The sequence below is a fragment of the Athene noctua genome, chromosome 1, assembly GCF_965140245.1.
Source record: "Athene noctua chromosome 1, bAthNoc1.hap1.1, whole genome shotgun sequence".
Classification (NCBI taxonomy): domain Eukaryota; kingdom Metazoa; phylum Chordata; class Aves; order Strigiformes; family Strigidae; genus Athene; species Athene noctua.
Genome location: NC_134037.1, coordinates 104,070,929 through 104,215,107, shown reverse-complemented (window position 1 = coordinate 104,215,107; position 144,179 = coordinate 104,070,929). Strand labels below are relative to the sequence as shown.

Here is a 144,179-nt window from a genome sequence, read left to right as displayed (position 1 = left end):
AAACACCCCAAATAAAAAATCACACTTGCTCATGGGAATGAAAGCAGTGCATGGCACAGGGCATTACTTTTGGTCATTTGCTTTTCCAGCAGGCCCAGCCCTCCTCTGTCTTCACTGAAGGAAGGGGGAGATGCTCCTTGTATAGGATTTGCCCCCCAGGGTAAGGGGAGCCATCAGATGGGCACTGCTTGTCCCCAGGGGCATGATGCTCCTTCCCCTCTTGCACAGGGAGAGGAAGGAGGAAACCTTGGGACCAAAGCACAGCAGGCCATGGGCACCGTGGAGAAGCTGACAAAGAGGACGAGATAGCCACCAGAGGCTCTGCAACAGGGGTTCTGGCCAAAAATTTCCATCACGTTCAGTCCCAAAAGTGAAGTTAACATCTGAAGGGCACACTTTTCATGAACATGTATCAACTCATGGCCTTCAAAAAAATCTACAGGAGGTATCTCAGGCTCCTTGGGATGGCTGGTCCCAAGGGCAAAGCAAATGGTTGTTAGATGCCAGCCTCAGCAAGAGGTGGGTCTCCAGCACGTCTTCTTGACAATTGTGAGCTTGAGCTCTCCCCTCCAGTGTTGCAACTGCATTGTGATAGGCATGGGTATTTTGTTTTATTTTGAAAAAATGTTGACACCTTTTGCGAACTCGTGTTTTGGCTTTAAAAGTACCCAAAAAGCCTGCGTTGTGCATTCAAGACCTAAACATCATCACAGAGTAAAGCAGCATTCCTGGGCATCTGTCAGGCTGCAACAGATGTTGGGCCAAAAAAGAAAAGAATACAGACCCTAAAAGTTCATTGTAATCCAGGACCACATCGTATTACATAAAAACCTGCCCCTCTCTGACTACAGATCCCCACAATAGTTGGGCAAAGAAGGAATACCCCAACTTCCCCAGCTGAAAGACCTATAGCAGCTGCCAAGGCTCTCCTATAAATACACACACAGCAACACACACTTCAGACCCAGCGATCAGAAAGTATGTGTGACCCTCCCTCCAGCCCCCCTGACTGATCAGTACAGTGGAGCAGCACTGCGCTCAGCGGGACGCCCGGAAAGTGAATCTCTAAGCACACATCTCATTTTTAAAAAGTTAATGTTAACCATTACCTGAAAGGCAGCTGTTCCACAAAGGATTGATCATTCGCAACGACAATGAAATTAGGAAACATGGAGGGAATTGAAAAAAAAAAAAAAAAAAAAGGCCACTTAATTACATACAGTGCTGCATGACTTCACAGAGCAAGCTTTTCTTTAAGATCTTAAGACCACCCACAAGCATAACACATGGCCTGGAACCTGAAGAGAATATCTGAACAGGGGTCTCAGCATAAGGATGGGAGGCGGGCAGTTTTGCTTGGGCATATGCAAATGTTTGTTTCTATGGGACCAAATAAAAATTAACTATTTGTTGTGTCTGGTTATCATTTGTCAGAGCTGGGGGCTGCTTGGTAAAACAGGGAGAAATAAACCTTTAAAACCTGTGACACAGGAGGATTATTTGTCTGTGCAAGGCTTTAGTCACAGTTCTCGGTGTTTTATGTATGGATGTTGTGCAGGAATAGGACAACAAGGGCTTTGTTCAACTTGATCATCTCATCAAACAAGGCTAAAAGAATAAAAGTTGGGATGCAAGACTAAATGGATATGATCTGAATGCATATTTGTGCTACATCTAATACAACTAGCATCATAGATGAACAAGATCAAATAAATGGTAAAACCTGACAAAGAGAAGAATAGATGGTGTGTGGAGCCATCTGTTTTGGAGGACACCCAAATCTGTCTGAATCAGGAAGGCCAAACTACCAGCTATTCTAAGATCCTCCATTCCAAGAGTGGCCTAATACGCAACTACACAATCAGCTTCTCTCACCATCACTTTGGCTGCAACTTTTTTGTGCAATTAAGTAATTTATTCCTTTCTTCATCCTCCTGATTCTAATGAATCCAAGCCACAAACAAGCCCCAGTTGCTCCTATTCAAGGAGTCTGATTGCATCTGGCAGTAATTGCTGAAAATCCTGAAGAGGAAACAGGGAAGGAAAGCATATTGTTTGTGGGGGTAATAGGTGAAGACCTGCCTCTCTTGACCTATAATACATTAGTGTCAGTGAACATTTGGCAGCCTTCAGATGATTAGCAATGAAGATGAATCAAGCAAAAAAAGAGGTAGAAATCTGCCTCATCTGAATCGCCAGAACTGCATAAATTTGCATGTTGATTAGCTGTTCTTTTGTCTGTGTTCCTAATTATTATGACACATTATGTCTTCATCATGCAAGATTCTGATCTGTCTTGTTCAAAATGCATGTAGAAAAAAGTGCTGTTTATTGATTCAACATGTAACTTTAATTTTTATGTTTGCTTTAATTAAATACATATTTGATTGCCTTTGACTGGTGTCTCAGATTTTTTTAACTCTTATTTACTTCATCCTGTTGACAAACAAACAGGTAACCTTTCTTTATTCTCAGATCACTTGCTGATTAAAATCCCCCCCACCCCCATCCTTGTCTTCGCTCACAACAACCTTTGCTTCCTTGTTAGAGCAAAGATTACCAAAAAAAAAAAAGTCCTTAGATAACAAATGAGTAGTGAAGCGTGATATCTACAGCCCTGAGCAGGATTGCAAGGACCTTAACGATGTTAACGATAGCAGAGAAGTGCATGTACTACAGGGTCAAGGTAATTTTCTTATACCATAGATTCATCAGCAATAAGACCAGTAAAGCACCTGATTACGCAGACCTTCTGATTCACAGGATTAGTTACAGTGGGCCAGATCCTGCCCACACATTTTTCCATTGACTTTCACAGTAACAAGATTAAACTCCAAAGTTCCTGGCCCCAGAGGAAGTGAAGTCCCCACCATCCCACTGACTCTCCTACCTGGTCCCAACAGTCAGGACATTCTACCTGTTTCTGGGAATGGGGAGACTTAAAATTTACATTTCTTCTTGCAAGATTTGATGGAGTGGCTATAAGCAGTCAAATAAATTCAAAGCCAAATCAAAAAATAACATGCTTTCATTGCTTTGACCTAAAACAAGTTTGCAGAAGGTTTTCTTTGTTAAAAAAACCTTAACCAAAAATAATTTGGCAAATTATGTTTTTTTCAGCAAAACATTTATTCACTTCAAAACAAGATGGTTTAATTTATATGTTATCTCTTTTGTTTTATTTTTAAAAATAAAATTGAAATAATTTTGAAAATTAAACAATATTTTAACTTGAGAAATTAAAGTACTTAATTGTAGAACATGTTGGAATGTTTAGAAATGCTGAAACAGAACGGGGTTTTTTCAGCATTTTTCACCCTTTTCCACCAAATTGAAACAATTCACTAAAAGCAGCACAAATTCATAACTCATTTTGTTTGACATAAAACTGCATATTTTAGACTAGAACTCAGTTTCAGATTAAACCGTCTCCCTCTGCCTGCTAATATTAGTTTACCTTCATTACACGTATGCTCATTATGAACTCTAACCTGTTTGTAGTGGGGCAAAAAATACTTCCCTGGAATTTTTGTTTCTTAAATAAAAATAAATACACTCACTGTTGTAATTTGGAAAACTAAATACCTCACAGAAATTTGCAAATAATTCTTCAGATTGTGGGTCAAATATGAGGATCATCAACTTTGACTGACCTCCTCTAAACATAAAAAGCAGGTTAGCTTTTTTTTGTAAAATCTACTCCTTTGAGAAAAGTAGTGAGCATATTATTAAATTTTCTCGAATGGCAATAAGAACATGCCAGTCAGTGTACAGATATTAATCAAAACTGTGCTGATAAAGATGCCTGAGGGTGAAAAAACCTGTGTATTCAAGCAATTGATTTAGCTGTTATTTTTTTACCATTGTATCCTTGCCAAACCAAACGAGATTTGAAATAACAATGCCTGCCATTTCTCACTGTTAATGGCACATGATTGGCTGCAAGTGTAATCAGTTGCTTGGTACCCACTAATCATCTTGAAACACAGGTAAATGTAAATCTGTATTAGTAAGAATATAAACATGTAATTAACACGTAGTTACAGAAAAAATACTAGAACATAAAGACTTAAAGGCTTTGACATAAACCCACAAGGCAGGAAGGAAAAAGTTGTTGCATATTCAGGCTATTTACATTCATTTTCCTTCAGTGCCAAGAGCATTTTGTCCTTACCTAGAAGTAAATAGTAACCACCACCTTGGACCTCCATTACAGTACTGACATCCTAAAGTAACCAAGGAACCAAAAGAAATGTCACACACAGACATAAACAATCATAGAGAGCCAAATCACCACTATCAGTACATACATCTTTTGCGAGTGACATAGCAGACAGCTGGTTTTCACTCCTTGTAGGAGATACCGTACAAATGAATGGATGCAATGCCATCCCCTCCCACAGTCCTTTCCTAAAACATAATTAAGAGGGACCTGTCACTTCCTCATAAGTGGAACTCAACTCAGCTTCATTAAAGGATACAAAGACCAAACAGTTATGTCTTCTGTAAACACTTCCCAAGCCCTCCTCCCTATCCTGTGGGAAAAAAAAAAAAAAAAAAAAAAAAAAAGAAAAAGTATTCTTTTACATCTAGCCAAACTCATCCTCATTTTAAAATCCTATAAAGTGCTTTCATCCAGCTGACCAGAGGAACAGGCGTTTACCAATGTGTTGACAGGACAGAGCTTCTGGCTGCAGTGGCTACACCTCAGAACTCACTCTGTTTCAGTACCTGTTTGTCCTGGATTTAACCCAGTGACACTGTCTGGCTTCCTCACCCTGCCATCCATCCAGGATTGCTCCAGAAGGCTGAAATCTTGAGGGAGCTGGAGGACACCAACTGAGAATTACCAACATGTGGGGAACTGGCTGTCACCCAGCCTCGAGGAAATCTACCCTGCAGAACTGAGTTCTTCCTAACATCCAAGACGGTTCCCAGTTCCCAAGAAAGCTCCTAAAATTTTTAGCCAAAGGGCAGCTTGGACTAAACCTGTTAGAAGTGAATCTTTTAGATCTGGCATGGTCTGGATTCAAACACAGGATGTGGAACTGGAGCTATTCAAGTGGCACTGATAGATGACACCCTCCCGTCACTGGAGAGAGGGCAGACATACATCCTCCTCTTCCTTGACTTCAGCATTAACCATGAGATATTGCTGTCTCACCTGATGGGTGACAGAAGTCCAGGGTAATGTACTAGAATTATTTTGAGTAATTCTTCCTGGGACACACCGTGCGACTTCTGAAAAAATGTTATAATCTCCAGCATGACGCTCCCCTCTTCTGCGGACTCCTGATCTGTATTCTTTGCCGTGCTTCCCTGTGTCTATACAGAGCTGCAAGGTGATACGGCACAGATGGAATTGCCAGGAACAGGCAGGTGAAATACAGTTATACCTAAATTTTTGTGTATATACACTGCCAACATGCAGAGGAAGAAAAGCTGCTGGTTATAAATCCAAGCAAAACAGAGGCAAGACAGATGGGAGACAGGAAAGGGTCTTTAAGAGCTTGTCACTTGAGTGCACTATGACTGGCATGAGGGTGCATTTCCACAATTGGTGTGTTTGCTTCATAATTTAGGAGTGCTCTTTGATTTCCTACTCATGCTAAGATTTCCCATAGCAGCCTCTGCAAGTAACGTTTCTATTCTCTTCCATTGGCTAGGAGGTTTTCTGCCACCCTGGCAGGTGATGACCTTGTCTCTGTTATTCATGGCTGTGTCACTTCTCAGCTGGACTATAGTCATTTGAAATATGCAAGCATGCAGCATTCATGCTTAGAAAACTTCATTTACTGCTGCAATGCATCTCTTCAGTGACAAAGGCATATCAAACCTGGCATTGGGCCTGGCACCAGCTTCCCATGGAATTCCTAATTGAGTTCATGGTCTTCGTTCTTATCATCCTCGTCACATCTAACACTTTGTATAAAGCTGCAGCAAAGGAAATGTTTGACATATTCACTACACTAGCCCTATGAGCTCTCTGCAGAAAGAATCACACACATCTCTTCAGAGTCCTCAGCCTGTGGATTGAACATCTTCAGGGAATGCAAACCTTCACCAAACTTCCCCTCCATCATAAGGCATATTTATTTGACTTGCATAAATAATAACATCAGAAACACAAAACCAGGATGTTCCGTTACATCCACTTCTCCCTTGGCAGGAAGGTGGGAGAGGGAATCGATGTGTTATTAATGCACAGGTATTATACAAGGCTCATCATAGTGCACATGGAGCTGGCTATTATGGGGATGAGCCACATGAGCTCATTCCCCACCAGCTCACTTCTGACCTCAGCCACCCATGACCCTTTCGAGGCCTCTCTCCCTGTAAAAAAATCTCCTTGTTTTGCTCTACGATCCCATCAGAAGGCTCTGACAAATGGTGTAGGGTCCCTTCCTGAAGGATTTTTTCCACATCACCTGTTCCCCACGACAGACCCCTGCCCTGCAGGTAGTGCCAGCCCCACCAGCAAAGCCACAGCCTGATTGCCATGGTACAGTTGGCTTGGCACGGCCCTGGCACCAGCTACTTGGGGAAGCCAACATTCAGGGCACACACTCGGGCCAGCAGTCCATGTCAGACCTGTCATGCCTGGAAGTTAACTTGGATCTGGCTAGAAAGAAACCAAATCTGTCTCACTCAAATACTAAAGTGCATTCACCATCTCTGGTTTTGTTGTATATATTATCCCTGTTCAAATAAGGAATTCACATTAATTCTATACCTTGCCAGCTCCTCAGCATGGATATTATAATTGTTTAAACTGAGAGTTTATACATTCTTTGCAGCATAGTAAACATGGTTTTAAAGGATGTTGGCAGGTCATTTGGCTTTTAAAATCACATGTTCTTCTTTGGAGTATGAACCTTAATACAAATAAGACTTTTTAAAACTGATTTTTCAAGTGCTGCCGTATTTTTAAAGCATTATTGTAAATCCCATCTTCAAAGAGTGAGCTATCGCTGGGTCCTGCAATCTGAAAAGATCACAGCAGATGATGGTGTAAGATGGTAGGTCACACTACCAGGAAGCACATAGAAATTATTTACCATATAAAAACTAGGAAATATAATGAAGATCTGCATCAGGGATGAAAGCACTTTGCTTAAGAGCAGTGTTTGCTGAAATGAACACTGATTAAATGATTGTGGCAAGAGTTGTTAGAGGCATCCTTCCCCATAGCTAACTTACAAGTCACTCGTAACGTGGCTCTTCCTAAATATGTCTATATCTGAGGAATTGAGTGTTGTATTGCACCTAATTTTTTGCTGTAAGTATCCTTTATCTTCAAGAAAGATTGACGCTTGTGCCATACTCAGATTTCTACCAATATAATGGTCAGGAGGTATTTATTTTTCCAGTGTATTCAAACTGGTACAACTCCTAACACCAGTATAAAAGTGTTTATACAGCACTGCTCTGCTTGTCTTGATTCTGTACTTCCAGTAAGATATCACTAACATAAAGCATCTTCTTATCAGCTGAATTTCACCCATACAGTGGAGGCTGTGTTAATTTAATCAGGCCTCTGTGTTCTAAAACAGATTAAGCAAAGCTTGCTTAGAGTGACTGCAGCTACCTGCTTGTGATCTTCCTTGAGGAGAGGGATCACCAAAGCCACCACCAGCACCTATGACACAGGTCTCTGCTGTGAAAACCAAGGGAGAAGCAGATACTCTTTGAACAGACCCAGCAAAAAAAATTGGCAGAGAAATTAAAAGTCATGAAATGTTGTGTTCGACCGTGCACGTTTTCCAATGCCAACAGCCTTTCTAAGATTTCAGTGAACTGATTTTTTTGAAAGTTCAGGTTAGCTGCAGCATTTTCAACTACTTTTGTTAGTGCGACTTGCTGAAATTTCATAATCAAATCAGAGAAAAAAAAAAAAAAGACCTTTCCTCATAAAGGTGATGAGGCTCATATTGAAACTTCTGGAAGCAAGAGTTGGCCATAAACTTTGCCAGATATGATCTACCCACTCAAAAGAAGAAAGTGCAGGGTATGGAGGAAATGGTGTTTCCTGACCTTTCCATATTCCTGCATAAAGGCCTTACCCAGCTTTATCCTCTGTCAGTCTGTCAAAATCTCACCTCCTCCCTCTCCGCTCTTTTCCCAAAGACTGGAACAGATGAGAGAACGTGGCTGCTTCATTTTCACTATAACCATTATTATTTCGTTCCTGAGGTGAGGAGACACCTCTGAAAATGTCCTGCTACCCCTGGACCTCAGGTGACTGGAAGGACCCTCACTCCCACCAGAGGCTATGGCTCCCGTGGGGAGGAGACAAGCCAGAGAGTTAACCCACACCCACCCAAAGTTTTGAGAGGAAAGGGAAAAATACAAACCTGAAGTTACATCAGGAGCTAATGAGCATAAATGCCACAGGGAGCTGTGTGGACATTGGTCATTACAGCTTTAAACATGGACTCTGGCAGGGGACAGCTAAAACACTCTGAAGGACAGAGTTACAGACAGAAAAATACAGCGGTTGGCAAAGTAATACTAAAAAATAAGTGGTTACCAAACTCCTTGAAAGTGGCAGATTTGGGGGGCATTTCAGCTTTTCCCCTCTCGTGGGTCCTAAGCGGCCCTGGCAGGAGGGTTACCTCAGGGGGCGACAGCCGTGCCCCCCGGGCAGGGGGGAGACAAGTGGCAGCGGTGGTGGCACAGCTCCTGCTGTCGGCGGTGGGGCTGTCTCCGAGAGAAACACAGCTTTTGGGTACAGATTATTGTTCCTCATATTCCTTTGTTTGCCATTGTAATCTCCGTAGTCATTCTCCTTGATAAACAAACAAGTGAAAAGATGCAATGAGGTGTAAGAATAGATTTGCACAGGGCAGACAACTGAACATTTAATTTATTTACCTCTCCTAACAGATACCTGGGGTGACATTTATTAATAAACGGCATTATCAGGTGTCTGATATGTAGCTCACAGAAATTAATTACCCAGCCCATGGTAAAACCATAACAAGCCTGCAGTGCTGTAACATTTGTGCTAATTGAAAATGAGATAAGTGCTGTGGGTGCAATTTGCATTCAATGCAGTGTATTAATTATCTTCAGTTCTCTTCATGATAAATATACCTGACTGAACCACTCTGCTAATTTACTGGGTAATAGAGTCATAAGTGGATTCCCTTAGGTGACCAACTACAGGCATTGGGCTCTTTGCAACATCAAGGCCTTCCTCTTTTCCAAGCACTTAAATGCGTTAGCAAACACAGTATGCTTTTCTTGCAGGCTGCGTTGGAAGTACATGGCAGCAAACTCCTTTTGTGACCACATGGCTGCTCAGTACGAAATTAGGAAACAACACCTCCTCACCCCAAGAATTCCGTACTTTGTAAAGTTGAAGAGGAGGCAGTTTGCCACCATCAATGGCACGTCGGGACGTTTGATGGCAGCTCCATGAGGAAAAAGCCTTTCCCTCCCTGCTTCTCATTCCCCACCCCCCCTCATTCATTTCACAGTCAGGTTATCATGGGATTTAATTACATTTTGTGTGAAATATAAATTAATTGACTCTTGTAATACCCGTAATGATCAGGAAAACTCAGATTTAAAGATACTGTGTAGTTCCAGTAGATTAAGGCACTAATTGTTCCGCTCTCACTGACTATGATTTATGTGGGGATCAGGTTACAAAACCAATATGTGCTCGAGTTAAAGCTCTGTGGTACCATACAATTAGGACTAAAGCTTTTTGTAAATGGGCCCAATAATGCAAAAAGCTCTTCGCTAATCCTGGTCTTTTTAATTCAGAGGTCACGCATTGTCTAAGGCAACTGCTTATACTGTATGCAACCACTGTCCTTTATTCACCCTCCTCCTCTGTAGCTTGGGTATCTGAATTTGCCACTAACCTTGGACATGCTGTTACTAATTTCAGGGTAGGTGATGGCAATGCAAGAAGATCAGGGCCAGCGCTTTGCTGTGCTGCCCTCGGAGCAGCCTGGGCACGTTGTGACTGAGAGGTGATATCTGCCTCCCCCGGCTACCCTTCAGTTTGCAGGCTGCAGATGGGGTCAGCTTTTGGGCTCTGCTGTCAAGTAAGCAGACATCCGGGGCAGCAGACGGATGGAGGTGACAGTCACTCTCGCAGCTGAAGGGGCCAGGAGGTGGTGAGCAAACACCTCAGCCCCAGGAACAGGCAGTCACGGCCCGATGGCCTCCCTGGCAGTGCTGCAGGCAGGGAGAAGGGGCAGCAGGAGAGGAGGGGGGTATAGGCTCTTCTCCGCTTCATCCTGCCTAACCCACAGCCAGCAGCACTTTGCTATCTTCATGCAGCAGGGTGCTTTCCACCATTTTGTCCTTGTCCATGGGGTGCTCAAATTCAGCTTAGTTTTCACTGCTGAACATTACCAGGGCAACTCTCTACCACCTTCCATCAAATATGAGATATCCAATGTTGAGAATGTGTGCTCACAGGGCAGGAGGAGGCATGGGATGGGCATGCAATCAGTGTGCCAGAGCTACTGAAAGGCAAGAAAGATCAATTCAGTGCCAGAAGAATCAGTTCGTTTTTTCAAAAGAGCATCTAAGTGCAAAAGAGCTGGAGAGAAGGTGTATGTCTGCCAAAGACACATTCACGTGTTCCCTTTTAAAACCGAGAAGGCTCTCCAGGCTCTTACTCTGTCGTTTTCTAAACACATCAACTGCAAACACAAGTCAATTTCCCAAAACATTTTGTATGGCTGCCCAAATAATCTTTGCTCCCTGAGTTTGGTCAATTTAACATGAAAGGAGTGCTGTAACATTTTAGAGCTACTTTTAACATGTTGATATCTTCCGTGCCAGAGACCTTAGCAGCGACATCTACAAAGGAATTAATTATATGTCCCCAGCCCTTTTCTTGTTCTCTGGTAAGGAATAAAACCAAAGAAATTTTGTTTCTTAGAAAACTGGAGGGATAGCTTAGCAGTATCATTTGGTTATGATGGTAGCCAAAAATCAAAATTCTTATTTTTCCCATTCAGTTGGCAGGGGGAGGGAACACCTGGTGAAGTACTGGTTCTTCCAATCCAAAGCTTTCCTGAAACAGTTACATTGCTACAAGGACAGCAGGGCCTACCTGATGAAGAGGGATCTTGTAATGCTAGTGTACTGAGGTGGGTCCTCAGTCCAGGTGAGGGCAGGGTTATCCCACCCAGACCAGAGCTGTCTGGTGTCACTGACTTCTGGAAACAAGCAGGTATGGGGCAGCATGCACTGCAACCACCTTTGCTTTACCATCCACTTGTTATTGTCACCCAGACCCAAGCTGGACTCCTCTCAGCTGTAACTCCCCATATGGGCTATAAATTCTTTTTCTGAGGAGAAAAAAGCTCAGCGGGTCAGGGGAACTACAGCACATCTGCAGTGCCCGAGGAACCCCAGATGACAGAGCTGGCCTCTCTATCAAAAGGTGCTGCAACACCTGCATCTCTCACCGCCACGCAGCCCACTCGCATCTCCTACCATCATGCAGTCCACCAGCAGCTTCAGCAGTGTCACAGCACATCCCGGTGCGAACAGGACAGCTGCTGCGGTGTGCTGCAAGGGGGTCAGCATCCTCATCCCTCAGCACACAGCAGAGCTCATACACACAGCTCGCTCAGGGATGCCCAGCAGGCTGCAGCAGGGCTAAAGCAAAACCCTGCTCTCCCACATCCTTGTTTTGTGCTCAATGTACTGGGCCCCACTGCCTTTGCACAAGTGAAAAAACACTCTCCTGCTCTTTCAGGAACGCCAGCACTGCACAGAACAGGACGTGAGGTGCAATAGAAAAAAGGGGAGGAAACATGAACAAAACAGTCTTAACTTTTTGTGTGAAGCACACATTTGATAAAAAGAATCCTAATGGCATTATTGTAGCTAAAAACAGAGACTTGAAAATGCTGTATACATTATTATGCTCATTATCTACCAACTGCAAGAATGCTGTGCTAAAACTAACTCAAAACACCTCAGGTAAGGTAATTGCTACTAATGGATTTGAAGTGTGTAAAATTGAGCATTATTACACAGACATCACATTCTCGACTTGGTGAAGCCGTGGGATATTGTAGTTACCAGCTCACTCATCTCTCAATCGGGGAGAGATTTGAGGAAAAGGGCAAGCTCTCTTTCATTCGGCACTGGAAGGAAAATTCAACAACACAATATTACAGCAGCTTGTTTGCACCTCTGTGGTTAAGATGGGGTCAGTGCTTGCTTTCTAAATCACTGCTTCAGAAAAACATCTACAAAAATTTGCTCCAGAAGTAGATCTCTTGGGAAAGATTTGAGAGTAAACTTTGCATTTGTAAACTTTTGCAACTGGTAGGTCCAAAGGAAAGAATGGGACAGAAGCCTGCAAAATTATTCTAAAGAAGGGGAGCCATGAGTCCAAGTGATGTATTCTGATGCAAATCAAGGCCTGGCTCTTCAAGATATCCTAAGCCACTACAAAGCCCCACTGCCTAAAGACAGAAGACAGAAAACGATCTTAATAGACCCCCTCCTACGTAGGGGGACATCTGCAGGTCAGTGACTATGAATCTGAACTTTGCCAAAGCCCAGGTGTGTTTGAAACAAGACACTTGATTCACCTGCTTGTAAAAGCCCATTTAACAAAATACATCTAATACATTTAGTTTGTTTGATATCTTGGCTTTTGGGGAGGGCAGGATTCATTTCTTAAATGAGTGACTCTGGATAAAGATCCACTATTCCAAACACCAATTTAACTGTTTGTAGCTACATCAGCAGGCTCCAGGCTATCCTCAAAACAAGTGACTCCCAGGAGTTTTGCTCTCTTTCATGAAAACTAAAAATAAACTCTACCAGAGCAAATGCTTTTCTAATCTTTGAGGAGTTAGGATAAGGTAATTTCTTATTTTAGATATAACACCAAAGCTATAAATTGGTGTTTGGTGTTTGGTGTTTGGATGAAATGTCATTTCAGTTAATATGTAGAAAGGATACGTGGCTAGTAGCTAACAAGTTTCAGTTCCTTCTGATTATCTTGGGGTAAAGAAATTAAAAAGGCCGTGTATGAACAGGATTAAAGCAGTCTCTATCCAAGTAAAGAAAGCACAAAGAAATTTGAACTCACAGCTGCAACCGAAGGCAATGGGAGCTGTGCTTTGAACAGATAACAAGCTAAGTCCTCTGAAAAATCAGACCACGCATCTCAGATTGGGAACTTAAAATTAGTGAATACTTTTGTACTTAATCTCTTTCTGCCTCAGTTCTTCATCATGAAATGGGGATAATACTACCACCCAATGCCTCACTGCAGTGCAGTGAAAATAAGTTCATTAATGTTTATGAAACATTCAGTTACCATAGTGATGAGTTCTATAGAAAAGCCCATGTGGAAATTAATATTTCTGTCTTCAGAGCAGGGTTTGAATAGAACACATTTAGTAAGGCCTGGGGCCACACAATGAGGAGAAAAGAAAACAGTAAATAACTTGCCATTGAAAATAAAAACAATAATCAAATCAAAACGGCCTGTTAAACAAAATATTTTTTTATAGAAATTTTTCATTTTGGTAAAAGTTACTTGGTAAAAAAATCCAAGTTCTTTTGCTTTTAACTTTTACCCTAGATTTCTGCTTTTGTCTTCCTAGCATGGGGGAGAGGGTTTTTTAAGGAAATTGTTTAAAGAATCAGGAAACCACTATCTTCCAGTTTTCAAAAATCAAAATTTTTACCAGTTTGCTGTGGCAAAAATCTGAAAAATTAGGGACAATGGTCACCCGAAGATTTCCAAGTCGGGTTCATGAACAATCCTGACCCATTCAATCCAGCAATTCCTCTCATCGTATGTTGACAAGTCATTTTGCAGAGGGAGTAATGTGGGTTTCATATTCTGAACCGTAAAACCAGGCACTTGGTTTGGGTTGGTTGCTTCCATATCAGGTGCCGGTTGGAACTGTGATACCATCATGGCAATCGACACAACTAATCTCTGAATTCGAGTCGTTAACATCTTGATAGCAAGTAAATCATAGACAAGCACAAACTTACTCTGTATAAGCTGTGCAGATAAAGATGAAGATAGGAAAACACCCCATTTTAAGCAGAGAGATGACTCTGGCAGAAGAAAAGTCTTACCAACAAACTGCCCCCAGGGACAATGGCAGGTTTCTATGGCAGGTGCTGGCTAACCCCACGGCAAGCACAGGTCAGGGACAAGCTTGCCCAGGACTATGCTTTCCACCATTTCGGAAGCCACTGACAAAACTAGAACCCCCTTTTTTTTTTTTTTTTTTTTTTCTTCAAATTGTTTTGCAATCAAAAACATGGTCTTTCCTTTAGGAGAGAACTTTTGCCAAAAAGCCGGGAAGAAAAATCTTAATTCCCCACCAGAATACACCTACCTTTCACTGAAATCGATTATTCACGTCTTTTTCCCTCTCCTCTGCTTTAGTCTTTACTCTCTTACACATTCCTGCCATTGTATCCAATAGAAATATAGAGGGAGAGTCTTCTGTAGCAGCTTCATTTTCATTTGGCAGCCATATACTTTTCTGAAAAATGAAGTTTCAAAACTTTACAGAATGACAATATTGAAGTGGGGAGAATAAGCTGCTGGAATTATTTATTTTGTTCATGTATTGAATTTGATACCAAGCCAGGTGACTTACCTACTTTTTCTTTCTGATGAGTAACACTGTTGTCCTGTAAATTACCAGTTATTTTAAAGCCATGATCAATAGTTTCAAACAAGAGAATAATAGAATTAATAGAATATATTTCTAATGCTCTTCTACTAGGAAGCAGAAGAACCTGCTCGCTCGTGCTGAATTTCCACAAAACAGAAACCCCAAGGTGTGTGGCTTCGATTGCCCTGAAACACTGGTTAGCCTTACTTAGCCTTACTGGGAGGTGCCTCTGCCTCCTCCATTAGCACAGGGTGGCTCTCCTAACGTACATGAACTGCTGTGGAGCTTAGCCTGGGAGCCAGCACTCCAGGTAAAAGATAGTATTTCTAGTTAAGCACAGTATCAAATGGGCTTGTGCAATCCACAGTCACAAAATCCCGTCAAAACCAAGACATTAACAGGATTTTAAAAACAATAAATAAATATTTTAAACCCAATAAATTTTAACAACAGCTCAAGCAGATCCAGTTAAAGCTGTTCAGCTAAACAAAGGTAAGACAGGTATAATCTTTTACATTTCAAAGTAAAGTCTAAAACTAATTGGACTTTGCAGGAAACTCCACATAAAAGAAAATTATTTCATGGTTCTTTATTACACTGATGCAATTCTCGGGCAGGCCTGGTGCTGAAAATGAGTGAAGAACAGGTGCTCGGTTCAGTGAATGCTGATTTTATTTCAGAATATCCATGTTTCCGTATGGCACCTCAAGCTAAGGAAGCTGCAGCATCGCTAGTGCTGTGTGCTTGCTGGGACATAGTGGGAGAGAAAGAGCAGCTGTGCCTGGAACCTCCTATTTCAGGGAGGGGCCCTGCCTCACAGGCAAGGACCAAACCAGCCCACATCTATAAACTTGCCCCTTTGTGACAAAAAACCACTGGCCTTTTTCACAAACTTCAGGAAACTTCTCAGGGCTACAGAAGCTTTAAAGTTTTCCTTTAAGGAAAACCTCTTCTAAACGGAGGAAGACTAATTATCAGACTTGAGCTCTGCTACGCAAAGCTCTTGTACCCAGAAATGATGTGAGGCCCAATTGCCAGGACTAAACATTTAACGCATCAACAGGTGTTACACGTTATGCATCAATGAGGTGTACATCATTGAAACATAAAGACCCAGCAAGCCAGCAGCACAGCTATCAACCAGAACAACACAGCCATAAAATCCTAATTAGCCTCATACACTTGTTATGGACATTTTTATTTATTGACATGGTCAAATTAAGAGGCAGCAGCATTTTATTTTCATGATAGCCTTGAAATCAGCCCAGGAAGAAAGTTAGCATTAATGTTCAGATACTGCATGCCATCCCCATTTACCCACATGAATGTATATTTTAAAATATCAATTAAATAGTCGCCCTAATTAAGTTACCTTGAGCAGGTGAGAAAAATCAAGTTCTTAATCAATGCATATCTCATTTGTTCTACACCCAAACTATACAGAAAAACTACCCAGCAGCAGGAACTCAGCAAGCCTCATAGTTTTAGGTGTGCACAGCCACAGGCCTGATCCCTGCCTGCTGGAAGGAGCAAATTCAGGCAAGCAGAAGAGAGAATGTTGGGAATAAATAGTCTTTATCTGAACACCGCCAGCCAGGGGGGTATCTGAAAAGAGCCTACAAGTTGGTGAACAAGATTGGTTGCCCCCAGAGGAATAGTATACTTATTTATATACTTCCAAAAAGCAGGTGCTTTGCTGAATGATAAGCTGCAGCTATAAAGATTCGTGTCCATCACCATGGAGTGGCAGATTCCTGTAAAGCAGACAAGATGCAGTAGCCATTAAATATTGGTGCTAGCTCAGCCACGCAACAGTTTACAAAGCAGGAGGGAATACCTCAGCGTATTTATTACCGCAGTGGAGAATTTAGTCTAATCGCTCCTTGAGACAGGTAAAGGGAAAGGAACTGGGCAGCAGTACAGTTACCAACTGGGTTAGAGCAAGCACACAGAGTAAAGGAGAATTAAGAGCATTTTACAAGGTATTTTAAGCAAGTTTACATTTCACTGAAGAGAGTAGACTTTTTGGAAATTAAACAGTCTGGGGAATTAAATTGTTGCTTCATGCATTTAAAAGTACTCAGTATAGGTGCCTTCACAAATCAGATTCCCCATTTTAAAACTTCTGATTTATCCACCTTAAACAAGAATATTCCAGAAATTGCAAAGGAAAACTGGGAAATGATCTGTGTGTAATAGCTGAACCAAGCAAATTGCACATTTTGCATGAATTACTATAATGTGCTCTGCTTGTCGGTAATTTCCGTTGTACATGAAGAAACACAGTTGCAGAAAGTACCAACACCCCACATTCAAAAGTGATTCAGAAGTCTAATTTCATAGTCCAAAATGCTGAGACATTTAAAAAATACAGCTTGAAATGTTCACTTCATCACACTAGAAAGTTTTACGCTAAAACCTGCTCTGTGACTTAGATGTGGGCTGAAAATTGGAGAAAGAGAAAAGCACTTTTAGAGGTTCCTTGGTTCTTTTAATTTGGCACTTAGACATATGCTTGCAGATAAACCCATCTGATCTATTAAAAAAAAACAAAAAAAAAAAACAAAAAAACAAAAACAAAACATCAGAAAATCAATTTTCAATTTTTACTGAAAGATTTTGATTTTTGGGGGGAAGAGCAGGCGCGCAAGCTTGCCTGAGAAAAAGTTTCACACAGCATTTTTTATTAAATAAAAGAGAAAAAGGTCATCAACAACACACAGTGAAGATGGAAGAAGGATCCAATTTCTGCCCATGAGGGAGAAGGGTGAGGGCAAGGTAGGCATCTCAGGCTGCAACCACAGGCGCAGGACAGGGCAGGGGCAGGCAGCGCAGCTGCCCATAGCTCCCGGCCACAGTCCCGGCCTCTCTGAGGGCTCTGAGAAGGGCTGAATTACTGTCCTCAGGGCACCTCCCCATCCTGGCCAAGTCAGGATACATTTTTATAACCTTTCTTCAAGTGGTAGCAATACTGGGGGGAGGGCCAAAAATGGGTGGAAAGAAAAAAAGGCAGTTTCCAGTATTTGTCGTTATTATAGGTTATATATACAGGAAGAAAGTTAATTAAGCTTTAAAAAATCCATCACACATCAATGGGTGCATTTTAATGAGTACAAAAAGTTGAGGTGTTTACTGCCAATTAAAGTGGTTTTTAAATAAGCATTAATTAACACAGAAATTCAGAAGAAAGTTATACCTTGTCAAAGAAAGGCCAGTGCAGGCTATGCCCACTTCTGCTCCCATTCATACTCAGATAGTAATTACCACCAACCCTATATTTTCCATAATAATGAGGAGAGGCTGTCATGGCTGTCAAACAAAAACAAAACAAAAAAAAAAGGTAGTGCACAAAAATACCCTCAAACTGAAGTAAACTTTTTTTTAGAGCCAAAGCTACAGGAGACAGCAGTGTGGAGCAAGGCCGTGAGTGGGGCAATCAGGTGTCCGTGCCGTGGGCAGCTGCCTGGGCATGGCCCCTTCCTGGGGAGCAGAGACTTTGCCGCATGGGGGAAGCATCCTCAAATGGCCTCCATCTGGCTGAAGAAAGACTGAAGAAAGACCAGGGAAGAAGCAGTTTCCTTCCTAGCAGTTTCATCCCTAGCGCTTCACCTCATGGAGAAGCTGGTTCCCCTGTGAAAGCCTGAGTAGGTTCTTTTTCCCACAAGCAAGTGTGGACAGACTCGCTCCCTGCTTCCCAAAGTCAGGTCAAAGCAACCACTGAAAATAAGTTCAGTTTGCACGTGTACTTCCAGCTGGTGCAACTGGTGACATGGAAAACGGTACAGGCATCACTTCTCCATTCTTCGAGGTTTTCTTAACAATAGTCAGGAGTTTCAGCCCTACTTCAACTAGTGTCAGTCCCTGAGCGGGGAGCAAAGGAAGTGAATTCTCCCATCATTAGTCAGGTACATGTTTAAATATCTTAGGAAAACCTTCCCTTCCCCAAAGTGCATCTTGGGTACCAAATAAGGTTTTTAAATTGCCTTTCTGAGAATGGTTTCTCTCCCCAGTTCCCCAGCTGTGGAGAGACAAGAAACACTCTGCCTTTTAAATTAGAGAGGTCAGTCCCATTCCCAGTACCCTAACAAGTTTTAGACAAATCTTTGGTGTACTGTTTTTAAAGTTAATTTAAAACCTAGAGAAGAAGGATGTAGATATGCACAGAGTCCTGTTCTTCATGTCCCCCTCCCTTGGCAGGTCACTCGTGTGAGTTGTCTCACTCAGACAGCATGCAGCCTTGCATATATAAGAATGCTTGCATCTGCCAGGGCATATCTGGGTGCCTTTTTCCTATACCATGTCCTCAGGCAATATCTGCAGTGAAATAAAAAGAGAACATTAAAGCCCATGGAAGTGTTGTTGAACTTAGCTGGACAGGGCCTTCAGATCTTGCACTAATCTTTCTAACATATCCGATGGGGCTAGAGAGGAATATTTTATTGCTAGAAATAGTTGAGCGATTACTTCAGAGAAAGGACGGACGTAACACAAAAGAGTTTCCAAGTACCGACAGGAAGGAGTGTTGCTCATACGAAATTCCACATTAGGCGCTACAATAATAATAAAAAACCCACCGGCCCTTGTGATGTCTGAACTCCCCGACACTGATATATGGAGAGGGGAACAGAGGAGGAAAAAGGCAAAGAGAGCAAAGCAAATACACTGGGATGCTTACGAGCAGAATACAGGAGCCAAGTGTCACAAGTTGACCCTTTTGTTTTCACTGAAATTCAACCACTCCAGGCAAAATTCCTTTAGCAGTTTATACCTGGTTTGATTTTTGTTGATAATGGCTATTACTCACAGCATTGTGACATTTGATGCTGTTTAATCAAGACTTCAGAGAAGGAGTTACAATTTTAATTACTAAAAAATCCATTGTAACACATTTATGTTTTCCTTAGATGGATTTGACCCAGCTCTGATTAAGGGCTGTAATAAATAAGCGTTGTGCATACAGACGCAGAGCAGGAACACAGCTTGCTGCGTAACAAATGAGCCGCACACATCCAAGGAAAATGCTCACCTCCCAATCACCACAGAAGAGCCCCGTCCTGTTCTGTGCTGGAAAACCTCTCAAACTTCCTGACAGCAGAGGTGCACGTGGTGACTATCTTGGTGGCCTTCCCGGAGAGCTTGCGGTTATAGTCAGCCACTGCTCAGGGTAGGTCTGCTGCTGTACAGCATTCTCTGAGACACCTGGACACCAGCACATTTGGGTGTTCCATCGTTCAGGAACAAGGAAAACTGAGGAAATTGTGGTGGGTATAAATCATCTATACCTTACTTCTTAGGGCGAGCATAGCACTGGTCTGGGAAATGTGGTAAATATCAAGCACCTAAAAGGGAGATTGAAGTGCCCAATCCAAGCATGATCAATAGTACCTAACGCTGTGGTTTCAGCCCCATTTTTTCACACCCTCTGGCACGAGGCTCTCTGAGCTGTGAGTTCACGCCCTTTGGATGTGAGGCTATCGAAGATGTGAATTTACTGAGGCTGGGGATGCTCCTTCAGGCTTGCACATGGGTTGTGCAAGACCGCAACATAAAGGCAAAATAGTGGTGTGTCTCTGAACACAGAACAGGATTCTTCCTCTCATCCACCAGTTTTTTGGCTTGGTGTCCTTCTCCAGTATTTCATGCTTGGCTGGGATGGGGAACGTATCAGAGCCACTACTAGCAGGGATAATTGATGCTTTGTATTTTACACCAGAAAAGAGTTAGCCTGAAGCCCAAAACCCTGTTTAAAAAACCCACTTGTGACAAAAACCACTTCACCAAGTTGAAAGGTGGAAACCTGAACTGCTTTCTGCCACCTTCTCGAAGCTCTACTGACTCTGGTCTGAAGGTGGACTCCAAATTCAACCAGCTGTGCCAGATCTCTGTGGTTACCTTTCCTCAGTCCCCCCAAAAGGCTAACTTGTCTGTTGGGCTTTGTGGCTATCATGCACTTAAATAATTTTTAAGTGGCCAATTCAGCTATTTTATTAATTATATGTAAAGATATGTTGCTATTCCTCTTATAATGATGAAAGATGAAGGACAGAAAGAAAGTTTTTGTTTAAAAAGATCTCTAGCTGAAGGTTGGCTTATGCCCTGAGCTAAAAGAGTTTGTATTACTTCCAAAGCTCCTAATTACCTTCAAGGTGTTGGGGTTTTTTTAATATTTCTCATTTATCTGGATATATTTTCATTAGCCAAGTAAACTTATACAGCTCTTGAGCCTCAACATAAAAGCTATGGGGGTGTACTAAAAAGAAGGCAACGTGCTTCTAAAAGGCTTGAATAGAACGAAAGCCAAAATTTCTGCAGCTTCCTTTCGGTAGATAGGAGACAAGTCAGAACCAAGTCTCCTTGGAGAAAGACTAAAAAATAACTGAAAGTCGAAATTGCCTTCACATGAATGATAAAAAAAAACAGTCAATAAATTGCTTGGATAATAACTGGAAAACGCCCAAGAAGCAGATGTACAGAGAGAGGAGGAGGAGGCGGCAATTCCCTTGGAAGTAATGTAGGAGCTGTGAAGGCTCCTAAGGCTTCAAGAGAGTCTGCCTGACCTGGTCAATAGACAAAGCTGTGCCATACTCATAAGACTGCACACTTACGCTGGGTGATTTTAGTTAAATCAATGCAAAAAGTACCTGTATGCTCTGAAATCAAACCTGCTATCTGCGGCATACTGATCTCTGCAGCTTCATCAGAGATTGCTCACCCAGCTAAGTGTCCTTCCATAGGATATGGGGGATTTTTCACACGTATGCATCACACAAGTGAAAATCTTCATTATAACTAATGTTTTACACTGACAGTACACAAAAAATAAAAATGTCAGAAAACATTGGCTGTCCCTGCACTTACTAGGAAACTGATAAAAGGTCTCAAAAACCAGCAATTCTATCAGGCTCATCTCCACCAGCAATACAGCCATAGGATAGACAGCTTGTCACTTGCCAACAACTTTAAACATCCACAGCCTTATATGTGATCCTGAAAGAAATGTCCATCTCCTTCACTGCCACATAACGATACAGTGATCTATCTCTCTAAATACTGATTTGACAGTTTTAAGTTTTTGTCTAACTAAACAATAGGTTTCCATTTCAGTGAGGCCTTCTCTTTTGGTCACCCCTCAATAATATATCTTTTGATTAGAAAATCACTTGCACACCAGAAACATTTTGAAAGGACCACAGAGACATTAGTCTGTAAAGAAGGTCTGAAGAGAGTTTCAAAAGACATCTCTTTTTTTTTCCATTGACTGTGTGGCAGGAGCCCTGACTTACACCACACTCTCCCTATTTAAGTGACAAAGGTCAATTTGAAATTTCCAAAATGGAAACGAATCTTTAATTTTAGATACTATATTTCCAGAGATGAGGCCAACAATGTGACAAGATAGTACGATGGCATGAAGGCAGATATTATTGTGAAATGGGAGAGAGGTCAAAAAGCCACCCCCTGAACTATGGGCAGGAGGCAACCAGTAGCACAGGTTCCATACCCCCGTGCCAGAAAAACTAAACCAAAACACACACCCTCACGTGCCTCTGCGCACATGCTGCAAACCAAGGTGTGGGACTCCTAAAGGGGCTGTGCTGGTGGCATATCACAGACAGGATCTTAAGTTCTGCCAAGAGATGTGCTACCTGTATTGTCTTGCCAGATTTTCTCTTTGAAAAACAAAAATTACACCCTTTTAAGAGAAAAATAAATAAATAATTAAAGAAAGAAAGAAGAAAAAAATAATTAACCATAATAAAAAACCTAGAGTACTGTATTTCTAAGAGGGTCTGAATAAAAAGACACCCTGAAAAGCTCACATGAAACAGCTCTGAGTATTTACAGGTTTCTCATGCATCGTATTGTAAAACAGCAGATCATTGTTTTCAGAGCTGCAGAGGTAAGAGCACACAAATGATTAAACAAGCAGGTTTAACTATCTTGCACTGACGAGGAATTTGTCAACATGGGCTCAGTATTTATGTGGATCTGCAGCAAATACAGTACGGCTGCAGGAGTCAAACAGCTGTCTGTCAATAAAGCTATTCTTGCTGGAACATAATAGCACAGACTCAACATGACCCTCAGAGGCCTCTTTAAGCTGCCTGGCTGTCTCCTTCTTCCCCATCCCTCCAGAGTCCTTCACCAGCAAGCTCTGAATTAAAAGGGAGGAAAAAAAAAAAAAACAAAAAAAAAACCCCACAACAAAACAAAACCACGTATTAGAATCTTTTCTATCCATCTTAATATTAAAAGTGACTTAACCCTGGGCAAATCTATTTACAGGGGCGAGTGGTAGCTAAAGCAAAGTTAGGAAAAGACAGCTTTGATTCATGGCATGTGAAAGGCTACCAACAATCCCTTTTAATAGAGGTTTAACATTAATGTAGCCAGAGCCACATGCGACACCCATTAGGGCCAGGGAGAGCTCCCACGCATATATTTCAAGGAAGCAGTAGATTCTCTGGTCCCAGAAGCTGTCTTCATTACAAAAGTCTAATATATCAGAAGAGAGAGAAAAGCTCAGCTTTTAGAATGCATTTTTTATTATTCAGCCTTCAGTGGAAATGTCACCTTTCTAAAGCAAGCTGTTATCATGTGTTTCCCATGCCAAACACATGGCCTCTAAGGAGAGGGTTTTATCTCTACATTTTGTGATTTGTATTTCTCTTTCAAGGAGCTCCATGCCTTAAGGCACCTGAAATGCTCACAGCACAAGAAGGTAAGGTTACACGAGATGCTGCTGAAGAGGACAAAAAAAACCCAGGGCCAGGAGCCCGCACAGCTTCTGACGGCAGCCACCCTACCCGATAATGCACCTCCTTTAGTAGATTTAATTATTATCTGCTTCCTTGGTTGGGACCATATTCTCAAAGAAGCAGGGCGCCCATCAAGCGCTGCCGCCGCATGACAGGCTGTGGCGCAGCCAGCACCACTGCCCCGGCGCCTGCCAACCAGCCAGATGCTGCCACATATTGGCATCTGGGGCCTGGAAAAGCAACCGCAGTCTCCGTTTGGCGGCAGATCCTGACCCCGACAACTGAAGGAGACAAAAGGAGGATAGATGGGAGAGGGGGGCGGAAATCTCTCCTGACAATTTCACTGGTAAAGATTTAGACAAAAACCTATTGTTTAACTGCCCTCCAAATGAATAAGTTTCAGAGGGGAGAAAAAACCTCCACACCCAACATGTTCTAAATGCTGTCAGAGTCCAGGGTGCAAGGACAAGGGATTATTTATGAAAAGAAATAATGAGGAAACCAGATGCCTGCCTTTCTCAGCCCTCTGTGCTCCAGTCACCCTAACGGGGCATGTGCAGTGCTGCTCATCAAAGACTTCTCAGCCTTAAAACACAGGGCAGGCGCTAACTCTTCCCATTTCGGCTGCTTAGCAAAATGCCCTCCCTTGTTTTACAGGGAGGCTCACGCAGTCAAACAGTAGCACAGCAAAGGCTGAGGAAGGAGAGTTGCAGACCTCGCCCCAGCCAGGGACAGTAACTGGATAGCCATGTTAAGTGCACCTGCCAAAATAGCAAATACATTATTAAAAAAAAAAAGAATTAAAACATCCACTTCTTTCTCTGACACTGAGGCTGAAGCTACACTGGTATGCTTAAAGTAGGAAAGCAAATAATCTCTCTATACCTGTTTTCATTAAATTAGCTTCTCTCTGTAATTGATGGGTAAGGTCCTGACCCCAGCAAAGTCAGTGGGAAAACTCCCAGTGATGTTAATGGGGCTGGGACTTCACACTGTGCGCTTACACCCTAGGAAGCCGATTAGCTCAGGACTCTCTGTAGTACCCCAGAGCACCTGCCAAGGTGCCTGCAAGGAGCTGGAGCAGCCAAGGTCCTTCTCATGGGAACTCACCTCTTGCTTCACCTTACCAAGTCTCAGCTTTACTGGGCCTGGCAGGACACAAGAGGCCAGGGGCTGGTTGCAGGGGACTTCTCTGAAGTCAAAGCAGGCATGAGGCTGGAAGGGAAGGAGGTTCAAGGAGGTAGAGTTGTGAGGAAGGATATAAAAAAAAATTAAATCTGAAGAAAGGATATATGCCATTTGGCTCATGGTCTACATTGTTGAAGTAGCTCTTCTCTATGCCTGGTTCATAAAGGAACATTATGAGCTGGCAAATGTCAGACCACAATGCACAAGCAAGACCACAAGCAGAGCTTAGCTAGCCAGCAACGTGCTCTAAATCATAGCGCAGCACCAGCCCCTCTCATAGAGGCTCCTTCCTCGTTATCCCACCACTGCACGAGGTACCATAAAACTCTCGTTACTTGCACGCTGCTGGAGTAAGCAATTTCCTAATGCTTTTACAACCCTCACGCTTTTGTTTTGTGGGAGTAATCCTCTCTGTTTTCATTGGTGCATGGGGATAACAGCTGCATCTAATAATCCACTCCTGGGTCCCAGCATTTTGGGGCGACATTTCAGAACCAAAGGCACAGAAAGGACAAGATAGTCTGTGAGCGGGGCTGAAGGATGTAACACAGGACATGGATGGAGACAGCTGGCCAAACCTAGAAAATACCCTGGGGATGAATGGCTCAGGTCATGCAAGGGAATGGGAGAAACTGGTAGAGGTGAGGTTGTACTGAGGCAAAATGTCTCTGTCTCCAAGGCAAAGCAAAACAAGGCTAGTAAGGCTTTGCTGAGGAGGATCACTGACCCCTGCAACATCTGCTCTTTTCCTGGCTGGCCCATCTTTATCCAGCTTCACCACTTGCCAATTGGCTTGTCTAGCTTACTGCCCCCAGAAGGACTTTTTCCAAACTTGCCAACCTTAGGATCACAGCAGCGAAGCATCAAGGCGACCGCCTGCAGCCTTCCCAAGAGAACACTAATTCCCTACTGCCCGGCGTTGCACGCTTCCACAGCCCTCCTGCCATCACGGTGCCATTTCAGCCCTCCAGCAGCAGCTCTAATCCCTCCTGATGGGTCCCTGGTCCAAGAAGATGGAGTCAGCGCTGCCTTTGGAGAAGGAGAGCCTCTGGTCTGCCAAGAGGCACTGGGGTCCTGTTGGGGCAGCACATTAAGCTGTCACCTGCTGCCGGGAGTCTGGAACATCCTCTCTGCCGCACCCTGATTAGCCTCCTCTGCCCAGCAGCAGGGCACAGATTTCATCGCACAGCACAAGCAGGAGGTGGGACCACTTCCACCGCTTTACCACCCAGAAGTTGGGATTTTCTTGAGGACACCTCACCTTCAGGCCAGGACTCCTCAGCTCTGTTCCTGCAGTGGCTCAGGCAGCAACCACTCCTTCACCGGACCCGCAGTGCAGGAGATGGCTGTGTGCTACCAGCCTAAACCACTGCTGCCAGCAGCAGCTGCTCAGCACCTTTTAAGCAACCCTTGTTCCCCCTCTGGGAGTTGGCTCTGCCACCCCCTCCCAAACTGCAGCTGGAGATGCACAAGGCACCCTGCCCTGGGCTTCTCATGCACACCTCATCCCCACTGTGGCTGCCAGCATCCCCGCTGCTGTTCGGCCAAGTCCCTCACTCCCCCATCTCATACCCTGGCCCCCACTGGCAATCGCATAAGCAGAAGCTGTGCCCCAGCCTCATGACCTTGCCGAGGCGCTTGTCCTCCTGCAGCGCCATGGTGCAACACCCTCACAGGGTGCAGCTCTGGAGGCAAGATCATACAGAAGTCCTTAGGCACTCACAGTGGCCAAAGCCCCACACCTGGCCTGGTCCTCGCTACGCCCCAGCCTGCCATTTGTTGGTGGGCATGCACTAAACAATGACCAATAACATACATGGCGTCACAGACCTCTGCAGAGCAAGAACCCCCAGAAGGTCTGGCCCACCACGCTGCGCAGGAGCCTGCTAGGCAGAAGCATCATGGAAGAAAACGGGGCACTGGTCACACAAAAGGTCTCTCCAGCAGCATCTCAGGCTGTACCCCAAAGACATGCCATGCAGCGAGGGCAGTCCTGAGGGAACGGGCCACTGTGGCAAGGGAAGGGGCAGCATTTAACAGCCTGCTGCCGCAGAGAGACAAAGAAATCCTGTCCAGGCAACTTCTTAGACTCTGCAAAAAAGCTGTGGGGCTCTGATTTGAAAGCTATGCGCAACTCATTAGACACACAGAGCTGAGGGCCAGCTGCGAGAGGGGCTCTTCAGCTGCAGATGCTCCTGACTGGAAGGGGACTTTGGGGTGCTGCGCCACAGGCAGACCAGGCCGCAGGCTGGCTCGCCGGCAGGCGCGGGGGCCCAGGTAGAGGCTGCCTCGAGCAGAGCATGGGGCCAGGCAGCAGCCAGGAACCACAGAGTGCAGCTCACAGCAGAGCCCACATGGAAAGCACAACTCAAAGAAATCAACAAATGTACTTTTTCATTTTATTGCTAAAATCCCTACCATAAATCTCACCAGAGAGGAAGTTTCTGTTTCTCCAGCTTCCTACTCAGTGTCCTTGAGAAAACAAATGACACCATACTCAAAAAAAAAAAAAAAATCCCATAGTGGTTTACTTCGCACTTCCCTGTACCTTGTTATGCTGAGTGCTTCATTTAGAGAAGGCTGACCTCCCCAGCCTTCTTCATCCCAGTGCCCTTCGCTGCAGGGACGCACCAAGGAACAGGTTTAGCTCTGGAGAGAGGAGCCGGGTGGATGTTCCGGCGCAGGTAACCCTGCCGACTCAGCATCCCAAAGGTGCGCGGAGAGTCAGCGTGACAGTGACTGCTGTCTGAGAGGTGATTTTCACAGGAGATATAGGAGTTGTGCTACAAGCACAGAAGCTGTGAATACAGCCATTAAAAGAGAACCAAGTTATGGCCCTTGTATTTCATGAAATACAATTTCTTCCATAGGTCTGGGCAGGGGCCCTGGTTCACCTCACAGCAATTCTATCCAGTGCAAGCCTTCAACCATTTTGTCTCCCCGTTTTTCTTGGTAGGACACAAAAACATTACAGTGGTTCAGCAGGGTGCAATGAATTACCACTTTGAGATGTCCTAAGTGTGTTATTTGCCTTACCTGAACACCCACAGGAGAAAAGGAAAATCTATAGGTTTATTTTGCTGTGTTTTACATAGACTCTCACTAATTCCTGTGAACAAAATGGCACTGATTTGTTTTGCTATCAGCCATTAGGGGTAACAGAAGAAAGGTGGAATGGACTTTGCACTACTTAACAGTCAGCAAGAGAGATGTGCACCACAGGGCTTCATAAGAGGCACCAAAAAGAAGATATCTAGAATATTTCAAGTCATAAAAGCCAACAATAAAAAAGCCCTGATTAGGTAGGAAGGATTGTCTTCAAGAACTAAATGTAAAGTACAGAAACCCAAGGTCAGAATTAGGCTTGAAAGGTTTTGTTTATTAAAGAAATACATGTAAACACCAATACAACATAATACATGTTAAAGGGGAAAAAAAAAAAAAAAGCAGGATTTCTTTGTGCAATTAACTCCAGACTCTGCTTTCTTTAGCTAAACCATTATCTGAGTCAGTGGTAGGGTTAACGAAAACCTGTAGCATCTCAAAGGCTCATTTGTGGTAAGCTGTCTTGTCAAGTGCCCCATTCCTTCTAGTCTCTGTGATCTAGATTCCACACTACAAACACACTTGGAAAAGAAATATTTTAGTGCCATTAACTGAACCAAATGCTTTGCAGTGAGAGTGACTATTCATCTGGTTTCTGCTAGAAAAGCATTCTCCTGCTGCTACTCACAGAAACCAGCTTGTGCTCCTGTGCTATTTTATCCTGCCTTTACTTGCAACTGGCACATGGGCACAACCTGAACAAGAGAGAATTTTAAAGTAACGTGGAAAATATTTTTTTACAGTTATTGCCAGGCAAATGCAATGGGACAGATCAACACAGGCAACATTATCTGGTGGCCAGGCTAGAGAGCCCCAGGGATTGAGTCAGGTGGCCGAGGGAAGGGAGGCTTCCCTTGAGCAATGAGCCCTCTCCGAAGTCACAGCCAGGGCAGTGCTGGAAGGAAGCTCTGGATCAGCTTGGTCTCTGCATTAGAGATTTCCGACCCGCTCGGCGCAGGAAGTTGTTCCTGTGGCTCACCTGAGGGAGTTCCTGTTATGAAGCCAGAGGGTGGTAGGTTGAAACGCAGTTTCTGAGAGTGATGTAATCTTGGACAGCGCTCCGTAGGCAGTGATACTAGTGACCTGGTTACAACCTGCAATGTTGTTACAGCCCCTCTGCTGGCCTGGTGATCACAAGAAAGGGAAGAAAAAAAAAGAAAAAAAAAAAAGAGGGGAGTGGAATAATTTGAAAAGGAAAAAAAAAGTTTCCAGATTTCCTTTGTTTAAGTGAAGCATTTTCCTTTTCCACTTTATTTGAATACACCGACCTGGTGTCTAACAGATGGAGACTGTGCAGATGCACTTTTGGGAGTGCCCATAAAATACACTGCTAAAATACAAATGGAGGGATACTTTTTTTTTGAGTTGTAAATTCAATACTCATTGCTGTCACCTCACTTTCCCAAAGGAATTTGCCCTTTGTTCTCCGGATAAAGCTGGGGAGAAGAAGAAAAAAGAAAAAAAAGAAAGGAGTGAGAGCGAAGGGAACATTTAGGAAAAAAAACACAGATCCACAATCTGTACAAGCATCGCAGCATACAGCATTTGTACGTCAGGAACCCATACAAGCATGGCTGCTTAGCAGCAACAGCAGCGCACAACAAAATATTCTGCGTGTCTTATATTCTTCTCCCATTCTCCATATCTTTCTAATAAACAAACAGGTCAGTTAATTGGCCCATGCCCAAGTCTTACCCACTAGGGTTTCCTCAGAGATGTCACTTAGTCATTTGGCATGAGCAAATCCCAGGCTTCTTCCTGTTAGAGCAGTGGAGTGGGTGAAGGCTTTCTTTGATTTATTAAGACTATTAACAAACAGGAGAGTTCAGAAGCTTCCTCGAGCAGAAGAGCACAAGCAGAAAGGTTTTTTCCTGAAGTAGTAGCTAAAAATAGGACACTCAGAGGAAGTAAAGATCATTAAGTGATAAAGTGGTGGCTGCAGTGATGAGAGAAGAGTTTTTCCTTTTTTAATCTATACATTTATTTAGCACTATGTTTTCTTGCTCCTTATTAGAGTGCTAAAGCAATGTTTATCTGGCTGAGGAAAACAAGATTTCCCCTTCTGTAGTGACTTTAAACACGTAGCTCATCAAATACAACGAAGTCAAAAGTTTTAAACAGACATTGCCAGCCAACAAAGTACAACATTTGACAGCGTTATTTGCCTTTTATATGCTCTTTCCACAGTGGGAAATGATATGCCATTTTCAAGACACATTCCACAATATTATGCAACAGCTTTCTTAATTTTTAATGGATATATTATTTTTAACGTGTCAACTTTTGCATAAAGCATTTTAGTATTTTATTCTGTATATACCATTAATAAATTATTTGCTCCTTCCTCCCCCCATACCTCCAGTGCTGCACTTAGCATAGGGAAATGGTCTACTGACACTATAAAAGATACTTTCAACTGGCACAGTCTAGAAGACACTTCCATCATCAGACAAAGCATGAGGAGCACATTCCTGTTTCTACTTAGTTGACAAGCTGGCAGTGCTAAACATGCTGGCCCAGGAGTTCCATCACAAATCACGCTTTGGTGAAAAGACTTACACACATGTAGCAACCACTTGCTGTAAAAATAAGCTAGCACCCTGTACAACCAGTGATTCCTGTTAAAAGTGTTCAACTTCTGCCCTGACTCTTCCAGCGTCCTTTAGTCATCACGTCCAAACGGTTTGGGACATCCAAAGGAAGCAAGTCAGGGTGCTTCTCTGCCACAGAAACTTGTCCACTTGACCTGAGTTTGTTCAGAGGGCATGCATCATCTCTCATCTCAGCAGATCTGCCCATTCTATAAGGGCAAAAAATGGATGAGATTTGATGTCTTCAACACCAGCAACGCCAGCACCAAGACGCTCCGCAGGATTAAACTGCAAAAGCTTGATATAAAAAGAAAAAAAAAAAAAAAGATTCAGTGAGTAAGAACAAAAACAACTGCTTAAAAGTTCCAGAAAGGTCTAAGGTAAGGGACATCCTACCGTTTTCCTGCTCTATGAATTACTTTCAAGACTGCGAAAGCATACTTGAAATTCCTAAAATCCAGTAAATGGAAGACTCTCCTTTCCTTGAGTCTCAGTGTTACAGTCTTCAGAGACTACTGATCACAGCATGCAATTCCCTGAAGCACTGCACACTGGGACTTCATTTTAAGTGTAACCTCATTTGAAAAAAAAAAAAAAAAAAAAGAGCAGCCGCCAGAGCCTACACCGGTAGAACTCTGGACACTGAGTTTGCTTCATGTTAACCTTTGCTCACATCACTGCATTACAGTTACACTGAGGACAGTGGTCTGTAACTTTCCATTTCATAAACTGTGAGTCGGTCCTAAAATACCAGGATATTACAGCCATTTCTCTATTTCCTACAAAAATAAATAAATAAAGTTTTTGAGTCCTACAAATGGACTAAAAGTGAAAAATCAAAACCCCAGTGAAAGAAACAAAACAGTGTAATGGCTTCATGGAAATTTCCTAAAAATCAGCACCTCATTTGCTTTTTAGTTGTACATCACATGCTGAATTCATGTGAAAAGGAAATCACAATATTTACATCTGTTTAAAGATACCAATCCATATAAAAGGGAATGCAAAGGTAATACTCCAAAGAGACTAACACAGACACACAAAAATATTTTGCAGTTTTAGAGAACTGTTTATACTCTATTCAATTACAGCCAGTACAAAGGCATGATTTCTTTCTTGCTTTTTCTGCAACAGCTAATAGGATAACTTCTCCCAGTTGTCACATGGAACAATGTGTATTCATATCTGAATGCACTCAACATCTAAGTGAGTCTACATCCATAAACACAGGAATTTACACATTTTAAGATGGCTTTGCTATCTGCAGTCATAATGTCACATAGTAAAGGTAGCTCAGTGACAGTGAACAGTGCTGCTCTGGTATCATCCAAAAGCGAGCAGAAACAGATGCAGCCAGGGTCTCTCTGCCTTCTGCTGAAATACAGTCAGCACCAGCAGGAGGAAAGTAAGCATGGACACTTATTTTGTGGAGTTTGTTCTTCCAGAAGAACTTTAATCTTAGAAACCGGATGCAATACAAACTGCAATAGATACCTATTGAAAAGTCATGTTGCATATTTTGTTCATAGTAAAGCCCAAAGGTGCCTGAAAAAAATATTGGGTGCAAAATACCAAACCAACATAAAAAATAGTAACTTCATCTTTCACCAGAAATAAACAGATCTTTGTTTTCTTAGAAGCTGGCTAAATGAAGGAGGTGTTTACAACAAAGTCACCTGCACTGGAAGCCACAGCAGGAGACAGCGTCTAACACAGTTTTCTGTATAGCTGAGCACTGAACCCGGAGAGTCATTCTGTGATGCTTTGACCTGTTTACCCTTGGCAGTAGGGGGAAGGAAAGTCGCAATGACAAATTGCTACCCATGCCAAGAGAGCTTTCTTCCTTTTCCTGACAAGGTTTCCTCAACAATGAATGGCAGCTTCCTTGGATAGTCACACAACAAAATGTGATTTACTAGCTCATATAGCCAAACCTCCACCAAAAAAGTCACCATCTTACACTAGAGGGCTTATAACCTAATGGGCACTGGGGTGACCATTCTCTGAACGGAAATGGCCTTGTAATATATCTGCAAGTGGCAGAGATGTATTTGCCACTTAAACTGCAAGTGGCAAAAGAGACACTTTGGCATACTTGCAAATAGGAAAGACATTAATCTGGAGTGAAGAACAATCCTACATTGGCAGGGAGAAGCGTAGTGGACAACTTCATTTGTCTTCACTTCTAGTCTTAATGGGAGGAATTCACAGAATCACAGAATTGTCTAGGTCGGAAAAGACCTTGAAGATCATCCAGTCCAGCCACCAACCCAACATTAACAGTTCCCAACTACACCAGATCCCTCAGTGCTATGTCAGCCTGACTCTTCAACCCCTCCAGGGATGGGGACTCCACCACCTCCCTGGGCAGCCCATTCCAACACCCAACAACCCCTTCTGGAAAGAAATGCTTCCTAATATCTAGTCTAAACCTTCCCTGAAGCAACTTGAGGCCATTCCCTCTTGTCTTGTTAAAGAGACTCATCCCCAGCTCTCTGCAACCTCCTTTCAGGTAGCTGTAGAGGGTGATGAGGTCTCCCCTCAGCCTCCTCTTCTCCAGACTAAACACCCCCAGTTCCCTCAGCCGCTCCCCGTACGACCTGTGCTCCAGACCCTGCACCAGCTTCGTTGCCCTTCTCTGGACACGCTCGAGTCATTCAATGTCCTTTTTGTAGTGAGGGGCCCAAAACTGAACACAGGAATCGAGGTGCGGCCTCACCAGTGCCGAGTACAGGGGTGAGATCCCTTCCCTGTCCCTGCTGGCCATGCTATTGCTGACACAAGCCAGGATGCCTTTGGCCTTCTTGGCCACCTGGGCACACTGCTGGCTCCTGTTCAGCCGGCTGTCAATCAACACCCCCAGGTCCCTCTCTGACTGGCAGCTCTCCAGCCACTCGTCCCCAAGCCTGTAGCACTGCTGGGGGTTGTTGTGGCCCAAGGGCAGCCCCCGGCATTTGGCCTTATTGAAACTCCTCCAGTTGGCCTCAGCCCATGGCTCCAGCCTGTCCAGGTCTCTCTGCAGAGCCTCCCTACCCTCGAGCAGATCAACGCTCCCACCCAACTTGGTGTCATCTGCAAATTTACTGAGGGTGCACTCAATTCCCTCATCTAGGTCATCAATGAAGATGTTAAACAGGAGTGGCCCCAACATCGAGCCCTGGGGGACACCACTCGAGACCAGCCACCAACTGGATTTAACTGCGTTCACCACAACTCTTTGGGCCCGGCCATCCAGACAGTTTTTTACCCAGCGAAGCGTGTGCCCTTCCAAGTCTCAAGCAGCCAGTTTCACCAGGAGAATGCTGTGGGAAACGGTGGCAAAGGCCTTGCTAAAGTCAAGGTAAACAACATCCACACCATTTCCCTCATCCACTAAGCAGGTCATCCTGTCATAGAAGGAGATCAGGTTTGTCAGGCAGGACCTGCCTTTCATAAACCCGAGCTGACTGGGCCTGAGCATCTGGTTGTCCCGCACGTGTTGCATGATGGTACTCAGGATGAGCTGCTCCATCAGCTTCCTGGGCACCAACGTCAAGCTGACAGGCCTGTAATTTCCCGGATCATCCTTCCAACCCTTCTTATAGATGGACGTCACATTGGCCAATTTCCAATCTGTCGGGACCTCCCCGGTCAGCCAGGACTGCTGGTAAATGATGGAAAACAGCTTGGCGAGTACCCCAGCCAGCTCCTTCAGCACCCTCAGGTGTATCCCATTTGGTCCCACAGACTTGTGTGTGTCTGTGTGATGCAGCAGGTCACTATCTCCTGCTGGATTGCAGGGGGTCGTTCTCCCAGTCTCTGCCTTCTGGCTGAGGAGGCTGGATTCCCTCAGTACAGCTAGTCTTGTTATTAAAGACTGAGGCAAAGAAGGCATTAAGCACCTCAGCCTTCTCCTCACCACTTGTTACCATGTTTCCTCCTGCGTCTAGCAGGGGATGGAGGCTCTCCCTGGTCTTTCTTTTGTTGCTCACATACTTATAGAAACATTACTTGTTGTCCTTGATTGCTGAAGTCAGATTAATTTCCAGCTGGGCTTTAGACCTCCCGATTTCTGCCCTGCATAGCCTCACAGCATCTTTGTAATCACTGTGAGTGGCTAGCCCCTTTTTCCAAAAGCTGTAAACTCTCCTTTTCTCCCTGATTTCCAGCCAAAGCTCCCTGTTCAGCCAAGGTGGTCTTCTCTGTTGCTGGCTTCTCTTACAGCACCTGGGAACCACCTGCTCCTGAGCCATTAAGACTTCCTTCTTGAAAAGTGCCCAGCTTTCCTGGACCCCTATAACCTTGGGACTGTCTCCCTTCATCAAGTGTGGTTTTGCTTTCCTTTAGCTATTTGGGTCCTGTAGCACCTGTGGGTAAGGGTAACCATTTGCCATCATCTAACAGTATAAATGCAGACTATACAAAAAGCGGACTTTTCACTAGTCACTTCCCTTTCTACCTTTGCCAGAAACACACAGACGCAGTGACCTTCGGTGACTTCATGTCACTTAATCAAAACAGGGGGTCCAAACATCTAGTTCTATTTCCATTAATTGTTTCACAGTAATGGCACAGAAATCAACCTGTCACCAGGTCTTTTGACTCACTGAATTTTCAAAATCTCTTTCCTTCATTTTCTTCAAGAATTACTTTTTCCACACTGCTCTGTTCAAATCTACATTTAAGTGATGTCTATTTATGCCTCCACTAGCAACATACTCTTCAAAGCCAAGCAACACAGTTCACACATATCCACTTATTCTACTCAAGTGGAATAGGTCAGATCAAGGCTCCACTTCCTCAGTTAGGTCAAAATTAACTAGAAGGAAAATAGCATTACCTGAAATTCAGGACCCCATACTACAAGGTTATTCTCTCAGTCTTGACTAACTAAATCTAAGAGTAAACTAAAACCAGCAGTCAATACTATTCCCATTAGTATCAGTATATTTTAAGGTTTCCTACTCCACCTTTTGTCCAACCTACCGGTTATCTTCTTATTGCAAAAGTCATTGTATCCACAATTTAAAGTACTTTTCTTAACAACTGGCATCCAGAAGGCTTCTTGGAAGACAGCTACAGATTTTCAACCACAGCAAGGTTTCACAGTAATTAGAGCTATCTTGCTGAATTGACATCAACATTTTTTTAGTATAAATCAATTCATTACAAATGTTTCAATGAACACTTAGGGCAAAATTCCTAAAACATTCATGCATCACCCCCAGGTGTTTCCAAAGCACTGACCAAATTTGTTCTCTGAAGAAATGGCAAAGCACTCCAGTTTTCTACAGAGACACCTGGCAGCACAAGTCAAAGTTTCCAGATGCAACAAGACAGCTGGGCAAAATTCATCAGTGCTGACAAAAGACCCATTCACATTTCTACCAGCAGTTTTCTCTTTTACACTTACTTCACCAGAACAACTTAGGTAGATAAGTATTTGTCCAAGCTACACGTGTAGCTATAGAAAACAAATTTTCCCCTCGGTTACCTGCTGAATCAGTGATCTGGCCTCCTTTGATACATGGTCTGGTATACTCAAAGAAGTGTGAGTGTTTATTCCTGATGGATGGCACTCAACCAGAGTCTGGAGGAGAAAAAATAACTTTAAAATAAATTAAAAAATCGAAGCAGGCAGATGATACATTTATTAACTAAAGATTTGTAGTGTTGGATTATCTCCTAAGTACACATGCAATTTAACACACACAATTAAAACTTCAGTGCCTCCTAGTATGAAGTACTGATTTCTGGGAGGGGTGTCTACAGGCACTGAGGTCCCCCTGGAGACACAGTTTTTGAACATTTACATCTTAGCGCTTGTGCTTTATTGCTCAAACTTGAGTAGTCTGGGAATTTGTTGGACTTTGCTTCTTCGTGCAGAACTGTTAACTAATCACCAGTTCGATTTGGCTGGGCACTCTTTGTCTCAAAATACCGAATTAATGTGTAACAGCAACATATGGCTTCTACACTGTCCCAGGAAACAATACTGAAACTATTAGGGTAAAAATTTTGCAAATGTGCAGAAGGAATGGTTAGAGAACTTTGATTTCATTGTAGTTAAGAGGACAGCATGGGTTTTGGTTATTTTTTCAGTCCTGAGTTTTATATGGCTTTATCAAGTTGTTCTGCTGAAGCTTGAGCATGTTTTGTTTCTCTGGTCCCATGCAGACCAAGCAAATCGAGGGTACTCAGGTCAGCAAAGCACATCACAGAAAGACAAGCAAGGAAATCACAACTGAGAACACCACTTGTGAGAAACTACAGGCCAAGAGTCAGTTTTATTGACTAACTTGCCCCCAGCCCTACCTTCCCGGTAAGGAGTTCAAAAAGAATGGCACCCAGGCTCCACCAGTCACAAGCTTCTGTCTCTTCTAGGATAGCACCAACTTCTAAACATGAGACATTTCAATTAATATTAAAAAGGTCAGTTACACCTTCAAAATTAACATATATTTACAAGGTGACTGTTTAATGCTGACAGAACATATACTAAATACCACAGAGCTTTCATTACGCCTGCAATTTAGTTAGCCCTTTAGCCACCTACAGATTGCATTGTTCAAACACAGCAACACTACATTTAATGCATAATTTGCCTTTTCTGTGCATACATAGGCATTTTCAAGACTTGTAGGCATTAGAGTTAGCATTTTTCTACACTGGACAGTGACAGACAGTAAAGCAAAACATATTTAAAGAATTTACCCTGGTCAGATGAGCTGGACTGACCAGAGTGGCCTGAAGGATTCATAAAAGCAGCACAAGGGTGGTTATGACAGTCTATTGCATCCCTTAATTTTGTCTTAGAGGGCAGGATTCATCTCATGGCTAACTCACACCCTTTGCTGGGATCATTATGGGAGGCTTGTCACAATAGACTCTTTTCTGTTGAGGACCAGATAGAGATGAGAAATCCACTTCAGATAGCCTAACTACAGCCAGCAACTGTGTATTGCTACAGCTCAGCCCAAATTGTACCTAGATACAAAAAGTTGTTTTCCCCAGCATCCAGCCATCATCCAACACTCTTTTACTGCTGTCCATGCACAAGAGACAGTGGAGAGGTGAGATGGAAGTTATAGAGTCCCTTGCCATACACATTCACATCTTTAATAGCATGACGTATGCAGAAAACTTGGCCTTTACTGACTGAGGCTTTAAACTACAAAATTTATTAAATACAAACACACCACACTGTCTGCTCTCAAACAGGCAGAAAAACAGATCGTAATGAAGATGAAATCTTCATTTTGACTGTCAAAAAAATGCAGAAGCTGCACTAAAATAGCTTTGGTGGCAAAAGCCACACCAGCTTCCCAGCAGAGGACAACAATTAGCATATAGTCACATAGTTGTTGCTGTGAAAAGCACTGTGGCATGTTCGAAAAATCTTGCTCATCATTTTATGGAGCTTAGCATGAGCATGGCCAAGGAGAACTACAGATGAGTCACACTCCAGGGTCAGGGAAAGGAGGGCGGTAGCCCCAGACCTCCCCAGATGCAGAGATGCACATGCACACTGAGGATGGGGATGTGCAGAGGGCTGCCCCTCAGGCAGCTGCCACACAAGCTGGAAGATGCTCAGCCTTTTATAGGACTAGGCTGAGGTTGCTGTTGCAAGAGCAACCAGGAAGGATGGCTCAGGCATTGTTTCTTTAGGTAGGACATCCCTGACATTGAAAAGTTTATTACAGTTAATGGTGTTTGAATGCCCAATACATCATTATAAGGGTGCCACACACGAGAATTTATCCCATTCCTTACAGATTAATACTTCTATTAGCACTGAGAAACTTTTACAAATATATAATGGCAGCCACATGAGGAACTGTATCAGCATAATTACATGCATTTTAAAAAGTTTTAAGATCCCAGGCAAGCATCCAGATAAAGCTGAAATTACAGTAAATTGAGAGAAATTGTGTAAAAATCAAAATATGTTCTTGCAATTTAATTTTACATCCCTTTAGAAAGGCAGACCTTCTAGGTAACTGTCCTTCAAAAAAGAAAAACAAAACCCCCAAACTCAGGCCTTTCCACATGAACCAGCTGGAGAAAGGTTTTCACAGCATCTCTCAAATGAAAGCTACTGAATAAAAATGCCTTTCCAGTCTGCTTGTGATTTCCTAGTGCTGTATGTTCCAATAATGTACATTCAAAAACTAGATAAGATGAATGGAAAATAAAATCTAAACCCAAATACTTAAGGCTTCCTTAGAGCAGAGTTTTCTTTCCCATGTGGCTTTAATCCTGTGGATATTCTAGACTAAGAGAGCTTTCTTACAAACAAATAAAGGTTTCTATTTTTAAATTAAATTTCATAATACTCCAGAATGAGGACAGTAAAGCTAAGAGTTAACTGACTACTGTCTTCTCAGTTCCTGTACTACCATTAACTTCCCCATATTGACACATCTTAAATGCTAGAATAATGCCACAAAAGGAGATAATTCATTCTTCCCCAAAGACATTCAGTGGGGATGGGCCTCTTGAGTTACAGCCCAATATATATAAAAAAAAAAACATTCTAAAGGAGAAAAAAACATCATTCTGAGCACAGGGAAAAGAAATATTACCAAAAAAAAAAAATCTGAGTTTTGGTATTATTTCCTTTTATGTTGTCAATCAGGTACTGATCCAGTTCTTTGAAGCATCAAAGTCACCCTGTCTTCTTTCACAGAATCACACACTGTACATTATGGGAAGTTGATGTAACCTCACTTACTTCACTGATGAAGAAAATGGACAAAGAGTAAGAGTCGAAAAGTAAAGTGGAATCCACTTCTCCAAAATCCGAGCTCATACTTTCAACCGTTAAGAACAGTTTCAATATATGCCAAGTAAAACAAATGTCACTGCAGATCTCTTAAGACAGCAGCACTGAACTCTTCCATCCACTTTTGACCGTAACCAAAATGACACAAGTGGGATAAATTGAGAACAGTCAAGTACACAGACTTCTTCCTGGGCTGAAGGGCTCTGGCTGGGTTCTCATGCACACAGCAGAAACTGCAAGACAAGTCTTCTGAACCAACACAGAACAGAAAATGAAACATTCAGCTGAGGGGAACATCTGAGTATTCTTTTTTACAAAAACTAAATTTTAGCTCAACTTTTCTCCTATTCCCTAATGTCTGTTTTCTTGCCTGCTGCTTTCCCTAGGTCCCAAAGTTTACTTCAGATCAAAACAAATGTTTTCCTTAAAAAAAAAAAGACAAAAAATCATTGTGAGTACTAGAAATAAACATGTGTTGTTTACATTCCCTTACTTTGAACAGGTCACATTACTTCTGATGCAATATGCTGATCATAATAAGTTCAGGATATCACATCAATATTACTGCATTTTATCTTGACTACACATCATGGGAAAATTTAGAAACTATAGATTATGAAGTGCTTTCAAGTGATACAGAGTAGCTAGCTAATGTAATATACCACACAGGGCATATGCTTTTTTTAAAGCTTTAATATTGCAATAAATCTGAACTACAATATCTGCCTTCACTAAGAAAACATTTTCATCTCAATCCATCAGCAAAGTAATTTAGACAACAAATGGTAGCGACCCATAAGCTTAAGTGAATAACATGGGGATATTTGTGCCAATTCTTTACTTCACGAACCTTGAAATCAAGGACCTTATCCACGTTTGTACAAACATAAATGTGCGCAAACATGTGAATGGTGTTGGTGCTTCTAGGACTAGCAGTATAAACTGCAGAAAAAAAATTTCATATAATTCTCAAACACAAAATCCTTTTAAACTGGAGAAATAAGAATAGGGTGGAAAAAAAAACCACTCAGCAGCTTTTCTAACTTTACTGCAACTTCCATAAAAGTGAGAGCTTTCTTCTCTCCCCCTTCCCGATGCATGTTCATACAACATCTAGCACCAAGTAGCACATATCAACAGCAGTGCTGAATTCCTGCACAGAAGCAATTTCAACAGCAGCCATTGGGGTAACTGAAGGGAAGATTTGTAAAACACTATCAGGTTCAGCTAGAGACTGATGGTACAAGTAAACACATTCACTACCCAGCACTGTCCTCCTACCAGAGCAGCTGGTCTCAACTGAAAGGCCATTTCTTTATGGTTTCCATACTTATCTCAATATTTGCATTATACACAGTAACACCTTAATTCCTGATAAAGGAGCCATAGTTGACCATGCTCTGTATTTCTAAATAGAAGCGCCAATTCTAAAGCAAAAAAGCAGAACTTCACCTCTCTTGAACACACATCCTCGATAAAGTTATTAACCATAACACCGAGGCTGATTTTCTCATTCTTTCTACAGCACTTTAACCTGAAATATACCCTTCATGCTGGAGGATTTCTAAGGCTTTTACTACCACACCTCAAACACTTTCTCAGTTTCCTCCAGGGCTGACAATAAGGCCTCCCCACCAACACACACAGTGGTTAACATAATAGAAGACAGGCTTAAAGGTGGACTTAGACATTCACTGCACAACTCAGACCAGATGCCTTGCGAATCACCAAGAACAAAGGTGTAGGATAAACTGTAACATCCAAAAAAAAAAAAGGTATCTGAGGTCAGCTCACAAGAATATACAATCTATGAGGAAGTACTGCTCCTCCAAACACCTAATAGTCAGGAAGGGCTTTGCATTGAGGTGGTTTTCCTGGAATTAAGAAGGGAGCCATTTGACTCTTGAGACATAAGGATTTCAAAACCTGAGGAGGCCCTTTCCCTTACCCCGTGTTTCAAGCAGAAACAGCATACCTTCAAGTACTGTTTCTGCACTGATAAGAAAACAAGGAGACCCATCTGAACTACCATCAGATGTCTGAAACCATTCAGGAGGAAATGGACTTGTCCAACATCCTGAAAACATCAGACACAATATTTTTACCTTCTGTGGCCAATAAGGTAAACAGTGTTGCGCAAAAAAGCCATTAGAGTCGCTTCAGAAATTCTATTTACCTTACACTCATTTAATTTTTAAAGCTTACTATTTTATCATATTTTAATATCTATACGTGTAAAGAAGCATTTGCAGAGAACCAAGTAAAATGAGTCCAAGCTAATTTACTCTAGGCAGACTCAGTCAGCCAAGATATCATAAGATACAGTCACTAAATAACACATCACACAAGCGATCTAGCCATAATGCTTTGCCTAAAATGCTTTAGCAATTTATAAAACACAATATTGAACCATCTATAGTTAAGTATAAAAAGTTTATCATGGTCTTTAAACAATAAAGTAGTGAGGCAAGTCCAATGAGCACCTGCTAAAATCAAATGGAGTATGAAAATAGGAAGTTTCATCTTAAAGGTATTCAAAAACATATGAGCATCTATGTTCCTCTTTGGAATAAATTTCCTCATGTCACTAAAGAAAAAAATAGAGGGAACTGTGCTTTTTCTTCGTTTTAGCAACCCAAGATGGAATCAAAACTTCCTCTAAAATAATCAGGTGACAAAAGAGACAAAGGAACTTTTACTGCTCTGTTATCAAAACAAAGCAAACACTAATTAACCTTTCAGCTAGCTCCATTTATTTTCAAAAGGCATCTTCTATACTATTTTTAAGTTTTAGCCCCATCTGTAATAATAATAATACTGCTAATTAAAAAAATTAAAAAAAAAAAACAAAAAAAAACCCAAACCAACCACACCACACTGGTAAATTACAGTTTCTGCCAGAATTAACTGTATTTTATGTCAGCCAGACTAAAATATCAGATTTTTACAAATCAACAGCTTCGGTACTGCCTGTTCTGGTTAGAGTCTACAAAAAACCCACAGGAACATGTATTTCACCTGAAACACATAGTGTACTGACAACAAGCCTGAGTGCCAAACCACATCAGATTATTTTCAGAATACACCTGATTCTCTCCCCAGACCTGTGCTTTCAATTACCTACTCCAGATTCATGACATCTTGCTCTTTTGGGAGCAGTGAGTTGTGATTGTTTTCTTTGGGACACTCAGGTGTCTTTGGAGAGCTGTCCCACTCCAAATGGTTATTCTAAAGTTGTTATTCCCAGCTTCACAATAATCAGTACTCTTTCTGCAGCTCCAGACCTTTCCTCGTTATTCATGCCAGTGAAATATTTTTCCTTTTAAATGTTTAGTCCTGTTTCCTATCACTAGGACTTTTCAAATCAAGCTAGCCCATCCTTCTGTCTCTGCTCCTCAAAGCTCATTCACCTGCCCTGTTTTTCCTTTCCTTTTTAGGATTATCCTGAGACATTAATGTCACACAAAAAGCTAGGACAGAATCAGAGATAAAATCTAGGAAGTCCAGTCTTACATGATAACCATGAGACCAGCCCACCCCTCGACACCTCTCAGGGTCAATGGCACTTTAATCTACCACAGTTATTTTGCTTCTTAAACAATCTACTCAAATTAAATTACTATAATACAGAATAGCAGATTTAATGAGTGCCTGCAAACTCCTACTGAAAAACACATACACAAATAATGTGCAGGTTTTCCAGCATCAAATATCTATTTGGTAAACAGAGACAAATAATTTTTTCCTTATTCAGTAAATAAAAATTATAGCATATAGTCTAATAATAGCAACCTAGCAATTTTTATTTTCATGCCGTATGTTTTAGGTTATCAGCTGCACTTTGCATCTGTATTTTCAATTGTCTAAGAGCAGAAGTAACATCTTCATTTGGGAGTACAAAAAACAGGTAGCACATTGAAGCGTTTTGGGGTTTTTTTGGAACAAAATCCTTTACCCACAAAGCCTTATTTTTGCTCAGGTTTTGCATTGTGTACAATTAGTAGCAGGTCAGATAAAACTAAATACACCATAAATTTATGTAAGGGCTTCTGTGAAGGCTAGCTTCTGTAAATAAGGCTTGATTATAGCACGCAGCTTATGAAAGCATCAGAATAATATGATGCATTACTGATGGCCAGTTTCTTACTTACATTTTCTATGAAGTTAAGCTCCCTTTGGGTTTACGATCTCAAAACGCAAACCTCCAGTTTTTAGTAAACACAGTCTGGTGAAAACTCATTGTTTGGACAAGACAGAAAAAAGACTCCAAAGGCAGCCCAGTTCTGAAATCTCATCCTCTGAAAACACTACAGGGATGAACGACAGAACACATCCCTGCTGCTGGAACGAGAACTCGGAGAGTGTAAATAAAACATCTCATTCACACGTTGTATTTACACAAGATGTTAGACCAGCAAGCTGCTTCTATAACATGACACTTCACAGGTTAGACTGAAAAAGTACCTAAAAGGTTTCTCTCTATGAGTAAATCCTTAACTTATTCTGTTTCAGTTGAAGACAGTCTTGACTAGACGGTGGCTGTAGACAGTTTTGTCTTTCTCACAAGTATTAAGCATACTATGAAGGGGCTTTTTTTTTTTTAAGCCACCAATTTGATTTTAAAAATCACCACTATCAAGAACGGAATGTAATTATTACTGCATTTAAAAGGTAGCAACTCTTTATATTTAAGATCACAAAGTTGACAAAATTGATACTTAAATAACAGAAGGTGATCATTTGCATTTCAAAATTCATCTATCTTCCTTTTCCTTCAATTAGACCAAAACATGTTGATCCACAGGTTTGTGTGTGTGTTTGTTTCTTTTTTAAACTTATTTATAGAGCAGAATAATGGCCCCCCTGCTAGGCTGGCATTTGCTCAAGTTTCTGTCCGTGTAAATTGAATCTGTTACTGGAATTTTCCCCCCTTCTGAATACCAAGGCACATTAACCAAGAGATAAAGAGATACATTGCTGATACCATCAGGCACCAGGCAGGTGGATAATGCGAGGGATTTTTTGTTAGTTTTTGTGGGGGTTTTTGGACAAATATGTGATAAGAGTTCTCAGGGGGCATGGAGAGCAAAGGGCTGTTTAAACAGAAGTGAATCATTCTCATCTGATCTGCTAATAACTTTGTATTCAGGCATCAGCTGATTAGCATACTTTAAAACATTCAGAAAACAAAATTACTGTAAAGAGGAAAGTTGAAGAAAAAAACCCCACAAAAACCTCACATTAGTCACCTTAACCATATTAAATAGGCAGAAATTCTCAGTTACAAGTGCTTGATGTCTTCTTTAAAAGCAAATAGGTTATTCTTGGCCAAAATCCCCACAGTTTTACTCGAAGTGGTGTTGAGTTTATAGGAGATGATTTATAATCCATCACTTCCCTTGTGGGTTAGAGAAACAACATTTGACTTATCATAGGTGAACAGCAAAGATTTAGTTTGGCCATTAATCAAAGTGTAGCACAGGCGCTACTTTTAAGCATCTGCAGATAGCTTTGTTGTTACAGTAGTTGGTTCAGCATGAACTTTTTTTTTTAATCGAGTAGAACTATGCAGGAGTAAAGAGAGTTATCCAGCTTCACCAACAGATTCAACAGCACTGTAACACACCACGACTCTGAGCTTGCGAGTACAATTCTTGATATGCAAATAATTACAAATAAACCGCATCTTCCTTCTTACGTGAAGTTAGGCAAATGAGAGCCAGCAAGTGCAACAGCAAAATCCATTAATGGTACAATGCCACCTGCTGTCGATAGTGGAGAAGTGCCACTTCTTGCAACAGATTTAGCTTGCTTTTAATTTATGCACGATATAAAATGAAAATTGTTATTTCATACAAAATTAACTATATTGCTAGCAGGGAATGTAAACTATCTCTTCCCTCATCTTTTTGACACCTCTCCATTTATAATGTTTGCATTTGTTCTGTTATTTTAAATATACAGTGCATAATCTTTTTCCTACATATGCAGTCACATTGCCTCTTCACTTTTCATAGGATAACAAGAGCTGAGCAAGTCCTTGCTATTCACCATGGCAAGGACCTCAAAACCACTTCTGTACCAATACTACCTTGCTTTGCTTCAATACAAGGTTACAACTTGGGGTACCGAAAGCCTCAAATACAAAATCCTAGATCCCACAAGCAAGCTCCATGTAGCTGGACCTCTATTCTCCCCTGGGTCTGAAAAGCTTCAACATTAATACAGTTTTATTACTAGCCCCTCCAGGAATTAGGTTCTGATATATAAACTGTAGAATTTAGACTCCATGTTTTCTTTCAATCAATAAAGCAACTTAAAAATTAAATATGTCCTCAGGCACTTAACTGCTAAGCACTTTATAACTTGGACTGTAAAAAGGTAACACCTGAAACCTTAATCAATTGAAAAGATAAAACAATTTCAAATACATTTTTATATCTTTCACTTAACTCTACAATACAATTTCCTACCTATTTTAAATTGAAGATATCCTGTGACCTGTTTAAATTTCACATTCATTCTCTTCTCTGCCTCCAAAATTTGCTCCTCAAAAACCAATGCAGAAAAAGAACTGCATCCCAAGACTCATCACCTGTTCTCAGTCTACAACACCAGACCCTAAAAGGCAGTATTTGATAAAAGACATCTTCCCTTTCTTACATACTTTTAACAAGCGTATTTAAGTAACAAAACATTGAAATCACATAACATACAAGTTATCATACCCAAATCCTATTCTAACCCGAACTCTTGATGAAAACACACACCAAGCTAAACACATGGAGACAAAATTTGGCAAGTCAAGTTTCACTCATCCTTCAGTTAGGAGAGAAAAAGAGAGGGAAAGCCGAATACCCAGAGGTAGGGCAACACAGCACACAATACTGGAAACACCAGGAAAATTTAAAACAAGATAAAGACTCACTTTGAGTCACTTTGTTTAGTCACTATGTTGTGTTATGATAAGAAATCATAAGACCTGATGAATTTTGTGAAGATCACTTGTTCACCTCTATAAAAGTGCAGCCCTTCCTTCAGGAGGAAAAAGGCAAGCTGTGAGAAACATTATGATCAGTTTTAAAAATCAACTTTAAAAGAATAAAAACCCTGAACTTGTCAGTTTCTCGAAGCAGCTTGAGGAGCAATGCTATCATGATAAAAGGGAGACATGGGTTCCAGGAACATGGTATACTCCTTAAAATGAAAACTAATCATCAAAATAAGGTGTTGGGGGTTTTTTTCTGTAACATTGGAGCCTAAAGAAAGCCCACTAACATGATTATATTTTTAATACTGATCAAAAGCTCTAGAGCAAGATTTAGCAGCAGCAGCAGACCTAAGAAAAAGCTGCTTTGAACTCAGCTATACACCATTATTGAAGGTACAGGTATTAAATCATTGCTCAGAATAGAATGGCACTTGGCTCCAAAATATGTTCTGTACTGCTATGTTATACCAAGTATGACCCTCCTACGCAAAAATTAGCACAAAATAGCTACACTAAAATAAGAGTACAGTTTGCAGAGATAATATTAAGATCAAGAAGTATGAAAGGTAAGAATCATAGAGCAGTATCAGTTCAGCCATCTTGCATATATCTATTATTTGCATTTTCAAATCTTCATCTTGTAGCTCCCCAGTTACAGACACACAAAACAAACTGCAGCTTGGGGTAGGGCAGAGAGGGCGGAGAGGAGAGGGCAACTTAACCAAGAAGAGCCCGGATGGATACCACACCTGTGCTGTGAGGTGGAAATAATGATGGTGAGGAAAACTTTATTCTTGCATTTGGGGACTTCTAAATATTATTTCAACTGCTCCCTAAACACTTAATTACTGCAAGAGTTGGCTGGTTGGGGCTTAAGGGGCAAAAAAAGTCTCTCTTTGGATCCTCATTAAAATACAGAAAAATTAAGCTTTGACTTTCACAGCTCATTAATGATGACAGGGTGGGAAAAGACTGCACTTCCATCTTTGCTACTACTCAACTAGGGAGCGCTTTGTACAAAGCTGGGTTAGGGAGGCAGGAAAATGCCTCTTTCTAACAGGACATCATGTACGTTGGCAACCAGGACATATTTCTATTTAACAATCACAAGAGTTGCTGGGATTTCCCAATTTTCATGTTCTTGAATTAAAGTGGGGTGAAGGTAGAATGAAGGTGCTGGGTTTGCTTTGATAGGTAAAAAGAATTCTTTTCTCTAATACCTGCCCTTTTGACTTGCACCTGGATAGAAAAGATTTTATTTACTGTTTATCTTAAGAGGCTGGCATTCAAATTTTTGTCGAGATCCTACCACCTTTATTCACAGATAGCAGTTCCTTATCGTACTTCAGTTGCAGGACTAAGTCACAGAATAAACACCTGATGCCAAACTAAGTTCAGAACTTTCACTGCCGGTAACTCCTACTCTAAATTTTTATGAGCACATTTCTTTCATAAATTTTTCTGAGCTTAAGGACTACCTGCATGCCAAGTTGCAATGTCTAGCCAGACCACACGCTCAGCAGAAAGAGTATGTCAGTATTTCAAATTCAGAATAAAAAAACAGAGAAACTGAAAATCTGAATAGCCTCCCGGTAGTCATTTCAACTCTAAAAGTAAGGCATTTTAAGCTATCTATGAAATTTTTAAAACATGACATTATAAGTAAAACACCTGATTTTTGGCTGTCACTACCATTTGACCACTATATTAGCAGAAAATAAAATTTGGAAAGGGCAAAAGAGGGAGGGCTCAGTTTCCATTGCCATCCTTGACATAAAAACCCAAGAGATACTGATTTTATCACCGTCATGATTGATGAAAGCAGTTCTAAGAAAAGAGCCCTCTAAACTATTTCAAAGCCAACTGTAGCTCATCAAAAATGTCAGAGGCATCTCTGAGCCTATTAGGGTTGTATTTTTCAAACTGATATGGCTTTTTTCCCCCCATGTTCTTTGCAGGTATAATTTTTTGCATTTTTAAGGCTCTTAGTGTCATCTTTTCAGTCTGCCCTTTCCCTTATTTGCTCTTTTCAGTTATCAAGATGTACTCATACATAGCAAATAACTGCAAGAAAACAAAACATTACTTAAATTTACTTAAACAAGACATTCAATACAATTACACTTTATGGAAATGATCTAACAACCACCACCACACTTCAACAATAAAGCAGTTATGAGTCCTCTAGCTTTTTAAGACATTCAGGAAAAAGCAAAGAAAATTCAGATATTGCATGATCTCGAGCTCTATACTATAGAGGTTCTGTGAGAAAATGAAAGCTGCTAATCTACTTTCCAAGTGAAACATTGTAGGTGATTGCTCTAACCTGGGGCACAGTACATTCTCTCTATGGCATCGTTGTCACAGGAATCTTCAACCTCCCTCCACCTGCTAAAATACGTTAGCTGAATGTGTCCTAAAAACAAAACGACAGGAGAAATCAAAACATTTTTCCCTTCCATTTTCTGCAGAAGTGAACTGTAATTACTCCTTTTGTAGCTAAAAACAGTATCATTAAGAATAATGGCATCATTAAGTACTAGAAGCTATTACTGGGGGTGAATTTGCTGCACTGATAATGAAGCTCTAGACAGGAAATGAAGATACTAATTACAAGATAAAACGCCTACTCAGTTAATTGGAAGCAACAGCGAATAAAAAGAAATGCATTTGCAAAAGTTCCTGACCTCTATCATTCAATAAGATGTTGTTTGGGTTCAAATCGCGGCACACAATTCCTTCTCTATGTAAAGCATCAAGGGCTACAACCATTTCAGCTGCCCATCTTTGAATGCAATCCTCTGGGATATAAAACCTGGAGGTTATCGCTAATCTTTCGTCGAGGTCCTGAAAAATCTGATGTATCTCCTTCTCCCCTGCTACTGCTATTTTGTCTTCCCTCTTTGGTGTTGTCTTTTTACTTTCAGCTGCTGGTAACAAAGCCAAGTCTGTTTCCTCTTTCCCAAAGTCTTCAGTTTGATCAGAAAACAGCAACACTGCTTCATTTCTTAACATTTCTCCATCCAAGCTAACATCTTGAGCACCTGAGAGTGGGTTGGAAACAAATAAATTTTCTTCTTTGCTCGTCACGTTTAAGGAGCAGGGTCCAAGCCCCTGAAACACAGCCCCGTCTTCTGAACTACCTACCTCTTGGTCAGATGTAAAGAGGGTCCCAAGAGCTCCCTGAGTGACACCACTTTGTCCATTTGCTTCCTCACAGGAAGGATCACCCACTTCTGGTGCCACATGATTTGGCTCTTGATCAAATGCTTTGCATGTCTCTGCAGAATTATTTAATTGTAAGACATCAGGTGTTTCTAATAACTTTACTTCCAACATGTCTCTATCAGTTTTTGTAAACTTTGTTGGCCTTGACACTGCTGCCTCTTCTGTTTCATCAGACATACCAGGTAAGTTTATTAGGAGATCAGGCCTTCCTTCGTCAATGCTATTTACATCATCAAAAGCAGCATCCTTAAAGGAGATAACTGGCACAGAGTCGTTTGAACCCCTGCTGATGGTATCATGAGCTCTCACACCCATTTTGTTGTCTAGAGCATCCAAGCTTCTGTCATGATCTGAGACAGAAAACAATGGCTTCAAAGGTTCTGATTTCAGGTTATATAATTTTTCTCCAAAATCAAGCCCCAGGAGCTCACTAGTGCTATCTTTGCTGTCTATCCTGAAGAGTTCCATAGGGCTGTTCTTTGATTTAGTTAATGAGTCCAATATCCTAGTAGGGCTAGCTATTTCTGACTCAGCATCGTCAATGAAAAGCTTTTGTTCCTGAGATGCAACCTGAGAGGTGAAGCTATCACTGCCAGTGACACTGCATTTCTGTAAGCAACTTCTCTCTTTGGTATTCAGACCTTCACTCTCCAGTTTAACCACCGGTTCCTCATTTAGAGAGCCAGAATCAATTTTTTCTTGCCCATATTCATTGCATAATGTTAAATAACTAGTAGTGCACTCTTCTTCTGAGCTGGATCCTGAGTCCATCCATTTGGAACTCTCTTGGCCATCATCCTGGTTGCTGCTGTCATCCTGAGAGCTCGGTGTTAGGCTGCTCTTCAGCGGGACCACCTTCAGCGTGCTCTCCCCATAGCTTTCTCTGGAATCAGTGCTGCTACCAATTTCTTTAGGACTTGGTGTTGGCTGCTCCAGGTAAATTTTAGTTGAACTGGATGTTCTGGGTTCAGGAATTTCAAAGCTCTCTTCAGGACTTCTGTTTAAGAACTTACTGACGTAAGACCACAGTTTTCCTCCTGCAAGAAGAGGGGGGGAGGGGGGAGGAAATCTTTTAATTTTACTCAAAATAGTATCAGTTCCACTATAAAACAGGCTAATACCCTCATTGTCACAATACATTACCTCCTTATGTCCATAGAGCAAGCTGGATCTGCTTCCTTCCTGCTACCTCAGAAGGAAATAAATACAGGGACCAAAACTTCCTTTTCAAGCAATTTGTATTAATATATAAATATTTAAAGAGTTGTATCTGAGATTAAGCTTTTTTATTTTAAACTTCAGTAAAGTCACATTCCAGAATCTGTCTCAAGTTACATGGTGGTGACTACTCTCCTTCTGCTGTCTCAAAAGAAAGCAAAAACTAGGGAAGATCAAATGGTTTAGTGCCCATCACCAGTTCTGCCTGTACTGAACACTGCTCTGTCACAGCCCCAAGCTCATGAACAACATTAGGGGAGACAGACTAAAAACTACTAATTAGCAGGTTTGGCAAAGGGAAGGGAATTACCTCACATTAGGAGGATGTTTTAAGGGTCTGTTTCTCTCTTTGGAAAAGTGGATCTTGTTAGTTAAATATGGATGTGTTTCTCCCTTTAACTTCAGAACTCAAGAAAGGATTTATCAATACTCTAAGTTACACTGGCAAAACAGTTCCTTCACATCAAAGACTCATCAAGGAAAGTTACAGCTCCAAAAGTAATGATTACACTTAAAAAATACAAAATAGGACTCCTTACGATTCCAAATAGTGTGCATATTAAAAAAAAGCTTACAGATTACAAAACATAATTTGCAAAAAAAAAAAATCAAGAAGTTACTGCATCTCTTGCACGTGTCAAAGACTTAGGCTTAAAGCCAGAAAGCCACCTTTGATAACTTATGGAAAAATGCGAAGTCAAGACATTTCGGTTTAAAAGATTGTAAAGAAATTCTGGAAAATGTGGGAGTTCTAACAAAATCTTTGTAGAAGAAAAAAATAAGTATCCAGCCTACTGGGCATCTGCAAAGTTCTGATTGGTTTTCTCTTTTTTCTTTCTTTTTTTTTTTTTTTTTACTTATTTGGATAAAACAGAGTTTTATATTTTTTCCAAAATACAGTCTTTAATAGTTATTTTTAAACACTCTCCATATCAGGCAAAATTCCTTTAAAAAGTACAATAAAAGAAGAAAGCATTTTTCATTGCCTAGGAACAGGTTTTCTATATTCTCAGGTATTTCAAAAATAACTTATCAAAGGCTTGATACTTTAAAAATGAATTTGAATAACATAATGTGGAATTTTCTTGCCCTCCATCCCCCTGGCTAAGACAAGACTTGTTTTTGAAGGAGGGGAAAAAAAAAAATCTTGCTGGTTGTGGTGAAACTAAGTATATTAAAAATATTAAGAGGTAATTCTAACAGCTTGAGCCCAATGGTAAAAATGACAATTTAGATCTATTAATCCACATGGTTTCTGCCATAAGCTACAAACAGACTTAGTAGGTCAGAATGACCCTTGCCACTTTCTAGAAGATGATGAGAAAGGATGCCAGGTGAACGCACAGAAGCAATGCTCTAAGAGAAGGGAAAAATAACTGCTATACAGACCACTGTATTGCATAAGCACTTTAAATACTTACCCAAAGATGCACTGAAAATACCTACAGTGTGCCATGCTACAGCAGCAAGACATGGCTCATCAGCCACCCCCAGCAGAGCAGCAGCCCTCAAGCCCAGTGAAGCAGGCTGCCCCCTGGGTACTGACAGACTCTGAGCTGGCCTGGATACCAGAGACCTGCTGCCCTGCATCAGTGAGACCAGGGGCCTTGGTCCTGCCAGAAGTGCCTGATGAGCAGGACCTTGCCTCCGTGAAAAGCAGCGAGTCCACGCAGACGCTTAAGATGAAGCCACTTGCCTTAAATATGACAGGTTACACAGCTGTTCAGCAGGGCAAAGGCAAAGGCAGAGCCAAGGCAGTCCCTTCTAAGTCCTGTAGCTTGCACAGGACTTCAGAATTATGGGTTTTAAACTGATTTGGTAGAAATAAAAGTTGGTCACCCCATAACCACCAATAATTCTTTTTCTAATATTACATTTTTACATTTATTCATGCTTTTGCCATGGAATGGCAGGAAGAGAAAACAACATCAAAGAAAATGAGACAGAGAGTGAGAACACATGTATTTTTATGTAAAAGTGATAGACTTTCTCTACTTTTCCACACTTTCATCCATGACAACAGAAGTAACATTAAAGTTTAATTTTACCCCAAGATTCTGACGGAACAATATTTTTATACAATTAATTTTTCTTTAAAAATTTTAATTAAATTACTTTAAGTAAAAAGTGCTTGCAAAATAACATTGCCCAATTTATGAACTAGGCATGGAATTATTCCGGGTTGTTTCATACCAAACAATAAAATCTCATTTGACAACCAGGCCCCTGCTGCATTTAATAAAATACAAAGTCTCCCCATCCTACCTGCATTATATTAATTAGTACAAGCAAACACTAAATATTTCTGTCTTCATATTACTAGTGTTTATTATTTGTGCTTCACAAATTTCTTATGAAAACACAAATCTCAGGTTTCAAAGGGCGTTCACAGAACACGACCCATGAAAACCCACATTACGTTTTTGCAGCTTTGGAGAGTGCCTGGCACAACAGCCCCCCAGCCTCCAGGTACAGCTTTAATGCAAATATTAGCACCATCAGTCCTTCCTCAGATGGAAGTATAGTTAAGAAAAGGTCTTTCTAACGGAGGCATGGGTTGAGCTTTGACCCAGGGGTGCAGGAAGCTCCAAACCTTATTTCTGTGAGCTACTATCATGGTTTTTTTCCTGTGTCATTGCTGGACACCAGGTGTGCTTTTACATCTGACAGCTGAACAGCTCTCACTGACCTAAATGTTTCGCACCCCTATATTAAGGTAAGAAGGGGCTGGGCTGCCCAGCAGTATGAAAAGTGCAAGAATTACTCTCACACAACATAGCTTATCACCTATAGACAGGTCAAGCTGCTCTCAGGACAACTCTTGTCGCCTTCTCCCTTCACCACACTTCATGCAAGATTTCATGCATACTCCACTAGATTTTGGCATCTACTCAAAGTGTTAGTGTAGCTTAAGAAAGAAGGAGACCCAAGAAGGATTAAGGAAGGAAAACAGATATGCTGAGATCAATCCTTCAAAACCCCACAGAAAAATCACTGGAAGAGTCAAGAGGTTTAGGTTATGTTTTAAAAAAATATTCAAATTTCAAATGCCTTCAGCAAACCTAAAATTTGCAAAAGACAAAGAAAATCTCTTTATCCTTACAGTAGTCAGGAATTCACCACTGTCCACCTGTGAAAACAGCCAGAACTGCAACAATAACTCGTTTTCTGTTTGTAAATGTCTGTATTTACATAAATACAAATTTGCAAATTATCTTACCTTTTTAAAAAAAGGTGTTCCTTAATAATCACTTGGACTTAGAAATCACAGTGGAAATGACTACTTACTGCAACTCCAATTTAGAGTTAAATGCAAGTAAATAAATAAATAAATAAATAAATGAAATATGTCCAAATATGTTTACATACAAATATTTCAAGACTGGCCTCCTGGTCAAGTGGAAATACGTAAATAAATGCTATTCAATAATTGTGTTCTATAGTGAAAAACAACAATTTTATTCCTTTCTGAAAACGTCCAATCCAGGGTCAAACAAGAGTGATATTTGTATCTGGGTATATAATTATGCCTTTATGAATGACATACTAATAATCTTTTCCCCTCTCCCCATGTGTTGTGTAAGATCAAGAAAACCCATTAGCAAGCCATGCTAATATAGTATCAGGAATCTATAAAAACTAAAATTACAGAAATCAATCCAAACAAGTAAGCTTCAGTCATTGTCAAATAGAGTAACATACTAAATAACTATAAAAGCTACTTTTTTAAGCTAAGGTTTATTAGTGTTTAATACAATTTCAGAAGTACACTATTAACACAACTAATTATTAAGATTATTTTCTTCTACCAAGAACTGCCTCTACAACCAGTCCGGCTTATTCTTTCTGGTTTTGTTAGGACATGAAAATCACCAAGCTCTGTATTCTCTTAAATGTAAAATTACTTAATAGAATTGCCTTACTTAACCACATTTCCAGCACTCTGGAGGTTATACCTCTGGTTCTAGACAAGGAATCTAAAAAGTGATTGTCCAAAATAATCAACAGGAAATTTCAGCACAAAGTGATCAGGTGATGAAGCTGGACAGGAATCTTGTTAGTTGCATATCTTTACATTCTTTCAAACATTTTTGCAGTTTTTTGTTATTAATAGCACTTGACAGAGGAACATCAAAGAGAAGAAGATACAGAGACTATGTAATATGTATCATAGGATAAAATGAAACCTAACAAATCAGCAAATTTAGTCTCCTAAACATGTTTTTGTTCTACCTGACAAGAAAAATTCATGACCTGTTGGATTTTTCCTTAGCCGGTGCTCAGATGCTTACCATTTCAGCTTCACATCCTGAAAGACTGGATGACTAAGGAAACATATTCCAAAATAAATTAATGGCTTTTGCTGATTTGGCCCATGAGTTTACTCTGAAGGATGATATACTCCAACTCCTGTAAAACTGTAATGCAGCTAAGAATGGAGCTGTCACTGTATTTAGGAAATCCCTAAGAAAGTCAAAGTGAACAATCCGGGCTTCCAAATAATTGTGATCGGATAGGGAAGAAAAACAGAGTACTGAAAGACATCTGCTTGAATTACTCTCCAAAACCAGGCACAACTCTCTGCATCACTGCATCAGAACTTGTTTATGGCCAGAAGTACCAATCATAAGTCATGCACCTCATGCAAATTAATATTCTTCCTTGTTGGAAAAAGAACAACCTTGCTGTTTTCTTAGAATCACTGTTCTCCTTTTCAATAAAAACATGTCTACTGGTAAATATCATCATGTTAATATACAACTACATAAAATTATGCTTGCACATTTTCTAGGCCAAAAGAGAACCAGACACATAGGTACTACTACCATGATACAACAATGTTTCACAGCATCCCAATGGCAGCCACAGTGAGGTTGCAGCATACACATGAATTGGAAGCTAATCTCCAACCTAAATCTCTAACATGACAGTAGTTACAAACACCAGTTATATGCATGGCTGCTTCCACTTCTGCTGGTGAATCTCTGCTACAAAGTTTGCTAGTTTAGGCAAAGCTCCCACTTCCTGACACACTTTGAGCAAAAGCTATTATTTCAAAGCAGCCTCCTAAAAAAGTCATTTGCCAAGGCCCATCTCACCTTTCCTACATTTTCCAATTGCTGTTGCATATTTACAGCTAGCACTATCTCCTTTCCTAACAACAAATCTCTATCTTTGGAAGCCAGAATACTATCCTGTTGTTGTCTATCAATTCCTGTGTGCAGCAAGCCTCTTCAGCATGAAGTTTCTTGAGTGCTCTCCAGATTGATAGGAACTCCAGCTTGTTTATGCTTAAAGAGATTTGACAGCTTCTAACAGCCACTTAAACTTTGATGTCCCATGGAAGCCCCCCAGCCTATTTTTGAAGCATCTGTTTCTAAAATTTCTGGAGTTGGTAGTGCCAAGAAGAAGCGAGGCCTTATTAACATCAGATTGGCTCTCTACCACACTAGAATTTGCCAAGAGCTTCCCAACAAAGCTACAAGATAACTTTATGGACTTTTGTGTTTCTGAGACACCCTTGAAGCCTCAACTATACCATGAGAAAAGCCTGTAAGAGAACCCAAGACCTCACTCATCAATTCTGAGCATGTAATGGCAATATGCTTTACCAAAAGGGGAAAAAAAAAAAAAGATCGAACAAAAAATCCTTCATATTGAGTAAGAGTCTGCGGTCAAGCTTGCAGAATTCCATACAAAACCCTATAGTGCTGTACTTAAAATTTACTAGAAACAGGAAATACTAAGCTGCTTAGCAAATACATAATGTACATAACATTAAAACTCTGCTGAATTTGCTATAATTCAAACCACTGGCCATTAATATTTTATCCTTGAACTTCCCGATGGTGTAACAAACATACCTAACATAATAGATAACCACCACTTATAAATTTGACTGGCAGAATCTTCTTTCCTACTGGAACAGAAGTACTTGGAGTATGAATGTTAAGAGCATTCATAAAGTCATGGAATAAAATTTCAGAGACTATCACTTAAAAAGTACTGTCCTAGAAATTTTTATCATTTCCAAAAATTAACTACAAGCACCTTCTCTATTTATATTTGGTCTAAGATGGATGAAATTTTAAGATAGCTTTATCTATAGGGATTCCAGATACCATTATCCTTATAATTTAAAGGATAAGTGCTACTAACATAAGACTGAAGTGATAGAGACCATCATCAATAGGGTGAGCCAGACTAGTCCCTGCATATAGTACAGCATAACTTTAGCCCAATTTTATTCATGCTTTATTCATGCAGAACTAGAAAATGAAGCCTTTCTCCTGATTCACTTTCCAGCATCAGTCTCCTGGGACAGCATGAGGTGCACAGGCATGAGGTAAACAGTTCTAGAAGCAACACAAAATTATTGCCCCAGTTAGGGATTTGGGATCAGGCCCTATGCCTGCAGTAGACTTTTTATATACTTTCTCGAGCAATTCACTCATCACTTTGTACCCCAGCTATCCCTCTTTAGAACTGAATATATTACTTCATTTCCTCTCTCTCTGTCTGTTCTGAGCCCAGACAGTAAGTTAATGAAAGCTGGGGACTATCCTTAAAGAAATTAACCTTACTAATTGCCTGATAATTAGGGAAAAGTCCTTATAGCCCATCACTTTTTAATGGTTTGCAAACAAGGATAGAGGTGAATCCATTTCCGAACTACTTGCTGCTTTATCAGAAAATGAGGGAAAATCCTGTGCAGTTTATAACTTAGGCCCACAAGTGTCCGACTCAAGTGAACACATGTATCATTTATTACCAACTGCCCTTACCCACATCAAAATCCCTCCTGGTCCCCACAGCTCTACTCTTCCTCCCCAGCAGTCTGCCAGTCCTCCATCCTCTCTGCAATGCTCCCCAGTTCTTCCCACACTTCCTACCCCTTGTTCCCCTTCAGAACTCTCCCTGTAGAAAGCACTCATAATCTTGTCAGCAACTCCTCTCCCAACTCCACCTCAGAATAACCCATCTCCCTCCCACAAGTCTCCTATTTGCACAGCTTTGACCCACAGTTGGGAGAAAGGCAAAATGAGCTGTGGCTTCCTTCGCCGCTGGCAGACCAAACAAATGGCATGGGGTGCTGCTCAAGGCTGTGTGTTGCACAAACCTGATTTAGAAGGCACTCAGTAAATGAAAAGTCCTTCCCCATTAGAACTCAAAACATGACACAGCCAGTGTTGGTAAGAGCAAGACATCCAGGCCAAGCACATTTCACTGCACTTGTGAGCGTGTCAAAAAAGACCAGGAGAGACTCATTCCTTTTTAAGGACAGCATCCCATACATTTGAAATCTTAAGCTTATGTTTCTGTTCTTAAATGAAAGAGCTCTGATCATGCAATATCTCAATTTTTCTCACTATTGTCACAATAAAATTATCACTTCCAGGAGATCATCTTTGTTAACTGGTCACATTATGCATTCCTTCAAATTTTTGTGTTCTCTATCTGACCACTATTCCCCCCAAATTCCACTACTACTTCACCCAGTTTTCCATCTGTCTTGAGAAGGAAAGTTCTTCCTGAAAAGAAGAGCAAACCAGTAGGTCTTCAGAAATTGCAGAAATATTAGGAACATGTTTTTTGAAATTATTTCTTTATCCCATCTCTAATCCTTTGATTATGCCCTTAAGAGTAGTTGGTATTCGATAAGGGTGGGGTTTTTATTTGGTTTGGGGTTTGTTTGGTTTTGGGTTTTTTTACATATATTATTTCTCCGAACAAAACATACCATCTTATGTGGAGATCAGCATCTCCAAGTTACTCTGTTGAATTACATGCACCTCAAGAAAAGTAGTATTGTACAGAACAGCACTGTAAACCCTTGAGATCACCATCAGGCAGTACCGTAACGTGAGGCTTTTCTTCATGCATCACTGCTCGTGGCAAAATTAAGTCACACATAGCAGAAACAGTCATTCATGTTGTAAAGTTAACTTTAACTGGCCTTGTGACAAACTGTTCATGAAATAGCCAAAATCTAAGTTATTGGAAAAAAATAAATAATAATGTAATAAAATTACCCTATCAGTTAGCTTAGTTTCTTCATATCTTCCATTCTGATTGATTAACATTTCCTAAAAAGAGAACTATTAGCAATCCCAAAATTTATATTCTGCACTAATTCTAAACAAATATGGGTAATTACATTTAGGGAATATTTAAATCCAGGTGTTAGACGAAAAAATCAAAATGTAATTATTTTGTGCCACCTGTTCCCTGTACATTTAACAGAAATTTTATAAATAGTTTGAAGGCACAACTCTGTGGTTCTGCTTTGAACTCCTGTGTTATGCCACTAGCTATTTTCTTAAAAATCCAGATCAGAATAACTATGCAATATTAACCAATAGGCAAATGTTCATGGTTTTTAGCAGAAAGTTATTAAATTCTTCTGTAAATATTTGTCATTTTAACTGCAAGATGCTAAAAAGACTTATTAGCCAAAGTTACAAAAGTAGCCAAAGACTTTATCTCTTAGAGATTACTGTAAATATCACAGAATGTTGTTGCAGTCAAAGCACTCACTCTCCTATAGAAAATAAACAGTTGGAAGCTTTCAATATTGCTACAATTCCAGTAACCCATCAGGATTTGTGGCCATTTCAAACAGGAATCAGATCCACTGCAGAACGAGGGGGAAAAAAGGAGAGGGACAGAGGATGGGAGTGGGGTGTCTTACATGACATCTATTAGGCACACTAAAAAATATTTTAATTAGATGTATGAGAGATTCATTTGACAATGAAATGCACCATTGATTAAAACTTAAACCTTTGACTCTTTTCAACAATATACTTAAACAAGAGACGAACCTTCTGCATGCTGTAACACGAGAAAGACAGACTCCTCGGAGATGATGTACTTGTGCAGACACACCATGTTGGGCACACAGCGGGGGATGATGGTCGTTCTGCTCCTGCTGTACTCACTACTTTTCCTTAGACCCTGACAGAGAACAAAAAGGTCAGTTGTACCCTCAGTTGCCTTTGGAGCCTGCTGTGCTCTGTGTTTATCAACCAAACTAATCTATCCGAGTTACTCTGGGCTTCAGAGAAACCACTCATCTGCTGCTCTATGCCCCTCGGTCCCCCGAGGCTGTGCTGATGGCATCTGGCGCATTTCCAGAGAACAGAAGATGGCACAAAGCTGCCATTAAAATCAATTACATGGGTCAATGTTTTTATTAGAATCTCTCTCAAACTAAGTCATCAGGATGACACTCAGTTATTTCCCTGTGACCTTTTTTTAAAATTTTATTTTTGTGTGTGACCAAAAGACACTATTAAAAAAATTCAAGTTCTAAAGACAAAAGAATGCCTTAGCTTTATAGGTAATCCTCACGTTTCCATTGTACTTCACTAAAGACAACAAACACCACAACAAAAAGGAAAGGAAAGGATTAGTCTCCTTGAGAGGTAATGATTTTTGGGAGGTAGCACAGAGATGAAGTTGCCAGAAGTGAAAAAATTGATGTGGGAGGGAGAAAGGGAGGGGAGAGAGAAAGAGAAAAAAAAAATTATGTCAATAGTGTGACCTATTACAAAATTGATAAACATAAGCATTTAAATGGGAAATTCAATGTTACCCTATCTGCCAGCAGATAACGTGAGGTTCTAATACACAATACTCACAAATAATCCTTTCTGAGGAACAAACAGGTTTTCTGTACCCTGCGCATACTTAAACAATTTCAAAGGCCAGATCCACAAAGTTAAGGCAGTGTTGTAAGCCAGACCTGAAGTGAACTTACAAAATGTTAACAACTTATTAGAGCTCCATGTTTGGGACAGTTTTTCAGCCCTTTCTCACATCAGCTGTACAATTCATGTTAAGGGGAGTCTGAAATAATGGCCACAATAACAATACTCAAACTAACTCTCAGCATCACAGATGCTCCAAGCATACTGGGATCTTGATCTGAGCACTTTCTGAAACACAGAAGAGTAATGTGAAAATTTTTATTCCGAACAATTAAGTATTTATTAATTCAATTGTTTAGTAACATTAAACTCAGTTTTTACAGTCTATTAATGTAAAACATAGGAAAGCAATTTTGAATAAGACCAGTCATCCATTTTATCCAGAATCCACTCTGGCCGATATCATATTCTTCAGCTAAGGGAAGACCAAACACAGAGTGTTGTGAATGTACTTGGGCTAAGGAGACTTTTCACCTCTTCAGCAGTCTGACATGTCCTGAGCCACCAGGGCTCTACAGATGTTTTAAGAAGCACAATGAAACTGTGATTCTTTACCAAAGCCTGCTAAGGTGTTAGCCTCAATATCTGGTTGCAACTCAAGTGCGTAAACCAGCACATCTGAGCACTAGAGCCGTTAGAAAGAAAGGAAAGGAAAGCAACTGAATACTAACAAAAAGAATTCCAGTGCATGTAATGGAGCAATAAAAGACTTTACTCACCTTCAGTATAAAAGTCTGCTGTGTTCTAGTGTCCATTACAAGCAAAACCTAAGCAAAAAGTATTCAGAGAAATATTAAGATTCACATGAGTAAGTAAACAAAACATAGTTCTTAAATCTAATGTTGAATATTTTTACAAAGGAAGTGATATAAGTAAAAAAAAATAAAGCCCGGTAGCATACATTTGATAACCAGTCTTAGGAAAGAAATATGACTGAGGATATAGATCTCTACAGAACTACCAGAATGTCATCTGGTTCCCAATCTAACTTAACAGAATGAATCCTAACTTCATAACAGAAATAACCGGTACTTCATAATTACAGCAGTAATCTAGCAGAACCCAATTTACAGAAATGCAATGGTAACAACACAATAAAACACAAAGAATACTATTATAAACTAGTATTAAGGTAACAACAAAAAAAAAGAGGATTTATTTAGGAAGGAAAGAGTGGATGGGTTCACTGCAGAGAAGAGAACATCTACAGCTGCAGAGAGGATCTCTGTTAGAAGTGCATCACCTGTACTGAAAGCACTTTAAACACAGCACAGCAATGGGAGTTGTACTAAATAACAACTATCCTCTTAGCAAGTTCAATTTATTTATGTGTTGAAAACAAAACAAACAAAAATATGTACGTGTATATATATTTGGGAAACTGAATCTTTAGGGAACTGGAACACTACACATGTCCATCTTCAGATCACCCTGATCAGGAATTGTTTTCAAACTCCAAGAACAAAGATGTACTTGAAAAGCACCAGCTGCAAGACAGCTACACAAGCAGCACAAGCACAAGCTGAAACCTCCTCTAGGAACAAGAACAAGAGTGTACACTCACTGTTTACTTACAACAGACATTGTAAACTTCCAGTATAAATATTCACATACAGTTATACCAAAATATTTAGGCTGCAAATGCCAGCACTGAGGTTACCAAACTTCAATAAGTAAGATGAAGCAACTCCAAGTCAACAGACAAGATGCAGTGAAGACCAAGTCACGTCACACCAAAAATTCTTCTTGTGGAGGAATGACATGTCAGGATTCATCGGGTGACAGGAGAAGGATGACACAGCACACAGTCTCCCTTATCTCCCAGCTGTGTGGGGCAGCAATGCAGTCACGCCCTGCTGTCTCTGAAAGAGTGAAGCCTACCAGGCTGACATGCTGATTTTCTCCAAGGAAACTGCAGAAACAGCCATCCCAAGCAATGCCCACAGTCAGGCAAGGCAGAGACGTGCAAAAGGCCCAGGCGGCTGAGCCAGGAGGAGAGGTCTCAGGGCAGGGTTTTGCCAGTCTTCCCCATGCAGCGGGTGGAGCAAAGCAACCTTTGCTCTTTGGGATAGCCACATTCAAAACACTGCCCGTCATATCTCCCCTTCGCACCCCTGAGCATCTCAAGCGAGAGGAGGAGAATTGGAGGTTTTTTCTAATTATTTCTCTCTCATCAAATTTCACCAAAAGAAAAAGTGACAGACACCTCTCCATCTCAACAACCCCCTCTTTTACTAGGGTTACACCCAATTTTAAAAGCTGTTTTATTTGTTCTTGCAAAAAAAACATCAACAGAATTTGGTCTTACTGACATTTTTTGGCAAAGGAATGACACACAGTTTCCATGTCAAGGGCACAATAAGGAAGGGCAAATGTCCTAAGGCCACGGAGTTTGCTCAACAACTTCTCAGGCCTCTTACCTGGGGCTTCCAGAAGCAGTGGAAACCAGCTAATAAGTAACAACTGTAAAACTGGTTTTGTTTTCCTTGCTTAACCAAAAGGTGTAAAATTTAAAAAAAAAAAAAAAAAACCAAAACAAACAGCCAAACAAACAATAAAGAAAACTGGAAGAGCAAGAGAAAAATAAGAGCCACTTTACAAGAGATGCCAAAAGAAGATAAACACGGTTCAGAAACAACTATGTGTTTACAGTCACTTTCCTCCTTCTCCCAAGTTTGTTTGTAACTAAACATTGTTCACATTGAGGCAATAAATAGGAGAACATATGTGATTTTTTTTTTTAAATGTGCCCTTTGACTGTCAATATCTCCCAAACAGGTGTTGGCTAAATGATTATAAATTGGCCTCTGGATACACCTCTTCAACTGAGCCGTACAGGACTGGCGATAATATAATTAGACCTAAAAACATCAGGCTGGTGAATGCTTTCCATCTGTTTGGCAATAATGTTTAGTTAACAATAGTCTTTAAAAGAAGCACCTTCAACTTCAGTTCTTAAAGTTATTTATAGGGCCATTCTTAACACACCAGCACTCTTGCTAACAAGAGCTTTAGCCACTTGGAAATTATTAGCCATACGGCTGTATATGAAAAGGAATGGCAGCATTTAACATCTGTATCTCTCCAGATTTACAAGCATGAACCTCATTTAAAGTCATTTCTTAATGAACAGTTCCGTGGTCTGTATTAATATTATAGTTGCATGCACAAAGATCATAAGGAGCCAAACATTTTTTTAATACCAACAGTAGGCCAATCAGTAATGAAGCTGTCAGCATAAAGGACAGAATAATAGCTTCTTTAACCCTCAAACAGGATTTGTTCATTTGTAGAGTAGAAGACACCAATTTAAAAACTGCTCATGGGTTTGCTCACCTTTATAAAGACAAAAATCTAATTTGGTACTAATTTGATACAATTGTCTTTCCAATAAAAGGCTCCTAAAGCCATCTTTTATTCCATGATAAAACAACTGCTATAACTAAAACTGTCATGAAATAATTACCTTTGATAGCATACCTTATTGCACAAATACAATTAATGTATTCCTCCCTTTCATTTTTCACACTTGCTTATCAGCACTGTATTAGCATATGGTGTAACAGAACAGATTACTGAGCCCTCACCCTACAAGACGACATATAGAATGGCTACCACTAACACAAATAAAGCAGACAACGGGTCCCTTTAGGGCTAGCTTCATCTGTTGTTACATTACAACATCAAAGTGAAAGTAGCAGCTACCATTTTATAACTGTAATAACAAGAAATAATATTTCTGTGCCTTTGAGGTTAACTACCTAGATGGACTAATCAGTCTTACTAACCAGTTTCTTTCTTTTTCCTTCCCATCAAGCATCATACCTTCCCCCAGTGATGATCATCTACAACTCCACTACATTTCATGGAAAATTATTTCTTTGCTGATTCAATACTGACCTTTCTGCAAGACTGTTTACCTTAAAAGGGACTCCAAGAAGCCCAGGAAGAGCCATAAAAGTGCTTTATAAATTCACCTAGTGATGCTTCATTTGGCCCTGGTGGACTGTGGACTTTACATGGGCCCACCAAATCAAAAAACCTGTTGCAAGAGGAGGCAGCCTGCATGCATATTACAAAAAAGGTGGTTTAACCAGATTCACCCAAATAATTAAAGGACTATATGAATGAATAAATCTCTATCAGAGAACTGACATTTCAGGAAGGGATAAGGCCAGGAGAGAGGTGGTCACAAGTATATCTGCTTGACTATTTATCACACATCCAGAGCAGAGAAAGGGGAGCAGCTCTTGGAAGAGTTACCAGGCTGCTGCAGAGTGCGTAAGTCTGCCACTGACCCAAATGCCAACTTACTCTCCTCACCTCATGCTTTACAGCCAATTTCTAGATAGTAGTGCTATCCCAACAAGTCTCTCCTGTTTGCATTCTTTCACACTTCTCTCCCATTGCAAAAGGGAGTGTTTCAGTAATTCTCTAAGATTTCTTTTTAAAATGCAAAGTGACAAACCTCCACTCTAATGGCACTGTGGGACAAAACAGGAATCCACATAGCATTCCTTATGGCATAACTGTTCTTCTCCAGAGCAGATCACACAAAGATGCTTGCATTAGACTAGGCTGCTCCTAGCTTGCATAAGCTAATGGAACCTGTTTCACTGATGATGACTACTGTGTAACTTGTAATATTTAATACCTCCTAACAACGAGCTGTCGGCTCTAACATTCAGCATCCTATCTCAGAGGGGAGGGAGAAGAATGCACAGCATGGCATTCCTGGGCACTGAGCAACTAGACTGTGACACAAAAGGAGACAAGGCAAAATCCTATTTGTAATACTAATGTACGAACAGAGTCAAGGTCTACATATCACGCTGGCTTTTACGGCACTGTTGCTTACTCGTTCTTTTCCTATTTTTCTGCACTGATGACAACCTCAGCGTGGCCAAGAACACTAACAGTCAAATAGAAATTGCCACAAATAAACATACAATGTAAATAAGTGTCTTCAGCAGCAGACATCCCTATTTTGTACAAGCACTTGAGCTCTCAGGCACTTCCCAAAAAACAAGTGAACACAGTAGCGCTGCATGGAAGCATCTCACTAAAGTGGCAGATAGCAATACCCCTCCGTGATGCTAAATAGGATTTTCTACTTGTGATTTATTTTTTTTTTTTCCTAAGTCAAGGGTTAATTCTGATGCTGACAGCAGCTACTTAAAAAAATTAGCTTCTTAGATTTGATTTACAGGGTATCCAACAGCTTAGTGGAAAATAAATTAAATTCAATTCAATATAGTAGGTGCAATTAATTGCAGAAAAATAAAATAAAACCTGCCTGGTAAATAACCATAGTCTAGCTTTAAGAAAACAGTTAATTTTAGGATCTTTTACATGCACAGAAATTAGCAAATGTTTCAGTATGCTAATTTTTTTTAATTAAAAGCTATTTCTGCAGTAAAAGCTCTTTCATATGCACTACTGATTCTTCATCAAACGTTAAGTTTCCAACTTAACACCAGTATAGCCGGTGGCAGCCTGAAGGTTTACCATCTGCTGCCACCCAAAGTCACGGTGGCCACCTTCAGAACATATGCATCAAAGCCCTGAGATAAGAGACTGAAGGAATACTGCAGAAGTCAGCATAAGGGGAATCACAAACCCAGAGGCAGGCAACAGGGAAGTCACCAGGAAAAAAGAGCGGGGTGAACCATGAGCCACCCTACTGAGCACCCAACCAAGGTCACGGGGGACAACACTGGAAGAACTAAGGACTGCTCTAAATGCACTGCTCTCCTGCAGGTTGCTTTAACATAAATGCAGTCCTCTATCACACTGTAGACATTTGCTTTCCCAGTCCCCCTTTCTTTTCTGGGTTTTTTCCTCCCCCTTTCCCCCAGCTCAGCATCTAATACTGATTTTTTTCCAGTTTCCACACTTCCAGGAGGTGGCACAGAGCATACCTGTGCTTTTTATCTACTTGAGCAGGTTTTAACACTGATTAAAATAAACACCTCAAAACACGTTTGCTTACAAAAATGTGGCTTTAAGCTTATTAACACAGGTTGAAAAATAGTTCGTGCCTGATCAAAGAAAATGGACTCGGATCTCTTACAACAGTACCAGAAACAGGAAAGGTTTTGAAGATACATCAGACCTAAGGGATTATTTTAAAACCAGCTTCATTCTGTTACTAAATTGCTGTTCTACACTGAAAACACATCATGTAATAACATCACCAATGGGCCATCTATTAATTATGGTCATTATCTCTTAAACAAACACACTCTTATCATAGAATAGATTCTCTAGCAAAAGTCCTACAAACTTGAAGATGTATCAGATGATCACCTAGGATTTTTCTCCTTGCTTTTATCTCACCTGATGGAAAACCCCACTATAGGTAGTGATGGACAACTGGAAAAGAGACAAATTGGTCACCTAATCCTAATATGGGTACTTGGGACTGCAAGAAAATCTTAGCAGGGGCTGGTGCACAGCTGGATGCCGCACTCAGGGCACAGTTGTGGTGATGAGGCAGAAGCAGGAGTGCAATTCACCCCGCTCTCCTCGGCTGTGCCGGCTGTCAAGGCTACCAGGATTAGAAGATCTACTTAACATAGATTTAATTCTTGTCATTTTCCAGATTACACCACCCAGACTCTCGCTCATCTCCCTCTGTCGTTATAAAAAGAGATTACATTTGGCTAACATGTACAAAAAATGTGATTATTGCTTATCCTTGTACCTGTGCAATATGAATTATCTTCAGTCTGCAATTATTCCTCCTTTCAAACTATTATTCTAAGGACCTTACAGCTCATATATTCTATGACTTGCAATAATAGTGTACTTAAAAGACAAACGGTGCAGCTTTAAATCATGTAAATGCTAAGCAAGCAGCATATATTCAGATTAGAGTTTTTAAATACTTTTAGATGGTAACAGAGAGGAAAGTCCACTTTCTTAGAGTAAACTAAAAACCAATAAGTGACAAATGGTGAAATATTGACCGACAAAATATATCTGGCAGGTTTTGCTAGAGAATATGGTTTACAGTATGAAATGTCACTCAGCATCACAGAGGAATTGCCTGGCCCCAATTATGTACTAAGCAACTTAGTAATAGCTAGGAATACAAATATTTTTGGTTAAAAATAAAATAAAATCTCTAAAAATTATTTCTTTCTGGAGGCCAGAAGATACATATAGTTCAGCCTACGCTGCAATATTTGATATTTCTATTTTATAAAGGGAAGGACAAAATCTGCATTACTTTACCCAATCTTAGAACTGTCTTATGTCAGATGAAACAAAACATTTACTAAAGTCAAAAGACATTTTAGTGAGACAAACAAGAAAGAAGCTAGAGAGAGACTAAGGGTTATAACAACAAAACACTCAGAGATATTCAGACTTGTATAAATGAAAAGAATTCAGGAAAACAAGTGGCAGGTGTTTGAGGGCAGGGAAGAAGGGACACAGGACTCTTTCTAGCTGGGAGAGTGATTGCATTTTAAAGTTGAGCAAGCTTTGTTACTCAGGTCTTGAAACTTGACTGTGGTTTAGGAATAATCCCTTAGCAGTAGGGAAAGGAAGGTAGCAAGCCAAGAAATCCGTTTTGACAATGACTCTGTAGTTGATTTGATTTTGTAGGACTTGGCAAGTCACTTAAGAAAATAAAGGGTTATCAAAACATAAAACGAGCTTTTAAAAGTTTCTTTATTTGCATTAATAGTTACTATTATTACTCAGTTTCAGATTTTTAACCATTTTTGCCACTGTTATTTTCTACTATGCCATGTTTGGATGAGCAAAACTTGCTAGTTGACTAAATTTATTATAACATTTTTTCAGCTAGTTTCTCTGAGCATCATAATGAAACAAGAACGAATGTCTGTACTCGATCGTGCTGTTTATTACAGCTCCCTTTTCCCCACACCTCTTATGTACACACAGTCACTCAGTCGAATTCATATAATGATCTAAAGACACTTGGCAATGTGCGCCTCAGAGCTGAGTGAGAGAAAACGTCTGCTACGGTCAACTCAATTTCACAACTGCAACAGTCTTTAACCTCACCTCAAAACAGTGTTGAATATTTCAGTTTCTAACAAACACTAACAGGACATAGTTACCTATGTCCGGTTACTTGTGCACAGCACATTGCCATAAAAAGAGCTCATTTCTCCTATCCTCTGATTAAATTCCATTAAAACTAACCATAACCTGTTTGAATTCAACTATGGGTCTGAAGATTATGCATGCAAATTCTACATATATTCTATATACTTCTGCTTTTTGGCACTTTCACTCACCAAGTAGACAAGTAATAATCACAATTTCTAAGTAATTAATAATACTGATTTAGTTCTTCTGCATATTTCTAAGGTCAATTCATCAAAATGTACTACCAGTTATGACTTCTCACAATAGCACAAGGCCACAAAAAATAACCTATACTCAAGATCAACAGAGTTGCTTCTAGTTCTTCAGAAAAGAAGTTAACTACTTCTAGAATCCTCTTCAGAAACTCCCAAAATAGTTTAGCAAGGCACCGATGAGAATGCTTTATTTTAAAAGGTTTCAGACTGCATAATGAAACTTAACAGTGTATTGAACAACAAGCTCAAATGCACAGACATCTGCGGAAGAACCGATCACAGTCACACTAGTGCCAGTACAGACAATGTGGCTTGATGGGGGACCAGGGGAGGGGATAGAAAAGACATAGAAGACAGTCGTAGGTTACAGAGGCATAGTTATTACTTAATACACTCTGCTTTCAAGATGAATCTTTAAATTGAATGAATCTAAATAACAGAGGGTTCTAAAGAATAAGAAATTGGGTTTGAAACAGCATTGTGAAGGTATCCAGCAGCACCATAACAAAGTCATTTCTTTAGGGGCCAGTTGTAGCTTCAAAAGAAAGATTTGCCTAGGGCAGAAACTCAGCACAGAATCTGCAACCCTGATTTTTAATTAGGCAAATTTTGAAAGCAAAAATCTTTGCTGTGCCAAAAAGAAGTTTTCCACTTTAAGTACATGAACTGATAAAATAACTGATCATTTTGGGTTGGTGATAACAGTAGCTAAAATATTTAGATATTAGCCTGTTTTCAATGTGGTACCTCTGGTAACTATAACAAGAGCTTTGCTGCCCAATCTGCAGCACGTCAGAGTCCACAACATTGGCGGGACAAAAGTCACCTTTATAATTAGATTACACCTCTATTTTTAGAAACCTACATCTCCAACACTAAGATCTTGTATTTCTGTCATCACCAGAACCCTGATTCTTCCCAACTCTGTTTCAAAGATCTGGACACATTCAGCTCTCACTTGGAAGCCTTACTAGAGCTGTGCTCAGAGAGATCTAGGAGATCTGATAACGCCAAGGACTCCAAAAGCTTCATTCTGATCAAGCATCTTCTCCAGTCACTGTTCATTATTCTTACACAAGAACGAAGATACTGAAAAGGTTCATTTCCAACACTTCTGCAGCCTCACATTGTCAGACTAATTCACAAAGTCCGTGCCTGCTGCATCAATTTAGTGGCTGCTAATTTAGTTAGTGCCTACCAAATCCAATAGGTCGGTTCTCTTTTCAACTTGTCTCTCTGATACACATAGAGTGGAATGCGGCATAAATTCTGTACTTACAAGTGAGGAAAGAAGATACAATGAATATCAAGTCAGAGCTGAGAAAGCCTTGTGTGCTATAAAAACCACCATAATACCTAACGTATATAGCCCTCTGAGGACAAGTTATCAATTTATGCACGTAATTACAACAAAACAGGCAAAGAAAAACAAAAATCAGTCCCCATAGCTAGGTTCAGTCCAACAAGAAAAAGAAACTGAGAAATACAGACCTTAACAGACCAGCTACAGGTTTTCTGATGCATGATACAAATGCATAAATTGACCATGAATCAGTACGTCATGCACAAACCAGGGACTACAAAAGGAACTATCAAAAGGCACAGGAGAATTGGCACAGCAAAAAGGAAAGGAGCCTTTACAGTATGCATTGGCCACCACCACATTGCTGAATAATACATCATCTTAAAAGTATTTGGTAAGGTGATAACTAATCAACATATCAAAACAATGTAGCAATTCTTCTGGTCTCTTAATTAGGCTTGCAAAAAATCCGTATGGTCCTTTACTGCTTACAGAAGGGTATTACCCTGGGATTTTGGAAGACATTATTTACATGAGTCAAAAACAAGCTTGGCTTCACTGCTGAATTGGTTGCTTGGCAGGGGATTTCAATTCCAAATTCTCAGGGAAGCAGAACAGTCATGTGTGTCTCTAGCCCCCATTTCAAGTGACAATTCAAAAGTAGGAATTTCTACCCTTCTATATTTCAAGTATCCACCAGATTATACAAATGAAAACACATCAACTCATTCTTACCCCAGTATGGTAGCCATGACTTCATTTTTGAAAAACAGGCCTCATCTTAGAATGCCACCAAACATGTACCTTATCCTTTAGCTCAAATATATTTTGCATGACCTTACATGAATTGCTTAGATAAAAGCCTTTTTTCTTCTACTTTTGTTATTTTAAAGTGCAGATGCATTTGAGTCATTTTCCCCTTTTGTTTCATATCCTTAAGATCCACAGCTTCAAAGACAAAATGTCAGCATGCAGTCGATTTATGACTGAATTCTTGAAGAGACACTGAAGAATTACCTTGTCAATCACCCCAAGGACTCTGAAGGCCTTCAGTTCCTCGGCAGGGCTCCTTAGGTTCCAAGAGGGCCTTGAACTTAGTGATCCTGGAGGCTAATGGAAGATATCAAAGATTATACATCAATCAGGGTGGTACTTGAAGGAAGACTGCCTGCTGAAGCAAATGCCAGGTCGAAGGAAACTAAATTTATCATAAATCAGAGAGAGTGAAGATGAAAGGAGAAGTTTCTGTTTGTCCTTAGTGGGGGAAAAAGAAAAAAAAAAACCAAAACAAAAACAAAGAACCAACTTGCAAATAAATAAAAATCAAGATAACATTGAAAACAGAAATTTTAAAAAGAAAAAATAATTCATTTTTATACTTTATATGCTTAATGGAACCTGGCAATTGACTACTCAATTCTTACCCCATCACAATAATCAATCAAAGCCCTACAGGTATTCTGGATACAAAATAATTCAGAGATCATGGAGAAGAAGAAAACAAATTAGAGGCTTTTTAAGTCTGAAGAACATAAAATACAGAATTATAAACAGGGGTCTCTGATGAGTTTTATGAAATCCTTTTAATAACAAGGTGCACAACAGAAAGGATTCCTAAAACTGCCTTAGAAAAAGGTAGCTAGCCACGTATCATTAATCTATAAATTAACACCATAGCAAGAGAATTGTCAGGTGCTAATTATTCAAGTAGTTAATATGCAGAGATTTTTGTACATGCTTGTTTTGTAGTTTCTCAGGGCAAACTGAAAGCTTGCATGTCAAAGGAAGGAACAGTGTTTCAGCTGGAAGTCTTCTGGGACAAAGATCAACCTCTTAAGCACCACATACACCTCTGGCACATTAACAAACATTTTCAGAAGTTTCTAGTTGCCAACTGAGAGAATTCATTAGATCCTCCTCCAAAAATTCAACATGCAGCTTCTAGTAGAACCCCAGAGCTGGATCTCTTCCTCACAAATAAGGTAACTTCATTTGCAGAGTTGTTGAATGCCAAACTCTTTTAAAGCATAACCTGGCCTCTCCAAGTACCCTTCTACTGCACAAAGGTAAAAGAAGAGGAAGGTGAAACTCCTTGATTTTTAGGCTTCTAAGAGGCAAAAGCTGTTTATCTAATTTGTCAGCATCCTGAGGCAATATTTAACAAATATGTCACAAAGGAAAACTGCTGGTAAGCAGTTATGCTGTGGATGAAATGTTTAAGTATCAGGAAAAAAAAAAAAATCAAGAAATTTTCCCTTATGATCAGAAACTCTCAGAAAAAACAAAGATCCTTGCTTCCTCCCTAGTGTTTCCCCTCCAACATCTTTACTGTGCTATCCTCAAAGTCCAGAGCACCTCCCCTGAGCCCTCCCCAAAACCAGTTCCCCTTCATTTGGTCAGTCAAATACCCTCTCTCCTTCCAAATTATTTCCCAAAAATCAACTCTTATTTTATCACTGCCTGCAAAATTAAACAGAAAGGTTCAAAAATACATGTTCAAAAAGCATGGAGAAAATTTTCTTTTCTTTTGTGTTGACATACTTAGTTCTATGTTAGAAGTAGTTTATTATTTATCTATCTGGGTCTTATAATTATTTTGTCATGTAAACATGGCCAAGCAAGACTGCCAACAGCAGTTAAGAGAAAACTTATACAAATCACTAAAGGTTTTAGTATGAAGAAGAAAAAAAGACTACATTAAGTTTTTTCTCGAAACCTAATTTAAGTTCGACGCTCTAGCAACCTTTTGGAAGGTCAAAGGAGTTCTTCTGTTGGGTTGTATTTTAAGAGTGTGCAATTTTTCAGCAATAACAAAATACTTGCTTTCAAAACAAAGAGTTGTGCTAACACAGAGTTTATTCATTACAAGATTTCAAAAGCATCCTAAAGAATACATTTAATGAAAGAGTATTTCCAAATCCTCTAGACTACTATAAAAGATTTCCACTTCTATCTGCATGCTATTACTTTTCATAAGCATTCCTCCATAATCAAACTTCTAAAATTTTCTCTTATGCATAACATTTCAACCATGAATTAAGTTCACACATCTCTACAGAAGTTAATAGTGGTCTAATAATGCTATAGAGTCAGACTTCTGAGCCCAGCATACCTGAAGAGCCCAAAAAAATAGTACACATTTTTGGGTCTTCTCTAAAATATGACCAATGGTGGCACAGTCAGTAATACTGTGTATACACATTGTTTTCCATATACACATTCTAGTCACTTCTTACCTTAAAACGATTAACAATCACATCCACATCTCCACAGCTCCCTGTAGCTTCTCCACTTTTATCAGTTTCATATATTTTTTACTCTTTACAGTACTTTAGCTTCACTGTTGCAAAGTCTAATAGTGAAGCCCAGTGATGAGGAGGAATCACATTCTGTTGTGAAGCAAGCCAGGAGCAAACTCTCAATACCCAATTCCCAGAACTACAGCAATTAAGCACTATATGAAGCTGCCTGCTCCTCTGAATAGTGTAAAATCCAGACTCAGCATCTAGCCAGTGATAAGAAAAATAACTGAGAAAAAAAAAAAAAAGCTTTCTCAATAAAAATAGAGGAACAGAAAAATACAGGAAGGAGAATAACAAAACTCAGAGGCTTCATTTGCCTTTAGAAATAAAGGCAAAATAAATATGTATTACCTCTGCCTGCAGAAGGCCTTCAGCAGCCTGTCCAAATGCTCAGCAAGCTGCTCAGGCATCCCAAGCCCTTCTTTCCTATGGCTAGGCCCTATGTTTTGAAATTATTTCCAGATTACACTGAGCTGCACAGCTGGAGTTATCTTGACTTGGGATCGGTGTCACTGGTTCCATTCCCACCATCACCTTTTGGCTAGCATATGCTGATTTCAGGTGGAATAGGATCATGCTGATCACGATGCTGGCCTCTGCAAAGACCCAGCAGCTTGTGGCCACCACTTGCCTTCTGAAGGCTCTAGCTTTGCAAGCTACACAATGAAATAGGCAATAGCTCTTGCCTCAGCTTTGGCATCACTGCCAGCAGTGATAAGAGGAAGGGGAGAAAGAGAAGTATACCACCAGCCAAGCAAGAGGTAGAGCTTCTTATGTTAAACTCATTTAAGGGAAGAGCAATACCTCTAGCCCAGTGACACAAACACCGTTTGATGGTAAATTATTCTACTGCTGACACTGCCACCTTCGACAGCAATCACCACAGAACCTCAGGACAAAAAAGAGCACTTTCACCAACACCAGTGCAGAGCTAGACATCAAAATGTGATCTCCCCTCACCATTCAGAGGTCTGTGGCAGATGACTCCACTAACCATCTTGCTGTAGCATGGCCAGACCCTTGGCTGCAGCACAGAGATGCCTTGCTGGCCTGTGGTGGGAGGCTCCACACCATGGGCGTGAAAGAGCTTCCAACTCTCCTGGCCTGGCAGAACATCCTGGCCCCTTCTTCATTCTGCACCATGGGAAAACAAGGTTGCATCTCTGCATGGATCTGATGCAGACAGAGCTATGGTGTGCTTCAGAAGGTCCCCAGTGATCACCAATTTGGGACTGCATCTTCCCTGAAGCTGGGACACATCTGGATCATGCACATCTTGAACCAGCAGCAGACAGGTACTCAGAATGTGATCTTGGAAGCCCTGAGACTGAATTTCCTATTTTATGTTAAATTTCCATCTCACAGAACTACAGCAGGGTATTTTCTTTACACTTACATAATTTTCATGCACTTTTAACAAGAATTTTAGGAAGTAAGATATCCTATGAGAATAGGATAGAAAGAGACCAAGAGCAAAGACTGAAGACTGCTTCTCCTGTTTCAGCATCAGGCTTGAATGTAACTCTTGTTACTAAAATGCTTTGAAAATCAAAAAAAAAAAGACATGTTAAAAGACAACAGATTTTATAATGGTGCAAAGAGAGACAATTCAGCACATTAAAAACTGGTCATAAGTAGAACCAGAAATAATTTCAAAAAGTATGCATTATAAAAATACCAAAGTTAAAATGGACCTACAGCCCGTACATGTAGCTGTGCTGGGCCTCAGCTGACAGCTATGTAAGACTGCAGCTTTGTGACAGTCAATCCAGTGTGATTCTAAGGCTGTTGCTGCAGCTCCCGCTCAGGCTTGGAGGTGGCTCCCCAGAGCTGCTACTTGTAAAGGGGCAGACGGGAAAACACAGCTTGAGAATCTGCAAAATGGCCTGCTGCTGTTACACAGCATTCTTGAGCATTTGTCGTCAAGAAGGCCCTTGATGCTGCTATGCTGTGCTAGAGGAGGAAGAGAACGTCAGTGTTTGCTGCAGCTTGTTTTTCCAGAAGGTCTGCATGCCTGTTTACAACCTCCAGAACCTGTCTCCACACCTCCTACTCCCACAGGTCACAGCAAGGCTTTTCTCAGTATTTACAAGACCCTGTCAAGTGAGTTCCCAGTTCATGGACAGTCACAGTTGCATCAGTTCCCCGTGCTTCTTTTCAGCCTTAAGAAGTCTTCTATCCATCCTTAAGCTCTCTACCCATAACCTTTTTTTAACAGTGCCAAGGATTCTCCAAACACCTCCTCTTGTGCTCCTCTCCTCACCATTCAGACTTGCCAGCAGCAGGGTGGTTGCTAAGGATGCTATCCTTGAGGGCTACACTGCTGGCTTTTTGTTGAGGCAAGAAAAGTAACAAACTACTATCGTTCTTTGTTGGTTTCCATGGCATCAAAGATAATTTTTGCTTCTCAGCTCTGAAATGCCAGGCCTCTGCCTCTAGGAAAATCTGGTCTTTGAAGAGGCAAGGGCCTGGCATTTTGGGCCACAGAAGAAGAGCTTGCTTCCTTCTGCCCCGGGTCCCCAGAGAAAAGCCACCGTGCTTTACTGCCAATTGGTGTTCAGATGGCAAGTGGCTGGCTTGGGGTATGTTTAGCAGGCATAGTCTTTTGAGACTGCTGCACATGGTTCAGCACACAGGCTGGTAGCCTGAGCTTTTGGGACATATGAGAGGCTGAGGGGTGCAGGACAATAACAGAACCTGCTCTTCTGAGCTTATCTTTCTTGCTGGACATTTCTCTAGCCTGGTGGATGAGAAAGAAGTAAAATGTCATGTCTAAGAAGGCCAGGTGAGCCTAGTTTTGATGCTGATCATTGTGCTTGTTCCTTGTAAGGGCACAATAGGAAACACAAAGCTATCTACACCAGGGTGTAGCTACCTACACCAAAGCTATCTACACCATGGGTGACAAAGCAATTCTGCCTTGTAACATCAGGTCGTGAACAAGAACACTTTATTTTAAACACTGATGCTTGCTTACTAGTCAGACCTCTTCCTCCAAAGCACACTCTCAGCACCCCCACTGCCCATGAAGTTCACTGCACTGAACCACACTTCCATAGCCAAGCTGCACTCCACCTATTGTAATACAGGCACAGGTACTGCTAGGGTACAGTATTTGTCCATCATTTTCTTGCAAACCAATTTCAGTCACATGGTCCAAACTATGCTGGGCTAACGGGTGCAACAGCACTTGGCCATGCTTCTACGAAGGGCTTCCTTAGTGTACTAATGGAATGATTCTTCTCAAAGACTTCGTGTCCCTCCAGCACAGAAGAAACGATGAGACACCTCCTTACGGATTCATGTGAGCAAAGAAGGCATTGTACAGTGTTATTTAAACATTTGCATTTATATCCTGTCCAAGCACCAGCATTTGAACAAGGAATGGGACCAGTCAGCATGACCTACAGCAGTATGAGGTGCCAGTGGTAACAGACCAGCCTTGCCCCAACATGACCAAAGGCACGTAAAGAGCAGCTAGAGAAACATCAAGCTGGTGTGGAGTGATGGTGCAAGGAGACATAATCACTAAGCTTACACACTACAGACTTGATTTCTTTAGAAGGACACAAAATATCAGCGTGTTCCTGCTAGTATCTCCCAAGAATCACACTATATATAAATGCAGGTCATTTCAGTGAACTTATGTCTGCATGGGGTGGAATAATTAATGCAAAGTCCGATATAAACTGTCTTGGGCAGCAAAAAGGATAAGCAGTAACCAAGGTGCAAGAACTCAAGTTTGCTCAGCAACCAACATGCAGGAAGAGTCACATTCCTCACTTTCCTTAAGACGCTAAGCCAAAGTACAAAGCATGCCAATTCTCAGTGATTCCTACCACTAGCCTTACAATAACTTTGGGAGATAAATCCTTCTCCCAATTAACTCTCAGATATCAACTCAGAGACAAGCTGCCCCTCACCACAGCAATCATGACCCATCAGCACCATCTGTCCTTATGCCAGCAAATTCCAAAGTTCTAAGATAAAAGTCCAATTTATGCATTATGAAGAACAGTAAATAAAGGATATTAAAATACACATACATACAGGTAAAACAAAGCCAAATTGCGAAAATATGGCTTTTTTTGTAAAAAGAATAAGACAGGTGCAATATTTTGCTTGTGCAAAGTCAAATTTACCTAACTTGTTAATTTTGAGTTTCAACACAGAAGGAGAATGGTTTTCTATTCTCACCACTTTTTTTTTTCATGTCTTATCCCAATTAATCCTGCTTTCCTTTGGATCTGCAAAGAAGGCATGTGCCTTATTCAGTACAGCATAAAAGAGGAAATACTTCACCTCTCAAGTTCACATACAAAAATGCAACCTATTTCTTCCTCCTTCCCAACCACAATTAGTTTTTAAACTTATAAAAGGCAAAAATAGGTTGCTCGTGGGTTTTTTTCTTGTTCTGCGGTTTCCAAACACACTGAGGTTTTCATTCAATATAGATTCTTCCCCATTTTCAGGGGTGTTTGACCCAAAGAAAGACTACCTAGTAGGAGTTCATATCAGTCCAAAATACTAAATTGTTCAAAGTACAATTCATAGCAGCAGCAAGACTCCAAATCTCACAAAATATATCCCATTTGGAACATCCTCAAAATTGTACTTGTGGGTTCTCAACATTAAAAAAGCTACCCGTCAAAATCAGTGTTTTTGCTTTTTTAATTTACTTATTAGGCAGTCAGATTCTATAAGGCTTCCCATTTTTGCAGCACTGATCTCCTTAAAGCATCTTTAGATCTGTGAAAAATAAGAAACAATAATCTTCTGCCTCTTTTTTCCTCACTTGATATAAATGCAGAGAGACAGGAAGTTGGTAACTTTTATGTTTACTACAATAGGGCAGCCACTGACAATCACACAGATTTTAGCATGACTGCAGTAAAAGTCTAAAGTAAGAACAGATAAGTCCCAAAGGAACTGTTTGGGAAAGGGCAAAGTAGAACTTTAATGAGAGTATCCTGGAACAAGCTTCGTTTATCTTTTGTGCAAGTACAGATAAGAGTGTCTCTGCTTAAGAAGGTGTGAATTACTGCAGAAACCCCTGAAAAATCATGAAGGAGCTGATTACTCAAGCATATCCAAGAAGACATTTGAAGGGATGAAAAAGAACCATCGGTCAATGAAGTACTTATTTTGTGGAAAATTCATCTCAACCCCACCCTGCCACATCATTTCTGATACAACATTATGTGCCAGGCTAAAGAAACCAACAGGCCTCTCGCTCCCTACAGGACCAAGTGTGGCTTTTTGCTTTACCTTTAAATTCTTTAGCATAATTTAAAATATTTACATCATCAGTTGTGAGTAGAAGGAAAGCACACAGAAAACCAGGCCTGTATTAAATCAAGCACTCTTTATAAAGCTATGAAATGCAACCAACAAGAATCAGAAAAGAATAGCAACTTAACAGAAACGTAAGATCAAAATACTCCTCAGGCCTCCTGAAGGAGAAGTTCTAGATACTTTTTGAACCTCAAGCTTGAATATGCTTTGCTAAAAGACAGGACAATATAATTACACCAAATTCTGGTTGAGAAAAAAGTAAATTAAAGCCTACCAGAGAAACAGATGCATCTTCAGAGGATTTATGGCAGAGACTGGAAATTTTTTCAGCACGCATAAGGTATTCTGCAGTCTTCCTTTTCACTGCTTCTCGACGAGTTGGACTTGATTCACCTCAATGGAGAAAAATAAAGTGGGGTTTTTTATAGAGAGAGGTACTAAGTAATCAAAGAACATGATTGCTTTGATTCTACCTTTTTGATTTCCTTTACGTTATTCATAATCAAACCTACAGATATGCATCTTATAAAAAGTACTATGATCTCAGAGTTCTACAAAAATAAGAATTTAAGCCTTGCTATAGACTAAGGTAAAGAGTCTTACCTCATTTTTCTGTGATCTGGTATATGTTCCTATGGTAACATATGTATGAAATGAAACAAAGCACTGATCCGAACATTATATTAAAAAAAAAAAAAAAAAAAAAAAAGGAAGACACAGTAAGACATTTAGAACAAAACAATAAAGTTGGGTTTTTTTCCTCATGATTCTAATACGGACTTTGCTAAGTATAAAGGAAAGCCAGAAATGCTATTAATAGCCTGAAGGCAACATAAGAGACACCAAGAACTCTTGTTCACAGCTTTCCGATGCTAGCTGCTCCTTGCCTGTTGGCTTGGGGTGACACAAGAAGAAAGGAAGAAGTGCTTGCACACACTACTTCCCCGACGGCTGAACCACCACTGTGTTATGTGTAACCTACCCAAACTGTTGCAAGACGTCAGATCCCATGATACCATGCAAATTCTGTATTCACTCTAAAACTTACAGCTTATGCTTAGGCATTCCCAACATGAGCAGTATATTGTTATAATAGACTCAATTTGTGATGACAACACCCAATCACTCAACCGCCAAGCAAGGATAAAAAGACTGTGAACCACAATTGTTATAACAGAGAATTGAGATTACTATGCTGAAAAATACCGACAACTGTCCTAGAAGTCTGAACAATAGCAGAGACTTCACGTGGCCCTGACAGTCTCTTCCAGTCCTAACCGAGGCCATCCAAGACTTGCAGAAACACAGCCTTGGCTGTGACAGGCTTTTGCACCAACAGGTGTAAGGCAGCACCTCTCACAAACCAATGCTCAAACAGGGCAAGGAACTGCAAGGATATCTGCCTAACAGCTACTCAACATGAAAGACAAGGCAAGGAACAGGAGAGGTAATAAATTAAACATGCAAATACACAAACTGAAACAAACAGCAGATAAGAGAGAAAATAACAAAGACTAGAATTCATGAGACACTGATCAACTGGCCATGAAAGGAACCTCCAAGTGTAACCTTGAAGAAGTTCAACCAGAAACTTGGTAACTGATAAGAAAAAAACTAGAATTATTGCATGTTATCAAGAATGAGTCTCATAAAGAGCAAACTTATTATGGGATGTCTGAGGGATAAATTACTGTGTAAATGCTTGCGTGCAAAACGTGGAGGTTTTCGGGGGAAAGGGATTGTGGCAATGTGTAAGACATTGTGAGATGTTTAAGGGCAGGATTAAAGGTGAGGAAAGGGAAGGGTCAAGGCAGAGTGGGAGCACAAGCATGAGAAAACATAGATGGAAATTTTGTGGGCTGAATGTGTATAAGCAGGTTGATGGTCAATATGCTTGTCTGACTAAGCCTGTACCTGACCACCACTGTCTGGCTTACCTTCTTATGAAACTGTTCCCCATAATTTTCTGCATGTGTGCTCATTGTTCTCTGTGCATAAGATATGCCAACAGTCTTCAAGCCAGATAAGACGGCAAGTCAGACATTTTGTCTGAGAGCTGGACCACAGACCTTGGGGCCAGCTACCAGAGATACCTCAACAGCATGACTTTTCCTGACAAGCAATAGTTCAAAAGAGTTTGTTTATGGTGCCTGTGGTTCTGTAGATGTCTGTAAAGGCAATATCTTTCTGCCTGTGACAATCTGTTTGTGGTCAGCCATGTCCATACAGAGTACATGTGTACACATGCAAGCCCCTCTCAGAAATTTGCAGTCAGCTCCACTACTGGTAGGACCCAAAGAAGGGCTAAGCTGCAGTCATGTCTCTCCAGCAGCTCAGGGCAGAAGGAATCACTCTGATCCTTCAGCCAGCCAGATCTGGCTAGCTTTACCACCAGCTTCTTAATAAAGAAGAAGGAGCAGGTTGTCTGTTCAACTTTCCCAAAACACTTTCTAAATGGCAGAGAAGAATGAAAAACTAAGTACAATGTCTCTTCAAAAAGTTGACGGAGAACTACTCTGCTGTAGGCTCTCAGAGCTGCTGTTTTACCCCTGCCCCATAGAAGAGAAAATGAATCATCACTCTTGTTTTAAACAAGCCTTAGACTCAAGAGTGTGAAGAAGGCAGAGGCTCTCTTTCACTTTATGTTACCATGGTCTACTACTAGTCATTTTGACCCTGTTATAAAATAAAGACTCCCTCTTCCTTTCCTATTATGACTATAAAGTACCTAAACACACAGAACCGTCACAGAGACTCCATCAAGAAGAGACTTAATATCTACTCCAAGGTCTGCTGTAAGCGTTCTATTATAAATCTTATTATCCACGTCACAGCAGGAGGGAAGAGTAATTGTCACCTCCTTGGACAGACACACATAGCCCTGCCCTGTAAAAAACTCTGACTACACTTGATTTGTGAAGAAGCTGGACAGTCAGAAACTCAGCATACTTTCAGCATACAATATTATGGATATGAACCAATTTCTCAGTAATTTCTCTCATTCTAAAGACAGACAGGACTTGGTACCAGGTTCAACACCTCAAATATCAGCCTCCACTTGGTAAGATTCTCCTCATGAAATTCCCCTAGATGAAACTGCCAGTCTTATTCCCATTGAGGATTAAAAAAAAATAACAACACTCAATTGTTTGAACTAAGATTTGACTTTATCAGAAGATAACAGATACACAGTATTTTATAAGTGTGTGTTGTAACTTCTTAAAATATGACTAACACTCTTGCTTTCATCTCTTACAGTCTTATGGCACCATAAAACTTTCTTGTGCCAATCCACTGGTGATCGCCCACATTCTCTTAAGACACGTAAAGTGGCAGCCGCTCAGGGGAAACAAGTCATCTGTGTAGCAAAAATAAACTCTTCAGCCAGTGCTTTCTTCAAGCAGACTGGTAGAAAAATTGCTAGGTTAGTGTCTAAGGCTATCATAAAAGTCAAACATACTGCTTAATTGTTAGTTATGTGTATTTAGTTTGGATGTTTATTGCCTTTTTTCAATGCTTCAGTAATTTTACAGTAATTAACGCAAACAAGCTAGGGTGTCCCCTTAGAGCCGTCTTTGTTCTCCCTACTTTCACAAGACATTAATTTCAGTTTTTCTTCTACTTTTCCTTCCCGAGTAATTTGTTAAATAACATTTGCAAACTGTTCACTCATTAAAATCTTCAGCCCCCAAAAAAGAGGGTGTGGATTCATGAAACATTTACTAAAAAAATTCTTGCATCTTATTTGTGAATAATATCATTAACAGCTCAGCCTCTGAATATTTTAACAGGTGGATGTTTGAGAATTGGATTTATGGAAGTAGGATTTTGGCTTTTTATTCTTTGCATTAGTTTAACCAAGGAATGTAATAAGCTACATTCCTATACAAATTCCCATTTAAACAGCCAATATCTCATAAAAATTTTTAAAGAAGTACAGGATATTAATTTAATAAATAAATGTTACTTTAAAAGCCTTAAGCACAGGGGTAGAAGTAACAATAAAGACCCCATTAAACTAAAAATAATCTTTAGCATTTATGCCAAATTTCAGGTCATAGAACTCTTCACTTAAAATCAAATAAATCACTAACACACAGTACTAGAACAAATCCTTATATTTGACAGATGTTAAAGCTGTGATGCAGATTTTATGCTTTTTTTTTAAATGCAATATTACATTTTGCTATGGGATAGTGTTTTTAGTTACGCAAAATGTGTACTCTCAAAAGAATTGACTGATTTATTTCTAGTAAAGAACTTTTGATTTAAACGTTGTGTGAGCATATTGAGCTCCTATTTCCATTCTGTGGTTAGCCCACAACAGTTTAAAGAGGTATCTCTCTTTAATTACAATTTAAACTTGAAAGGCATTTTGCCTTTAAATGGCAGCAAACAGGAAATGTTTAAACTGTGTCAAAGCCTTTGATGAATCTTTACAACTGCTCATAAAAGATCATCCTGCTTAAGATAATATTGATTTTTCATTTATTTTCCTAGATACTAGAAGATTTACGTTTCATCTGATCAGGATCAAAGCTTCTCCCCCCTCCTGATCACTGGGATTAAATCAGCAATGTCATTTTACACATTTAAAAACTACGCTGCTAAAGCAAGATATAAAAGTGTAGCGAGGCTGATCATAGAGACCTTAGAATAAAAACCCCTCAAGATTCCCCATCTCTCTCCCTGTCTCTCTGCATTTGGTATGGAGCAGCTGTGCCTCACACAGATTCACATGAATGAAAATATTAAGGCAAGAAACCACCCACTTAGTTTATTTTCCATATGACTTTCCTGTAATTATTTTGTAAACTGTTCACACAACAATATATAAAAACATCTGCAAAAACAGGTAATTAATGTGTCAAGCCAAACTAATGCATTTTTTATGGTGTCCATGCTTCGTCAACTGTAATTATAACTCTTTTTAAGCAAATGATGATGTGTTTGTTGCAATGTGCAAGTGCTTATTTTAGATGCTCTGTTTACTATTACTGCAAACAGAATATAAAAACTCTGCAGCTACTTTGTTGCAGATATAAGCCTTCATCTACAAAAGCAGGCTGCTCCCTCATTTTCCAAAGGCTTTGACTATTTCAAAGAAATAAAAATATCTTAAAATGAAAATTGGCTTTGGAAAGGCTGACCAGGCCACCCGCTGACCAAACTAACAGTAGCCAGGACATTAGGACAGCAGCCAATGATTTAAAATTTGTTCTTTAATTTTTGTTTCTAAGGACAGCTCAGCTACAATATATTTACAAAACCAGACGTTCCTAACAACATTCAAATGATCTTGAGGGTTTGATAGAGAAAACCACAAATATCAGAATAATTGTGCCACTGAGTTAATCTGTGACTTGTCATTTTCCCATAGTCCACTGATTTGAATGAAAAATACAGAGAAGCAGCATTTCCACAGAGTATGTACATAGCAGTAGCATCTGGGAAACTAGCAATAATTTTGTTTGTCTTCTACTCAAGAGAGTCTTCTACTCATACCTCATAGCAGCTCAGAAGAGTACATACCTTTGAGAGATTAGCCAACTCAATGTTGAAGTGTTAAGTGTTGCACTCAGTTAACTGTTTACTCAGGCATCAAATCCTCTGTAATTCTATCGTATAGGAAAATTACTTATGTTCAGGTATTAATAGCAAAAAGCTATTGAAAGGGGGCCATATGCAATAAACCCAAACAAACAAACAAAAATCTGGGCAGTAAAGACCACAGAAAAAGATCTGTCCTTTTTCCTCCACATCATCTCGGGTACTACTGACAGAACACATCTCAGACGATACATAGAAGTGCTGTCAAACTTGCTCTGGTCCTTAACTACTCTCCTCCACAGATCCAGGATGAATTCATGTGAAAGATGTGTATCTTACTGGATGGTAACAAAGATGCTCTAGTCTCCAGTTGTGACCAACATATACAATATCCCACATTCAGTAAATCACAGTATATAGCACCCACCCAGGAATTCTAGGTATTCCTTCCTTCTTTTGTGTCTGACCACATCCAAATCATTCCCCTCTGGGTACTAAAGATCTTCTTCAAGAAGAACCAATCTGTCAGGACAACATGAGTGTATTCCCACCCGCTAACTACCTGCTTGACCAGGATGTGGATATTTCCACAGAAAAGGCAAGACTAAAAAGTTAGCATTACCTGTCCCAATCCTCTGCAACCTCCATATTCCAAATCTTCCTGCTTTTCTCTCAGATTTACTAAAAATATATGTGGGCTGCCTTTATTTAAAGAAGAAATCAGAAGAGATTTGCTCCAGGAAGGAATGTCCTCTTGCAGAACAGGCTACAAGGAACTTGTGGGAGACTGCCTGTTGTGCTAACCCCAAACTCCAGGTTCTTAACAATTTAAACAGTAAAACTTTCTCTAAATACTGAAATCTTCAATGAAACATTTATAATTGCCAAATCTAACTGCTATAATACCATTTTTTATTTTTAAAAGTTTCTTTATCTTCTTCACAGTCTTCCTGCACATATCACCCAGCTGGATTGCTGAATTTTTCAAAGAATTGCTCTCTATAAAAATGCAAGGGAGTAAGCCTTAAAAGATTTATTTCTTCTCACAATGAAAAGAGGTTTAGCAGCACCTTCCTTATTAGTGGGTAGCCCAGCTGTTATTTTTGCCTAATTGGTTCAAGAGGACCTCTGTTCTTCTTAGGGCAAACACTTCTTACATCATGTGAAGCAGACTCCTTTGTCCATATTAGCCAAACAAAAGCTCAGGCGCACCGTAAGTGACAATGCGACTCATAATCCAGCACAGGTTTGTGACCACTTTGGACACAGTTTTATAACCCCGGAATTTATTTCAGAAAGGAGAAGAGCTGCTGGCTTTGGAACAAGTCTCCACCAACTTTCACAGGAGAGTAGGTAACCTTTAATTTTCAAACAATTCCTTAAGTGAAATGTGACAGGTGCTGGGGTAGATGGACACTTCAGCATCAAGGAAAGATGCCACAGATTTTAGCAGCAGGTGGCAGTTTGGAATTGTGAAATAAGCCCACTAGCTCATCGTCTCTAGTATGCTATGTATTATATTAATGATGAGCTCCTTTGAGGTGGTGGCCAAATTTTGCAGCTGAAAAAACCCTGTAAATATTAAAAAATAAGATCAAGGTTAAGCCCATTATGGTAAAACAGTTTGTAGTGATCTTTTTTCCTTTTTTTTTTTTTTTTTTGACATTTTGAGAAAGTCAAAATTTATTAAGATACATCACATTTATCAAACCAATTCTCTTGCTTTTTGAAGGTTCAGGACAGTACTATAGCAACAAAGAAGAAAAGCCACTTAAAAGTTAAACTTCTCATGCTGAAGCACAAATGCATAACAGTGAGTGAACTAAGAATTATTCTTCCAACTTTCCAGTGTGTTCATAACTATTTACATCTATATTTTATACATCATCTTCATTGCAGTTTCCTCAAGACATTTACAAATCCCGTGAAATTACCAATTCTGCATACTGCAGAAAACCTAAGGTTATGTACCAGTGGTGTAAATGTCTACGTTAAACACCACTCTGGAAAAAAATGCTGGCATATGTGCCAAAGTTAAGATTACATAGAAGAACAACGTGAATGGCTGTGTTTGAGTGACCAGTAAAGCAGGAGTCACTAACACTCAAGATAATAAGAAACGTAACTTTCCAGAAACACTAATCAACAAACATCTGTTTATGGAGAAACTCTCATTTTAAATCCACAAGGTGGTGGTAGCTTTTCATGTGTGTGTGACTATCTGGAAAAAACTAAAATGAATGGCCACACAGCACACACCATTTCAGGGAGCAAAAACTTAACTTCCCATCCATCTGTTAATACTTGTAGTCTTCAGCTGCTAGGTATTTCACCACAGTAAGACTTTACAAATGTGAGAAGTATTCTTGAACACTTCCCTCTAAAACTACATAAGGGGGGAAGAAAACCCTGTGAGCACTGCAAGACAGAAGTACAAGCAATGGCATCCTAGCACAAACGAGGAAACAAAATCGTGGCAGCAGCAGCAGGTCCTCCAACACAGGCACCATAGGAACAGGAAGAGAGCACTGACAGTCAGAGCAAGGAAAAAACTTACACAGACCACCACCTTAGAAAAGAGGAAAAGATTTTCCAAGTACTCTGCATTCTTCCTTCTTAACTAAAAGGAAAAGTCCAAATTAGATTTAGCCACCACAAACATTTCTTGTTTCAGAGCAGAGGGAACCCAGTCACACAGACACCTACCTCTTCAAGTAAGAACAAGTTACTGCAGTTTGAAGCATAAAGTATTGGAGAAAGAAAAAAAAAAAAGACAGATGAAAAAGCAATTATGAATTCATCAGTCCTGATGATCTAATAGTACTCATATCTATATATGAAATATAATTCATATGTACTTTTATACAGTACTATGGGAAATGGTATCTTTCTATGAACAATCACAAAAAAATCTCTGAAACAGAAGAGCCAGTGGCAGGCCTTGTAGAGATCAAACCTATACCAGTCCTTCTACACAGCTCTGAAGCTAGAGAGGCTATTTTAAGATACTGGAAGAGAAAAGAGGGAAAGAGGACATGACAAGAGAAAAGGAAGATGTGAAGAGAGAGAAGCTGTATATGCAAGAACTGTTTGGTGGGGGTGGGAAGAGGAATCAGAGCACTGATTATCATGCTGCATCATGCCCTTAAACATATCTATGCAATTTTTCTATTCCAGCTAGTAATTTGCCTCAATTCACCTAGACTGCCTGAGGCCTTTAATTCTGCAGCCAGAGACTTCAATTTTCACACCTAAAGACAGAAGCAGCACTGTAACCTAGATCACTCTGTTTTGTCTACACTGTATGCTGGAAGAAGTGTGGCAACCCTACTATGTCTTCTGATGGGAGGTAGAAACCCCACATAGCAGCAGTCAAAAAAAGATTAATGCACTTAGCTGCAGCTAAGTGCTGGCTAACAACAGCTGAGATAAAAGGCTGTGCAGGCAGGAAGAGATGTCTGTCAAAGGAGCTGGGCACAAGCAGCAACCTGGCAAGGAGCTGCTATGAGGACAGACTCAGAAATCTTGGAAAGGGCAGATCAACACCAAGCCAGTGCAGCTAGCTCTGTCCCCCAGAAGAGGGAAGAAAGAACAGGTATTTTTAAGGCCCACCTTGTCACATATTTATTCATTTTTTAACAGCCACATGCTAAGCAACCACAATGAGAGATATCTCTGCATCACGCCCTTTGTGTTGGCTTACAGGTATTGCCACAATTTACCTTTACATATATTGTAAGGCTCTAAACTATGCCGCAAATACTAGACCCCAAACCTTTATCAGCTTCTTGGTGAAGAGAAGTCTTAGAGTTTAAGTGGAACTTTGCCTTCAGTATTCCTTTATGTAGCCAAATCTCTCTGTATTTATATATTAACCATTACCATTTACAACATTGACCATACTTTACTGGTAGATGCTGTATTTTACTGCTTTGCCACAATGAAGAGGCTAAAGCCAGTACTTTTGCATATGGAATAACATCACACAAAGTGATCCATCCAGCATCTACTGCACAGCAATGAATCCTATAACACTAATCTGTTCTGAAGCTCTGTATGGTCTGCAATGGGCTTGGAAGCCAACACATTTCAGTTATGAACAGCTCATGGCCCATATCAGCATGGGTTTCAGCATCACTGGCAGCACAGTGGGATGAGATTACTCTTTTTTTTTAAGCAAACGATAGGATTTTCAACATCCTTTCCTAATCTATCTGCTTGTCAAGAGACAAGTCCTCTTACAAGCATCTAACCTTCTGAAACAGCAGCTGTGATTTCAAGGTTGTATGAAGCATTAGGAGAGAGGGAGCACTTTGTATGATTGCTTAGAAAGCCCAACCTAAACGGTCTTACAGCATCCTCACAGTCCAATAGCAGGAAACAGAGACAGTTTTCAGCCCCTTTGGAAGGAAGTGGGGCAGGAAGTTTTTGTCTTGACTGGTTCCAGCCTCAGTGGAAGCGGAAAGCTACAACAGCAAATGAGGCAAGTGATGATACACCACAGGAGTACAGAGGTCTGAGATCAGGTGGGGAGAATTATGGTTCCGTCACTCACCCTGTCATTAACCTTTCCCCGTGGGGCCCAGCACAACTCTAAGGGTTTCCCTGCAGGTATCAGCTCACACCCCAATGCAGCTCCTCAGAAGACAGGCCTGTTGTTTCCTCAAAGAAGTTGCTCCAATCAGGCACAGCTGCTGGGTAGCTCAGAAGCAGCCTGAGAGACTGTTACTCTCAATGAGAACACTACTCAGAGAATTTAACAAGTGAAAGGAATTTCAAGTAACTACTGTGTTGTAACAGAAGTTGTCTTCATAAATGCCATTTAACAAACAAGCAAAGGTGCTTTTCACTCTGGAAGCCAGAAACATGCTTGTGGAACAACCATGGCTGTTCCCCTTTTCATAAAGTACTATCTTCTTGGCATTCTATCAAACATGCTCCTGTTTGCATCCCTGGCTCCATCACAAACTCAAATCATAGTCCATCATAATCCCAGTAATTAGACACAAGTTGGTTTGTTTTCAGTATATCCAAAAATATCATCTAGTTGTCTAAAGTATTCCCAGCATTTCATTGTATATGCATTTCTGGGTTAAAAGTCAAAGTCATTTTAGCAAGGTTCCAGTAATTTGTGTAATTTTTGTTCCAGCTCTGTTTACTGGATAAACATTAAAATAGCATGGAGCAGTGCAAAACTGACATTCGCAGTCTGCTTTCAAAGACACCAGCAGCTTATCTAGAAGTTATAGATAACCAAAGCAAAACACAGATACCTGAAAAACAGCTTGTGGCTGCTGTGACTTAAGAGGCATCACATATTTCATGCAACAAGGTCTATGCTGCCGAGCTGAACCAGCCCCCTAAACCAAATAAATACTCATTGTGTCCAGCCACAGCTGCTACACACATGAAAACAAACACCCCAAATCTCTCACAGAGTGAACGGATCATCTCCCTTTGGATGTTAATAAGCAACAAGGAGCCTTGTATGTAACAGACACACAATGAACACATTTGCTTCCTAAACCACATAGAACACATCCTTGTACTTTTTTACAGGAATTGGACTGACCATATTAAGAAGCATTCTTGCTTCATCATGTGCCTTAAGTTACTGAAACACAGCAACAAGCAATGGTGTAAACTCTGTGTTTATCACACAGCTCAGACTGCCCAGATCCATAATGGATGTAACTTGAAAGCGGTTGGAGTTGGAAAAAGAGGAGCAGTTTATACAAACAGGATTTCCTCCTTTACTGCAAAAAACCTCTTCACATAATTTTAACCTCCTGATCTACTGTTTCCTAACATAAACTATGCCCTACACCAAAATCAGGGAAAGCACTACTTCACATAAAGCACAGTTAACTTCCAGCCTAGAAATTGGTGGCTTGCTATCGATTAGTGCATTTTTTCCATCACTAGGCCTGAAGCAATGCATTGACCTCAAAGGGCTCTGACATGCTAAAAAAACAAAGGAACAGCTATAAATGTGAGCCAAAGTTTCTATTAGTTAGTATATCTAGTATGCTTAAAAAGGCAGAAGATTTGAATACCAGAAGGTTTCAGCTCCTGGACAACTGTTTAACCATTCTACACAACCCTTTGAGACCTGCCTTCCAAAAGCTCCAAAATCCTGAGCACAGCAATGCCCAGAAGACACAGAGGAGCAGCAAAATCAGGGCATATTCAGAGGAAAAAGGAAATTATGGCAGCTATTCCCTCTCACTGCACGCGAGGGAGCTCTGGTATAAATGAAATGTGGAGGTACAAGAGGTATAGGTAGTTTACTGGCAGTCCAAGGGCTCTACAGCTAGTCCAAGAATTCATTCTCTTTTCCATTGACAAACATGCTTAATATTAAATGAATGTACGGAGCAGAAATAGGCCCGAGATGTATAAAGAGCAGATGCCCAGAGTCCAATGTATACACCAGCCTCTCAGAGCACAGACGGCATTCATTCCCCAAGTGACATGTGTATTAGACCTTTTGGCAGGACTATGAATCAGACATTAAAAGACTCGATACAAAAACTCTGCAAAAGACTAGCAAAGGAAAATACATACTCACCTTGCACAGTATAATTAACACCACTGTACTTGTGAGAGCATGCGCACACAGGTGAAAACAAAGTCAAGATGGACATTTCTTTGGTGTAAGGATATGCAATGCCTGCCTCAACTAGCATTAATGTCATCAGCTCAGAGAGCTGGAAGGTTGTCAGAAATATAACAGACTCAAGTGTGTTCTGACTGCCTTTATGGAAGCCAGCTACTTCAAGCTAAATAATGCACGTCTATAAACTTGCAGTAATAAACTTACTTGTACATGATTTTGCCGAGGCAGCCTTAAGTAGTAAGTAGATCTTGTAGCAAGCGTGAAGGACTGGCTGGCAACAGAGACACCCGTATCTTTCAGATACATCTAACCAACTTACAAAGGCATTACATTTCTGAGGTAATTCTGAGAGAAGTTTCAAACACAGATGATGGATGATGCTTCTTTTTTACCCCTGGTACACTGGCTACATTTCCTGATTCCAATTTTTAGGTGTCAATTTCTATTTTCTTGGTGCCACCACGTGGTAAAAATCTGTATTACCATTTTACACGCAAAAGCCACTTCCAGTCCATTCTAGAGAGGCCACACATTCTGCAATGGCTGTTTACTGAAAGGCAAAGTCACTTTATATGTGTGTAAGTATATATGAACACTGTGTTTCACTTTCAGATATTACAAAGACTTATTTTGACAAAATAGGCTGAAAATAAGCAGTGGCAAAAGACCAGAGGCATTTTGTAACAATTGCACCATCCTTACCTTGAAAGAAGCACATTATTACCCATGTGAAATACATAACCAGGGGTGTTTAAATAGCTGAAGTGATTAGGTTAAGGGTTGGGGTTTTTTTATTGTAACATACAGTGAATATCAATACTAAACATACCACCTTCACAAAGTAACTAGATTAAAAAGTGTAATACAGATAGTTATTCATGGGGTTTTGTTGGCTTTGGGTTGGTTTTGGTTTTTGTTTTTTTTTTTTTTACTGTCCTCATAGATCCTGAGAAGGAATCTGAATCAGCCCTGTCATTATAAAGGGGGCATCAGTGTCTCCCTGCCAGCTTGCAGAAGCTCCAAAGACAATGGGACAAAATGAGCTAGATCTACCCAAATCTAGTGTAAGTGCCCAGCAGAGAATGAACATTCATTTGCCTTCCACCTTCACAGCCATGCAGGGTAGGTAACACAGAAAAAGGAAAAAGAGGTGACTGCTAGGAACTAGCCTATGTACATTTGTGTTCCCAAGGGATAAAATGTCAGTTAAAATGCAACTCCTACCCATTATTCCCTCTCCTGTGCTACACAGGTGGAACGTCAGGGACTGCACAAAGTTGCAGGCGCTAGCTACATACCTCTTAATCCATCAGGAACAGTTTCACCCATACACACAGGTATCACTACTATAAATTTATTAATAACCCCCACTGTGCTGAGTGGCATCAGGGAAACAGGGCAGAATATCACACTTTCCTAATACTTCTTGAATTTTTTCCTAGCTTGAAAAGCATGGATACCAGTGGGCACGAGAAGAGGACTAGCAGTCATCTGAGGTAGCTGGACGAGTAGCTAGTCAACAGCAAAGAAGCAAAAAGTCCTTGGAGGAAATATTACTAAATATAAGTAAAAAGCTCAACCCACTCTAGTCTAACAAGTTAGTACGCATCAGATGAGCAAGCCATGTAACAACACATGCAAGAAAAGCCTTTCACAACTTCAAAGTAAACATATTACCATAAGGATTACCATGGATTCAAAGCCAACATATTTTAACTGCTGCCACAACTCAAGTATGCATGCATAGTTACCATAGCTCAAATGATGTGCGATAGCCTGACTTGTGCTCATGCCCTAAGAGTTTGAACTGTTTAATAAAGCAAGCTTTCTGAAGCTGCAACTCTGAAACTTGAACTGTCAGTTTAAAACTGCTTCATGGCAGACTTGCATCACAGTAAGAATATAAAAGTGGTTATGATGAAACAAGATATTCTTCAGAAGACCATAACTGAATGGCACACAGGTTTATGAATGGCACACAGTCTATGAAGAAGTGTATTAGCAAAGAAAAAATAACTGGGCTCTACTAAAGAAGGACTATCAGCATATTCAGCATCAAGAATGAAAATCATTTTCACAAAATGGGCAAGGAAAGATAGGATACTATTGAAAAGCCACAACAAGCAGCAAAGCAGCAACCCTACTGACATCACCAGGACTTGAAAAGACAGAGGTAGATTTACTTATGCCAGAAAGTTTAGGACACTTTAAGCAAAGGCTATGCCTATATCTTGGTCCACACCTCTAGCTTTCATCTGTAACCTACCCAATTTTTGTCAGGTCCAGTTAAAGCAGCTCAGCAGGTAAACTTCCACTCCTAGAACTGTTCAGAGGGTCTGGACCCCTGCTGTGCATCATATTGAGATGCAGCAAAGCATTCTGCTTGTGTGTGCTTTGGTACATTAGCATTTAAGTTCAGATCTAGAGCAGCATAATGCATCTGTGCTGTATACCGTTAAACAAAGCCACAATTCTAATCTTACTCACTTGATCTTTGTGGGACAGAAACACAATACACAAACCCTGAATTCACTCCAGGAAAGAACAAGTCTCTTCCTGTGCTTTATAGTTTTACGCCATTGTTGGACAAAATGCAAATATATGAGGTTATCACTCCAGATTCTCAAGAGCTAGAGATGGAAGAGGAAAAAATTGTTCCCCGACTGACAAGGTGCAAGGAGACTCCACAGAAATTTGCATGTAGTTGCATGGTCAGTTAACAACAGCTTTTGCAGACATATACTGACACACCAAAGCCTTCTGAAAAAAAAATAAAATCCTGTTCTCTAGCAGTGCATGCATGTAAGTTTGCATGCATCTGCTAACTAGAAAAGGAGAACAGTTTAGTGGAAGAAGCAAGAGGCTGTGAGCCAAGAATAGTTCTAATCCTGTTGTGATTGGGAAGTTAACCTGAGTCTGCCTCTCCCCATGCGTAAAATGGGGATAATTAATCCTCACTTAACCATGTAAATTAAATAATGTTTCAACAGTGCTGCAAGTGCCACAGATTAATTAATGCCTAGGTAATAAAAAGTGGAGCACTTTGCTACTTACCTGCAAGTCAAAGGTTATGCCGCAATTTTACAAGAGGAGATACTTCGCACTTAGAAGATGAGACCCTAAATTATCATTCAGTCTTATAAAGATTTCTCTCTCTCTTATACGCACAGCAGCTATCAAGCCCATGAAAGCCAGGCACACATCGTTCTGCATTTCATATCATCTCTTTGCAACACAGTAAGCTGATGTTAACTAAGGAAATACCATAAACAAATACACATAACCAAAGGCAAGACAAACGTAATGGGAAGATCCATACCTTGAACACCTTCCAAAAGCAGATCAACCCCCTTTCTATAAAAGCTGAAGGCAGTTTCATAATCTTCTTCTTCCTCCTTCTTCAAAGCAAGTTTTATCAACTCGCCTGCTTTCTCCAAGTAATCTTGTTTGCCAGGCTTGGGTTTTAAGCTTCCTGTAAACAAACTATGGCTTTCCTTCTCTCCTTCAGATTTGCTCCACTCCTGCTCAGGTGCCAGTATGCTTTGTACTGGGGGTTCAGAAGTAAGGCAAAGGCCAACAGCTCTACTGGGAGAACTTTGGTTGGATGCCATTCCATCATCTAACTCAGCAAGAGAGTCTACATCAACTGTCAGGGAGATCAGGTCACTGTCACTGGAGAAGCCTGAAAGCACAGTCAGAAAGACACCCATTACTCAATTTTTCATATACCTTAGGAACCCCCATAATTCTTTATCCCATCCCATCTCACCTTCTGAGACTTTGTTCACAGCATGTAAAGCTGTCCTAAAAATTAATTTTTAGTACCTATAGAAACATGTTTTTTAAAATTAGCTACAAACTTCGCAGAGCAACTGGTCATCATTTTAATATGGGAATGAAGAGAACAACATCTAACACCCAACTTAAACTTTCAAAACCTGCTCACTGTTGCATCCCAGGAAATCACAAAACCGACCCTTTCTGTGTGATGGCTATTGGAAAAGTCAATCAGCAGGAGCCAAATCACTGTTGCAAGAAATCCCAACATACTGTTTTAAATCAGTAAGATGAAGCATCCCAGAACCAGTAAGTTAGGAGTTTGAATTAACACAGTTACTGTCAGCTTATGCATCATGCAGCATTCTCCCATCTACCATGAATAGCCTTCTTTCATTGCTAACATGTGGTGTAATGAATGAGCTTAGACCTCTTTCACTGAAATTTGAGATAACACATTTTATTTTACATTTGCCATAAGCAAAAAATTCATATATACTCATTGCAAGCTGACCTTCAGTAACTAAACCACAGCAACTTAGCAGAGTTTTTTGCAAATAAATGGCAACAAAGATATTTTACATACACCATTTCATTCTGTAAGAATTATCATCCACGAAAAGCATTTACTCATAATTATGACTTTCTAATAATTTAAATTTCAGAAATGTAATGGAAACAACTTCTAGATCTCACCTCCACATTCCGATTGGCTTGTAAGTGTCACATCATCAAGCCCACTTAAATCCTTTCGAACTGAAAAGGACAAGAATGACAAAAATGTTTCTGACATCCTTTTGTACAACAGATTAGATGTTCACTTGCCGTCAGAGTGAAAGGGCATGACCCTACTACAGGTAAAAGTACATAATACAAAACTGCTCTTTGACCAGCTCTCAGAGATATCCATTTGGTAACACACCATTAAAATTGTGACAGTGGTGTTAGATTTGCCATTTCTCATTGCCTCCAAGGTTAAAAAACAAAACACAGGTGCTTGCTTAGGGGCAGCCAATTCAAACCTCAGCACTCCAACCCACCTAATTTCAATAGCAGCAGCACTTTAATCCCTATCTCTCACTGCTCTGATGATTTACAGCTAAGGAGACTTAAAACAGGAGAGCCTTCAAAGCTGGGACCTGCACACCAAGAAAAAAAAAAAAGCTTTCAGTCTCAATAATGTCATTCCAGAGTAGTACCCTGTATGGGACATATGGAATGAGCCACAAATTTGGCAATGCCACCTGGATATCAAGTAGCAGTTTTATCACCTTGGCACATGTACACACTGAGGGAATAAAACAGGCAACAAGGTCAAGACATTTAGCTGTTTGTACACACAGAGAAAGTAAATTCTGAGCTAAAACCTGGTGTCTGTTTTCTTCTGTATACTCAGAGTCAAGAGTTTATCCACATTATCAGGTAAACTGTTCTGACTTATCTTCAAAAAGTATGTGGCATTAGCAAGGAGCTGACTCAAAGGCAACTAACTCAAACTTTCTTTTTGATTTTGCAACTTCAGAGTTAGAGGGAATTCACAATTTATGGAAAAGGAGTAAGAAGACATTGTAGAAATACTGCTTTTCTAAAAACTAGCAGCTCCTTTAATGTGAGTGAGAGGAAAAAAAAACAGGAAGGAAACGAGATTACCAGCCACTCTTTGAAGAGCAAGGAAAAGTGATACTTAGTGCTACAAGATTACTTGAAAGGAGGGGAGAGGCTGCAGAGAAGACAATGCTCCTGATCTTTTTAGGGGAGGGATGTAAAGCAGTGTCCATGCAGAGAAGAGAACTGCCTGTGTAGCCCCAAGTCCCACAAGAAAGAAAGCAACCTCACAACACGACAGTTGGAGGAAGATAGAAGATTCATTAATTAGTGTATTAATAACGGGCCATTCACTTGCCCAATTTAGGGACAGCAATGTCAAATGCGGAACACTGAGAATTTATGAAATAAGGAGTCAAGTTATTTTGTTCAGTGAAGAGAAATTGCTAGCTAGGAAATGCATAGGTGGAAGCAGAGCTGACTGACAGACAAAGGGTGTAGACAGAAAGAAATGAATGGAAAAGCTGGGGGTTTGTGGGAAGGGTGTGCTGGCCACCCAGACTAGACGAATTAGAGTACATCCATGAAGCAAATTTCAGATAGACCCAAGTCCCCCTCCCTACAGTCCAAACAAAACCATGTTTGCTCTTCTCATGCAGCCAACTTGACCAGAAGCTGTATGAACACAGCTAGCATGGCACAGAGACTGAACTAATAAACTTTGCTAAGGTCAAGTTTAGAGCCCAGGTCTGGCACCACAAAACCAGTCAGCCCAAGAGATAGGAAGAGTATGATCTGCATACACTTATTTCTGGGAAGATAATATGAACATGGTAAAACAAAAGGGGGGTGAGGGTGGGAGAGTGGGGGGTGTGAAAAAGAGATGAGCTTCCCAGTGAATTTCTCTGAAGAATCTAACAATTGCTATAGAGAGACTTTTGGAGAGGAAGTTGGACATTTGGACATCTGAACATTATCCCATGTACCCAGACAGGAAGACAAGAGTGACTGTCAGGAATATTAGAGGAGTATAACGATTCTGAAATTGAACATAAATTCCTGTACTTGTCTCTGCTTTGTGCCATTTCACCGGGCATATGGGTAAATGCAGTTTACAAAAATTGGTGCAAAGCCTGGGTAACCCGGCCTCTTGAAAAGCAGATTCCTCTGAAAGTGTGAACTGTCAAGCTGTTTTTACAAGCAAGATACTTATTGCTTATTTTGGTACAAAAACATTTCTACTACCATCAGTTTGCATCTCCTACCATTAATGTGCACACCTTCTGCAAAATGAACTTTGTCTGAAAAGAACAGATGAAAGTGAGAAAACACGACCCACCCTTATAAGCAAACACCAGCACCTGTTAAGGAATGGCTTTGATACATCTCAGTACAACAGCTTGAAGGAGCAGTGCCCACGTGGAGGCACTTGAATGTGAACAAAAACTAACAAAGCAAACTAGTCACAGTTAACTACGATAATCAGACTGGGAAAAATTAGATGCAGACAGGATGCCCTGAGAAGAGGCAGGGAGAGGTCTCGGAGCCGAGTATTGCCACTGCCATCTAGAGGCCTTAAAGGCAGATGTTTCCCTCTGTCCCTAGTCTTTCCCCCGCCCCCCTCCCCACCCAAAATTTGGTTTCAAACATAAGATAATATGAGCTGGAAGACACATAGGTTTTTAGAAAATACAACTCCACAGAAGTCATATTTGGCATCTGGAAATCCTGTGCTCATAGTTGTTGCAAGTATCCCCTAAAAGCATTCCAGCTGATTCAGAAGAAGGGTATCAAAGAATTTTTCTACCTTACAGCATTTTTTTCTTTTCAGTACTTTTATCTCACATAAAGGAAGTGTTTTTCTTCTAAAAATGAGGCCCTTGTGAATACAGAAGCATTCATGTTAAGCACTTTTATAACGCCAACATAAAATGGGTGCATTGTCAGAATCTGGAGTGTTAAATTTCACAAAAATAGCACCCCTTTAAAACTAATCACCAGTATTTATGATAACTATCTTCTGTAATTAAACAGCTCTATACCTTTCCCTTCACAGAATGAAATACTGTGGGGGCATTAGTTCATTACCATTATGGAAGATACTACAAAATAAAATGTAAAACTCGCTGCACATGTAGAGTATCATATAACTAAGCACAAAGTTATTGACATTGAGAGATCCAAGTGGCAAGTCATTCAATCTCAAACAAAAATAAACAAAGCACTATTAGAAAAGACAATCAATTCTTGTTATTCAAGCACAACTTTTTACCAAAGCAAATTCTATGCCAGAAAGAGACCAGAGGAAATTAAGTCATTAAGAAAAAAAACCCTCCCAAATAAGCTTAGTGTTTGTATAATAATGTTTATTTATACATGAGTGTAGAACAGTTCCAAAGAAAAACCTGAAGGGTTGGAAAAGAATTTCTTAGAAGTCACAAGGACACAAGAATAACTAAATACATAAATATCTAAAAGCCTGCATGGTTCTTGGCAGATGATTATATAGAAAGATGCTTAAGCTAGCTCAGCCTCCAGAGGCAGGAAAGAAGTCCTAGCACAGTATTTATTTGGGATGACTGACCCTGCCTTACAGCCATACTGTTATTTAGTGCAAGTAAAGTGCCACTACATTACTCTGCACATGGTACCCAAGCCATCCATGTGCACCTTTTACACTGTGCTAAGGATATGCAGTCTTGGGAAAAGGGACACACCCTCCGTTGGCACAGCACAACCAGAAAACATTAGCAAGTTAAGGGAGGCATTTCCAATTTTCAACACAACATAGCCCACACTGGCTCTAACACACAACCTCTCAGATTTTCAAGAATAGGGAGTTCTTCTCAGGAAAAGAAAAAATACTGGCAGTTTTTGTAAGACACTTAAACAACTTACTTATCTCCCCAAGTCCTGCAGCAGGGCTCTAACATTCACCAATTCCATACGCTCAATTCAGAAGACATACTTAAACTTTTAAATTTCAATACCAACTCTCTTCTGGATTTTATTAAGCACTTAAAGTATGGTGACACGCTGAGCATGAACAGTTGAATAAGAACCCTCTGAAATGAGCGGGGCAGTTCAAATACTAGACCCATTTTTCATGCTCTAGGACAACTCAGTCATCTTTGTATTTATTGATCAATCTCAAAATGGTTTTAAATTTCTTTTTAAATGTTTATAGCTTGAGACTTGGAGTATGATTAGTAGTGAACATTAGCACACTGTTGGCCCAACCTGCTGGAAGCAGGCAGGATTCTGTACATTTAAACCAGAGGGTTCAGTTCAGTTAGCATCAAAAGCAGCTCTTTTTGAGCAATAGAGTCTTAGGACTTCTAGAATAGACTAGATAAAGTTCCTGTTAGATAAGCTTCCTGTTAGAAGCAAACTTCCAGCAGTGCAGAGAGTGCTCTGCTGACCCCAGCTCTGGCATTTCTGTCAAGCAAACAGAAACTGGATGCTAATGCTCCTACAAATACGGCACTTGTCATTTACATGCGGCTTTAAAACAGATCACGCTATAAGGTTACATGAGAAAAGAAAGCAAACCTTCAGAGCTGCAGTCAGACAGGTTGTCAGTCAGAGAGTCAGACAGAGGCTCAACAGGACCAATCAGTTCAGACCCATCATGCACCTCTCCACCCTGAAAAGAAAAAGGGAAAGGAATTATTCAGCTGCTGTGCTCTATGGGAAGTCTCGTTATACAGAAGTGATAGTCAAAATTAAATTTCCTAACCAGTGAATGCTCCATTACTTTAGAGTTAATGCATTAAACTATGTAAGCCTGCAAATTAAACAAGGGCTTTTGGTTAGGCAATGTTTGGTTGCCACAGACTGTCTAGGTATCTGAAAGTTAGCCTACTGCAGCTTCAGAGTCCTGAACCCCACAGGCTGCAGCAGGTCTGCCTGCAAACCCCAGAGTTTAACAGGGAGAGAAGAGCAACACTCCTGCTATCTTAGGGCACATACAGTCTGTGCCCTTCAGTGGTATTCCCAAACTCAGCAGGTCCCTCACACAGGAGTGTGTGTCCATCACACAGTTCCACCCATGACCCACTATCCTGAGTTCAGTCATAGTTGAGACTACACAAACAGAGAAGACAAGGCCATCCCAGCATATAAGAAGGACATTATTCCCTTGCAAGCCAGAAAGGAAAAGGTAAGTGAAGTAACAACAGAAACAATTAGTTGCACTAGAAACCACTTAATTTTTTCTTTTCTTTAATTTCTGCTTCACATCTTAGGTGCACATTTTCCAGGCAACCTTAATAGAAACGGCACCATTTCCTAGGCAGCGTTACAAACAGGCATTGCTAATCTGTCTTGAACTAGCCCGGTGCGTATTCACACTAGCAGCCCATTTTTCTAGAGTCACAGTACACACTGGAGTACATAAATACACACACAGCACTTCCTTCAGTTGTTTCTAAGACTTCACTGTCCAAGTCTATCTCTCCATGGCTATCTGCACAAAAATCTGAAAAGGAACAAAACCACGTGTTAGCCAAGCTAAAGAACACCAGCTGAGCTGGTGACTGATCAAAATCTAAGGCTTTTTTTACAGGAAAACGTGACACAGCATCAGCTAACAAATGAGCCTAAATTAAATTATTACACTTACATAACTCCCCTTGTAGATGTACTCACTCCTATAAAAATTAATGTCTTTCTAGTTTTATTCATTCCCTTGCAAAGCCAGAAAAGGTTCACTGGAAGGCTAAAACTAATACTTCTGCAAAGCAAAGTGAGGAAAGAGAGCTCTGAACAAATAGCCCAAAACACAGAAGTATTTCCAAAGAACTGAAAAAGTGCAGATGCAAAGAAACTGAAAAGTAAAACATTCTAACTCAAGTCTCCCACTCATTGATGCCACCAAAGCTTAAAGAACATTATTTTAAGTATTTTAAAGAACACTGCAATAACTGCAACATAAGAACAAGTGATGACTTTTAAACTCTACTGTAATTTTGTTTTTGCATATGTATCATTTAAATATACTTAACACACTGGTACCCTTAAGTCCCATCTCAGCCAGATGAGCATTTCCTTAATTCCAGTGAGTTACTATTATGTTTACATGTAAATTTATGCTTATGTGTTTGCAGAATGTTGGACAAAGCTACAGAAAATAAAGAGGTTTGAAGGAACTATTGGAAACAAACTGCTTCAGATGTAATAAAGATGAAGTCCAGATCAATGTATTGTCCTAAAATATGTTTTGGAGAGTGGTTCTCACAACACTGTACAAGCAGCACGTCTGACTAGTTATATGCCAAATTTGTTGTCACAGACCTGAACCCATAATACGCCATAAGAAAACAATCTAGACAGTCTTCCTTCTTTTGGTTCAAAACTATAAATGCCTATATAAAATATTGAAACAGTGACAATATTTTTTTATTACTTCCCCACTGAAGACCTAGATTTAACATCACAGCTTTTGCTCATCATTCAACAAAAACAAATTCCAAATCCATTCACCTGAAGTTCCTGTAAAACTTTCCACCTTGTAGAGGTGTGGCATGGGGGTTTTTTTTAAAGCCACATTTCTAGAGTGAATGGAAAACTCCCAGTCACTTCACAAAGCATGTCAGATCAGCTCACTGTCACTCCGCAGTTTATAAAGTAAAGCAGAATCAGCACTACACTTTATTCATATCAGTAAGAAGCAAATACTTCTGCAAATACTAACAAACCTTAAAAAACTCTTCAAGCTGTTTGCTGTTATAGAGAGCAGGGATATTGGCAGAAAACTGTAACAGATCTTCAGCACATTGCCTTCTTTCTTCAATCACAGTTTCATCAAATCGCCCTGGAACAGACACATAGATTGACAGTTTTACAAATAACTACACATTTATTTTGCAATAATAACTAGCACACACACAAAAAAAAAAAAAAAAAAAAGAAAGAAAGAAAACAAGACAAAAGCAACCTTCTGGAGACAATGCCCTGAGTCTATGAAAGTCATTCCAATGCTTCAGGAGAACATAGAAAATCTTCAAACTTCCTATTCTCAATTGTCCCTAGAGTCCCGTCTTCTGCAATCCACTCGGATGATGAAAGCTGGCAGCTACGACAAGAATCCTTCGCCCTCTCATCATAAGAATATGTGAGGCAACACTCTTGATTAGCCAAGAGACACTAACGGATGTCCAGTGTTATCTAACAACAAATGATATTTGCACAATTTGACAATGTGCCAGTCAGTGTCAGCCTTGATTATGGCCCAAATCCTGTAAGGAGCTGAGCAATCTTCACATTCTCAAGAACAACGCACAATATGAGCGGATAGTAAACGAAGTATTGCTAAAAGCCCCCAAACAGATCATCAATTCCAGGGTGCCATTTATGGAGGAGACAAAGTGAGGGGAGATGGTGAAGCCCTGCTACCAAGCACTGAAGCTTTCGTCTGAAGTAGCTCCATGCAGACAGGGTCTCATCTCCTCCTGGATTCAAGAGGTAAGTAGAGCTGGGAAGCAGCTCATTTACTAAAACGTATGATCCTTCCCTTTTCCCTACCCAGCACCCAAAACACTCCAATTAGCAAAAACATGTTTAAAAAACAATCCCACAGTTCACCTGAAGAGATTTGCTTCTCAGGAGAAAACCCTTGGATTGCTACCTTAAATTCACATTCTTCACAATTGCACACAACTTATTTTAGCTTTTCATATCAACACCACTTTGTTGTTGAAATAGTTACAAGTTTACAAAAGGAAAAGGGCAAAGGTTAACAGTAATAATTGGAGGAGAATAGAACAGACATTGGAACAGCTATACAGAGGGAAAAAAAGGACTGAGAAGACAAGTTCAAGAAACAGTATTGCTATAACAGCATGACCAGAAAAATAAGAACCACCTGTGACAGCTCTGCAGCATTAACCTTTGAAGAGGACAAAAGAAACATTGAATACAGAAGCAAAATTCATTTATACTCAGAGCAAGCAAAAAAATAATCCCAGAAGAAAGTATCAAAGCAGGATTCTTTCCACAAATTCTTCAAGTAAATAGCTCCTGCCCATGTGGTACCAGAAAAAAGAAAATAAAACTAGAAAGAGACACACATACTCACAAGATCACAAACAAAGCTTTTGGCAGCTATTTTTCCATGAAAGGAAAGAAAAGATATCATTGGGCTAATTTTCAGCTAGATTGGCTCCGTGACTTGTTCACCCTGCCCTTTCAGCTGTACAAACATTAGCAGCTGTACAAAAGAGCAAGCAACAAGCAAGCAGAAAGAAGGCAAAGGCACATTGAGTGGCAACACTGGAATCAGGCTCTATTAAACTGCTCATCAAACTTCCTATGTCTTCAGAGCAACACTGGGGGTGCATTAGGGCTTTTGTTTCATTCCATGCAAAAGAAGACATCATGAAAAAAAAAACTTCCCTCAGTAAAGCACAGCAGCATAGGCAGTTAAATGAATCTACAAAATAACACAAACACTGTTATAATGCAACATAACATCAATCACAAAGTAAACACCTAACAGGGCCAGAAACAGGTAACTTTTGCAAGAAAGAAATTCCATTTTTCCTGGTTTCCCAGGGATCTTTCCCCATTCCACTTCATCATGGAACCCAATAAAAACTGATTTTCCTCATCCACATCATCTTTATATTTCCACTGGGCACCAGACAGGACATGTCAGGACCAGCACTGCCAGCTGTCCAGCACACATACACCAAGTGTCCAGGCAGCTGCAAATCTCACAGGTATGACCTGAGCTTGCCTGGCCCTTGGCAGCACCACAGCATGCACTCTCTTCTTACCCAGTTGCGGTTTCACAGACTTTGCAGAAACATAATTATATTTGCAACTGCCTTCCCTCTCAAATTTAGCTGATACTAGCCATGTGAGTAAGAGGTTTGACTTGCTGACAGCACAATTACATAAGCCTTATTTTCTGAGGAAGCTGAGCTTAAAAAAAACAAAAAAAACCCCAACCAAAACCATGTTTGAACAGAGACACTGAAACATTAGTCACTGTCACATTTTCCAGCTCATCAGCATCATGATACATTATCAGGACAACTACTTACTAAGGGACTTTGGGGAGAGGAAGAACATAATTCAGTACCGGTCTATTCACATACTATCTGGCATCTTTCTAGCAGGTTTCTTCACAGCCAACCCAGCCTAAATCCTTCCCCCTCTCCCTTTTCTCATACTTTCAAGCAATCTTGTACTGCTCAACACTTTCATTATCACCCTCCTCAAAGAGATGTTCAAAGGTGCTTAGATATCCAGCTGACTCTTCAAACATTTCTATCAGGAAGTCTTCCTGCACCTAAATCAATGCTATTTTGATTATTCTTTACATCTCTCAGACACATGGAAACTTCATTATAGGGATCATGTCTTTCCAGGGTTTTAGGAAGTGTCAACTACAATCTTGGCATGTAACAAATGCACTGGCACAGGCCTGCTATTCCTCCAGCAATGATCCATTCAAAATTTCTTATATATATGGAAACCAAATGTAAACTCCTGTAGAGAGAATCCGCAATTCATTTTGTGGAGCAGATCTGAACAACAAACACCCAGCAATGTTTGTGTTCATGTTTCAGCTAGTTTCTCACAAGACTTCCAACTGTACATGACACCCAATTATTAAATATGTTACTTCATTTGGTATTTTCAAATCCAAAAAGTATCTTCATCTGTGCATTGTAATGTGAATCACCTTTCTGACTCACTGCTAGTAAGTTATCAGTATTTGGAGTTTTTTGGTTTCTTTTTGTTGCAGGGAGAAAGAGTATTTTTTATACTAGAGTATGTTTCTGCACTTGTTAGATACAAGACATGCTGAGTACAGATTTACCAGATCCAGTATGTGGTAAAATGCCATGTATATCCAACATATGGGATACTTAGAGTTCAACAAAAAAAAAGTAGTTTGAAAATGCCAAAGAAATTATGTTGATGCATATTAAGGTAGGAGAGTAATCACTTCCCAGAAACAGATATTGTGATTGCTACATAACTATTCAGAGAAGTTTTAACAGCTGGATCTGTTAGGATTTTTTAGATTCCCATACTCGAGTTCATTATGTTTTCTCCATAAGACAGGGGGAAATGGTTCAAGTTAAGTAAGAAAAAGTGAGATGTCTTTTTCCTCCACCTATAACAAGTTTTGTGCTTTGATGTGAGCAGCTACATTGTAACGGCATAAAATATGTGCACTTGCATATAGTAATTATCAAAAGCTGTAGTGTTAAACATGCAACGCAGTTTTCTGTGGAAGTGGCAAGTCTTTGGCTGCATAAAATACAGAAGCACAGCATGACCCATTCATTTTTATATGTCTCAGTTGTCCACACCATCTCCTGAAACTCTGGATGCTGAACTTGATGTTCTTCTCATATTTAATACTTCTACTACAAGTACATTCGACCGTCAGAACCACCAGTGCTCATTTTGTAAAGTGTACTCTCCACAGAACAGTATGTATACATTATTTAAAGCATGCTTACCGAAAAAAAAAAAATCAACAAGTTGCCAGTAACTACTGATAATGCTAATTAGTAACTAGTTTAAAAGCTGCAACAAGTGGAACATCACCACACGGGAAGAAACACGGCAGAAACACTCCATTAAAGCACTTGAAAACAAAAGACCTTAACAGAGCTGAACCTTGCAGATCACCACTAACTGAATGAGACTGAAAACAAGTTTGCCGAAAACTCAAAATCTACTAAGATCACATTTTTCCTCTAGTACAAAAAAACACTGACTTATCTGAAAATAAATGCTTTAAATTAAAACAAAGCGCACACGACAGAAGTTACAAAACCACAAAACACATAGAAGTGAGACAGAAAGATACACAGTACATTTTTATGCTTTAAATAGAAAAATAATTCGTAAATTGAAGAGAACAGTCAGACATTTCTGTTCCTTTCAGCTACATATCAATCATTTGAAATTTGTTTTTACATTACCTCCTCTTTTCTGTAATCTGATGTGGCTCAGCTTAATTCAAATGTAGTGGGTTTTGTTTTGGTTTAGTTTTAAATTCATAAAGCTTTTTTTGCAAATAACTACACTGAATATTTCTGTAGATTTCCTTCTCTTACAGTGTACATTGCAGTCACTTTTGTTCACCAAAAACAATAAAAGAAAGATGTCTTTCAGAAGGGATCTCACTCAATACTTCCTTGCTTACAGAGCTAGTGTAAAAAACAGATAATCTGCATTTCTGGCAATTTAAAATTATTTAAGATATTAGGAGCCTGTACTCTCTTCTACCCCAATTTTCTTTTCTTTTTTACCCTTCTCTTCCCTCCCCTATGGACAGCTGTATTGTCTTCTACCTGAAATTAAATTACACTTTGTAAATACCAGCTTTGTAAATAATTTGTCCAGTGGGCACTCTACTCTCTAAACCAGATATAAAAATGTCACAGGATGAAACTAATACTACATTGGCTATTTAATCAGTAGTGTGCAAGTTCTGACACAGCACCAAAACTTACCCCAGTTCAAACTTCATACATAAGCAAAAATAAAAACATAAAAGTTGGATACTGTTTAACTGATGTAAAAGATAATTTAAACTAGGAATTTTACCCAGCTCTACACAGAGAACCATGAAATCTGAGTCAAAGTTCAACATCTTTGCCTCTCACTTAGCTGGTCCACACAACAAGGGGTAAAGCTCCCCCAAAATTATAGGGGCAGATTGAACTTGGGTTATAAACTAACTTCAACTTGTTCAAAGTTGTTTATACTGTTTATATTCTTTAAAAGCATCTCAGTGCCATGCCTACATGCAGTAGTCATCAAAAACTAACACTAAAAGTAGCAAAAATTACAAGTTTGTGGCAGTATCTGGTCCTGAAACATCAAATAGATTATTTGTGCTTTCCAGGCTGAGGTTTTGTCTTCAGGGGAGTTGCAGTATCATAGTGCTGTCACACGAACTGGTCAAAAAAAGGCTGACTATACCACCCCAGTTTGGGCACTTTTCAAACAGGCAGGCTTGACTATCCGAAAGTAAATGCCAAAAAAAAAAAAAAAAAAACAACAAAAACCCATTAAAAACCATAATATACCCAAAAAAAGTAGAACATTAAAAAAAAAATCCCCAAACACAACAACAAGAACAAAATCACCACACAAAATCTAAACATGCAGAAAATCCACAAAAAAATGGCAGGGTGCACAAAAGCATATGCTAAAAGCATGCAAAAATTCTAAAAATGTTTTTACACATTTTTCAATGTGACGCATGTAGTAGATGCATGCCAAAAACTGTCATAAGCATACCAGATGCTAAAACACACTAAAATCATGACACAGGGGAAAAAAACGTGCAAAAACATGCAATAGATGCATGCCAAAAAATGCAAAACATACTCTGGGGGCTAAAACATGTTAAAGTGAGACACAGAAAAATGTGGGAAAATATGCTCTAGATGCATGCCCAACACTGTTAAAACTGCCAGAAGTGCTTCACACAAAAAACCTGCAAAGAATCAGCACTACATGCATGCCAAAACACACTAAACACTGGTGGGATGCTAAAACATGCACAACACAAGGAAAAAACATGCAAAAATATGTATGACAATAAACATACATGGAAAACAGGCATAACACATGGAAAACATGGACAAATACACACAAAAGCATGCACTACATGCATGCCAAAAAACACCAAGCATGCTGAACCAATATGGGAAAAACACAAAAAAACACATAGTAGCCAGATGAAAAAAAAAAAAAAAGCCAAACCCATGCTGGATGATAAAAGCACTTAAAAACATCTCATAGATGCACACCAGAAATACACCATCATCATCCTCTATGTTAAAAACCCACCAAAACATATTAGAAACAATGTGGCAATGGAAAACAACACTGCAGCAATGCCTCAGAAACAAGAAAAACATTCAAAAAAAAGGTGCAAAAACCTTGGGGGGAAAAAAAAAAACACCAAAAAAAACCAACCCCCCCAGAAACCCCCCCCCACTACACTAAAACAACTTGTAACCACCACAGAAAGGCCTTAATAACCCCAAAAGGGTTTTCAGACACTGAAAAGTCTGCCAAAAACACCTTAGAAACTGAGAAGCCTGCCCAAAACCACATCAAAAAAAAAGCAAGTGATAAACTCATGCTAAAAAAAAAATGGCAAATGTGTTGGAAGCTTAAAAACCCATTAAAATGCCCCATAATTGCACACAGTAGATGCATGCTAAACCACCACTAAATATACTGGACACACAAAAAAATTTCTTAAAAATCCACCGAAACTATGCACACAAAAAAGTCACCGAAGAAATCCTGGACAGAAATGGTATTGTAGCCATGCCCTGGGAACCAAAATCACACCTAAAAATGCACCAAATCCACACCAGAAACCTTGCCAAGAAAAGAAAGCATGTTAGCTGCATGCCAAAAAATGCCAAACATGCTGGACACTAAGCACCACGCAAAGTCCATACAAAAAAACCCAACCAAACATAGGCTGGATGCTTAAAAAAAAAAAACAAACAGAAAAATCAACTTGTAAACTCCATGGAAATGCCATAGTAACCCCAAAAAAACCTCACAAACAAAAAAATCCCACCAAAAACACCTTAGGAAACAAAAAGCCTGACAAAAAAATAAGACATCAAAAAGAGCATGTGGTAAATTCCTGCCAAAAAAATACCAAACATGTTGGATGCTTAAAAACATGTTAAAATTCCCAATAACTGCATGTAGCAGATGCACGTAAAGAAACACCAAACACACGTTGGATACTTAAAAAAAAAATCCACACTAAATAGCAGCACCAAACCTGTTTCACACAGTTAGCAACGCCTTAGAAACGCTCACAAAGCACACAGTAGGTATGTGCCAAAAAAATGTCAAACATGCTGGACACATGAAAAAATGCTGTAACATGCTTAAAAACCCACTCAAAATCATGTGGTATATGCATGAAAAAAAGCTACACCTAAGAAATACTGGACACCAAAAAAAAAAAAAAAAATCAAACAAAAAAACCCACGCCATGGCAATGCCTTAGGAAACAAAACCCACTCCAAGAAAAGCGCAGAATTCACACCAGAAACCTTGTCAAAGAAGAGAACACATAGTAGATGCTTGTCAAAAAACGCCAAAAGTTGGATGCTCCAAACCATACAAGGTACATACACAAAAAAAAAACCCACAAAAAAAGAAAAAACAATCCATTGGTTGGATGCTTAAAAAAACAGAACATGCTAAAACAACTTGTAAACACCATGGAAGTGCCTTAGTAACCCCAAAAACACATTAGAAACTGGAAAGCCTGTCAAAAACCACACCCAAAGAAGAGCACATGGTAGACACACATCAAAAAAGCACGAAACACATTTCTGAATGTCAGCAGTGCTACAGAAATGCCTTAGAAACACTCAAAAAGTAAGTGGTAGATGAATGCCAAAAAAAGGCCAAAGGTGTCAGACACTTAAAAACCCGCAAAAAAGTATGTGGCGTATGCACACCAAAAAAAATCCCAAATAAATTCCAGACACAAGGAACACCATAGTCATGTCTTAGGAACCATAAAACACAACACAGTGCCTGAAATCCACATCAGAAACCTTGCCAAAAAAAAACCCCAACATGTAGAGATGCGTGCCAAAAACCACCAAGCACCATGCTAGGTGGTAGGAAAAAAGCATAAGCACAGGCTGCATGCTTTAAAAAAAAAAAAAATACACTAGAACAACTCATAAATTCCATGGAAAAGCCTTAGTAGCCCTAAAAGCACATGAGAAACCAAAAAGTTCACCCAAAACCAAACTAAACCAAGACTGCATGGTGGATGCACGCAAAGAAATGCTAAACACTTCTTGGACACCTAAAAAAATGCCTCGGGAAAAAAAAAAGCCTCAAAAGCGCATAGCAGATGCACATCAAAAAGCACCAAACATGTTGGATGCATTAAAAAAAAAAATCTTGAAAAACACTTAAAAACCCGCTGGATATTGTGCAATGCATATATGTATGCCAAAAGAGCAACAGTTTATGCTGAACATAAAGAACATGCACTAAAAAAAAAATAAACAAACACCCACCACTTATTTTATAAAGACACCAGACCGCTAAAATAAAGTGTCGTAGGTGGAGTTCTATATGGAGTCATACCGCTTCACTGAAAATCCACCTATCGCTCATTCATGATGACATATGCATGAGGATTAATTTAAGACCTTTGGCTTTTAAGAGCTGATTACTTTTTGCCATGAATTTCTCATGTAAAGTCATAATTCCCTTATGGGTTGTTTTGGTGAAATAGTTAACTCCTACACATAAAACTGATCACAAAAGCCTAGCTGGATAAAATTGATAATTGCAATCAAATTTCTAAAATGAAAAATTCTTTTCTGCAACATCCACTTGATACTTTACTATAACGTATCACTAAAAATCAGACAGCTCATATACAAAAATCTTTGTTCACTGTTCAAGTGCTGTTCACAAAGCTAATATAGACTTTATGCTCCTGAAAACAGGGAATGTATGTTGTAAAGATATAGAACATATACATCAATAAATATTTGAGCTAATATCTCTTACATGGAAGGAAAGATATAACTACCTGTGTTAATATAATACCAGCACACCTACAAGTAAGACACAACAAACCAAAAAGTTGAGTAGGAAAAGCGCACAGAAAAGTTTCATGCAGCTGCAAAACAAGATGTATTTATAGATACTGAGTTATCAAAGAATTTCACAGCAAGTCAGGAAGAAGTTATGCTTACCAAATACTATCGCTTTGGCAAAAGGTGGAAAGAGTTCTGTATGTCTGCATAGGTTTTTATGAATTTGCCAGAGATCTTTGTGCAGTTTCTTAAAGTCACTGTATCTCTTCCAAACGACTATCTGAAGCAGAGAAAGGGGAGAGAAGTAAAAGTGAGGTTCATTGTTCACATAGTGTCACACCACAAACACATTTTTTAAGCAAATCAGACAGCTACCTTCAGCAACAATGTTTAACAAAAATATACAATCTGAACTGTCAACTGTAACAACTGTAAAAAAAATGGTCATTATCGGTCCCCAACCTCCACTTTGGTTAACAAAACTACAGTGCATAGAAAAAAATATTAAATAAAAGAAGGAAACAGAGAGTGCAAAGGCAGAACTGTTTCAGTCACACTGAGATCCAGAGCTACACAGGGAACCAGTAAGAGAGAAAAAAATGCCTAACAGTAGTGTTGCACCATCCAATGCTCAATAGCATGCTGTGCTTGGCACAGCTGCAGGTACAGGGAACAGGCACAACAGCAAGAGAAAATGAGGGAAGAGAAATCAATACAAGTAAGGGATTCTTAAGGACAACACAGTAAGCATCCAGGACTAAAAACCATCTCACTATTTATGGAAAATGCTGATCAGGTGTAAGTGGAAGCCCCCATTTTAAATGGTTTATTACTAATAACCCTGATCAAAAATTGAGCATGTCCTTTTTGTAATCTAGACAAAATCTCCAATTTCAGGAATGCAAAGAGAGCACTGGTTCATTACACTAGTTTTTCCTGATTCATCCTTTCCAGAAAGTAGTAGTCATCTCCCAAGTGGGTATCTACCTTATCATTCCTCCATCCCATTCTTTTTATTATTTCAATTCAAGGAAGGAGGAAAACCCAACAGGAAAATTAGGCCAAGGAAGGAACTGAGCAACAAAATTTACACTGACTGCTAACAGGTTTGTATCAGGATGGAAAAAATGAACACAGACATTTTATATCTTGGCCTCATTTTTGGTCAGACTCACTAAGTGATCATAATAAACCTCGACACTAATATAAAGTGTTAAAGTAGAACAGGGAACCAAAAAAAAGAGAGAGAGGCTGCAATACATTCAGCAGTTGAATCCAGTGTTCCATCAGTTGTGTCTCAATTAGCTTAATACAACTATCCACCATTTAAAAGAGTCCAAACATTTCTGACTGATTTAACAGGACACCTTCTCATGAGCAATCATAACTGAAAAACTACTTTTTGCAAGCAAACCACATTTAGACCTAAGTAAAAGGTTTTGGAGGGTTGTGTTGTCATTGCTGCTGCTTTGTTGGAGTTTTGGAGTGTTGGGGTTTTTTTAAACACTAAGGTCAGAAGCCTTCTAAATTTCAGCAGATACAAGTCCTACCTACAGAACAATGCAGATATAAGGTAACAGGACTGTTAACAGTAGATATGCAAACTTTAATATGGCTACACGCCATCCACCTTATAGACTTAGCCATACTGGAACTAGCAGTCCTGCTTCAGCCCTGCCTATTGTTCATTTCCAGGTCTCCGTTACAACTAGTACTTGGTACTCCAGTTGTGTCTGGAGTTGCCCAGACAAGGAAAAAAAATCTGAATAATTTTTCCGTGCTGTACTTCCGTCTAATCCAATATCCAGAAAGTGAATGATTAGCACTTGTTTGTGTGTGCGTGTGCACACAGAACATAAAATTCCTTCAGATGGTGAAATCTTGAAACATTACTGTACTGTCAATACTTGTAGACAATGTGAAAAGCCAACAGAAAAATAAGAGCATAAGAATCTGTTTCACTAAAAAAGTATCATTTTTTACTGCTGCAAGTGATCTCCCGATAGCCAGGAGAAAAAAAAAATATCCATAAATAGCTTCCACAGCAAAAGCAGTCAAGGTCATCCTAAAACCTTTCACAAGCTCATGGAAACCATGCCTTTGCATGCATGCGGCTCAGCAAAGTTAGCAAAGTTCCCACTCTAACATTCTCATTAGAAATCAGATTTGGAGGAAGGACATATTGTACTTTGAGGCCCAACGAAGCACAGCAAGTATATCATAAAACATATGTTAGACTTGTAATGCAATAAGGTGCTTGTAATGGCTAGAGCCAGTAGATCTCTATTAACTCACGCAACTCATCTGTATCACAATGTACAACACTTTCTCCTCTGTGAATAAGTAAGACCAAAAAAAACCACAAGACTACCCTAGCTACAACTGCCTCACATGCCATGTGGCCACCATCCATCCACAGAAGCACAGATATTAAGTCCACTAGCCTTTCTGTATCTATTAACTCCTCCACACACAACTTCACATTAACTTCTTTTATCCTTTTGAGAAGAAAGCCCTTACAAGGTTATCTTCCTTCCTGCCCCAGCAACAACAGTTGAGGTTATCTTGAACTGTAGTTGGCTGCAGTGAGCGAGATGCTGTATTAAAGGCTTGTATCCCAAAGGGCAATTAAAAGAGGTGACAGAACACTGGCACGCAGAGTTAAGGTCATAGTACACAGTCTTATGTACAGTTGTACATACGTAATGTATGTATTACATCACAGTAGTGATGTTAAAAGAGACTTCTGAATGAGTAGGCAGGCACACCTAAGTGGTCATGTACAGGTGCAGGAATGGGGTTGCACGAGACAGATCGTAAAGCAAGAGGGTGATTGTGTGCACCAAAACTTTGGCTACTGAACTTATAACTGAGTATTATGGAAAACTGAGGGAAATTTACTTTCAGTGGGAACAGGTTAGGAGCATATTCTTTTTCTTTCAAAGACTGTCCACAATTCTTCTTCTATCATAGGAAGCCAGTATAACAGAAAATCTGCAAACATATGTGGGTTTCGGACTACAACTAATCCTCATGGCAACTACCATATAGGATATTCCTTTTACTAACTAGGTACTTTCAGATGCTTGCTTGTAACAGAATCACACCAAACCTAACATTCTATCACATACAAAATAATTGATTTGATAAAAAGAAGGGTGGAAAAGGGCAATCAGCAACAAGTTCATAGCACATTCATATCTTCTTGTGGACTAGATTTTGTCGAATCCTGCATGGCTAACATACAGCCACAGATCAAAGCAATGACCAAAGCAATGACTGAAAGATGTGGTTCTGCTATTGTTTCAAAACTACTTAAAGTATATTCATGCAATACTCTAGCTGAAAGACACTTACAATGTATTTTTCTGATGAATGGCTCATCAACAGCTGCTATAAAGTGTTTTTCCCACAAACGAAGATTAAGGTAATGGCAGTATATGCTCATGAATAGGTTCAATTCAGGAGCCTCCCTGGAAAAGGTGAACATCAAGCTACAAACTCCAGTAATGCAATTCTAAAACTAGATCCATGATATTCACTGATTCTGATAGGCTGTTTTAATCTTATATAGATTTAAAAAATGCAAAAAGCATGAATGCTCATGTTTATCTGATTCTCAAGATTTCAAAGAAGGATGCAACAAAGGGGTGTATTAGCCAATTCTCACCTCTGCCAAGCCACTAATCAGTAACTCATGTTTGACCAGAGATGCAATGAATTCATTTATGGGCTCTTCTTTCATCAACTATCCAGGTTCTCCTCAACTGTAGTAAGAGACTGCACCAGAAATTGAACATATGCATATGTTACACAATGTCTGAAAAGCCATAAGGTTGTGCTTTTGAAGGACGATTTTGCATGTACATAGTATAATAGTATCAATGTCAAGTCATCAGTCCAGAAGAAATCAAGAGGGAAAAGCAGGTTTTTAAATCTAAAAAAAAAAAAAAAAAAACCCAAAACCACAACAACCAAACCCACAGACATGTGATGTATTTTTTTGTCTCAATACAGTGGTTCCTGATAGTCTTTTGAGGTATTAAAGAGGCACAAGAATACGGCAGACCCTTATTCACAGCCTTTTTGCAAGAGGCAAAGAGTAAGAAATTTTAAAGTTTTATCAAAGCATATCACTGGAAAATATTTAAGGAGCCTCAGAAAGAGAGAGGCATAATATATGACTTGCAGTCTAATCTCTCTCAACCACTCCTATGCTCCTCCATTTTCTCTCTTCACTAATAGACAGTAATGATGTAGGCGTTTCAGTGAAGTATTGGTTAAAGAGGAAAAGAGTACCTACAGCTGAGACTTAAGACTTGGATTGTGGACTGATCTCTAATTTTACCAGTAGGAGTTAAGTAACCATCAATTTGCCAATTCCAGCCCTGAGAAAAGAGCTTGCAAAGTTATCAAAGCAGTTTTGTCATCAAAAGACACTTTACTCTCTAAGACTTTGTTTCAAGTCACGATTCATCACTGAGGGCAGAATTGCAACATGTTACGCTGGCTACTGTTTTCAACTATGAAAGCTGAAGACAAATAGAAACATAAAAAAACGGTTTGCTCAATTACAATGACAAAACACAGAAATTGCTAAATTACATCAAAGATGCATCAAAAAGGCATAGTGTGATACACAAAGACATTTGCACAAGTTTAAACTGTTACCTCCTGGACATCCTCTGGATTTTTCCTGGAAACAATCTGAAAAGCAAAACAAAAAACTATATAAGTGCTTGGATTTTCAGTTTGGAAGTTAAAGAGTAACATACAATGATTTGTTGCTGAAGAGAAAAATCTGGAAAAAGGCTAACGGTTGCATGTTCCTCTGCACTCAGAAATGTTTTCATTTAGTTGTAGAGAAGTCTAATATCCAAATACAACACGGTGTGGTATTTTAGCAGCAGAGTCAATCGCTGTGATTAGAAATAAAGACGTACATTCCAGGCAAAATGGCACAGAAGGCATCTCACAAAACAAAGCTACATAGAGCACATCCCCCATCATCTTTCCCATCTCTTCCTATTAATTCATAGAAGGGCCACATTACTCCCAGTAAGCGGAGCTAATTAAGGTTACTTGGCTTAATACAAGCTGCACACAACCTCACTGTGAATGTGGGGTTTTGCATTTACTAAGACAGTATTTCCACTTTACTTACAGCCATCGATGTGCACACCACACGTCTGACTCTATTCTTGTGTATTTATTTCTCCTTAAACACTCTTTGTCTAATTAATTATAAATGACATTGTCCAGAGGAAAACTGCCATGAAAATGAGGCTTGGCTACACACCATAAAGAAGCCTGTATTTTGTCAGGATATTTTTCTTTAAATAAATATTGATCACAAAAGCCTTTGTAATCCAAATTCTGTATTGGACTTATAAAGAGCAGTAAGAGCATATCCACACAAACAAACAAATCAAATAAAGACATCTTTAATTCATATCTGCAATTATCTTGTGTAAGTCAGTATATCCTTCATTATAACTCAGCCAAAGCTGTTTAACAAAATAATTAGCCTATTGTTAGCTAAAGCAAAATAGGGCATTTGCAATCCAAACTGAGACTCTCCACACACTGACACACCCCAGAATAATTAATGCTGTGAATAGGTGATGCATATAGGCAAGAGCAGGAGTCCACGCTCCTTGCACCCCAGGGACTAAAACATCATCCCACTGTACCACAAGCACCACACTGCTGTTGCTCTAAGATGGAAGTCACTGAATCTACACTTTCCTCTCGCTAAGTAACAGTAACATACCCCTCTGTACTCCCCACAAACTAGCTCTCTTCCACCCTTTCATTTTTCAAGAATCCTTGTCAAAGCCTCTCAGATTTCATAACATCAGTTTACTACATAGCCCAATCACTGTAATCTTTCACACATTTTGGAGGACACAGACAACAGAGAAGTGTTACCTTCTCTAGCAACCTCCCACAAGACCTAAAACATTTTCCTTCACAAGTCTAAGTTCTTTCTCTCACCTTGCACATCAAAGTCCTCTTCTTCCAGCGTAGTCTACATTGACAAAACCTTCCTCAACTTTTCCTCACTCTTGAGTAATCTAACATTTGGCAACTTTACCAAATTTTAACCTTGGCAGCTGTTGCTCCTTCATTCACTACCAGGCAGTTCATATGTACAACTGGTGAAATATTTCTAACCTTCTTTTCTAATAGCTGGCATACTTGATGTAAGGAGCCTGTAGAGCTGGGGGAAGAAGATATCATAGGCATGGCTACACATCACAGAACACCAAAGGGCACACAGCAACTGCTTTGCTTTGCAGTTCACCTTTAGTTAAAGCCCTGCAACAGTTTTGGCAGCTAGGTAAGTTACCAGATGGGCAGAAGGAGACCCAGAGAGATGAGTAATTACCCAGCCAGTTAGTAAGAATCTGGAATAAAACCCAGAGGCCCTGTTTCACACTTGTTCTAATGTTACATTGCCTTCTATATCTACCAGTCATGCCAACTTTAAGTCACTATGTAATAATTTATGTGTTGTCCTACTTTGTTCTTCATATCCTTTTCTGAAGGTCAACCTCAGAAGAGGTCTGCCCCTTCAATCCAACTCACAATCAACCTCGAGACTTGGCAAAGATGATCCAATCCCTCAGTTTTTTAGTGCACTTTTTTAATCCTCCCCCAAGGATCAATGCAGTCAGATCCTTCTGCAAATCTGTAACACCAGCAACTTTAATCTATTTTTTAAAATATCATTAGGATACCCACCAATAAGCAACGCATAATTACTGCATTAAGCTCTGAAAACGGAGATCCTACAAGGATCCTCACCAAAGTATTTCAGATTATCCTGTTTCTTGACTGACCTGCTGATATCCAATATAACTCATTAGAAATTTAATTATCTTTACTAATTGTAATCTTCTATGTTATATGAACTTTTATTAGTGGCCTATATTTTCCGACACTTCTTGTATCACAACTTGTTGATATCTATCTCTTTCTGTTCTTTAGACTTTAGAAATGGATATAAAAAAGCCAATATTCATTTAATCTTGTCAGCACTTACAATTATTTCACAGTTTACAAGTAAATAAAACATGTATTCTCTGGTATACAGACAAAACCTTTAAGGAAAACCCGCAATAAGGATAGACCACCTTAGCACTCAGAAGAGACTGCATGGGTAGTTGTGCCTTTGGGCACACGTTTAGGACACACTAAACAAGTGCTTTCTCATCCATGATTATTAATCTATTGTTACATTGGAACAGAAAGTTCCTTTAACTTCATTTCACAAAGGATTGACTCATACACCACTGAAAGGAACCTGAAATCTCCACTAGCACATACTAACTACCCTAGATCTCAGCCAGAAGGTTATGCAACACAAAGGGAAGATCCACCTCACTTTTTTCCTGGCGGTCCCCCAAAGCTGCTGAGCATCAGATCAGCAAATACAGCTGTAGTGCTATGATATCAACCATGAAGCCAGATCACTGCAGGAACAGGAGGGAGGAATAGGAGGAAAGAAAAAGGGAGGGTAATAGATATGTACATTGAATTCTTTTTAAATCATTTTGTTCAGCTTCTAACTCCCCAAATCCTCACTTCAAGTGCTACATAACAGATTATCAGATAGAGCCCTACTCAAACAAAAGTTATTTATACTTCTACATTTGCGAGTGCAAAGCATCCCTTGCTGCATGAAATATTTTTTCACTTTGAGGATTTTAGGTATCAAAACACACTGAAGAATAAATGAACTCTGGTTAGCTCAGTTTAATTCGTACAGCTCACAGACTGATCAGCTCCTTGCTCTGTCCTAAATCATGTCCAGCCGGCACACTGCCTGATTCTGCACTGCCTTACTTCGAAAAGTACCAGAGCATCTACAACTTATGGGACATGGAGAAAGGGTGCCATTTCTCACTAGTTAACCACAACTTGCTTTTCAACAATTCTGCATAAACCAAAATATCACAGAGCATTTTAACTGTCTTTAGCCAGTAAGAACAAAGTCACCAGAGTAAAATAAGCAGAAGCCTTGTCTCATTCCTATTACTTGCTATCGCACTGACACAACTTTTAAAACACACACATAGATTTAACCTATCATGAGCTCCTACAGAAACATGTGATTGCACTCTTTTCCTCCTTGCCTCTATCTCAGGAAAGGTTTTTTAGATTAAAACATCATAGGGAAAAACAACTTTTTTTTTTTTTAAGACTTCATTTTATTGGACTAAACATGTTTTAAGCACATCCCATATTTGTGTTTGGTGGATTTGTATACATATATTTGACAAAAAATAATTTAAAAAAAAATAATTTCACAAGGCACACAAAGTGATTATAGTCAAACAACCTGAGCACCACAATATACATACACATACTGAATGCTGTATTCTTTGAATGAAGGGAAGGCTGTGTGTAAACATACATTGCTCTCATGGGCAGACCTACAACTGCAGTAACTACAAGATCAGAGGTCATTTAAATAAACCCTGTACCTCTATGACACTTTCTGAAGCTCTCAATATATCCCACCATACATGTGACCTGAACTCCCACCCCTTTTCCACTATCTCTACATTTACTCACTCCCCTCCCTTTTTGACTTAAATAGGGAAGTGTAGAAGAAAAGAAAGCAAGAAAATTCCCTGGGGGAACAGAAGGAGCTTCCAACAAAACCAGCACCAAGCCAGCTTTCCCAATACCCAGTTATCTGCTTCAACTCTTCTCCTTCTCCTACTAGGCCTCTCTTAGTTACCCAGACACTCTTCTGCCCAAACGGAGTTGAACCCTAGGCACCCACAGCCCTTAAGAAAGCAGCTGTCTGTATATTCTTCAACTCAAACAGCCCTGCACTTGCAGCGCAGGCGTGCTGTACCTACATACTCTGCTCCCTCATTATTCCTCCAGAGCTGACTGCTCTGTGGGGCAGGCAGGAAGACAGAGCAATTCACCTGTAACGTATCCGAGAGATCTAGGGGAGAAGAGGGGGGAAAAAAGAAAGACGAGTTGTTTGGTTTTAAGCTATTCTCCTACGCCCTGCAACAAACTGGAGAGAAATTTACGGTTAAATGTAAAGCGCGTTTGAGGCAATCACAGCGTCAAGTGAAGCTACAAGTTTGCAGGAGGCGACCGAGGCTCAGCTCGGGAGAGGCCGCCGTACCCGAGCCTTCCCTCCCTCCCACCCACCCGTGTCCCTGAGAGGGGTCTCCACGTCGCGACGGGCCCGATCCGCGCAGGGCGCTCCAGGATGCCCACGGGCAGCCCAGCCGCAGGCTCTATTCCGCGCACAGCGGCAGCTTTAAGGCCGGGCCCGGGGAGCTGAGGATGCGAGGGGCAGGGCGGCGGCCCACGGCGGCCCACGGCGGCCCGGGCAGCCGGCACGGAGGGGGCGGGGGCGGGGGCGGGGGCGGGGGCCGGGGCCGGGGCCCGGGCCCGGCCGGGCGCTGACTCACCCGCGCCGTGACCTTGTAGACGGTGTGCCCGCGGGGGTGCCGCCGCGGCTCCGTCACCGTGTAGAAGCGGGCCAGGTCCCCGCCGCGCTCCCGCGGGCTCAGCATGCTGCCCCCCGCCGCAACGCCGCCAAGGCCGCCGCGCCGGGCCCCGACCCAGGCGGAAGCGGCGCCCAGGAACGCCCCGCCCCGCCCGGGCGGTGCCGGGGCCCGTCCGGGCCCGCCCCGCCGCGGGGAGCCCCGCCCGCCGGGTAGCGCGGCGGCAGGGAGGGCCCTGCCCGGGTGTCCGGTGGGTGTTCCGTGGGTGATGCCTAGCCGGGTGTGGCGGCGGGGCCGAGGCTGAGCCAGGGCGCTGGCCGGGCCTGGCCGGGCCCTCTCCCTCTCCCGCCGCTTCCAGCTGCCGCCTTGAGTATCCCCGGTTCCCAGCAGGCAGCTTGGATGTGGCCGCCTTCTCCGGAGCCTGAAAGTCTGCGTGGCGTGGATGAGGCCAAGGTGTCACGGTCAAATCATCCCTGCGGCGGCCCAGCCCGGCTCCAGGCGCCCTACTCGGGGGCGGTTCAGGGACTCTTGCCCTCAGCAGCGCCCGCCGCCCCGTTTCTAACACAGGCACCCCACGGCCTTCCCTTGACAGAGTAAGTACTGGCTCCCAGCCTGTGCCGTGGGCTGTTTCGAGATACGCTGCCCTAAATCTAAAGGCCTGTAACTCTGAAGTGACTCGCGGATTTTGAAGAGGAACATTAACAGAAAGCAAGTTTGATGGTTACTGAATCTCCATGTTTTGTTTCACGTCTTCTCCAGGTTCTTTAAGCTGTAGCTGGACTTCTCCCTGCAGATGGGCTCTGGTGTGCACAACACTTCCGTGTGAGGAAACTCTCCAGGGTTTGAGGTGCATTGCTTCAGTCCAAAGGAGCGCAACATTGCGCTGCAAGACGTTCTCCTTTCATGGATTCATAAGATTGCACGTACCTTCAGTTACTTGGCTGTCGTGGGATCTGTACCAACACAGATCTATACAAATACAGATAACTCTTCAGATTATATGAATTGTTAAGATTATTTTCTCTTTTTTTTATCACTGTTATTTAATTCATTTAATAGTGGATGTTAAAAAATCAGCTTTTCGTTACCAGGTTATTAATATCTCTGATCTCATGCAGGTCTTTGACATAAAGAAAAATACTTAATTGCGTTTGTTTGTAAAAGACAAGAGTCTTGTCCTGGAGCTCATGGTAAGCAAGTGCCTCCTTTGAGGATGATTGAACTGCATCATATGTTGGGATTCAAGAGGACTTCCTGCGAGAGAATGGACATGTGAGCAATCCTGCGTGAGAACAAGACTGATAAGAGCCTCAGCCAAGCAAGAATGCCATAAGGATGTGACCCTGAATGAGGGGGGAGAAACTTGACGAGATAACCCCCGGAAGGGGTTGGGATGGAAGAGGAAGTTACCCAAGGCAGGAAGCCTGGCAAGGCTGATGGGGCACTTTTTATCCAATCATAAGAAGGTTTAAAGCGCGGGCTAAATTAACTGTCCAGTCTTGAGGACTTGTACTGCATGTTACTCACATGTGCGGGAGAACATTATAAAAGGGCTTTCTTAGTTGTAATAAACGGGCATTGCTTGATCACATTGGTCATGTGCGTGCTCAGCTTTCCCGCACATCATGAATCTTTACAACATTCCCAGTTATAGCTATGTAAATGAAAGCTCTTCTTCTATAAACACATTTAGTTTCTGAGTTCCTGAACATATTGAATTCTACAGATCTGGAAGCACAAGCCCACCTTTGAGTCCTTCTAAGCAGTTTCAGTGTGATGCTGTTTGGCAGTACTGCCAGAGTTTCACCTCTTCCTTATTCCTAGTGATTACAAGATTAATGTTACTCTTAATTTGGACACTGCCCTCACTCAATTCTTATCTCATTATAATGGGAATTCCAACCAGCATACCAGAAGCAAGTAGGTCCTGCAACCATGCAGAGTCGGGGAAACAGGCATGAGTGGACTAGCTGTTTCCCTCCTGTGGCTGGTCTGGCAGAAAAGAGTTGATTTGACAACCCCAGAGAAGCCAGCAAAATCATGACAGAGCAGCATCAAATGGTCATGTTCTAGCATCCAGAGACAGCTGCTTCTTTGAATAGTGCTATCCTGGAGAAAGGTCGTTTTCTGTGGGAGAACACAATGACTCTTCCTAACATGTCATCGGGCAGAAACAGTCCAAATGTGAGTTTTATAACATCCTGCCTCTCAATTTTTTTTAATCACTTTGACATTCCCAGCTATCAAGTTGCTAGAAAGATTGTTTATCCTTTTTATGTCTATGAATTGCTTGATAGGTCTAGTCTATTTTGCATAGGGAACATTTTCTTAAGAAATGGGGAAGAGGGCATTGCCACAGAAGAAGAGTGTGTCTTTTACATTTTTTGACAAGGTGTTGGTACATCTAACTTCATGGAAGTAACTATCAAAAGGAGCACCTCAGAGATAATTTGGTCTTGATCATCAGTCTTCCAAAGTAAGTTTCTAAGTTCCAAAGCTAAAGATACCCAAAAGATAGCAACTGTGTTCTTACACCAACAATGATGCAGTTGATGTTTCACTGAAAGATGCTTTCCAAGAAGAGATCTTCTGTTTAGAGTAATTTTAATGTACAAATGCGGGGACATAATCTTTGTACAGATCTGTACAAAAACGTTTGTTCAGATCTGAAATGAAGGGGTTGGACAGAACGATCTCACAGATATTTTTTTATTCTCATCTTCCTAATTTTAGCTGTAGGAAGGTTGCAGCTACTCAGATGTAGTGGCATCACATACAAAAACCAAATAGCTGGTTGAAAATACACTTGCTCCGGTAAAAAGGAAACATTTTCTAACATGGTATACTAATTACTTGATACATCATGTAGCTTGTGTAACCTTCTAGTATAATAACATGCTTAGACAACCAGTTCTGGTATAAATTTGCTTATGAAGCAGCATCCGATTGTAACATTTCATAAGATGTGCTTAGTTTTGTGGGTTTTGTTTTTTTTTTTTGAGAGCAATCAGTGGGACTGAAGCCATCATTGACTAATCCCTGATGAATTATATAATAGATCTCATTTAAATTTTAATAGCCAACTGATGCATCTTCTGAAAAAAAAAAAAAAAATCCCTCTTGAAATGTCGCCTAACTCAAAAGTCAGGAATTTGATGGCAATAGGAAGGGAGGAGAAGCAGTAGGAGTAGAGAACAAGACAGAGAAGAATATGTTGCAACTTTGCAACTTTATACCTCCATGGCTGAACCAAGAAGGACAACAAAATTATCAGATATATGGAATAGCTTCTTCATGCGGAACAGTGGAGTAGCCTGAGATTTGTCAACATGGAAACAGAAATAACATGAGGGGACATGATAGTGGTCCATGAAATCATGAGTGGCACGGAGGAGATGGGTGGGGATGGACTGTTTTCTCTCTCTTAATGCAAAAACTAGAGGCCAGTGAAGCTGGTATGAATGAGGTCATAAAATTAATAATAATAAAATAGTACTTCACATAAAGAGTGCTAGACCTGCAGAACTCTTGTCAAAGGATGTTGCTGATGCAGAAAGTTTGCAAATTCAAGTACTTGGGGGAAGAGAGAGTCACTGAGAATAACTAAAGAGACAAACACAACAGGCATAGGAAATCTACTGAGCTGAAAACAACTAGAGGCAGGGAGAGTGTTCATTTGAAGTTTGCCCAGCTCCTGCACATCTCTAGGCATCTGCTGCTAACTGCTTTTACAAAGAGGAAACTGAGCTCAGTGGACCATTGATCTGAACAACCATGGCTGTTCTTATGTGCAGTATAATCAATCAAAACATCCCTCAGTGAGTCAGTAGGCCTGCATTCACTAGGGAGTTTCAAAAGCTCAAATGACTCATAAAATAATTTGGCTTCTGGTTACAAATCAGAATTTGGAGATACCTGTTTTGAAGAATATCTCTTAACATGGTATAGCCAACCTAGATGCACAAAATAATAATTAGAGGAGAGTAAACAGTCTGCAATTAAGTGTTACTGGCTTATTAAGACTTTCCTAGGTCAAGGCAAGAAACAATAGCAACATTGAGATGAGAAACAATTTGCATCATATCAATAGGTTAATCTTTTTCTTTCATTTTGTCTGTTATACAATTCACTTTTATGCTTATTGGCATATCTTCATTTTCATTAAGGCTTATCTTAAAAAAACCCAAAGCTTCACCCATTGCCTTTTTCCAGCATCACTACTGAGATCACTATTATGGAAAAATCTTTGAAGTGACAGAGTAACTTGGGTGTCTTATGCAGGTCAAAATACAGACAGTAACTGCATTCCATGGGAAGATTCCCTTTGCTCCTAAAAATAACAGCAGTCGTTGTTGCTATAGGTATGGCTTACTGTCTTCTATCTTAGAAATATATGTAACATAAGAATACCTCAAAAATATAGGAAAGAACAAATTACCAAAATAACATGTCTGGAAAATATAGTTGAGAGATCTTTTACTACCCACTTATTGTGGAGCAAGTAGCTGTGCTCTCTTATTACATTGTGAAGAAACTAACAGAAAATGAATGGGTATTTTTACTTTTTCCCAGTAAGTAACTTGTGTCCAAGAAGTGGAAAATCCAACGTGGATTTGACATGTTGCCTAACTAGCATGCTTTTAACATAACTACGTTATTCCAGTTCCCATCTCCCCGACCACTCCTGGGAAAACTGTAAAATTATTGTTATTTAAAGTCACTTTCATGACACAACTAAAAGCAATGCAGAGAAACAGTATTTTACTTGATTACAGTTCCTGCACAGCATCTGCACTATTCAGCACTATTGTATTTCATATGCTTTGTACTACTTTTCCTTACGGTAAACAGAGCCAGCATTTACTCTGTCCTCAGAAGACCTCAGGAAAGCGTTTTAACTGCTTATTTAAACAACACCGAGAGAGAGAGAGAGAGAGGATTGTTTATGCAGCTGGTAAGTAGTGGTGGGTCCATCTGTAGGGCCTGCAGGGCTGGCAGGTCTCCCACCCGTCCCTCAGGCCAGGTCTCCTCAGCCTGCATAGGGGCAGCAGTGACTTCGCAGAGCATTTTCAGGTGCATGTTAACCGGAGAACGTTAAAATGCTGTCTCAGGTGAGTGGGGTTTTTCTGCAACCAGTAAACATGGATGCTGCTGCCCTGAAGTGGCACCTTGATACACACAAGCTCCTTCTTTAGACCCTTTGACCCTACAGGGACACACGGTAATCCCAGGGAGAAGGCCACATATGGAAACTACGACATTAGCACTGTCTTGTATCAGTTTAAAAGAATCAAAATCTGAAATCAAGCAGTCTACAACCCGCTTCTGCGGCGCTCTGGAGCCGGCGCTGCTCCGGGCCGGCTCCCTCCGTGGGGCCGCAGCACCCCGACAGGCCGCCGGCACCCCAGGGGGCTCCCCGGGGCGTCACCCCGCCCTGCCCCAACATGGCGGCCTGGATTCGGCGCCGGCCTCCCGGATCAAATATGGCTCCGGGGCGCGGCGCCGGCCCTTAGACTACAAGTCCCAGGAGCGAAGGAGCGGAGCGGAGCGGGGCGGGGCGCGGTTGCCACCCGTGAGGGGTAAGCGGCGGGCCGGCAGCGCGGCGGCGGGCGGAGCTGGCGCTGCCCTGGTATGACCCCCTCTGGGGGTGCCAGGGTTGCGCGGAGCCGATAGCGGGGCCCCCCTGGGCCGGGCCCACCGGGAGGTAAAGGGAGGCAAAGGGAGGCGCGGGGTCGGTGCGCGGGGGGAGCCGCTGGGCCTCGGCCGAGCCCGGCAGCCGCCTGGGCGCTGTCGTGCATGGAGCCGCCGGGCAGCCGGCCCTCCGGCCCGCCGCGGCCTGTGCGGGGCTTCCAGCGGCGGGGCGTTGGGACCGCCCGCAGTCCCGAGTCCCGGGCGGGGGCCGCGGAGCGGCCTGGCCGCGGGAGCGGAGCCCCCGGCCCGGCGGGAGAGGCCTGGGGGCCATTGACAGTTACTTGTTTTAAATACCCGCCATTAGCCAGAGCAGGGCCGCCGTAAACAAAACACGGCGCGGGGTTTTTCTTTGCCGGGTGTAGGCGGTTGTGGGGAGGTGCTCGCCTCGGGCTGGTCTTTAAGGAAGGGAAACTTTCTCTGGGCTTTTCTGTAAAACAGGTGTTTCTGGAGGTTTTTGTAAAGGAGTGGGGCCTCTTCCTCTTGGCTCCATCGTAATGCCGTCATGCCCTGGGCTGTGTTTTGCTTTTGTGCCCGTCGAGCTGTTTCTGGTTCGCTGTGGTGTAAAGCGCCGTTCCAGGACAAGCTCGTTTTGCTGAAAGTTGTATTTAGGCTTATTCGCTAGACTGAATGACAGCTAGGAGGTTCTCACATCAGTTCAGACATACCAGGCTTTGATATCTTTTGCTTGTAAGACCAAAATATGCTTTTGTATTTAAACAATGAGGAAGCTGAGGCAGATTTATGTCACTCAGCCTTCTCTCCTGCGTTTTTGTTGAGACACAGATTTTCTTTTTTTTTTTTTTTTTCTGTAAAGAATTAAACCCCACCTTATTTTCGTAGTTTTAGTCGCTAAACTGTGTTTTTTTCCACCTGGAAAAGAAATAAGAATGCAAATTTTAGTCTATAAGCTAGTGCCAGAGATGCCATGAGAGTTAGTAGCTCAGTTTCCCTGTCTTCTTGGCATTGTGGTTTGAGCCAGGTCAATGGCTGTTTAAACAGATTTTTGACAGCTTGGAGGAAGGAGGTTTTCTGATTCCTTTCAAGTAGCTTTATCATAAAGTTAATACAGAGCATGCAAAAATGACCTCTTGTAAAGGTCATTCCACTGAGCACTTGAAAGATCTGATAATTGAATTCAACAAAGCAGAAAACAAATTGTAAATAGTTATTCAGAGGGATAGAGTTTGGAAATCAGATGGCATTTGTAAATCTGAAGGAGAAAAAAGATCGCTTTGTGAAGTCCCACCGTGCTTATCGTTTAGATAAAGGTTTAAATATCTTGTATGTGTCTAAAAGGTTTGAATATCTTTTCTGTGTTAAGTTGTAGAGAATGAGTATATTGTATAAGTGATGACTGGGATGACTTGCATCTACAGCCTTCTACAGGTGGATAAAGCGGTGTGTAAGTAGTGAAACCTGTGCTATCTTTGGCAGACGCTCCATGCTGCCCCGTCATGTGCAGAGGCTGGGCAGAGACTGCATTGCCCACTGGAATGGTTCTCAGATACTCACCTTGAACAGCCCAGGTTCTGGCTGTATGAGATGGGCCGGACACTATCCCTGGGTCTCATTTCCACTTCCTGCTCCAGTTGATTTCTCAGCGAACTGGAGACTTCCTCCGTTTTTTGGACCCTGGAGACAAGTTCAGAACTCTAATTGGCAGCTTGATAACTTCACACAAAGTTCTTGTTTTCACCTGCCTAACCCCAGTATGAAATCTGAGGGAGAAGAACCTTTGACAAAGAGGAGAAGACTCAGTGGCCAGCATGATACTTCAAATCCTGAAGAAGAAACAAACTTCTCTCATCAGAAGGAAGCATTGTGTCTTTCTGTAGCACAGAATGAAGAAAAACATAGCAGCAAGAAAGGTAAAAGATGCCCATTTTCCTTGTTTATTTGCAGTGCTAAACACATCTAAAAAGTTATAAGCAATACTGCCTTTTCGGTTACTGTTTTGGCACCTCCCTCAGGAAAGCATCTGTCTTTAAAATGTTGCAATTTTGCAGTGCTGTTTAGTCTGTAAACTTGTATTTTATGCTGTCACGCAGTCTGCTGAAGCTAGGTTCACTGTGCTCGGTGGTAGAATACAGTCAGTTATGCAAGGGATTGCCCAGCTGGGGAGTTCTGAGCTTGGTTCAGACAACTCTGTCTCAGGTGCCTGTCGCCAGATTGTGTCCATTAACTTGGGAAGTCTTTTAAAGAAAAAAGATGGAGCTAATTTGCTGTAGGGCTAACCGAGGCTGGCAGTTGTATAGCTTCATCCCTTGTACTGTACCTGAGCTCATAAGCTCTGCTGGACCTGAGTTGGCTTCTTTCCAAGGCAGTTCTCTGTGACCTAGGTAACTGAGAATGAATGGACTGAGATTTAATGTGTTTGCTTCCAGTGTGATTGGGCAGTTTTGTTTTTACAGCTGTATTCTGCTACTGGTATGTTAGCAAGTTTAGTGTCAGACCATGACTAGCAGAGCAAACAGCAAATGGGCTTACCCAGATAAATACAGTAAGTGCAAAGATGTCTATGCAACTCAGTAACAGGCTTTCATGAAACTTCAAAGTGTCTGCGTTAGCTTATTACAGACGTAATCTTCTACATAGTATCCAAATGTTTTACTATTGTGGATATTAACAGTTCTGTCTACTGTGAAACAAGTAGAGAGGCATGGTCAAAATTAAGGCCCTCTTGCATAAATCACTTCCTTAACAAAACAAACTCAAAGTTGTATTATGAGTTTAAAGGGTGACAGATGCCATCAGCATCCCAAAGGGATTTTTGGACACAAATACCCATAAGGCTTAGAAACATGATATGCGTCTTCAGGAGCTGAAGGAAGGGAGTTTGCTTTGTGCCTTTATCACTGAGTCCTCTCTTAACCTCCCTTGACATACCTTTATCTGAGAGTGTGGTTAGCATTGTGGTCCTTCCTAGTTATCTTTGTTCACATACTGTAGGGTGATGATAACTAAAGATACCTGCTGAGGAGCAATACCTTCTCTCTCCCCTGTAGAAGCAATACTTAGAGCCTTGCTGTATTCCTTGCAAATACTAGATGAAGTCCCATACCCAAATAGGGCAGATACTAACAGATATAGCTGCAGTCTGCCACTGGTTGATAGCACAGATGACTGGACCTTGGCATGCTCTCGGATGAGTTTGAACATAAAGGGTGAAGTGTTCATGAGTTTTGTAAGGAGAGAAATACATATCTGAAAAATAATTGGATGCTTAATGATGGGCAGCTGTATTCTCATCTTTCATATAATGATACTTTCATATAGTGATACTACTAAGTATGAGACTAGGAATGGCAGGAAGGCAAAGTAAGCCTTTTCAAAAGTTCTTGGTAATTCTGAGGCTTATTAATTTTTTGATTTCTCAACCTTACTGAGGGAAATCAGGTTCATTATCTGTTTTGGGACCCCGTAATGGACCCTGTTGCAGCTTATGACTGAGTTTTTCAGACTTGTATACAGGGTAGAGGTGAACGCTGTGTTTGATTCCTAATGCTTTGTTAGTCATGGTTTGAGAGATCAACAAGATGCTCATATGCTTCTCTAAACTGCATATCCCAGACTGACATGCCCCATCTCCACTGGGGAGCTAGTGACAAAAGGCAGCATAAGACTATGTCAGCAGACTGGATTTGGCCTACCAGCTTGACAGCCCTTTCCACAGGGAGCAGGGTGGTGTAGTTTGACGGCAACCATCTTCTTAGAACATGACAGTTTCCTAATTTCAAAGCAGTGTGAAATCCAGGGTGTGTAACAGTTTTGTGCTATATTTTGGGGTTGGGTGGGGCTTTTTTGTTTGGCTTGGTTTGGTTTTTACTGATGCTTATATAAAGTTCATTTTAAACAGAGGGTCTAAATTCCTGCTAATCAAATAAACTTTTTGAATTGCTTAAGCAAAATTTGAAAGATGAATAGTTGTCAGTAGAATGATTTCTAAGAGTGGTAAGAAGTCATATGTTATATTACATAACTTTTTTTACTTCATGTGCTTTAACAGGAACTGTCAAAAGACACTGGGAATATTTCTGTCAGTACAGTAGAACAATGAAAATCTTTGAAAATAAAGAAACTGACCAAAGCAATACAGAAAGTGAGGCAAAATTTGATTTTACGGTCATGTCCTACAATATCCTCTCACAGAATTTGTTAGAAGATAACTCCCACCTGTACAAACACTGCAGGCAACGACTGTTAATCTGGACATACAGATTTCCCAACATTCTACAAGAAATCAAACAGCTGGATGCAGATGTGAGTAGAAAATACGCACATAGATATTTCTTAAGAACCGATGAACTGGAGTAGCAAATTCTTGCTGTTTTTATTTTGATAAGTGGGCTGTCTAGTGAACCCAACTGAACTTTTAGTTGTGGCACACTTAACATTAAATTTATGCTTGTGCAATTGGTGTATTCTGTGTGATCTGGACTTACAGCAAAGGCAGGCTCTACAGTATGTATCACTCATAGTTGCCTTTTTTGTCCATAACTTCCCAGAATGGTCTTTTTGACATGATTTTAGTGTTCTGCTGATACACTGCAGTTGTTTTTGTAATTCCAAAACCTTCTTTCTTCATGTAAATCTTTCTCAGTCTGTTCCTAGAGCATAATTGAGTGCTATAAATAAGGCATTGAATGTAAGAACAGCTATACTTGCATAGGCCAAAGGTCCACCTAATGTAGTGTCATGTTTGTAACAGTAGCTAATGATAGACACTTAGACCAAGGCACCTTTCTCCAGGATAGTCTCAGCTTCTGGGAATGTCCAGTTTAGGAAGCTCCAAAGCTGGAGGCTCTCTCTTTAATTGTGCCATCAGTTTAGTGCAAAGGACGTGCAAGATTGAGTGTTTGGTCATTCAAAATCAGTCTTGCATGCCAGGCTTTTCTGGAGGAAAAATAGTATGCCTCTGCACAGGAGGGTCAAATTAAGGCACCCTCCAGGACTGGCATTTTCTAACTTCCAGGTGTGTGACTGACTTCATATTTGTTACAGTAGGTGTCTGTATACACAGTGAATCAAAAGCCCTTTCCAAATTATGTCTGCAAATCCTTCAGAGCTGTTTGTTAGACCAGGTAATAGAGAACTTATAATAATGCCTGAATCCTTTATTTGGAAAGCAAACTCAAATGTTTCACTTTATTGATTGTATGAGGACTGGAGTGATGAGGCTGCTATGTGGATCTCCATCTCCTTGAGATTAATGGTTAAGGCTGAGAGAAAGATGCAGGTGTTAGTAGCGTTCGTGTGAGACTCTGATCCTCTTCATGTGGTACTCTGCACCATTTGACTTGTGCACAAGCTTGCTGTTCTCTACTGAAACATAACGGAACTTCTGCTTATATTGGGGTCTGAAAAAATACCTTACCATGTTGGTTGGTTGTGGGGTAGTTTGTTTTTGAGGACGCATATCACTTCCTGTTGATCAGGAAGACAAGTCAGTAAACTTTTTGCTTCAGTTGTTGTTCAGGCCAATAAAAGTTTGGTGATAGAATCCAACCTGTTCATGTCAGAAAAGAGTACTGAAAAAATCAAAGTAGTTGTATTAGGGAAGCCACAGAAAACTTCCTTGTACCATTTGGAAAACGCAGTTATGTTAGTATGTAGCCAGGAAGCTGGAGATTAAAGTCCCCTTCAAGCTCTTCCTTTCTTCCTAATACATACATACAGTATGTATAAATTTATCTTTACGGTGAGATACATTAGTGAGCTTTCTGGGGACAGCACTGGGCATAGGGACTCTGGTGAGGATCTGCCTGGTGCTGTTAGTGGTAACAGACTGTTCTGCAGGATGGAAGGGTTAGAGTCGAAGCCAGCCCCTCTAGCAAAGAGCAGTTCAGTCCAGGGTACTTGCTAAAGTCTGCAGAGCCACACAAAGCAGCACTAGGGTACAGAGCCTCTGAATTATTTTTTTTTAATACCTATACAGACTGGCCAACAGAGATATGATACAGTAACTTTTTAATGTACTTACTAATACCTTTTAATTGTAAACTTTATGCTTTAGGTACTCTGTTTACAAGAAGTCCAAGAAGACCACTATAGAACAGAGATCAAGTCAAGTTTGGAATCCCTGGGTATGATGAAAATCTTATGACTGATACATTGTCTTCTCCCCTGTCTCAGTAGTATTTTCCTCAAAAAACCTCTCTTAGATTACAGAATCAAGTCTCAGCACTACATTTTATCCACAGACAGTTTATATTAATTAGTTTTTATACTAGTAGCCTCAGTCAGCCTAAATAGCACTGTCTTAACACTCTCCTGTGTGAATTTATGGAAAAAACATGTTGCTAGGGGTGTGATTTCATGGTGGTTAAACAGATCTAAATCTTTTGTGCCCTACACCTCCTTCCAGTCCCAGGGGCCCACTCTGTTCCCTGTACTGGTACTTGTCTGATGCCAGGAGGAGTCAATTCAAGGAGCAGCACTGAACTGATACTTTTTTCTTTCTTGGTTAGTTGGAGGTAGTCTAGCTCCCAGAATTGAGTTTGTAAGGAAGGTAGGGTAATGGCAATACTGATTTAAATCCACTTGAAATGAGAAACAACACTGTAAAGCTAGGCTTGTGTGGACAACTGAACTATCTACTGCTATACAAGAGGATCTGAAGCTTTCTGTAGCTCTTTCTCTTCCCCTTCCCCTCTGTAGCTCCCAGATGCATGTCCTGCCCCTTCTTCTGGACTAGTTCTGGCACTCAATAGACCTTTACCCTGGTGAAATCCAGCAGTCCAGCAGAATACTATCCAGACTAATTTTATTTTCCTGGATTAGTTTTCTTTTGGCTTAGTGAGTTAACAGTAAGTGCCACAAGTGGCTCGAGCACATGGCATGGAGCAGGGAGAGGCGTGGGAGTCCCCTGTTCCAGCGCTGGTGTGAGCTCAGAGGTCGACTCACTTCATTTTCATGAGGCTGTACTTTATGAATACACATGGCATGGACTGGGCAGAGAAGCATTTTTAAAATGGCAAAAACTAGATATTGTTTCAAGATCATTATTTTTTTCTTACATTGATAAGGTATCATTAAAATTTGCTTTTCACCTCTACATAAAATGAAGAACTTGACAAACTACTATTTTCAGGTGACTTGTTTGAACTCTGATACTGTCATTTGATAAGCATCTCAGTTTCCCTCTTGAAAGCTTGCTGCTAACTGCATAATTACATAACTGTGGAATGTTTGAGACCTTTGTTCTATGAATTATTTTAGACAGTGTTTTATGACTTCTAGTGATTATTGCTTTTGATTGGAATGCTTCACTGGTGTTATTTGTAACTATTGTGGTTAACATCCAGAAAAATTTCAATACACAAGTCCACTTTTATGTGATTTGTGGTTTTTTTTTGTTGTGTTGGTTTGTAGTTTTTTCCATGTGAGGAGAGAACAACATGTCTGGTATCTTAAAAAGTATGTAGATGCTTACACATCAGGAAAGGTATTAGACCAGATTTCCCATAGTATCAAAACCAGCACTAGAAAGGGCAGAAAGACTCCTGTGTTCACTTTTTTATGTGAATGTCACGTAGTCTTTGGTACTTCAGACTGGGTCTGCCATGTGAAGAAGGTTGTGTGAGGCTTTTCTAATTAAAAAAAAAATAAAATCTCTATTTATGCAATTTATGTTTTTAATTGCCTTTCTTGCAGGGTATCACTGTGAGTATAAAATGAGGACAGGGAGAAAACCCGATGGCTGTGCTATTTGCTTCAAAACTTCCAAATTTAGCCTGATTTCATCAAACCCCGTGGAATTTTTTCGCCGTGATATTCCACTCTTGGACAGGGACAACGTTGGACTGGTGTTGCTTCTGCAGCCTAGATTGCACTGTAAAACTAATGCTGCAATCTGTATAGCCAACACACATCTGCTCTATAACCCAAGGCGAGGGGACATCAAACTGACCCAACTTGCAATGCTCCTGGCAGAGATTGCTAGTGTTGCCCCTCAGAAGGATGGTACCTTCTGTCCAATTATCATCTGTGGTGACTTCAATTCTGTTCCTGGCTCTCCATTGTACAGATTTATAAAAGAAGGAAAGTTAAATTATGAAGGACTTGCTATAGGGAAGGTAGGCTGTGCTTTTCACTTCTCACAAAAAAAGGTTAATGCCAATTGAAGAGAAATATCTAAGTGGTGCTAGCATGCCGTAATTGTGATTATTTCCATTGCAGTAGCAATCTTAGTGCCCTTTACACAGTCTGCAAAGTGAAGGTTAGTGTGGAGTTACTGAAATAAGCTTGGGTGTATTAGCTGTGCCTTACAGAGTATTGTATCCGCTTCTAGCATTCTGAAATTAAAACGTGCAAACAGATCAATTGATCTTGAAATGTAGTTATCCACAGGATGATTGTATCCCTGTGACACAGTCTTTAAGTAGGATAAATAACTACTTAATCAAATACCTACTGTGTACTTCATGGAAAGATGACTTTTATGTTAGACACTGTAATTTGAAGTTTATCTAGAATTACTGTAAGAGCAAAAATGCAATTAGATGCTGAACTTAAACTGTTTCAGGTTAGATTGTTTCTGTTGTAAACTCCTGTATGTAGGTGTTGGATGTGTGAGATGCTGTTTAATAGAAAGTAACTGGAGTACATACAAAGAGAAAACATGAAAAATAGCCCCACTGGTGTTTGTTGCTAGTTCTTTCAAGCCCCCCCCCAGCTTTGATTTGACTTGCTCCCAGAAGAATAAGCATCATGAATATACAGTAAGCGTCTGCTAGGGAGCTATGTATAACTCATCCTGTTACGTTGCTAAAAGTGTTCTTGGGTAGGTAGTCTCTCTGCTTAGTGCCTCAAGAACCATCATGAAAAATTGGGTAGCTGCAAAAAAACCTTGGTAGGAGTAAACAAAGGGGGTGTATCTAAAGGGGTGGTGTCATTTTTACCGAGATTTGACAAGCCATTGTAAAAGATCTATTTTAAGGGGTCAGGGCTTTTCTTTGCTTAAAACTTTAAACTTTAGAGAAAATGTCCACTCATTTCAGCTTTGGGATGTGTCGGTTGTTTTGTTGTGTTGTGGTTGTTTTTTTTTAAATTGGATTTCTGTCTGAAAAAAGCTCATGTCCTCTTTCTTAGGTGTCTGGACAAGAACAGTTTCCAAGGGGACAGAGAATCCTATCTATTCCTATTTGGCCAAAAACATTAGGTATTTCACAAAACTGTGTATATGAAATAAAACAGCAACAAAAAGAAGAAAATGCAGGTCAGTTTCTGGGTTGATGAATATTGTGGTCCTTTGAAAATGTCATTCAGGTAGTACTGCAAAACAGATGTTCTGTTTCAGTGGGAGAAAAACAGTGAGTCCTGAGCTTGCAAAACTTAGTGTAAAGTTATTTGTTCACAAAAGCATTTGCAAATTTGAATCTTTAGAAGATAATAGTTATAAATTGCCATTCAGGAGCTGGTGTGTAATATTTAAAGTACTGTGTTTGCATCATGAAAGCCAGTAGTGCTGGGACTGGGAAAAGAGATGGAGGAATGCAGCACAAGTATATAGCATGAACAGTGTACTTTAGTGTTTATGTATTATAGTGCAGGCACCTTATGGAACAAGTGGGAAAAGCAAGTGATTCCTTGCAGAATATTACTACACCTTTTATCCATCATTTTTTCTTTGACAGAAAAAATAATTTTAAATGAATGGGACATAATTTGAAAGAGTCTTTGAAGGGGTTCTTTCTAATGAAACAGAAGAATTTAATACAGCTTTGTATCTTGCCAGCTGCAAAAAATAAGTGTACTTAAAGGGGTTTTTTTCTGTAGTTTTTCTTTTCTGTAGCTCTTCAGTATTGCTCTCGCATCCTATTTTTAAATGTAAATGGAATGCGTTTTTATTTTGCAGAAGAAAAATCGGAAGCAGCAAAACTGGACAACACTCAGGAGATTGTAATAGCATCTGAAAAGTATGTATGGGGGGTGGGGGGCATGTAATGGAAGCCCTTGACTGATTTCCTAGTTTTGGGTACTTGTTTTGGTTTTAGACCAAACTTGTATCTGATTCCAGACCTGAATTTAACTAGCCAACACAGTCTGCCCATCTGGCAAAAAAATCATCATCTGTTTAAACATAAAAAGGCTGATCAGACAGCAAAAGCCTAGAACTGAAACTAATGGAGTATGTATTTCTGCAGGAACTTGCATTATTTCAGAATACAGAGACAAGGTGTCAGTGCTGTTTAGATGGTACCTTCTGTCTGCTTATTAAAATAATGCTTTTGACATTTTTTGTCACTTCTTGACATAAACAGGACATAATGCTCTATAGTGACACTGTAGGAACTTCAGTCCATTTGCAGAAACTGTGTTTTTTAAGGGAAAAAAATCAAAACCGGTGTTGTCCAGCTGCTTGAATGCTGGCACTTCTCTTGCTTTTTACTGTTTCTAAGGTACTGGTTTATGGATGCTAATAAAATTCTATAATGCAATGTGAAATTGGAATTAAGGAGGGAAAGGAACTGGAAAGATCATAACATTTTCCTTGTCAGGAGTTCTGTGGGAGAATTTTAAGGTTTTTTGAAATCCCAGAAATTTGGAGTATTATGGATTTGGTAGTACAGCTCTTACTCGAATCAAAACATTTGTTGTTAAACTGAAGTCTAGGTACCCCTAGACTGCCGAGAAAGAAAATGTAACTGCTTTTTGAAAGGAAGAATACATTTGAATTTACCAAATTGGTAAAGGCACATGAAGTAAGGCAAAGAAGAAGGAAATTGTCCTAACTGTATATGTGTGATTCAGACTATAAGTCAAGTCAGCCATTTCTTTTCAGAAATGAGATCTCAGTATCACTGCAGGGAGTTATACTAAACCCTTAGTGATTCTTCTTGATCAAAAAGCTAAGTAATGGCATATCTGAGAAAAGTAGATAAGACAGGAAGCCTATTCTGTGGTGTAAATCCATAGCATGCCATGTGTTGAACACTGCTTGCAGGGGTTTTTGCTTCATCTTAAAAACAATGTCATGTAACAGGAGCAGAAATTACTACTCTTCTGTGTTGTACCAACTGGCATGTTTGTCTCTTAATAAGGCAGGTGACATTCTGATACTTTTTTTTTTTTTAAAAATGCTTGTTTTTAAACCAGAACACATTGCAGCCCAGGTTTAGAATGCAGCCATGCAAGGTGAGACAGGTACAGCTGAGGGATAGATGATTTGCAGAGCTGATGGGAGCAAATGACTGGGAGGGAAAGAGGAGTTCTTTTGCTGAAAGGTGCGGTTTTGAAGTTTGCTTTCAAGACTGAAAAAACAGGTGAGATAAGATGGACTGAACTGAAAAAGAAGACTGACAGATGCAGCAGTTCCTCCCAAAAACTGTGCTGGGGTGTATGGAAAACAAGGAGGTGACTGGTGACAGCTGACATGGCTTCACTAAGGGCAAATTGTGCCTGACAAATTTGGTGGCCTTCTACAATGGGGTTACAGTGCTGGTGGATAAGGGAAGAGCAACTGAAGTCATCTACCTGGACTTGTGCAAAGCTTTTGACACTGTCCCACCGGACATCCTTGTCTCTAAATTGGAGAGACGTGGATTTGACAGATGGAGCACTTGGTGGATAAGGAATTGGCTGGATGGTCACGCTCAAAGAGTTGTGGTCAACGGCTCAATGTCCAAGTGGAGAGCAGTGACGAGTGGTGTTCCTCAGCGGTCAGTGTTGGTACTGCTGCTGTTTAACACCTTTGTTGGTGACATGGACAGTGGGATTGAGCGCACCCTCAGCAAGTTTGCTGATGACATCAAGCTGTGTGGTTCGGTCAACAGGCTGGAGGGAAGGGATGTGCCATCCAGAGGGACCTGGACAGGCTGGAGAGGTGGGACCCTGCAAACCTCATGAAGTTCAGCAAGGCCAAGTGCAAGGTCTTTTGCACATGGATTGAGACAATCCCAAGCACAAATAAATTGAGCAGAGAATGGATTGAGAGCAGCCCTCTGGAGAAGGACTTTGGAGTAGTAGTGGATGGAAAACTGACTGTGAGCCAGCAGTGTGTCCTGGGTTGCATCAAGCGAAGTGTGGCCAGCAGGTTGAGGGAGGGGATTCTGTCCCTCTACTCCACTCTCGTGAGACCCCACCTGCAGTGCTGTGTCCAGCTCTGGGGCCCCCAACATGAAAAGGACACAGACCTGCTCGAGCAGGTCCAGAGGAGGGACATGGGGATGATGAGGGGGCTGGAGCACCTCCCTTGTGAGGACAGGCTGAGAGAGTTGGGGTTGTTCAGTCTGGAGAAGAGAAGGCTCTGGGGAGACCTTATAGTGGCCTTCCAGTACTTAAAGGGGGCGACAGGAAAGATGGGGAGGGACTCTTTATCGGGGAGTGTAGTGATAGGCCGAGGGCTAGCAGTTTTAAACTGAAAGAGGGTAGATTTAGATTAGATATAAGGAAGATTATTTACTATGAGGATGGTGAGACCCTGGCACAGGTTGCCCAGAGAAGTTGTGGCTGCCTCCTCCCTGGAAGTGTTCAAGGCCAGGTTGGACAGGACTGAGCAGCCTGATCTAGTGGAAGGTGTCCCTGCCCATGGTAGGGAGGTGGAACTAGATGATCTTTAAGGTCCCTTCCAAGCCAAACCATTCTGTGATGGGGATAGATAAAACGGGAGCCTGAGTGAACGAAAGATTAGGCATAGCCTAACTCAAAAGCACTTAATATCTTTAGGGAAGAAAAAACCCCTTTAAAATCTTCATTTCTCTGTATGCTGAAGGGCCTTGTTGGATGATTTCATAGTCTGTTGATTTCATATAAGTCACTCACGGACACTTCTACCCATGTGTCAGGGAGAGATTGCTGAATGACATGTGAAATCTTACAAAGTGTAGATGGAGGTGAAAGCTATGTTTATCTAAAATGTCAGTTAAACCAGTTTTGATATGCTGTTAGGTATCTGCCTTTTACTTGAAAAAACTGCCTGTATTTTGCTGTCAGAGGTTTAGCTTGTCAACACACAAGGCTATGGGTTTGACTGCATGAGAGAAACGCTGGTTTGCATATCCAGATAATTAATTTCGTTTGTAACCAGGAACTATTTGCTATTTCTTCATTGCTTACTCTTTCCAGGAAAGACAAGAAAATAAAATTCTTTTCTTTGATTCCTGTTCAGGTTATCTTCAAAATTGCAGCACCATTTTAAATTGTCTTCAGTCTATTCTCATTACTTTCCTGGAACTGGAATACCAGAGGTAACGACTTGTCACTCCCGAAGTGCTGTCACTGTGGATTATATTTTCTATTCTGCTGCAAACGATGATACTGCTGCCCAGTCAGGTAAAGAAACCAACTTTTAAATTATTTTTCACAAGTGCTAAATGGGAACATTCAGATTCTGTTCTAAGGGAAATGTAGTGATAATTTAATCCATATGGAGTACCTGAGAGGTTTATGGTAGTGCTGTGAATGTCAGCTCTTACCTGAAAAATGTGGCTGGCCTTGTCAACTCACCACAGTTGGACTTGTAGTACCAAACAGCGCAAACTTTTTCACCTGACTGAACGTTCCTGTAGCTGCCATCTCAGCATGGAGACAAGAGCTGAGACTACAGAGAAGCAGTGATGTAAGTAGCACCTGAGAAATGCTGCCGTCAGTAACTCCTGCAGGACCTTAGAGGCTAGACCTACATCAAAGTGGTATTTCCAATCATCTAATCAACAAAATGGCAAACGGCAGCTTATAATGTGCATTAAAATTGATAAATGAACTGCTTCTTAGAAAGTTACTTTTCAGATAGTCTTGATGTAATGTCTGTCAAATAAATGACCTGTGTGGCCTTTGCTGTGAGAGCAGTCACCGACACATGTCCAGTGGTCACTCTCTTGATTGCAGTTGCAGCTAAAACTCACCAGATGGTGCAAGAAAGACATGGTACCTCTGCGGGTGTATTGGTGGGTAACGCAGTGGTATCCTTTACTGTATATTTGCTCTTTCCGTGGATACTTCTGAGCAGTGTGCTTTCCATATCATCATTAGTTCTGTCTTTTATGCTGTTTTCGCGGTCATTGCACAGTGCAATACTATCAGATAAACAGCTCTGCAGAACTTAGAACAAGTAAACGTGAAGTCCACTCCTACTCCCACTTAAATTGCAGCGGATTTTTACAAATTAACATTGTTTTCAGTACGTGAAATGAAAATACCACCTTCCTCTCTCATATTTTGAGACTAGATTGTTAAAATTCGTTGAGTCAATGCCCAAAAGTCTCATTCGTCATAACATGCACACTAAATGTTATCTTAGTGTAAAATATCAAATACAGAAGCTTCACAATACAAAAATAAAAGCTTTGACTGAAAAACTGGGATATGAGAATTATCTAAATGACTTCTGAGTGCTGTGTGATTTCAGAGTGCATCCATCTGCAAAATCTAATCCTAATTCACCTGCTCATATATTTTTGTTGCACCATCATTGCCCCAGCAGAGCTATAGCACTTTTTTATTTCTGCATTTGTTTTTCAAATAGATTCTTCACCCCACATTCAGGACAGAATGTGACCAAACTTGAATTCTCCAAGTAATTTAAGCTGGTGTAATTTTTATTCATTAGTTCTTAGAAACTAAATAATAGTCTGGATCTTCAGTCTTCTGATGACCTGGGCCTCAATATTAAAAGTTGTCAAAGTCTGAACAAGTGAGTATTAAATGTGGTTTAGGCTGAGTGATCACTTTATTTTCCAATTAAAGGGGTATTTTTGAAAGTTCTCATGCTTTAGCCTGTGTTATGCTTAGCCAGTTATTTGGGTTGTATTCAGGATTTGTTGTGAAAGAAAGGTTCAGTATCTACCTGAGTCCTGCAGGACTCAGTTTTGCTGGTTCTGGCATGCTCTGAGCTGACATTAATCACTACGTGCAGACCAAGCTTTCTGTAGTGACAAACTGCTGCTTTGCAGACATGCAGGTGCTGTGCCAAATGATAACTTTGGCTCAAGACCTGGGTGCACGTGTGCTCTAGAGCTACTGAGACATCTTCGCAGTAAAAAAGCTTTTCTTCAGAGCAGCAGTAAACAGCTGCTGGGTTGTTAGAGTACTGGAAAGCTGACAAATGGCAAATGAGTAAAACTGTTGAACTGTCTGAGGAGTTTAAAAGTTGCTGGATAATCCTTTAAAATATACCTACTGGTAAGCCAGTACCAGGTTTAGCCAGGAAGTTCTGAAATTACTGATCATTTTAATACAGAAAACATTTTTGTCAGTTACAGCTGCTGTTTGTGCTGGTCCTGAAAGTGCTCAACCCGCTCAGAGTCATCTCTCTGCTCTGAAAACAATAGCTGGGGTTGCTGAATAGTCATCTCACTCAAGTAGATAGCTGAAGAAACCGTGACACATCACTGAAGGATCTCGTTCTCAATGGAATTTCTTTACCTGAGTTGGAAAAAGCTTGTTACTCTTTGCTGCTGCTGGTTTTCTGTTGTTTTTTTTTCAATGAGGACACAAATATTTTAAGTGTAACAATAAGGTGTAATAATAGCAAGGCTGTGAGTCACCTTCCCCTCATCCATGAGCAATGTGGTGTTTTGTGTGTGTGTGGTGGGGGATTTTTTTGGTGGTGGATTGTTTGGGTATTTTTAGGCAATTACAGGAATAGGTAGCAGGAAATAATGGAGGAAGATCCCTTTCTTATGATGAACAGTTAGGAGGGGAATCCTTGCTCATCCTTATGAGCAAGAGTTCCTGTATGACTTGCCTGCTGGAGAACTGTGCTCTTGAGGATACAGAAATCTCCCAAAGGATGCTTGATTTTGCAAGCGTCAGCTCTGTTTAGCAACGCTGTTGTGATATAGGACTGGATGTGTGAGGCTTTTTCAGGGCAGTTACAACAAACAAATCCTTTCTGCCTCAATTTATCCCTCCACATAATGGAGGGGTAGTATCTTTAGGAGTACTTTGAGCTCTACTGATTAGAAGTACTACTGTGAGGGTAATAGTAAACAAGAAGAATTTCTGAACTACTTTATTGGTGATTTTTCATGGAACAGTAATGACTTCAGATTATTTCTGCCATACTGTTTTACTCCTGCACGTATATATGAATGTGTGATTTTTTTGATGAACATTTCCACTTTTTTTTTTTTTTTTTAACCAGGAGCAGAGGATTCTTTTCATGGAGGTCTGAAACTTCTTGGCAGGCTGGCCCTTCTAACAGAGAAAGATCTTTGGACTGTTAATGGTCTTCCCAATGAAAATAACTCTTCTGACCACCTGCCATTGCTAGCAGAGTTCAGGCTTATTGAACGGTAATATCCAAAGGACTTTTTGTGTACGTAAAGTTACCTTCACCTTCTCTCGTCATGTGATGATTATTATTTTTTTAAAGGTTAATTCAAGCACTGCTGGTTCGGCTTGAATAAGTTTGCATGCATGCTGATTCGTTAGTATTGTGTAAAGTAGACTTTTTAAAAAGACTTTTTTTAAAATGTTTAAATTACTTTATCAAGTCTTTAAGGCAAAAAGAAAAGATTTTACATTAGCTTCTTTGGTAATGGAAAACACCTGTGCCAGCCTCAGAATGGCATTATTTTTCACGGAGATGCTGTAAATGATTTTTATTGTAAATCATAATAAAACTGATTATTCTCTGAGAACTGTGTGCTTCTTCAAGTAAAGGGGAGTGAGTTTGTGTGCATGCCACACTTTATAATGAGCTGAAAGGGATGCTTTACTACAAAGTTGTGCTGTAGACACTTCTATATAAATACTCCCACAAAGGAATTTTCTTTTACCTAGAGTGTAGTCAGTGCAGGAGCTGCAAGACTGGACTTCCAGAGGAGGAAGATAGCTTTGCAGTGAGGTAAATATTTGTTCTAAAGTTAGTACTTTTAATTTCTAAAAGCTTAAATATAACTAGCCTTCACTGGAATCTTTTTTAAAATATCTGAAATAAAACCAAGTTTAATGAGTATGAAAACTTATAGGAAACTTAATTGACTTACTCTGGGGAAGAAAAATCAGTCCTCGACATCTTGAGGCTTCATATATATTGAGCAACTGGAGGAAAGTTTTCTTCCATTTAGTTAATAAAATTTCAAGTTGTATATTGCCATGACAGATCCTGAGGTATTAAATGATGAAGATTTTATATTTACTCTTACAATGCACTGATTCTGGACAAAATAGGGTTTACAAATTTAAAAAAAACAAAGACTACCTGAATAGGAAACTTGCAGGGATCCAAGATGGCTGGAAACAAGTCTTGTAACTTGGTCAAACTACATATGGATATGTATGTAAAACAGATTTAAAAGTAACACTTACGAGAATTGTCTTTCAGTGTAGTGCTGGAAAACCTGCCCATCTTCCTGAAATTATTCAGATGCATTTTTCTCCCAGAAAGACTTGTTTGTTCTTCTCTAACCTTAGTTTTGGAATTTTTACCTGGCTTTCCTTTTCCTGACTGCAGAATTACAACTGCAATTACTTTACTTCTTGCATTATTCTCAAAGCATAGAGTGGTAGTAATCATAAAAACAGTTTAATCAAAAAAGTATTTTGGTGTTACACTGAAAAATATGACTATCAAACCATCCAGCTTAAATTGCTTGGAATTTGAAAGGGGGCTATTTTTCTCATAAGAAATTGTGACTTGAGGCATGTTCCTCTACTTGTTATTAACAGTCAAGGCTGTAGCTGACTACCTCTTCAACCTGGGACTCTATTCACATACTTAAAATCAGACATTCTTACAACTGGAGCTCATTGATAGATCAACAAATTTATGGTAGATACTGGTTACAGCTGTAGCAACCTGTGTAGCCTGTGTTAAGAGCAAGGAGTTTGCTAGCCTGGAGGACTGCATGTTGTCTCTACTGCAGAGAGAAATGTGAACTCTGCTGCTCCAGAGCACTGCTGGCAGAGAGGCTGCTGTAGGGGAAGGTGGGTAAGAGAGAAGTTCTCTAGAATAAGCCTTAACTTGAGCATCACTTTTCATGCTCATCTAAAGCCTCATTGCCAACATAGAAGTTTCACATTGGTTCCATTCTCTTTTACACAGAGCAGCACTCACTTAGGCCTGGCCAAACACCTAGTTACTTAAAATGCTGGTTTGAGGCTTAAGTTTTATGCTCCTTTAAAAGCAAATGCTTTGGACTTGCTGATCAATGGTGTCCATATTTGGCTTGTATTCAGATAGTGGATTCTGCTCTGACATTTTAAAACAGCCAGATTCCTCAAGGTGGTGAAGGTGGCCTTCTGAATAACATACCCCACTGCCCTGGTAACCACATGAAACCATTGAGGCAGGAAGACAGTTGTTCTACTTCCTCAGTGTATGTTATTATTAAAGAACTATAATAATTTGCTTTCCTTTACAAAAGGCAAAACTGTCACCTCAAGCATTTTCTCCCAGTTTGATGACAATAACATGGGGAAAAGACTAAGGTACCACTGAAAGAAAAAAGCAGAAGCTGTTTGACATGATTCAGTCATCAGTGCTGCTAGTTCAGGGGTGTTTATTGTTCTATAACAATGTATTCTCAA

General features: G+C 40.4%; 2 protein-coding genes and 1 long non-coding RNA gene across 15 annotated transcripts; 2 read left to right on the top strand and 1 right to left on the bottom strand.

Moving 5' to 3' along the window:
- Positions 1-27,910: 27,910 nt before the first annotated feature.
- Positions 27,911-120,158, bottom strand: RPS6KC1 (ribosomal protein S6 kinase C1). 10 transcript variants are annotated; one of them, XR_012632919.1, is made up of 17 exons: positions 119,979-120,158; positions 115,201-115,236; positions 110,689-110,809; positions 101,635-101,750; positions 99,488-99,581; positions 95,087-95,146; positions 93,933-94,295; positions 78,719-78,837; positions 70,865-70,957; positions 60,922-60,969; positions 59,315-59,447; positions 48,731-50,308; positions 48,370-48,459; positions 36,583-36,665; positions 35,762-35,857; positions 29,393-30,585; positions 27,911-29,133 (listed from the first exon to the last, which is right to left on the bottom strand). XR_012632919.1 is itself a non-coding variant. In XM_074897197.1 (17 exons), the coding sequence occupies exons 3-17, from the start codon at positions 114,272-114,274 to the stop codon at positions 30,475-30,477; spliced, it is 3,180 nt and encodes a 1,059-aa protein (XP_074753298.1). In that variant the 5' UTR covers positions 114,275-114,309; positions 115,201-115,236; positions 119,979-120,047; the 3' UTR covers positions 27,911-30,474. The 10 variants fall into 10 exon arrangements, 8 of the variants coding, with proteins under 8 accessions (XP_074753298.1, XP_074753300.1, XP_074753297.1 ...); XM_074897197.1 differs by adding an exon at positions 114,200-114,309 and having other exon boundaries at positions 27,911-30,585; positions 119,979-120,047; XM_074897199.1 differs by adding an exon at positions 113,887-114,002 and having other exon boundaries at positions 27,911-30,585; positions 119,979-119,993.
- An 11-nt stretch (positions 120,159-120,169) lies between these two features.
- Positions 120,170-121,601, top strand: LOC141956488 (uncharacterized). Its single transcript, XR_012632921.1, has 2 exons — positions 120,170-120,607; positions 120,774-121,601. It is a non-coding gene; the product is annotated as an uncharacterized LOC141956488 (long non-coding RNA).
- Positions 121,602-125,596: 3,995 nt separating this feature from the next.
- Positions 125,597-142,288, top strand: ANGEL2 (angel homolog 2). 4 transcript variants are annotated; one of them, XM_074897194.1, is made up of 10 exons: positions 125,597-125,718; positions 127,140-127,573; positions 129,712-129,965; positions 131,719-131,788; positions 133,359-133,780; positions 134,796-134,922; positions 135,562-135,622; positions 138,814-138,977; positions 140,254-140,337; positions 140,900-141,914. In XM_074897194.1, the coding sequence occupies exons 2-9, from the start codon at positions 127,147-127,149 to the stop codon at positions 140,265-140,267; spliced, it is 1,539 nt and encodes a 512-aa protein (XP_074753295.1). In that variant the 5' UTR covers positions 125,597-125,718; positions 127,140-127,146; the 3' UTR covers positions 140,268-140,337; positions 140,900-141,914. The 4 variants fall into 4 exon arrangements, with proteins under 4 accessions (XP_074753295.1, XP_074753294.1, XP_074753292.1 ...); XM_074897193.1 differs by having other exon boundaries at positions 140,170-140,337; XM_074897191.1 differs by lacking the exon at positions 140,254-140,337 and having other exon boundaries at positions 141,790-142,288.
- Positions 142,289-144,179: the final 1,891 nt, after the last annotated feature.

Excerpts from the sequence above, each read along its gene's own strand:
- RPS6KC1 (XM_074897196.1), bottom strand. The coding sequence starts at position 120,083 with ATGCTGAGCCCGCGGGAGCGCGGCGGGGACCTGGCCCGCTTCTACACG. Across the intron at positions 60,970-70,864 it reads TCCTTGGGGTGATTGACAAG|GTTTTGCTTGTAATGGACAC; the intron begins GTAATTCTTCAG and ends CTTTTTGCTTAG. Across the intron at positions 36,666-48,369 it reads GAGAATGTACTGTGCCCCAG|AAGTTGGTGCTATCCTAGAA; the intron begins GTTAGAGCAATC and ends TCTCATGTTTAG.
- ANGEL2 (XM_074897191.1), top strand. The coding sequence starts at position 127,147 with ATGCTGCCCCGTCATGTGCAGAGGCTGGGCAGAGACTGCATTGCCCAC. Across the intron at positions 133,781-134,795 it reads AAGGACTTGCTATAGGGAAG|GTGTCTGGACAAGAACAGTT; the intron begins GTAGGCTGTGCT and ends CCTCTTTCTTAG. Across the intron at positions 135,623-138,813 it reads ATTGTAATAGCATCTGAAAA|GTTATCTTCAAAATTGCAGC; the intron begins GTATGTATGGGG and ends ATTCCTGTTCAG.